This window comes from Melospiza georgiana, chromosome 24 (assembly GCF_028018845.1).
Source record: "Melospiza georgiana isolate bMelGeo1 chromosome 24, bMelGeo1.pri, whole genome shotgun sequence".
In the NCBI taxonomy this organism is placed as follows: domain Eukaryota; kingdom Metazoa; phylum Chordata; class Aves; order Passeriformes; family Passerellidae; genus Melospiza; species Melospiza georgiana.
Genome location: NC_080453.1, coordinates 8,936,433 through 9,056,950, shown reverse-complemented (window position 1 = coordinate 9,056,950; position 120,518 = coordinate 8,936,433). Strand labels below are relative to the sequence as shown.

General features: G+C 62.0%; 14 protein-coding genes across 19 annotated transcripts; 7 read left to right on the top strand and 7 right to left on the bottom strand.

The window, feature by feature from the left end:
- The first annotated feature begins 7,967 nt into the window (after nucleotides 1-7,967).
- On the top strand, nucleotides 7,968-17,025 carry CRYBG2 (crystallin beta-gamma domain containing 2). Its single transcript, XM_058040409.1, has 20 exons — nucleotides 7,968-8,768; nucleotides 8,805-9,854; nucleotides 10,534-10,575; nucleotides 10,654-10,772; nucleotides 10,977-11,196; nucleotides 11,277-11,416; nucleotides 11,922-12,048; nucleotides 12,316-12,351; nucleotides 12,447-12,574; nucleotides 12,739-12,865; nucleotides 13,116-13,258; nucleotides 13,327-13,453; nucleotides 13,544-13,576; nucleotides 13,665-13,777; nucleotides 13,856-13,985; nucleotides 14,253-14,392; nucleotides 14,883-15,006; nucleotides 15,826-15,984; nucleotides 16,671-16,830; nucleotides 16,937-17,025. The coding sequence occupies exons 1-20, from the start codon at nucleotides 7,968-7,970 to the stop codon at nucleotides 17,023-17,025; spliced, it is 4,008 nt and encodes a 1,335-aa protein (XP_057896392.1).
- A 5,361-nt stretch (nucleotides 17,026-22,386) lies between these two features.
- UBXN11 (UBX domain protein 11) lies at nucleotides 22,387-33,132 on the top strand. Its single transcript, XM_058040229.1, has 12 exons — nucleotides 22,387-22,408; nucleotides 22,691-22,791; nucleotides 23,516-23,576; nucleotides 25,010-25,086; nucleotides 25,662-25,758; nucleotides 26,828-27,051; nucleotides 27,680-27,757; nucleotides 28,763-28,883; nucleotides 29,924-30,018; nucleotides 30,163-30,236; nucleotides 30,903-31,043; nucleotides 31,634-33,132. The coding sequence occupies exons 1-12, from the start codon at nucleotides 22,396-22,398 to the stop codon at nucleotides 31,794-31,796; spliced, it is 1,245 nt and encodes a 414-aa protein (XP_057896212.1). The 5' UTR covers nucleotides 22,387-22,395; the 3' UTR covers nucleotides 31,797-33,132.
- A 42-nt stretch (nucleotides 33,133-33,174) lies between these two features.
- SH3BGRL3 (SH3 domain binding glutamate rich protein like 3) lies at nucleotides 33,175-34,911 on the bottom strand. The gene is made up of 3 exons (XM_058040228.1): nucleotides 34,783-34,911; nucleotides 34,392-34,559; nucleotides 33,175-34,100 (listed from the first exon to the last, which is right to left on the bottom strand). The coding sequence occupies exons 1-3, from the start codon at nucleotides 34,828-34,830 to the stop codon at nucleotides 34,035-34,037; spliced, it is 282 nt and encodes a 93-aa protein (XP_057896211.1). The 5' UTR covers nucleotides 34,831-34,911; the 3' UTR covers nucleotides 33,175-34,034.
- A 1,487-nt stretch (nucleotides 34,912-36,398) lies between these two features.
- Nucleotides 36,399-46,692, bottom strand: CEP85 (centrosomal protein 85). The gene is made up of 14 exons (XM_058040178.1): nucleotides 46,677-46,692; nucleotides 45,525-45,596; nucleotides 44,850-44,993; nucleotides 42,270-42,931; nucleotides 41,489-41,622; nucleotides 40,579-40,696; nucleotides 40,118-40,303; nucleotides 39,627-39,779; nucleotides 39,382-39,536; nucleotides 39,083-39,203; nucleotides 38,617-38,667; nucleotides 38,426-38,533; nucleotides 37,724-37,952; nucleotides 36,399-37,449 (listed from the first exon to the last, which is right to left on the bottom strand). The coding sequence occupies exons 2-14, from the start codon at nucleotides 45,577-45,579 to the stop codon at nucleotides 37,286-37,288; spliced, it is 2,280 nt and encodes a 759-aa protein (XP_057896161.1). The 5' UTR covers nucleotides 45,580-45,596; nucleotides 46,677-46,692; the 3' UTR covers nucleotides 36,399-37,285.
- A 1,146-nt stretch (nucleotides 46,693-47,838) lies between these two features.
- Nucleotides 47,839-56,125, bottom strand: CNKSR1 (connector enhancer of kinase suppressor of Ras 1). Its single transcript, XM_058040411.1, has 22 exons — nucleotides 56,074-56,125; nucleotides 55,705-55,862; nucleotides 55,304-55,494; nucleotides 55,147-55,231; nucleotides 54,986-55,027; nucleotides 54,806-54,903; nucleotides 54,154-54,373; nucleotides 54,020-54,079; nucleotides 53,286-53,354; nucleotides 52,952-53,071; nucleotides 52,714-52,799; nucleotides 51,807-51,931; nucleotides 51,582-51,722; nucleotides 51,422-51,466; nucleotides 50,462-50,634; nucleotides 50,237-50,310; nucleotides 49,878-49,949; nucleotides 49,723-49,796; nucleotides 49,504-49,568; nucleotides 49,337-49,427; nucleotides 48,106-48,287; nucleotides 47,839-48,021 (listed from the first exon to the last, which is right to left on the bottom strand). Exons 1-22 carry the CDS (start codon nucleotides 56,123-56,125, stop codon nucleotides 47,839-47,841), a joined length of 2,406 nt encoding a protein of 801 aa, XP_057896394.1.
- Nucleotides 56,126-58,934: 2,809 nt separating this feature from the next.
- On the bottom strand, nucleotides 58,935-60,595 carry ZNF593 (zinc finger protein 593). The gene is made up of 3 exons (XM_058040318.1): nucleotides 60,373-60,595; nucleotides 59,480-59,542; nucleotides 58,935-59,387 (listed from the first exon to the last, which is right to left on the bottom strand). Exons 1-3 carry the CDS (start codon nucleotides 60,567-60,569, stop codon nucleotides 59,246-59,248), a joined length of 402 nt encoding a protein of 133 aa, XP_057896301.1. The 5' UTR covers nucleotides 60,570-60,595; the 3' UTR covers nucleotides 58,935-59,245.
- A 630-nt stretch (nucleotides 60,596-61,225) lies between these two features.
- On the top strand, nucleotides 61,226-62,359 carry C24H1orf232 (chromosome 24 C1orf232 homolog). Its single transcript, XM_058040462.1, has 4 exons — nucleotides 61,226-61,312; nucleotides 61,391-61,477; nucleotides 61,558-61,655; nucleotides 62,104-62,359. The coding sequence occupies exons 1-4, from the start codon at nucleotides 61,226-61,228 to the stop codon at nucleotides 62,357-62,359; spliced, it is 528 nt and encodes a 175-aa protein (XP_057896445.1).
- A 595-nt stretch (nucleotides 62,360-62,954) lies between these two features.
- FAM110D (family with sequence similarity 110 member D) lies at nucleotides 62,955-64,102 on the bottom strand. Its single transcript, XM_058040404.1, has one exon. The coding sequence runs from the start codon at nucleotides 64,029-64,031 to the stop codon at nucleotides 63,063-63,065; it is 969 nt and encodes a 322-aa protein (XP_057896387.1). The 5' UTR covers nucleotides 64,032-64,102; the 3' UTR covers nucleotides 62,955-63,062.
- Nucleotides 64,103-68,086: 3,984 nt separating this feature from the next.
- Nucleotides 68,087-75,561, bottom strand: PDIK1L (PDLIM1 interacting kinase 1 like). Of its 5 annotated transcripts, none has more exons than XM_058040341.1 (3): nucleotides 75,478-75,561; nucleotides 73,230-74,597; nucleotides 68,087-70,402 (listed from the first exon to the last, which is right to left on the bottom strand). In XM_058040341.1, the coding sequence occupies exons 2-3, from the start codon at nucleotides 73,512-73,514 to the stop codon at nucleotides 69,671-69,673; spliced, it is 1,017 nt and encodes a 338-aa protein (XP_057896324.1). In that variant the 5' UTR covers nucleotides 73,515-74,597; nucleotides 75,478-75,561; the 3' UTR covers nucleotides 68,087-69,670. The 5 variants fall into 5 exon arrangements, with proteins under 5 accessions (XP_057896324.1, XP_057896325.1, XP_057896327.1 ...); XM_058040342.1 differs by having other exon boundaries at nucleotides 73,230-74,600; nucleotides 75,478-75,533; XM_058040344.1 differs by having other exon boundaries at nucleotides 73,230-73,531; nucleotides 75,478-75,498.
- Nucleotides 75,562-77,869: 2,308 nt separating this feature from the next.
- TRIM63 (tripartite motif containing 63) lies at nucleotides 77,870-81,854 on the top strand. Its single transcript, XM_058040256.1, has 9 exons — nucleotides 77,870-78,028; nucleotides 78,117-78,283; nucleotides 79,732-79,900; nucleotides 80,325-80,420; nucleotides 80,551-80,784; nucleotides 80,906-80,928; nucleotides 81,086-81,210; nucleotides 81,301-81,378; nucleotides 81,467-81,854. Exons 1-9 carry the CDS (start codon nucleotides 77,870-77,872, stop codon nucleotides 81,475-81,477), a joined length of 1,062 nt encoding a protein of 353 aa, XP_057896239.1. The 3' UTR covers nucleotides 81,478-81,854.
- Nucleotides 81,855-82,721: 867 nt separating this feature from the next.
- SLC30A2 (solute carrier family 30 member 2) lies at nucleotides 82,722-85,635 on the top strand. Its single transcript, XM_058040057.1, has 8 exons — nucleotides 82,722-82,774; nucleotides 82,909-83,108; nucleotides 83,509-83,655; nucleotides 83,924-84,077; nucleotides 84,156-84,312; nucleotides 84,676-84,781; nucleotides 84,863-84,997; nucleotides 85,490-85,635. Exons 1-8 carry the CDS (start codon nucleotides 82,722-82,724, stop codon nucleotides 85,633-85,635), a joined length of 1,098 nt encoding a protein of 365 aa, XP_057896040.1.
- Nucleotides 85,636-86,136: 501 nt separating this feature from the next.
- On the bottom strand, nucleotides 86,137-93,884 carry EXTL1 (exostosin like glycosyltransferase 1). Its single transcript, XM_058040317.1, has 10 exons — nucleotides 92,741-93,884; nucleotides 89,098-89,191; nucleotides 88,911-89,018; nucleotides 88,094-88,213; nucleotides 87,885-88,017; nucleotides 87,681-87,799; nucleotides 87,235-87,330; nucleotides 87,049-87,135; nucleotides 86,686-86,846; nucleotides 86,137-86,609 (listed from the first exon to the last, which is right to left on the bottom strand). Exons 1-10 carry the CDS (start codon nucleotides 93,667-93,669, stop codon nucleotides 86,210-86,212), a joined length of 2,247 nt encoding a protein of 748 aa, XP_057896300.1. The 5' UTR covers nucleotides 93,670-93,884; the 3' UTR covers nucleotides 86,137-86,209.
- A 2,535-nt stretch (nucleotides 93,885-96,419) lies between these two features.
- PAFAH2 (platelet activating factor acetylhydrolase 2) lies at nucleotides 96,420-103,547 on the top strand. The gene is given in 12 exon segments (XM_058040323.1): nucleotides 96,420-96,488; nucleotides 97,427-97,515; nucleotides 97,823-97,970; nucleotides 98,251-98,347; nucleotides 98,433-98,501; nucleotides 98,584-98,678; nucleotides 98,681-98,697; nucleotides 100,415-100,528; nucleotides 101,493-101,584; nucleotides 102,104-102,274; nucleotides 102,391-102,539; nucleotides 103,134-103,547. Coding segments are annotated over 11 exon segments (1,131 nt in total). The 5' UTR covers nucleotides 96,420-96,488; nucleotides 97,427-97,431; the 3' UTR covers nucleotides 103,229-103,547.
- A 10,313-nt stretch (nucleotides 103,548-113,860) lies between these two features.
- STMN1 (stathmin 1) lies at nucleotides 113,861-119,148 on the top strand. 2 transcript variants are annotated; one of them, XM_058040450.1, is made up of 5 exons: nucleotides 113,861-113,947; nucleotides 116,605-116,675; nucleotides 117,338-117,510; nucleotides 118,149-118,340; nucleotides 118,635-119,148. In XM_058040450.1, exons 2-5 carry the CDS (start codon nucleotides 116,663-116,665, stop codon nucleotides 118,701-118,703), a joined length of 447 nt encoding a protein of 148 aa, XP_057896433.1. In that variant the 5' UTR covers nucleotides 113,861-113,947; nucleotides 116,605-116,662; the 3' UTR covers nucleotides 118,704-119,148. The 2 variants fall into 2 exon arrangements, with proteins under 2 accessions (XP_057896433.1, XP_057896432.1); XM_058040449.1 differs by lacking the exon at nucleotides 113,861-113,947 and adding an exon at nucleotides 115,067-115,151.
- Nucleotides 119,149-120,518: the final 1,370 nt, after the last annotated feature.

The window sequence follows — 120,518 nt, the reverse complement described above, 5'->3', positions numbered from 1 at the left end:
CGGCGGGACGGGGAACCGGCGGGACGGGGAACCGGCGGGACGGGGGAACCGGCACGGGCCGGGCTGTGCGAGGGGGCGGCTTTCTCCCTGCGCCCCCAGCCCCGTCCGTGTCCCGCCCCGCGCGCGCCCCGGGATGCGCGGCCCCGCGGCCCCGTTTTCCCCCCGGTGGCGGCGGCAGCGGGGCCGGGGCGCTGTCGGGGCCCGGCGCCCCCCGGGCCGGGCGGGGACAAAGGGCGGGCGAGTGACCAGCGGCTCCATTTCCGGCGGCGGACAATGGCCCGGCCGGCCGCGGGGGCACAGCGCCGCCCGCCGCCGCACCGGCACCGCCACCGGGGCTGCCCCGCGCCGCCCCCGCACCGAACCGAACCGAGCCGAGCCGGCGGCGCCCCCCGAGGGCACCCCGGGGCTGGGGGCGGCGTCTGAGCCCCCCGCGGCCGCCCCACGCGGGGCCGGTCCCGCGTGGTGTCACCGAGCCGGGCACCGGGGGCACCGGGCGGGCACCGGGAGCGGCGGGGCCGCGGTGACACCAACGGGGGGACCCCGGGCCGGGCCGGGGCTGGCGGGGAAATCCCGCGTGGGGAATCCCCCCGTGAGGGCTCCGCCGCCCGCGGGGCCGCCGCCGCTGGCCGTGGTGCTGAACCGGGCCCTGTCCATGGTCCTGGCCGCGCCTTCCTCCTCCTCCTGCTGCTGCTCTTCCTCTCCTCCTCCGGCTCTTCCTCCTCCGGCTCCTCCCGCTCCTGCCCCGCGCACCGGGGACTCCTCGTTGCCCCTTCCCCACAGAGCCGAACAGCCCCACTGGACCCCACGGGCGGACGGCAGAGGAGGAGGAGGAGGAAGATGAGGAAGAGGATGGTTTTTCTCTATGAAAACACCGACGTGAGCTGCTGGGAGGGCCGCAGCCCGCCAGGACTCGGCGCAGGTGGATCCGTGTCCCACACAGACAGACTGGAAGGTGCCACGAGTGACCCCACCCGGGGCTGGGCAGGGCACGGGGCTGGGGCAGCCCTGGCACGGAGGAACCCGCGGTCCTGTCCCTGTTCTCTGCTGGCACTCACAGCTCGGGTGGCCGCCCGGGTCCATCCCGGGTCCATCCCGGGACAGGAGCGCGTCTGGGCCCCTCTCCTGGCTGCAGGGGTTCCACGCTCATCTCGGCTTCCTCTGGGCTGTGGGACAGCTGGGGCAGAGGGGGAGAAAACAGCCCACACGGCTCATCCCCCTCTGCTCATCCCTGCTTCCATCCCGGTTCCTGCCCCGTTGTCCCGGTTTCTCTCGGGATTCGGGGAGGATTCTGCACGGTGTGAGGGCACGGGGGGAGGCTCTGCTGAGGAATGAGCTCGTTCCTGCCTTCTCCACAACGAATCCCCCAGGAAATAACCCCCACCCGCCCCAGCCTCCCCCCGCAGCCCCTTCCTGACGGACAGAGTGACAGCAGCAGCACCTTCCCCAGCACCCCCCGATTTCTGCCCGCTCTCAGTGAGTTTCCAGCCAGGGGATGCAGCCACAGCCCCGATCTGGGCGCCTCCATCCCCTCCCCGGGCCGTGTCCCAGCAGTGTCACATTTCCGTGCGCGCCGTGTTTGTTTTCGGCGCTGCTGAATGGGAACGCGGCCGGGAAGGGCCGGGGACTCCTTCCTGTTCTTTCAGAGCCCGCGGCTGTGCCCCGCTCGCCTTCAAGGCGAGGGCCGGCAGAGCGGCCGCTTTCACAAATAATGGCTTCATTAGATTGAAAGAAGTGGACAGTGACCTCGGCGAAATGGACTTTGTGACCCCTGCTGACCTCTGGCCCCGGCTCTGACAGCCTGTAAATCTTCCCTCGGCACGGCCGGGGCCAGGCCGGCGGCCCTGCGCGCCCAGGAGCAGCTCGGGGAGCCCGGCGGCGGCTCGGGGAGCCCGGCGGCTTTGGGAGCCCAGCGCCGGCGCTGCTGCCCCCGGGCCGGAGCCACGGAGCTGCCCCGGGGCTGCCCCGGGCCCTGACCCGGCAGGATGGGCCCTGGGACGGGCAGCACCCGGGCGCGGGGGGCACAGCGCTGGCAGAGATGGCACCGGCGTCCCCAGGGCGCTGCCAGCCCCCCCGGGCTCCTGAGGGGCCGTGGAAAATGATCTTGTCTGGGCTGAGGCTCCAGCGCCACCTCCCAGCGCTGAGCAGCCGAGCCAAGCGTCCTCCGAGCTCCTGCCGAGGAAAACCGATCCCTGTCCCTGCCCAGCCCGCCTGGCTGCACACGAACCTCCTCCGAGCCCCACTCCCATCCCCTCCTGTGGGCACAGACCCTGCCCCCGGCCCCCACCCACCCATCCAGGACTGCCCAGCCCTGCCGGCCCACTGCTGCTGGGGAAACTGAGGCACGAGGGGAGCGCTGTGCCACGCTGGGCACCCCACCCGAGGCTGGCACAGCCCCAGGGCTGGCAGCGAGCCCCTCGCAGCCCACCTCCCTCCTCCCCACCCTGCCACGCTCACTGCTGACCTTTGCCTACGCAGCAATCGATAAATGAGGCACGGGGCTGCTCCTCCCCTTCCCTCCCCGGCCCCGGGGAGGATGAGGAGGGTCCTGAGGTGCTAACGCTATCCCTAACCCTAAACCCTAACTCTAACCCTGCTGGGACCCTGCCCGGGCCGGGGGAGGATGAGGAGGCTCCTGAGGTGGTACCCAGGGCCAGGGGAGGATGAGGAGGCTCCTGAGGTGGTACCCAGGGCCAGGGGAGGATGAGGAGGCTCCTGAGGTGGTACCCAGGGCCAGAGGAGGATGAGGAGGCTCCTGAGGGCCCTGCCCGGGCCAGGGGAGGATGAGGAGGCTCCTGAGGGCCCTGCCCGGGCCAGGCTCTCCGCGCAGGGCAGGGGCAGAGGGGGACAGAGCCAGCCCTGCCCCCGGGCCTGCGGGGATGGGCTGGGCCCAAATTCGGCAGCTCCCTTCGATAGCAGCCCCGGGGCAGCAGCTGATGGATCGATCGGCGGCAGAGCGGGATTGATCAGCGCCTCAGCCCATACATATTCCTGCTCCCTGATAAAGGGGATCGATAGCTGAAGGATGTTCCTCGGAGGCCGCAGACCCCCCCAGAACAGAGCTCACACGTCTGCCCTCGCCCCTTAAATCCCCCAGCCCTGCTCAAACCTCACTCTCCAGCAGCAAACCCAGGCACGGGGGGAGAAAATCGCTAAAATTGCTTTGGGGGAGCCAGGAGGGCTCAGCAGGGCATTGAGGAAAGGCAGAGCCTCTCCTCAGCAGCTGAATCTCACCTCCCAAAGCATCGGCCTCTCCTGCATCTTCCTCCTCTCACCGGTGGCCTGGCAAACGGGGCTCTCGTCCTTCTTGGGGGGCTGGAGAGCCCCCTCAAAGTCCTGCTCAAGGTGCTTCCAAGGCGGCTGAGCCGGCTGATACCTCCTGATCCCATGGCCCTCAGTGCCTCCAAACGCAGCAGCGGCTGCCCCGCCCCGGTGCTGAGCGCTGGGAACGCTTTGCAGCTGTGGCCGGACCCGAGCCGAGCCGAGCCGAGCCCTCCGGATCCCTCTGGGGACGGGGACCGGCACCCCGAGTCCACCCGGGGAGGGGACACGGCTCATGGGGGAGTCCTTTTCCTTTTCTTTCCTCCTTTTCCTTTTCCTTTTCCTTTTCCTTTTCCTTTTCCTTTTTCTTTTCCTTTTCCTTTTCCTTTCCTACCGTCCCATTTCCCCCATTTGGAGGGACGGTGACCGCGGGGCGCCCCTGCAGGACTCGGGGCCGGGCTCACTCGGGGCACTTTCGGGGCGCTCCGGGGCTCCCCCGTTCCCGTTTCCCCGCCGGGAGCCGCGGCCCGGCCCGGCCCCGCCCGTCCCCGGCGTGCCCCGCTCCGTGTCCCTCCCTTCGCACACAGTGACTCAAGGCCCAGGCTCGCCCCGGTGCCCCTCCAGTTTCCCCAGTGCCCTGCGGTTCCTCCAGAACTGGTTTGCTGCGGGGGACCCTCCCCAGCGCTGACTCAGCGCTGCGGGGCTGTGCAGGGAGCTCCGCTGGAGCCGCGGCTGGCTGGGCACGGACACCCACCCTGGCACACCCTGGCACACACCAAACACACCAAACACACGCGTGCGCCCGCACTGACCCAGCCCCAGCACCGGGACCCCACGGCTGCCCCTCCTGCGAGCCCCGGGGGGATGCAGGGGGCACATCCCGCTCCCGAGCCACCAGGACCCGCTCAGCCACCCTTGGGAGCCCGGCCAAGGGCACGGGAGGGCACCGGGCAGCGGCCGGAGCCCGGCAGAGGGAGCTCGCCCGTGCCTCAGTTTCCCCGGCACGTGAGCGCTGTCGCCCGGACCGGGTGGCCCCGGGGCCGAGCTGAGGCCGCCCGCGCCGGGCTGGCGGTGCCCGGGGAGGCTCCGGGGCCGGGCCGAGCCGGGAGTGGTGGCCCCGGGCAGGGGCCGGCACCCAGCGGGCACCGGGAGGGCAGGGCCGGCCCTGCTGCGCTCCCAGCCCTGCCGGGACGGGCCCCGCTGTGACCGAGGGCTATTGGGGTGTGCGCCCCCTCCCCGAGCCCGCGTGGAGCCCCTCGAGAGCCGCTCAGGCCTGGGGATGTCCCCGCGTTTGGAGCCCCTCGGGAACGCGCTGGGAGCTCCGTGGGACCCCCGAGGATTGAGCAGGGGCGGCCCCAGCCCTGCGGACCCCCAGCCCTGACCCGGCCCTGCTGGGACCCTGCCAGCACCCCGGCCCTGCTGGGACCCTGCCAGCCCCCCATTGCCCTGCTGGGACCCTGCCAGCCCCCCCGGCCCTGCTGGGACCCTGCCAGCCCCCCCATTGCCCTGCTGAGACCCTGCCAGCCCCCCCATTGCCCTGCTGGGACCCTGCCAGTCCCCCCATTGCCCTGCTGGGACCCTGCCAGCCCCGCATTGCCCTGCTGGGACCCTGCCAGCCCCCCGGCCCTGCTGGGACCCTGCCAGCCCCCCCATTGCCCTGCTGGGACCCTGCCAGCCCCCCGGCCCTGCTGGGACCCTGCCAGCCCCCCGGCCCTGCTGCAGCCCCGCGCTGGCCGGAGGCGCGGGGACAGAGCGGTGCCCGGGGTCCCCTCCGAGGCTCCATCGCTCGGTGGGCGGTGGGACAGAGCGGGGGGCCCCAGAGCCACCCGGGCCGGCTGCGCTGCCTGCGGCGCTGCTGAGTCGGAACGAACGGGGGAGCCGGGTCTGGAACCAGCCTGACCGGCTCCCCGGCTGTCAGCACCTGCGGAATGCCAGGGCTGGGTGCTCAGGGCTGGGTGCTCGGGGTGACTCTGCCGGTCCGCCCAGCTGTGCGGTGCGCATAGAGCAGCCCCGCGAGCCCGCTCGGCGCGGCACGGAACGGCACGGCGCGGCTCAGAGCCCGGCACGGCACGGCGGGACCCTCGGCCGGCAGGTACCGGGGGTGCAGGGCACCGGGCCGGCCCGGCTGGTTGGGGCTGGCACGGAAGGGGTTCGGGGTTCGGGGTTCGGGGTTCGGGCTCCGGGGCTCCCCTCCCGCTGCCCCCCACGGGAATGGGGCCGGCAGGTGGGGGCTGAGCCCAGCTCCGACCCTCTCACCCTCGGTGCCTGAATTTGGGGCGCTGCGGGGATGTAATCCGCTCCTGCCGCCGCAGCGCATCCCGAGAGGCGCCGGAGCGAGCGGGGGCTGCTGCACACCCGCAGGGTCAGGGCTGAGGGGACAGCGGGGCTCTCCTGTCACCGCTGTCCCGGCCATGGCACAGGGGCAGCGAGGGGGACCAGAGGCTCCCCTGCCCTCGCCGTGACCCCGAGCCGCCCAGCCCAGGTCCCCGACTCTCCTGAAGGTGGCGGGTCCGCTCAGCCCGCGGGGACAGAGCTCGGCCCAGCCCGCGCTCACCGGCCCCTCCGGCCCTGCCGAGCACTGAACGGCCCCTCGTGCCTTCGGCTCGGGCGCTGGGGGACCCTTGGGGTGACGGGAGGCAGCGAACGAGGTCAGCGGCGCGGCTTGGCCGGAGGGGATCGATGAGAGCCGCGCTGCCTGCCCCGGTGTGGCAACAGCGCTGGATGCAGCCTGGCACGCCCGGGCAGGCGGGGATGGCCGGCAGCGGCAGCCGGGGAGCTGCAGGCTCTTGTCCTCCTGTCCTCGCGTCCTCGTGTCCTTCACCCATCGCTGCAGTGGGAATGGCCTGAGCAGAAACAGAAAGTGCTGGGGCAGAGCCGGGCTCTGCGTGGGCTCCTTTCCCAGGACCTGGGGGGCTCGGGGGGCCGCCGGCAGCAGGGATGGGGTGGGATGGGAAAGACAGACCTGGAGATGTTCGGAAATGCAGCTCCAGGTGAGAGGCGGGATGCTGAGTCAGCAGGTGCTCCCTCCCCCCAAGCACGGAGTCAGCATCCCTGTGTCTGTGTCTGTCCCTGTGTCTGTCCCTGTGTCCCTGTGTCTGTCCCCGTGTCCCTGTGTCCCTGTGCTGTCCTGCAGCCACGGGCACAGCTGGTGCATCCATCCCCCTTCCACTGGCGAATGCCATGGCCCTGGGGATCCAGCTGTGGCCCCGGGGATCCAGCTGTGGCCCCGAGGATCCAGCTGTGGCCCTGGGGACCCAGCTGTGCCCATGTGGTGGCCGTGCAGCCCCACCCAGGCTGGTCCCAGCCTCCAGCGGCGCTGGCTGCCCCAGACAAGGTCTCATCGCCCTCCGGAGAAATGACACAAACCCTTCCTATCTGTTCTGGAAAGACCTGCTGGGCCGGGGAGGGCAGGCTCGGGAGGGCTGGCAGCAGGGGCAGGCAGCCGCCTGTACCCAGCGCTTCCCCGCCTGCCGATCCCCCGGCCCCTGGTCCCCCCGGGGCTGGGGAAACCCAACCTGGCAGGGCCGGGTTGGTCCCACCCGGCTGCTGCAGCGTGAGCTCCTCTCCCGAGGTGTCCCCCTGGACCTGTGCAGGGAGGTGTCCCCATTCTGGATGGGGACATTAATCCCAGCCTGTCCTGGGGCTGACCCCAAATCCCCGCCGCTGCCCCCAGCTGGGCGGTGACAGCCCCGAACTGGGAGACGCTGGGACGGGGGTGCCCTGCCAGCTCCTGCTGTGTCAGCTGCATCCCAGCCCAAACCAGCAGCAAAACCTTTCTGGGCAGGCGTGTGCCCACAGCACGGCGCATCCCCCAGGCTGAGGTGGCACGGTGTCCCTGTCCCCTGCCCGGAGCCCCGGGAGCGGAGCGGTGCCCGCCCTGCAGCAGCCGGGCCAGGAGGGGGAGCTGCGAGCTGGGGACAATCTCGGGCCGGGGGTGAGCTCTGGGGGATTATTGCAGCTCGACTCCTCGCGGAGCTGCAGAGGAGGACGCAGCAATCCCAGGCAGCCACAGGGAAGGGTCAGGGGATGGAGCTGCTCAGGCCTCCTCCTCCTCCCAGCCCTGCTCCCGATCCCAGCCAGGCCTTTCCCCCACGGAGCCGCTTCCCTGTTGTTTTCTGGGCTTGTTTGTTTGCTGCTTTTGCTGACTCGGCGCAGCCCTGCTGCCCGCCTGACTCATCCCGCAGCTCGGGGCACGGCATGGCCCGGCTGCGTTCTGCACGCTCACCTGAGCCGCGCCAGGCTCCCCTGAGTCCTGCCAGGCTCACCTGGGCCCTGCCAGGCTCCCCTGAGTCCCGCCAGGCTCCCCTGAGACCCCCAGGCTCACCTGGGCCCCTCCAGGCTCACCTGAGACCCCCAGGCTCCCCTGTGCCCCTCCAGGCTCACCTGGGCCCCAGCACGCTCACCTGTGCCCCGCCAGGCTCACCTGTGCCCCGCCAGGCTCAGGAGCCACAGTGCCCCCACACCCCAAATGAGCACCACGAGGAGCCCCAAAGCCGCCTCCTGTGCCCCCAAAACGTCCCTCGGGACCACAGGGATGTCTGGGGGTTTCAAGCCAGCTTTGGCACCCGCGGTTTGGTGTCGTTCCCAGCTCTCCCAGACCCCTTCTGTCCCCGCAGCTCTGCCGGCCCAGCGCGGCGCCCGCGGGGGCTGAGCCCGGCGGCGCGGGGGGCACCGCGGGACCGGAGCCGCGCCCTGCCCGGTTCCCCGGCATGGATCCGCCGCTCCGGCACAGCAAGAGCCGAGCCTTCATCTCCAGCGCGGAGCTCAGCATGAAGCCGGGGGCCGCGGCCGCCCCCGAGGGCCGCTCCCGCTTCCAGAAGGTCTCGCTGGTGTCGCGGCGCCTGGAGAGCCCGCGGGGCCGCGACGGGAGCCCGTCCCGCGTGTCCCTGCTGCTGCAGGCCTGGGAGAGGGAGATCGTGGAGAAGAAGACCGGCTCCGGCCCCGCCGCCCCGGCCCGCCGGGAGCACTCCTCCTCCGCCGCTCTCCGCAAGGACTTGGCGGCTCACGGCCCCATCTTCTCGCAGGTCTACGCCCCCGCGCAGCGGCCCCGGCGCCAGGACAAGGAGCGGGGCAAGGCGGGGCCCGGCGGGGACGGCTCGCCCGGCCCGGAGGTGCCGGTGCACCGGGAGAGCTACGTGCACGGCACGCTGCTGCCCACGGGCCCCGCCGAGCGCCCCGCGGCGGCTCCCGGGAACGGGCCCGGTGCCCCCGGTGCCGCCAAGGCCGGCGGCGCCCCCGCCCCGCCCAGGGCCCGGCAGGTCACCGTGCTGCGGACGGGCAGGGACGCGGAGGGACGGGGGGCTCCCAACGGGACGCTCGGCGCTGCCGGGGCCGCCGCGGCCGCCGCACGGCGGGACAGCCCCGGGCAGGAGGGCGGCGGCTCCGCGGGGGCTGCGGCGGGCACGGAGAGCTCACCGGGCAGCGCAGAGGCCGCTGGGCCCCCGGAGGAGGCATCCCCCGAGGAGCAGGACTCAGCACAAGCCGAGCCCGCGCCGGTGGAGGCGGCTCCGGTGGAGGCGGCTCCGGTGGAAGCGGCTCCGGTGGAGGCGGCTCCGGGGGCCCGGGGCCCGCAAAGCAGCGTGAGCAGCTCCCCGCAGGGTCCCTCGGCTGGCCAGGCTGCTCCGGCTGGCACGGGTGAGGGCAGCGTGGCAGACGTGGATGGCACCATGCCAGCCACGCCACCGAGGACAGAGAGCCCCCCAGGGGCTGGCAGCCCCGAGACCCCCCCCTCAGAGGAGAGCGATGGTCCAGAGCCTTCATCCGAAACAGCGGCATCGGCCAAGGCTGAGATTGAGCTGGAGGGGGATGAGACGATGGGAGACCCCCAGGGCACAGCTCAAGAGCCTGGGAGCACCCCAGAGCCTCCCAGCGAGCCCCCAGCCCCCGAACCCCCGGCCGAGAGCCCCCCGGACGCGAGCGAGGAGGACCCCGAGCTGCTGGTGGACATGGAGATCTTGGTGGACACGCTGCGGAACATGGAGCCCTCGGAGATGCGCAAGGCGCCCAAAGCCCCGCGGCAGCCGCGGCCGTCGGCGCTGGGGCGCTGCGCCGCCCTGCCGCCCATCCACGAGCACCGCGTGGCCCCCCGCGCCCCCCTGGCCCTGCCCCTGCCCCAGGCCCTGCGGGAGCTGCTGGAGCGGGGCCCGGCCCCGGCGCGGCCACAGGAGCCCCCCGAGGAGGAGGAGGAGGAGGAGGAGGAGGAGATCGAGAACCCCTACCTGAGCCCCGAGGAGCGGGCGGCCGCGGGGAGCCGCCGGGGGCTGCCCGGGAACGGCCTGGGGGGCGAGGGGCGGGTGGAGGGGGGCTCGCCGGCAGAGGATGGGAACGCCAAAGCGGCGGCCGAGAGCAGCGCGCCCTTCCGAGGGAACGTCCTCAAGGGCATGGCGCTGCTGTCGCACTTCTTGGAGCAGCGGGCAGCCGGGGCCGAGGAGGGCAAGCCCTACTCCCGCCTGGACAAGAGCGTGCTCTACGGCCGCTTCGTGTGCCCCGGCGCCGGGGGCTCGGAGCCAGCCTGCCCCGGGCACCACAACGGGCTGGGCCCTGCTGGCCCCGAGGAGCCGGAGGGCAGCGTGACCCTGAGCCTCGAGCCCGTCCTGGTGAGTGAATCCAGCGCTGGGGAACGCTCTCCTTCCCCGGCGGCGGGGGTGAACCCTGCAGCGTCCTGCCCTGACCCCAAAATGGGGCTGGTGCTTCCTCTCCGCTCAGAGAGGCCGTGGGGGGAGAGTGCAGGCACTGGGATGGTGATGGGAGATACTGGGATGGGTGATGGGAGATACTGGGATGGGTGATGGGAGATACTGGGACGGTGATGGGAGATACTGGGAGGGTGATGGGAGATACTGGGATGGTGATGGGAGATACTGGGATGGGTGATGGGAGGGCACTGGGATGGTGGATACGAGGTCAAGGGATGGAAGATGGCTGATGGGAGATACTGGGATGGGTGATGGGAGGATACTGGGATGGTGGATACGAGGTCAAGGGATGGAAGGGTGTCACCTCGGCTGCTGGGAGGGTCCCGGGCAGGTCACAGGAGGGTCCTGGGCAGGTCACAGGAGGGTCCCGGGCGGGTGCCAGGAGGGTCGGGTGCCAGGAGGGTCCCGGGCAGACGGGAGGCCGATCCCCGGCAGCGCAGGAATGCTCGCTCAGGTGTGGCTGCCCGGGGCCGTGGGAGGGCCGGGCAGACGCCAGACGCGAGGCTGCGGGGAGATGGCTGCCTCAGCCGAGCTCCCCCCGCGCTCCTCACCCGCCCGACCCCCGGGCTCTCCACTGCAGGACGACAAGGAGGGCTTGAAGATCAACACGAGGCCTGGCAAGGTACGGAGAGGGCGGTGGGGCCGGGCAGGGCTGGCCGGGCAGGGCAGGGCGCAGTGGCAGCCGTGTCACCCTTCCCAGATCATCCTGTACTCGGACGCCGGCTTCGCGGGGCACAAACGGGAGATCTGGGACGACATCCCCGACGCCACGTCCTGGGAGCTGTCCCACACCATCTCCATCCGAGTCATCCGCGGCGGGTACGGACGGCAGGGACGGCAGCGGGGCCGGGACACGCGGAGGGGACCCCGGGGAGGGCAGCCCGGGCTTCGGGAGCGCCCGTGCTGCCGCTGCTAATTACCGGCGCGGTGTTAATTACCGGCAGCCCGTCCCCACCCACGCTCTGCCCCGGGGGGCTCCGCTAACGCCGGGTCTCCCCCGTGCCGCCCCCACGGCGCTCGCAGGTGGGTGATGTACGAGAAGCCGCGGTTCCGAGGGCGCAAATGCGTCCTGGCCGAGGGCGACGTGGAGATCGACAGCCCCTGGACGGCGTACGGGGACAGCGGGGACAGCGGGCACACCGGGCACAGCGGGCACAGCGGGCACAGCGGGCACAGCGGGCACAGCGGGCAGCCCCGCGGCAGCCGCCCGTTCCGCATCGGCTCCTTCAAGCGGGTGGTGCGGGTGAGTGCCGGCACCCCCGGAGCCCCCAGCGCCGCTCCCGGGCGGAGCAGCGGGGCCCGAACGCTGTCCCGTCCCCGCAGGATTACCGCACGCCCCACATCAGCCTGTTCGCCCAGGAGAACGGAGAGGGCGCCCGGCTCCGCTTCAGCGGCTCGGCCGAGGACACCCGAGAGCGGGGCCAGGCGCTGGCGGCCGCCTCCATCATCGTGCACTCGGGCCTGTGAGGGGACCCGGGGCTGGGGGCTGCGGGTGGGCTCGGGCACTGACGGGGGCGGGGGTGACGCCTTTCCCATCCCCAGGTGGGCTCAGGCACAAACAGGGGGTGACGCCTTTCCCCATCCCCAGGTGGGCACAGATAGAAACAGGGGGTGACACCTTTCCCCATCCCCAGGTGGGCACAGATAGAAACAGGGGGTGACACCTTTCCCCATCCCCAGGTGGGCTCAGGCACAAACAGGAGCAGGGGGTGACACCTTTCCCCATCCCCGGGTGGGCACAGATAGAAACAGGGGGTGACGCCTTTCCCCATCCCCAGGTGGGCTCTGGCACAGAGAGAAACAGGGGGTGGCACCTTTCCCCATCCCCATGTGGGCTCGGGCACAAACAGGGGGTGACGCCTTTCCCCATCCCCAGGTGGGCACAGATAGAAACAGGGGCTGACGCCTTTCCCCATCCCCAGGTGGGCTCTGGCACAGACAGGGGCTGACGCCTTTCCCCATCCCCAGGTGGCTGCTTTACTCCAAGCCTTTCTTCGATGACGATCCCTACGTTCTGGAGCCGGGCGGGTACCCCAATTTGAAGGCGTGGGGAGCGAAGGAGCCGTCCATCTGCTCCATGCACCCCATCAGGCTGGTGAGTGCTGGCTCCTGGGGCTGCTGTGTCCCGGTGTCAGTGAGTTCAGGCGGCTCCTGGCTCCATCAGTGAGATCACGGTGTGGGAACAGGCCAAGCGTGGCTTTGGGAAGTGCTCCTGTGGGTCAGGGCTGAGGGAAAGCTTCCAAAGAGCTTCTTGAGTGAAAATGAGCCAAAACCCAGCTCAGGCTCTGTCGGGTGGCAGCAGATGTCCCTGCAATGTCTCCTCCTGCCACCACGGCCTCACTGGGGCTCCTTCTCCTTCCAGGGCTGCCCCGTCGTGGAGAGACCTGGTGAGCCTCAGGTGAGCTCTGGGGCAGCTCCCAGGAGCCCTGGGCTGGCCCTGGGACCATCCTCACCCCACCTTGTCCCCTCCTCACCTTCCTCACCTGTCCCCAGGCGCTGATCTATGAGGCTGCAGCTTTCCAGGGCCGCAGCTTCACCATCAGCAGAGACATGTACGACCTGAGGCGCCTGCCCGAGGCAGCCCTGCCCACCGTGGGCTCCCTGCGTGTCCTGGGGGGCTGGTGAGTGCCACGGGGAGGGCAGGGCTGGGAAGGTGACGGCCACCCCTGGGAACGGCTGTGCAGTGGTTCTGGGGCACCTGGGGCAGAGGCTGTGCATGGTGCCCCCGTGCCCCAGCACGTGGAAACGCTCTGGAGCGCTCAGTGCCCATCTGCCTGTGCCACAGCTGGGTTGGCTACGAGAAGGAGGGATTCCGCGGCCACCAGTACCTGCTGGAGGAAGGGGAGTACCGGGACTGGAGGCACTGGGGCGGCTACAGCCCGGAGCTGCTGTCCCTGCGGCTGATCCGGACGGTGAGGAAAGGCTGGGAACGGCTGGGGAAGGGATCTGAGAGAGCCAGGCACCCCCATCCCACCCTCCCCCCCAAAGGGAGCCGTGCCTGCCTGCATCAGGCAAGGCCTGAGATCCCCCAGAATCATCCTGGCCGAGGTTTGGCAGCTTTGGGTGCCCAAAGCCAGGCAGGAGCCCGCCGTGCGTGTGCCCAGCCCACAGCCCCGTCCCCTGACAGACCCTGGGGCCTGGGGGGGCCCCTTGTCCCCGCAGGATTTCTCGGAGCCGGCCCTGGTGCTGTTTGAGGCCATGGACTTCGAGGCGGGCGCGAGCGTGGAGCTGAGCGAGGCGCTGCCCGACACGGGGCTGGCCGGCTACGGCAGCGTCACCCAGTCCATCCACGTGCTGAGCGGGGTGTGAGTGTGCCGGGGGGCAGTGAGGGGCACCCGGGGGGCGACGGGCCGGCACTGACCTCCCCCCACAGCTGGGTGGCCTACGAGGGCCCCAACTACTCGGGAGAGCAGTACGTGCTGGAGAAGGGCGTGTACCGCAGCTGCGAGGACTGGGGCGCCAGCGACTGCCGCATCGCCTCTGCACAGCCCATCCTGCAGGTCAGGGACGGCCCCCCGCCCCGTGGGACCCCCCCCGGGCCGGTGGGGTCACAGCCAGACTCACAGCAGCCCTGCTCTGCTTGATTCCAGGTCAGGGAACGCAACCTGCACTTCGTCTCCAAGGTGGGGCTGCTGATGGGGAGGGGGCTGCAGCCCCTTGGGGGTGGTGGGGACGCTTTGTCCCTCACTGAGCCCTCTGCTCCCTCCCCAGATCCTGCTTTTCTCAGAACCCGATTTCCTGGGGGATCACATTGCCTTTGAGGAGGACCAGGGTGCCCTGCCCGAAGCCTTCACCCCGCGCTCCTGCCGAGTCCGCGGGGGCAGGTGGGGTGTCGGGGTGCTGGGGAGGGATGGGTGCCCTCCATGACAGCTCTGTCAGCCCGGGAATGTCCTCCCCACCAGCTGGATCCTGTTCGACGGGCAGGACTTCACTGGGGAGCAGCACGTGCTGTCCGAGGGCGAGTACCCCACGCTCAGTGCCATGGGCTGCCTGTGCTCCACCGCCATCGGCTCCCTGAGGAAAGTTCCACTGGTGAGCCTTTCCTTTCCTTTCCTTTCCTTTCCTTTCCTTTCCTTTCCTTTCCTTTCCTTTCCTTTCCTTTCCTTTCCTTTCCTTTCCTTTCCTTTCCTTTCCTTTCCTTTCCTTTCCTTTCCTTTCCTTTCCTTCCCCTTCCCCTTCCCCTTCCCCTTCCCCTTCCCCTTCCCCTTCCCTGATGTTTTCCCCTCTCAGGGGCACCCCCAGTTCTGCCTCTGCCCCCCAGGAACCCTCATTTCCCCCTTTGTCCCCCCCATCCCACAGTTTTTCTCAGAGCCCTCCATCTTCCTGCACGGGCTGGAGTGTTTCGAGGGCAAGGAGATCGAGCTCAACGCCGAGGTGCGGAGCCTGCAGGCCGAGGGTTTCAACAACCACGTGCTGTCCGTGCGGGTCAAAGGAGGGATGTGAGTGACCCCTGGGTGTCCCCTGTCCCCCTGGGTGACCCGCCCTGTGCCGCCCTGTCCCCCTGGGTGTCCCCTGTCCCCATGCTGTGCCCCCTGTTCTGTGCCACCCTGTCCCCCTGGGTGACCCACCCTGCGCCCCCCTGTCCCCCTGGGTGCCCTCTGTCCCCATCCTGTGCCCCCCTGTCCCCCTTGGTGTCCCCTGTCCCCATCCTGTGTCCCCCTGTCCCCCTGGGTGTCCCCTGTCCCCATCCTGTGCCCCCTGTTCTGTGCCCCCTGTCCCCCTGGGTGACCCATCCTGTGTCCCCCTGTCCCCCTGGGTGTCCCCTGTCCCCCTGGGTGACCCACCCTGTGTCCCCCTGTCCCCCTGGGTGTCCCCTGTCCCCATGCTGTGCCCCCTGTTCTGTGCCACCCTGTCCCCCTGGGTGACCCACCCTGTGTCCCCCTGTCCCCCTGGGTGTCCCCCGTCCCCATGCTGTGCCCCTGTCCCCAGCTGGGTGCTGTGCGAGCACGGTGATTTCCGAGGGCGGCAGTGGCTGCTGGACTGCACTGAGATCACCAACTGGCTGACCTACAGCGGGCTGCAGCACGTGGGCTCCCTCTACCCCATCCGCCAGGTGAGGGGCACCTTTGGGAGGGGACAGGGCCGTGCCACCTGCTGGGGTGAGCCCAAAACCCCGGGCTCAGAGCTGCCAGCCCTGGGCGGGGGGAGCCGGGGAGCCTGGCAGCTCTGGCACGGGAAAGGTGCCACCAGCTCGGTGCTGTCACCCCACATTCCTGTCCCCCCACCCTGGGAGTGGCCGCCTTTGTGGTGAAATGCTCCCCGTGGGCGATGCCTTGTAAAACACACAGCATGGCAGCGTGGGGAGCCGTGCCAGCTGCCAGGGACAGGTCACGGGCACAGCCATCGCCCTGGGGACACCTGGGGACATCCTGGGGGGAGGACAACGGGGAGAACCCTCCTGAGTGCAGGATCCTCCTTCCCAGAGCCCAGGTGGGTGAGGAGCTGCAGGCAGGCGGGTCTGGGGTGCAAAGCCAGGTGGGTTTGGGGTGCCAAGCCCGGCTCCTCTCTTGCAGAGAAGGGTTTGGGGTGCCAAGCCCAGCTCCTTTCTTGCAGAGAAGGGTTTGGGGTGCAAACCCAAGCTCCTCTCTTGCAGAGAAGGGTTTGGGGTGCCAAGCCAGGCTCCTCTCTTGCAGAGAAGGGTTTGGGGTGCCAAGCCAGGCTCCTCTCTTGCAGAGAAGGGTTTGGGGTGCCAAGCCCGGCTCCTCTCTTGCAGAGAAGGGTTTGGGGTGCAAAGCCCAGCTCCTCTCTTGCAGAGAAGGGTTTGGGTGCCAAGCCAGGCTCCTCTCTTGCAGAGAAGGGTTTGGGGTGCAAACCCAAGCTCCTCTCTTGCAGAGAAGGGTTTGGGGTACAAACCCAAGCTCCTCTCTTGCAGAGAAGGGTCTATTTCCACATCAGGAGCAGGGAGCTGCAGCTGCTCCTCTCGGTGCCCGACGACGTGGAGGACATGAAGGCGGGCAGGGTGGTGGTGTCCAGCCTGAGCGAGCAGAGCAGCTCCGTGTGGTACTACGAGGACGGGCTGATCAAAAACCAGGTCAGGGCTGGGCAGTGGCAGCCAGCGCCACCCAGGGGACCCGGGCAGGCCCTGGCAGGGCTCCTGTGGGCACTCCCCACCCCTCAGCCTTCTTCCAGGGTTTATGGCTGTAGAGATCCAATTCATACAGCCACAGCAGCCCTGTTCTCCACAACAGCAGCAGTCTCACTCCTAACTCTACTACCTCTCTTCTTACTAACCATCCCAGAGGCAGCAGTAGCGATAATCCAAGCCTGTGTTTTCGTACTCCTACTGAGCCTCTTCCTGCAGGAAAATATCTAATTCTCAATGGCACATCCAGCACGTTCTTATCACACAGCTGACCCCAGCCCCTGACCCATCCTAGCAGCAGTCACTGCTCTCCTGACCACCTCAGGACTAACAACAGGATTCCACTACAACTCCCCTCGACCCCTTATCTAGGCCTGCTCTCCACTATTCCATCATGCTCCAGTGATGACATGACACTGTACAGGGGGGTTTGTAAGAGCTTCTCCCGGCCCCTGATCCCAGACATGTGCTGATTCCTCCCCCCGAGTCTCCCCTGGAGATGTGAGGCCATCTCTGCCTTCCCTGCTCTCACCCTCACCGCCCGCATCTCTCGCCGAGGGGCTCCCCCTGCTCACCCACAGCCCAGCCCAGATGCAGCTGCCCTAGAGGGCCCTCCCTGCCCGTGTGCCCTGCAGGTGGCCCCCAGCATGAGCCTGCAGGTGATCGGGCCGGCGGGGAAGGGAGCCAAGGCCGTGCTCTGGTCCGAGACGCGGCTGCCGCGGCAGACCTGGAGCGTGGACAGCCAGGGACGGATCCACAGCCAGATGTTCGAGGACATGGTGCTGGACATCAAGGGTGAGCCCTCGGCCCCGCACACCCTGCTTGCCCAGGGGTGCCCCAGGACGGGGTGTTTCCATCAGGAGCGGGGTTTGCCCTCCCCAAACCTCCCCTTGCTCTGCAGGCGGCCGCAGCTACGACCGGGACCACGCCGTGGTGTGGGACATGGCTGAGGAGCGACCCACGCAGCTCTGGGACATCCAGGTGCTCTGAGGGACAAGGGCAGCATGGGGACACCCTGCCAGCGTCCCCACACGGGGGCAGGAGGCCTCAGACCCATCCACGCTGCATCCCCAGCACCTCTGCCCCAGCTGTGCTGTGGGGGATGAGCACCGACCTCTCCATCACGGGGGGACCACCCCACATCCCTCCGTGGAGGCCTGAGCACGGCCCGTGCAGGATGCCATGGACACGGCCAGCGTGGCACCCTCTGGAGAGCAGCAGGGCCCCTCCCCGCAGGCCTTCCTCCCCTCTGAACTGTATTTATGTACGTGTGTAAGATACAGCCCTGCCTGGCCGGCTGGTGTCCTTGTCCTTGTCGTGCCCACGGCCTGGCAGCTCCCGCAGCCCGATGCTGGTGCCAGGACGGGATCCCAGTGCCCTCTAGTGCCCACGGGCACCGGCGGCTCCGTGGGCACGGGACTGTGAGGAGAGAGGCACCTGCCAAGCCGTGCCGGGGACCGCTCAGGGGATGCTCGGGGGACAGGAGGGGACCACTCAGGTGATGCTCGGGGGACAGGAGGGGACCGCTCGGGGGATGCCCGGGGACGGCCCTGGGACCGCTCGGGGGATGCTCGGGGGACAGGAGGGGACCGCTCGCTCGGGGGTCCCGGTCCTTCTCCCCTCTGACTCCCCCATCCCCGAGGGTTGAAGCCCCAGGACGGGGCCGGTTCTGCGCCCACACACCCGCGGCAGCCCCGGTACCGAACCGGGAGAAGGCGGAGGCGAGCCCTGCGCGGCGGCACCGGCGTTTATTGCTCGGCGGGGTCGGGGCAACGCTTCCAGCGGCAGGAGCGGGGGCGGTGCCGTCCTGGGGAGGGTCTCGGGGGGCTGCAGGACCCTCGGGCTCAGCGCAGGTGCAGCAGCAGCGCCGCCAGCCCGCCCAGAGCCGCGGACAGGAGCGGGGCGCTGGCGCCGGGCGCGCTCACGCTGCTGGTGGTCGTGGCGTTGCTCGGGGCAGGAATCTTCGGGGGCGACGCCGCCTCCTTCCCCTTGTCATCCTTGGCCGTGTCCTCCTCCTTGGCCTGGCAGAGGGACTGGCAGAGAAAACGGCTTCAGGCACCCCTCCAACAGAGCAGGGCGGTGAAAGCCCCCGGAGCCCTGCCAGGGTGGTCCTGGGGCAAAATCCCCTGCCCAGGATGGTCCTGGGGGCAAAAGGAGCAGGGGGTCCTGGGGCAAAATCCCCTGCCAGGATGGTCCTGGGGGCAAAATCCCCTGCCCAGGATGGTCCTGGGGCAAAAGGAGCAGGGGGTCCTGGGGAAAAAGGACCGGGGGGTCCTGGGGCAAAATCCCCTGCCCAGGATGGTCCTGGGGCAAAATCCCCTGCCCAGGATGGTCCTGGGGCAAAAGGAGCAGGGGGTTCTGGAGCAAAATCCCCTGCCCAGGATGGTCCTGGGGGCAGAAGGATGGGGGCACACCCGAGCCCACACACCGTGCCCAGCCCCGGCAGGACAAACAGACAAAGAGCCGCCCGTCCGTGCCCCCGCAGGTTCCCCTCACCCTGCAGCCCCCGGCCCTGGGCTCGGGCAGGGAAGTCGCTGTCCCTGCCGCCCACCGGGGGTTTCAGAAACCGGGGGAAGCGCAGGGCGGGAGCGGCCCCGCGCTCGGAGGAAGTGGTGAGGAGGTGTCGGGCACGGCCCTGCGCGGGGAGAAGGGCTCGGTGCGGGCAATTCCCGTGCTGGGGGCGAGGGGCAGCGGCAGGAGGGACCCCCGAGGCCGGGCTGGGCAATCAGGGGGTGCAGCCGGTGTGGGAATGCGGCACAGCCGGGGGGGGAGCTCAGGGCAGCCCCTTTCCCTCTCCAACACTGCTGGAAAAGCAATTCCATTTCCCAGTCTGCCCTACACCCCTCCTCAGGGCCCTCTGGGGATGGGGAAGGACCAGGAGCAGAGCCCAAACTCTGCTCTCTCTGCCACACTCCTGCTCCCTTTGCCTGCTTTACAGAGGGGAATCCAAAATGTAAATGCAGCCCGTGCAGGCAGCAGCAGGGCCCAGCTGTGGGGAGCTCCAGAGAGAAATAAGCACAGACAGATCTGTCACCAACACTTTGTAGGGGGAAAAAATCATCCCAAAAGCTGCCCCAAAGTGCTGGTGGGTTCATCCCTACATCCAGGAGAGCCTCATGTCCCTCAGCATGGCCCTAACCCCATGGAGCCCCAGCAGGAAGGGAAATAACCCAGCGAGGAGAGGTGAGAGGAAAGCACAGCCCTGAGTCCCCCTCCAGCTCAGCATCCCCGCTGCAGGAGGGGCTGGAAGGTGGGCTGGAGAGCTGAGCCGGGCTTAGGAAGGCTGGGAGATGGGCTGGAGAGCTGAGCCAGGCTTAGGAAGGCTGGGAGATGGGCTGGAGAGCTGAGCCAGGCTTAGGAAGGCTGGGAAATGGGCTGGAGAGCTGAGCCAGGCTTAGAAAGGCTGGGAGACGGGCTGGCGAGCTGAGCCAGGCTTAGGAAGGCTGGGAGATGGGCTGGAGAGCTGAGCCGGGCTTAGAAAGGCTGGGAGACGGGCTGGCGAGCTGAGCCAGGCTTAGGAAGGCTGGGAGATGGGCTGGAGAGCTCTGCTGGGGTTACAGAGGCTGGGAGATGGGATGGAGAGCTCTGTTGGGGTTACGGAGGCTAGGAAATGGGCTGGAGAGCTGAGCCAGGCTTAGAAAAGCTGGAAGATGGGCTGGAGAGCTGAGCCAGGCTTAGGAAGGCTGGGAGATGGGCCGGAGAGTTCTGCCAGGCTTACAGAGGTTGGAAGATGGGCTGGAGAGCTGAGCCAGGCTTAGAAAGGCTGGGAGATGGGCTGGAGAGCTCTTTTGGGGTTACAGAGGCTGGAGAGCTGAGCCAGGCTTAGAAAAGCTGGAAGATGGGCTGGAGAGCCCTTCCAGAGCCTCACAGAGCTGCGTGCCACCCTCAGGGTGCAGAAAAGCATCAAAACCCCCCGCGTGGAAGCATTTGGAGCCCAGCGCGAAGCTCCGGCGGAGCTCACGGCGCTCAGAGCCGAGGACAAAGCCCAGCCGCAGCGGGTCTGAGCAGCGATCGGAGGGAGATGCTGCTTACCAGGCCCAGGGCGAGCAGGGCGAGCAGGGCGAGCAGGCGGCAGCGCTGCATGGCCGGGGCTCCGCGGGCGCCTCCCGTGCCGCTCCCGCCCGCCCCAGCCTTTAAGGCGGCGGGGGCACCGCGCACCGACCGCGCCGCCCGGCCCCAAAGGGGGAAGGTCCCCGGCCGTGGCAGGAAAGGGCGCCAGACGCGAGAGGGACCCGCGGGGCTGCTCCTCTGCACGCCCTGCAGCAGCTCCTGGTGCGGCAGAATGCAGAATTTTTTCAGTCATAGATGGATATTAGATGTATGTTATAGATATATAGATATTTTCGGTTCTTCCGGAGTCGCTGCGTAGAGCTTAAAGACGGGGGAAAATAAGATAAAAGGATGTGAAGGGATGCAAAGTGGCAAAATAAAAGGATGTAAGTAAGATACGAGGATGTAAAGGGGCGTAAAGTGGCAAAATAAAAGGATGACAGACGTGGCTGGAAGCAGCTCCCCTGGCGCAGCAGCAGCTCCTTGGCGTGGCAGGGATAAGGGGCAGAATACAGAAATTTTCAGTTATATTAGATATATATTATAGATAGATATAGATATAGATTTATAATATATAGATATTTCCGGTTCTTCTGGAGTCACTGAATAGAGCTTAAAGACGGGGCAAAATAAGATAAAAGGATGTAAAGGGGTGTAAAGTGGCAAAACAAATGGATGTAAAGGGGTGAGCACAGGATGCCAAACGTGGCTGGAAGCCGCGGAGCTGCTCCTCCACATCCCCTGGCATGGCAGGAGTAGGTGACAGAATATAGAAATTTTAATATATATTAGATGTATGTTATAGATATTTGGATATCTAGTCAGTTCTCCCGGAGTCACTGCACAGAGCTTACAGACCAAGTGGCAAAATAAGATAAAAGGACGTAAAGGGGTGAGCACGTGGCTGGAAGCAGCAGCGAAACAGATCCTACAGTGGGGTTTTTGTATGTAAAAACGAGCTGCGGTGCGTGCCCAAAGGAAAAGCCCAAGGAAAGGCTGAACCCCCCAGCTCTGCCTCTCCCTGGGCCTCTCTGTGCTCACACCCCACGGAGCGAGTGAAACCCTCCCCGGATCACCGGAGGGCTGGCAGGAGCAAACCTCCTTCCCTGCAGGTGGAGCTGGAGCCAAGGCATCCCTGGGGATTTCAGTTAAATCCTAAATAAGGGAATTGTTTCCTTCAACGCCGGCTCCGTGCGCTCACTGCAGATCCCCGAGCTCCCTCACCCTGCAGGGAGCCCAGAAAAGGGGATGGGAGCACGGGAAACCAAAGGGATCTGTTATTTTAAGATGGTTTGAAGTGAATAAAGTGAATAAAGTCGCTGGGGCGTGCTGGGAGCACACGCCACACCACACCACACAGCTGCTGTCTGGGTTTGTGCTGCTGGAGCGCATCGTGGCCATGTGCTTCATCATGGTGAGGTGAGCTCCCGCCCGGAGCTGGGGTTATTCTGCAGAAAAACGTCACCAAACTTAGTTCTGCTTTTGGCCAAGTAGAAATCACAGCCGCATGAGCACAGCCAGCATCCCTGGAAGTGCCCAGGGCAGGGCTGGAGCAGCCTGCGACAGGGGAAGGTGTCCCTGCCCATGGAGGGGGCGCATGGGATGGGCTTTGGGGTCCAAACCCGGCTGTGGTTCTGCGCACGCCCCATCAAAGGGGGTGATACCGGGGGGATCATTGACCTGTCCCCATCAAAGGAGGTAAAACAGGGGGGAGAATTGGCCTGTTCCCATCAGAGGAGGTAAAACGGGGGGGAGAATTGGCCTGTTCCCATCAGAGGAGGTAAAACGGGGGGGATCATTGACCTGTCCCCATCAAAGGAGGTAAAACAGGGGGGAGAATTGGCCTGTTCCCATCAAAGGGGGTAAAACAGGGGGGATAGCTGGGCTGTCCCGCTCACCTCCAGCGGGTGAGACCGAGCTGCTGGAGAGCAGCAAAGGCAGCGCTGGGGTGGGGACAGCCAGGAAGGGCTCCTGGGAGGTGACAGCCAGGAAAGGCGCCGGGGTGGGACAGGCACTGGGGGAGCTCAGGGCATCAGTGGGGTCCAGGTGAGAAAACAGAGACCGAGGAAGCAGGTGAGGGCATCGGGAGGAGCTGCGCGGCGAGAGGAGCCTCAGGCCAGGCTGATGGGTGTGTGTGGAGCGCACAGGAGAAGAACGGGACCTGTCCCGGTCCGGTCCCGGTGTCCCGGGATAACGCGCGCGGTGCATGCTGGGAGTTGTAGTTCCCGGCTCTACCGCGCCCGCCACGTGACCAGCGCCGGGCCAATCGCAGCAGGCCTCTCGTCGCCGTGGCAACCGGCCGTAAACAAGATGGCGGCGGGGGGTGAGTGTCCAGGCCAGGCCGGGCTGTGTCCCCTGGCCAGGGAATCCTTTCAAGGCACCCTCTGCTCCCGTTCCGGGGGACAGCACTGCAAAAGAACGCGGAGGGTGAAGCCGTGAGGGCTCTGGGCGTTCTGGGCCGTCGGTTTTTGGCAGCACCCCAGGCCAGACCCGTTCCTGTGGCTCCCCTCTCGCACGCACAATGAGGAATCAAGGGATTTCTACCCAAAAAGTCTCCCTGCTGTGGCAGACCAGCAATCCTGCTCACAGGTGTTTGTGCTTTCAGGTGCAGCTCACGCTGACGTGGAGCTCGTGTCCTCTCTGGCAGAAAAAATCTCCCTGTTGGAACAAAAAGTAGAGAAACAGGCACAAGAAATCCAGCTGAAGGTAAAAGTCAGCCTCTTGCTGAGCCTGCCGTGTCCCCTGCCACAGGAGTTCCACCTCCCAGACCCTGTGTGGGCTCAGTTAATCTGTGTTAATTACCCAAAGGAGCCCTTTACAAAGCAGCAGAGCAGTGGGATCAGGGATTGGGGTGGCAGAGGGGACATTCCCTGCTGGGACTCCTTGCAGCAGTGGCTCTCAGCCCCCTGGCACTAACAGCAGCAGCTCTTTGGCTTCAGAATTTAATTTTTTTCCTCCTGTTGTGGTGATGCATCTCCCCTTCTGTTTTCTGAAGCAGCAGCTGCTCACACAGCAGAGCCATCCTGGAGCAGCCCTCTCTGACTGGAATAAATACCCTTTAAAATCTAAAATAAATATCCTTTAAAATCTAAAATAAATATCCTTTAAAATCTTAGAATAAATACCTTTTTTTTTGTTTGGGTTTTTTTTAAGAAGCGGCTGCAGTGGTTTGGTTTCTAGCTCAGCCCTTCCCTGCTGCTCTGAGCAGGAGCACCCAGCACACCCAGAGGGAGGGTGGGAGCTGGGTCACCACTCCTGGAGCTCTGTATTTATCCCAGCCCTCACCTGGGCCTCATTAAGGTGTTTGTGGGGTGATTCAGCCCTTTGGCCTGGCCTGGGTGGGGTGAGAGGAGCTGACTGTGCCAGCTGAGGGCAGAACTGACCCAGGACTGGCCCAGGACTGACCCAGGCCATTGCTCTGCCCCTCCAGGACAGGAGGATCGCTGAGCTCGAGGAGAAGATAAGGAATCTTCAGGAAGAGGAAGAGGAAGGTAAAAATTGTTCTACCTGTGGGAGAAGGTAGAAACTGTTCCAGCTGTGGAGAGCTGCGGGGCTCAGCTGGGCACAGCTGGATCCCGAATCCTGGATCCTGCCCTTGGCTCCAGCAGCCTCCCTGCTGAGGGCACACACAGAGGGGCAGAGCTGCTCTCTGTGGCTGCTGCTCTGGTGTCAAACATCATTTCCTGACCCGTTTCTGGCTTTCCATGGGTGTGAACCAACCGCAGGCAGCCCAGGGTTCAAACAGCTGGAGAGCAGCTCCTCACAGCTGGGAGACACCAAAACCCCACTGGGAGCCCCCAGAGCATCCCAGGCCAGCCTGGCTCTGAATCGAGGCCAGTTTCAGTGAGTTTCACTGGAGGGTTTTACCTGGGCCCAGCAGCTTTCCAGCCCCACACACGTTTCCTGCAGGGCCCCCGTGGGCCGGGCTGTGCTGTGCTCTCCATTTCCTGAGCTCTGAACCCAAACGGGGCTGTGAAACCACAGCCACGTGCTCTGCCAGGCAGCCAGGACCCGGCTGCAGGGACTCTGCTCCTCCTGGAATCCTTGATTCCCACCCAGTGCTGCCAACAGCACCTCTCACACCAGCTCCCACTGCTGGGAAGGGGGAAAGTTTGACCAGAAGGTCTCACAGATATCTGTGCTTGGCAGAAAGATTTTTACATGTGGAGTCTGGTGAAGGGATAGAGATGGAAGCAAGTTTTGATAGAGAAGAAAAGAATTGCTGAGCCAGTCTTACTGGATAACCAAGGAGGCAAAGGGTGTGTTAGTTAGAAGGGGTTTCATGGATAAACCCACCCCAAACAGGAAGATGTTTTTACCAAGCAAAAAGATTCCACAGACAAACAAGGCAGCAAATGTTGCAGGTAGAAAAAAGGTCTCAGAATTTTCCACTGCAAGAAAACTGAAAAACATCTAGCTTAAACTGCAATGTACTGACTTTTAGTGATTGGAGAACAGTAACATGAATATGGTAATTATAGGAGTTATGATAGGCTATAGATAACAGTTAAGGCATAGATTGGTTCTGATGTATTGAGATGCTCAGCAAAGAAAAGTACAGGATGCATTGTGACCAAAACCAAAGTAAATAATGCATTGTAACCAAAAAAAAAGTATAGAATGCATTGTAACAAAAAGAAAAGTATAGAATGCATTGTAACCAAAAGAAAAGTATAGAATGCACTGTAACCAAAACCAAAGGGTCTCCAGGCCTGCCTGCAGCTGGAGCTGACAGCTGCGGGCACAGCTCTGTTGCTCATGGACTGCTGTGACCTCTTGGATGGAATAAACTGCATTTTCAGTCTGTCAGCAGCACTGTCAGGCCCTGCAGGGCGGATTCTGTCCCCTCCAGCCCCTGTGTGCCAGGGTGGGAGCTCTCTGAGCACAGGGGACCCTCACAGGAACAGCAGCTTTTCTCCTGCAGGTGCTCCCGACCCGGCCAGCGCGGAGGAACTGGAGCTGAGGTGCCTTGAGCTGCAGAGCCAGGTCTGGGAGATGGAGGTGAGGCTGCTGTGCCTGCCCTGAGCCAGCCCTGCTCTGCTTTGGGGTCACTGCAGCCCCAGTGTGGCCTGTGCCAAGCTGCCCCCTGGTCCTCACAGCCCTTGGGGTCACTGCAGCCCCACTTTGGCCTGTGCCAAGCTGCCCCTTTGGTCCTCACAGCCCTTTGGTCACTGCAGCCCCACTTTGGCCTGTGCCAAGCTGCCCCTTGGGTCACTGCAGCCCCAGCGTGGCCTGTGCCAAGCTGCCCCTTTGGTCCTCACAGCCCTTCCCCTCTGAAAAGGAGGAGCAGGAGGAGGATTTAAACACACAAACACCTGTGCCTCCTTCACCTGTGAGCTCCATTCTGATTCCCAGGGCTGTGGGGATGCCCAGCTCCTGCAGCCTTGGGAGGTTCCTCTGGCACTGCAAATCCTCCCTGCTCCTTTTCCCTGTGTTGATAAAACCGCTCCGTCTGTCTGTCTGTCTGTCTGCCAGGGCCAGGAGCCCCAGGACAATGCTGTCCCACCTCTCCCAGCCACATCCGAGCCCTCCCGGGCTCCCTTTCCCGGTCCTGAGCCCCGGCTCTGCTCCCGCAGCGGTTCCTGAGCGATTACGGCCTGGTGTGGGTCGGAGAGGAGCCGGGAGCGGCCCGGGACGGAGCGGAGCTGCCCGCAGGGAGCCTCTGCAGGCCGGGTGAGGCGCAGCCCTGCCGGCCGGAGCTGCCAGCACAGATGGGGCACGAACACCAAACCCTCTGGGGGATCTGGGGGCCAGGATCTCCCCGTCACAGGGAGCACACACAGGGAGCTCAGCAGAAGGTTTAATTTCGTATTCCTGTGTTCTGTGCGCCCATTCTGGGGGAAGAGCAGAGAGCCTGATGGCTCAGGAGGCCTCAGAGCAGCTGCTTCCTGCAGAATTCACAGCCCCTGCACATTTGAGGCCCCGCTGCTCTGATGGCATTGGCACAGAGTGGGTGTGGAGCAGGATCAGGTGCTTTGTGTACACAGGAGAGCCTGCTCCATCAGGGAGTATTGTTTGCCTTTCCTCCCTGCCACATGTGAGGTTTGATTGGGGCCTGGCTCTGCTCTCTGGGGCCCAGCAGCTTTGGCACTGCCTCCTTAGGTAGAGAAAAAACAGAAAATTATTTGTACTGTAGAGCCAGTGCTGCTTCCTAACCACCATGGAAATATCAGACCAGAGCTTCCCTTAAATGCAGGAGGGGAGAGAAGAGGGAGAGCAGCAGGAACAGTTTTGGTTTCAGCTCACTGACCTGTTTCACATCATCCTTTCGCAACTCGTACAAAAAGCAGAACAAGCAAGGACTTCAACTCAGCCAAGCCCTTTCCTCTCATTTCCTCTTCTGACTTCTTTCCTGTGCCCCATGACAGCCCTCAAAGCCCCAGACAAACATCCTGGCAGAGCCCCTGCCCTGCTGCAGGCAGCTGCCCCTGGCACCTGCTCTGCACCTGATCCAATCTGCTGAATCCAGCTGGGGCAGCTCCTGATCCTGCACGGGGACAGCACAGCACAGCTGGGAGGGTCAGGGAGCCCAGGGTGGGCTGCAGGAGATGCTCAGGAGCTGCAGCTCCAGCTCTGCATCCCTGCCCCTGTGCTCCAGCACACACCCCGGGGCCCTGGCTGCAGCACATCCTGCAGGGGCGTGAAGGGCAGCCCAGCAGTGTCAGGGCTCAATCACAGCTCAGATTCTCACAGGTAAATAAATGTGCTGCCACCAGCCCTAACTCCGCTCCCCGTGCCGCAGGTGAGGCCACTCTTTGCCAGCAGCAGCAGGTTGATTTTGATTTGATCCTGGAGCACATCAGGGACCTGAACTCGCTGGTGGGCGAGGGCAGCGCGCAGGTGGAGCAGACGGCGCGGGGGGCTCGGCTGCGGCGGGCAGAGCCCCTGCCCCTGACCCTGTACCGGGATGGCATCACCGTGGGGCAGCACGGAGCCTTCCGGCCCTACCAGCACCCCAGCACGCAGGTATACAATATTTTATACATCATAAAATGATAAATCAAGCCTTCTGGAACACGGAGTCAGATCCTCGTCCCTTCCCTCATCCTCGGACCCCTGTGAACACCGTCACAGCTGGCAGGGGTCCGAGGATGAGGGAAGGGGTGAGGATCTGACTCCATGTTTCAGAAGGCTTGATTTATTATTTTATCATATATATTACATTAAAACTATACTAAAATAAAGGATTTCATCAGAAGGCTGGATAAGAATAGAAAAAGAAAGAATGATAACAAAAGCTTGTGGCTCGGACAGAGTCTAATCTAGCTGGGCTGTGATTGGCCATTAATTAGAAACAACCACATGAGACCAATCACAGATGCACCTGTTGCATTCCACAGCAGCAGATAACCATTGTTTACGTTTTGTTCCTGAGGCCTCCCAGCTTCTGAGGAGGGAAAATCCCAAGGAAAGGATTTTTCAGACAATCTCATGGCTCCACAGTGCCTGTAAAGCCTCTCGTGTCCTGTGCAGCAATTTCTGCAGATGGAAATGCCATGTCTGTGCTGCAGACCTTTCTGCACGGCCACAGCAGCACGGACAGGAGCTGCCCAGCAGGGCTGAGGTGTGAGCAGGAGCTCTCGTGTTGTTTCAGCAATGCCTGCAGGACATCCTGGACGGTTATTTCCCCTCGGAGCTGCAGCCACGCTACCCCGACGGGGTCCCCTTGCAGGCAAGTGCCATTGTAGAGGAGGGGCTGAGGTTTGTGGGGCCGTGCAGGTGTGTCTGGCACCCCGGGCACCTGCAGCAGCCGTTACAGGAAACGTTTCAGCATCAGGGTTCAAGGGTTCCTGTGCCCCGGTGAAGCTGCCCTGGAACGAGGCCTCTGAGAGCATGGCAGGCTCTGTGAGACAAGCAGCACATGCAGGAAATGAAGGGCTGTGTCACAAAAAGGAGGGGGGAAAAAAGTTCTCAGAAGTTGCCCTGGAAGAGCTCGTAACGTGAGATTGAACAAGAACCTTCTAAAGGGGATGTCGTGAGTTTGTTTTGCCACAGTTTAAATGGATTTGGCCACCTGAGGTTCTCTTGGGCCCCAGTTTTTGATGTCTCAGAAATGGCAAAGAGCCAAAGCCGCATTTGCAGGCAGGGAGCCTCGGAGGACTGCAATGTAGGTCTGGGAGTGCCCCTGCAATGTCAGCAGGCACAGCCAGAGGCTGGACTGTGCTGTGCCACGAGAAACCAGGGCACAGCTGCTGAGCAGGACAGGGTCGGGCCAGCTGGGAGCTCTGGGGGTGAGGAATCCCATGGAAATGGGACTGTGCAGAGCTCTGGGGGTGAGGAATGCCATGGAAATGGGACTGTGCAGAGCTCTGGGGGTGAGGAATGCCATGGAAATGGGACTGTGCAGAGCTCTGGGACTGAGGAATGCCATGGAAATGGGACTGTGCAGAGCTCTGGGGGTGAGGAATCCCATGGAAGGGATTGTGCAGAGCTCTGGGAGTGAGGAATGCCATGGAAGGGATTGTGCAGAGCTCTGGGGGTGAGGAATCGCATGGAAAGGGATTGTGCAGAGCTCTGGGGGTGAGGAATCCCATGGAAAGGGATTGTGCAGAGCTCTGGGGCTGGGTTCCCTATGCAGCCCTGGTTTGGGGTTCACAGCTGCTGCCTGGCATTGCTGTGCTTTGCTGGGCTCAGACGCAGCAAGAGGAGCTTGTACAACACCCAGATTTGCTTACAGGTCACTGACAGGAGGGATGTGGTGTTCCAGAAGCCAGACCTCGCAGGGAGCTTTCCTGGCCTTGGCCACGTGGTGGGGACTGCAGAATCCAACAGAACGCAGGAAACATCCAAGATCCCAGGTAAAACCTTAAACCTGCCTCAAAAATGCTGCTCAATCTTGAGGAGGAGCATTCTTAAACCTTACCAGGTGGTAGGAGGGGAATGTGAGGGTCTCAACCCTTCTGTGAGCCAGCAGCACACACAGGATCCTCTCAGCATTAATCCTGCTCAGGAATGAGACGTGACAAGTAATGAAATAATAGAAATTCAGCAGGTTTCCAAACCCAAATCTGCCCCGTGCCTTTCTGCAAGGCCAAGCTTCCTTCCAGCTTGACCACATGAAAGGGTGCTGAGGTAACCCTGCAGGCCCGGGGGGAGCTGCCTGCAAACACTGCCCCTTTCAACAAGTCATTCCAAAAATGAAGATATCGTCAAGGCGCATTTACCGTAACTGCACCCAGCACGGGACGGTTTCTCTTCAGACTTTCACAGCACAATATGGGACATCAAAGGCCACAGATTCCTCATTTGGCTTCTAGACACTTGCAGTCTGTGTAAGCAATCTCTGACAGGGCTGGCAGGTCAGAAATCAGTGGGGCTGTGGGTGCATCACTGAATGACCCAGCACAGGTATCCCTCATGAGAAACAGCTGCCTGCTTCCTACAGCTGTGCTTGAGGATAAAGCTAAATATCCCCTTTACCCAAGCAGCAAAATAAAGAATTGTCCCAGCAGAAAGGAATGGACACCTACAAATTCACCCTCATAAGGTAAAAATTCACTTTTACAGACTTTTTTTCACCTGTCTCTTTTCACAGACAAGGTGAATAAAGTCTGTAAAAACGGTGACAGCCCCAGTTTTTCCCAGCAGAGGTGCCTGCCTGCTGAGCACCCCAGCTGTGCACAGGTCTCACTGTTGATGCTCACAATCAGACATTCAGTGGGGCACAAAGTGGGGCAGCTTCAGGGAGGAGCCCAAGAGCTGCTCTGGGCCTGGCTGGGGTGCCAAGAGCTCTCCCTGTCGGCTGCTGCTCTCTCCTTTCACCAAATCTGCCTCTTCTGGAGGAAAAAACCTTTGTCACAAAGCTCACACATGGAAATATCTCCCCTTTGCTCCCTAGGTCCCAAATGCTCCCGGGAGCAGGATCCCAACGAGGTTTCCCAGCCCCTGAAGCACAGAGGGAGCGTGGGCAGCGCCCAAGGAGCAGCTCCACAGGTGCAGTGAGCTCCCCAGACACGCCAGGAGAGAGCAGGGTGATGCTCTGGGCTCAGCGCCCTGCACAGCACCCACAGCCCCTCCCCGGGCCTCTCCCAGCCCCCTGGAACCTGCAGGGCTCACGCTCACCTGCTCTGGCTGCAGGGCTCTGATGGGCGGCAGAGCAGCGAGGAAATCCTGCTGGAAACACCTGGGCTGGCTGCCCTGGACAGGGACAGGTACAGCCCCCCACCCTTCAGCATCTCCTCTTCCTCCTGTTTCAGCACTGCAGGTTTAGTTCAGTTGAGGAATGGACTTTCCCCTTTTAGACCTTAGAAATAGTGAGACAAAAGGCCGAGTTTGGTCCTTTGGGAAAACCGCTGAATTTTTAATGGCAAACATGCCACATTTTACATCTCTAACAAAAAGCTTCTGTTGTTCAAAATGTCACTTATTAATGTGAAAGTTTTCCCAACAGCAAGCCAAGGCCTAAGAGTTTGTAACCATTGAAGGAGCTCTTTGCAGTCCTAGTAAATGGAGAAACTGGTGATGAGAGGTCTCACTAACAGCACTTTTCCACTCAGTTTTCTGGCAAGCCAAGACCCAAATAACTAATGAAAATAAACCCCAAGCAGATTATTTTTAATCAAAGAAGTAGGGCAGAGTACTTACCAGACAGCCCTGGTTTAAAATGAAAAAAGCTAAAAAAGGCCCATAAATAACCCTCCCCAAGGCACCTCCAGCAGTTTGGGCACTGGGTTGGTGTGGGTGCCCCTGGTCGGACGGGGCCTCATTCACCTCAAGGACATTGCCAAGCACCAAACTGCCGTGCCCTGGTCGGGCCGTGGAGGCTGTTGCTGCTGAGAGGAGCTCTCCCCGGGGCTGACAGGGCTCTGTGACCGCAGGGTGAGGGCAGCAGAGCAGGCTGGAGCCCCCGAGCTCTGCAGGCTGCGCGTCAGGTCCGAGAGCGGGGAGCAGACGTACGAGCTGAGGATGCTGCTCACGGACACCATTGGGGACCTGCGCCAGCTGCTCGCCCACCTCAGGTAGCCCAGCCCTCCCTCCCACCCTGCCTGACCCTGCAGGGCCCCAGGAAGGGGTTCCTGAGGTCCTGGAGCCTCAAACATGAGCTGGGGCACGGCCCCGTGCCCACCCGGCACTCTCCAGCGCTCTGAGAAGCTCAGAGCATTTCATAGCCACCTTTGCCACACAGCAACAAACTTCTGTACTCCTCAAATTGCCATCAATCCAGGCCCAGTGCTGCCTTTGCCTCGTCCCAGCACTCACCAGGCTGGTGCCACCCTTCCCAGGGTGCTGGAGGCTGAGCTGCAGCCTGACCTGGCTCAGCCAGCTGTGTCCCAAACATGCAGCGCTGCACAGGGGCTCCCTGAGCCTGCTGGGGACAGCTCCAGGTGCCCGAGGGACCCCTCTGCTGTCCCCACTCCTGCTGCAGGCCTGGCCTGGTGTGAGCCCAGGCTGAGCTCAGTGCTGGTGGCATGCAGGAGCCTCCTTCCTCCCCACTGCAGCTGCACTTTGGGCTGCAAACCCCTTTTCTGCTCTTGCATAACCACAGCTGGATCGGTCAGAACCTTGGGGAATGCCGTGAGTAGGAGGAGATTGTGCTGTTCTTTCCTAGGGGTGGGAACTCGGACTATGAGATCCTGAGCACCTTTCCCCAGCGGGTGTACACGGACAGCTCCAGGAGCCTGCAGGAGTGCGGGCTGGTGCCCCGGGCCTCGCTGCTGCTCCGCAGGAGAGCCCCCTCCCCGGGGCAGGGCAGGGGGCTGCAGCCAGCCTAGGAGCTGCTCTGCGCCAGAGGCAGCTGCTCTCACCTTACCCGGCTGGCAAGAGGGAGAGGTTTCCTTTCCAGATTCAGTTTCACCGTGCTGGACAGGGAGCAGAGCTGGGTGGGAGCAGCCGTTTGGCCGCTCCCTGTGGCAGAGGGGCCAGGCCAGCCCTGCTGCCCCACGGTGGCTGCTGTTCCCCAGCGCAGGGACACCTCCAGCAGCTCACCTGCGCCTGGCTCCTCCTCTCTGTGCAGGTTACACGGGCTGAGCCCTGCCCTGGAGCCTGCCAGCCTCCCCCCAGCCCTGGGCAGCGCTCAGGGATGGGAACAGCAGCATGGCCACGCAGCCAGGGCAGTTTGCATTCTGCACTCGGCTCCCTGCAGATCTCACCTGCACGGACAGCAGGGGACACTCAGGCTCAGAGCCACGGCCTGTGCTGGAGCTAAACCTGAAGGCCTTGAGTTGCTGCCTGGCTGGGGCCGAGCCAGGCTCAGCTGGGAGATCCTGCTGCTGCTGCTGGGCTTCCTGTACGTGCACAGCTCCTTCCCTTGGACAGCCCCCAGCTGCAGGGCCCGGCTCCAGCCTGCCTGCAGGCACCCGCCCTCCTCCTCCTCCTCCTCCTGCAACAGGACACCGTGTCACCGGGAGCAGCAGAACCCCTCTCTGCCCAGCCCTGAACAAAGCATCTTCCTCCCTGGCCGTGGGCTGGGGCTGCGCTTTTCCCTTTCCCTTTCCCCAGCACATTCTTCCCATTCCAGCTGTGACAAGCTCTCACTTGACTCGCAGCTGACAGCACTCCCACTCATGTGGGGCAGGGCTGCTGGCAGGTTCCTCTTCACACAGACCCAGCCCTCAGCAAAGGCTCCCAATAAAACCCTTTATTCCAGCAATTTCCACTTCCTTCGGATTTCTGAGGCATGGTTGGAAGCCCAGAGCTCTTCCCAGAGCCCTCTGAGCAGAGCTACACAAGTCAAACACAGGAAGCAAACCAGCAGCTTCCCCAGCTCCCTGTGAGCACTGACTCAACGCACCGAGCTCTCCCTTCCCACCTGGAGCAGACTCAGGAGCAGCTGTTTCCCCTGCCCCTCTGTGTCCCAATCTTTGTGCCAATGTTTGTTTTTCCCTGCCACGTCTGGCTGAGGCTGTCCCTGCCCCGGGCAGAGGGGAGGAATGCTCTGGTACCTGTCCCTGCTGCGCCGTAGGACATTCCCACACGTCCTGGGAGCCTCTGATTAGCAGCAGCAAGCTAAGGTGTTAAGGTCTTTGTGTCAGGCTGCAGCAGCAGGCACAACCCACTCAGCTGGAAATGACTCACAATCCTTAGGTAGGGCGGTGTTTAACCTGTAGCCAAAACAAAACTGAATTTAAAAGAAAGGCAAGAGCGGCGCCGTGAAAGGTCCAGTAACATTTAATAGCATCTCGGAAGACAACACTGGTTATAAACTTGCTTTTTGGCAGGAAAACAAAATGCACTTGGTCCAGGATCGCAAACAAGCCAACACGAAGAGGAAAAGATGGGACAGCTGGAGCATCAGCTGTTGTGGGGCAGCCCTGAGCCATGAATGCTCACCAGGGAGCTGCTCGGGGTGGAGGGCGGCCAGAGCAGCACGGATCCCACTGCCAGCCCCACCCATTCCCCAGGCAGCCTGCAGCCCCAGCCCCACCGTGCTGGGCAATCACACCCAATTCTGTGCAGTACTTTTGCATTAAATTAAGACAAAAAAGAAAAAAAAAACCAAAAAAACCAACACCAAAAAAACCCACCCTTACTTAGTTGCCATAATCTCTGCAGTTGAGATGAAGAGGAGGGAAAAAGACAAAAAAAAAAAAAAAAAAAAGGAAGTGAGGCAGCAGAATTTACAATTTTAACAGCAACTGGGAGAAGTGGGAAGTCCCGTGCAGCCCTAAGCCCCTCCCTGGCGAGGCAGAGGAGGGGGCTGAAGGCCAGCATCACCTCACACAGCCCCAGAGGCTTTGCTGTTTACAGAGGCACTGGAAGCTGCCGTGAGCCAGGCCCAGCTCTGCTCACAGCCCGAGCGGCGAGCGGCGCTTTCTTTGGATCCCTCTGAGACGAGGCCGGGGTCAGCAGGAGGGACTCGAGGCAGCTGCAATGAGGAGTTTTGGTCGAGGGTGTTTCCCTGGGCTGGGATGCAGGTGGAGGTGCCAGGACAGCGCTGACAGGTGAGGGTGGTGGGAGATGAGGGCGCTCAGGAATGCAGGTAGAGTCCGGGCCGGGAGGGGAAGCGGGGCTCAGGCCAACTTGAGGAACTCCTGCAGAGTGTTTTGCTCCACAGCTTCCACGAAGAGCTCGTAATCCTGCGGGGAAACGCCACAGGGTCACTCCCGAGGCAGGAGGGGCCCTGAGCCCACGGCACAATCTGCTCCACAGCCCTGGCACAGCCGCTTGTGCCAAGGATGACGGGACAAAGCAGGCACAGCCCCACTGCCACCCAAACCCCCCGCCCGGGTCCCTTTTTTCCCGAGACAAACAGCCGTGCTGGTCCCTGCACCTCACAATAAATAATTTACAGGGCATCCTGAAGGTGTGCAGCACATCCAGGACAGGACAGCACCCACCCCCAGCCCCGGCGTGGAGCACAGCCTCACCCCGCAGTACTGGTCCCCGTTGACGATCTGGGGCGGGATGGCTTTGGGGTTGCCTGCCTTGGCCCTCATCTCCTCCCGGAGAGCGTTGTCCTGGGAGATGTCCACCAGCTCGTACTTGATGTTCTTGCCGTCCAGGATTCGGGTTACCTCGCTCTGTTGGGATTTGATCTGGAAGCCGGGTGGGAGAGGAGCGGGTTACGGGGGATGGAGCGGAGCCCCGAGGGCGGGTGGGCACACACCCAGCGGGGCCCGGGCTGTGTGGGGCAGCCAGCACGGAGCGCTGCCTCTGGGGACGGATGGGGCCGGTGCAGGGCAGAGGGGACAGCGAGGATGGGGCGGGGGGGCTCCGCTGCAGCCCTGCCCGGTGCCCGGTGCCCCGCCCGGTGCTCACCTCCCGGGAGCCGGTCACCGACGTGCTGTAGACCTTGAGGGTGCTCATGGTGCGATCGCGGCCGCTCCCAGCGCCAGCCCGGCCAGGGGAGCAGCGAGGGAGGGAGGGAGGGACGGAGGAGGATGGACGGAGGGAGGGATGGAGGGAGGGAGGAGCGGCAGCCCCGCCGCCGCCCGGCCGGCATGTGACTGCGGCGGCCAATGGGGCCGGCGGCACCGGGCATGCGAACTCGGCGGGGCCGGCCCCGGACACCGCCCCAGCGGCACCGGGAACGGCCGGCACCGGGAACGGCCGGCACCGGGAACCACCGACACCGCCCCAGCGGCACCGGGAACGGCCGGCACCGGGAACGGCCGGCACCGCCCCAGCGGCACCGGGAACGGCCGGCACCGCCCCAGCAGCACCGGCAACGGCCGGCACCGCTCCAGCAGCACCGGGGAGCCACCGGCACCAGCCCGACAGACACCGGGCGCCACCGGGCACCGCTCCCACCGGGCACCGCGGAGCCAGCGGCCCCGAGCCATCGCTCGCACCGGCAGCGGCCCCGGAGCTCCTCTGTCCCTCCCTCCCTCGCTCCCCAGGCAGGACGGCCTCGCACGATGGGGCAGAGCAGCTTTATTTGATACTCCAAATACCCGATACAAACAAGCGCCCAGACAGAGGATGGGACAAAGACACCGAGCCCAACGGGACCGGGCACGACACCGGGGGACACGCGTGGGATGAGGAAGGGGGGACAGGGAGGGAACACCGTCCTGGGGTGTTCTGCAGCCCAGGATTTCCCCTGCAGCAGCAGCAGACAGCACAGCATCACCCTCAGGGCCAGAGGGGCTCAGCTGAGCAGGAGGATGAGGAGAGGACATGTGCCCATGGAGGGGACACAGGACAGCCCAGCTGCTGGGACAGAGCCAGGCGGTTCCAGCCACAATAATCCCATCTCAGAATCACCTCGGCAGGGGCAGAGGGCACAGCTGTGCCCTCACAGCACACCCAAAGCCAAGGGGAGAAGGAGATGGAGCCCAAGCCCCCTGAGAAGCTGCAGGAGCCAGCAGAGCTCCCAGCAGTCAGGACAAACAGAACAGCTTCAAAAACAGCCCTGGAAATGTGTTTTGCTCAGTACACAGCACCAGCAGCCTGGGGACGGACACAGCCAGGAACACAACACCCAGGGACAGCAGGACAGACAGACAGACACGGCTGTGTGCTCCCTGTGTAGGACAAACCAACCAGTCCCCCATGGTGGCCAAACACCGAGAACAAAACAGATTTGGTCTTAAAATTGTAACACAAAAGAACAATACAAGCATTTCTGCCAAACCCAGGGCTCACAGCCCAAGAGCAGCCAAACACCACAAGTGCCAGCAGGACTTTCCCTGTCACAGCTTGGGCATCTTGCTCTTAAGATGAAAACCCAAGTTCCACCCTCAGACTCAGTAAAGCTGTCCCTGGGGGTAGGGAGGGTGGTGGGACAGTGAGACTGATCCCTCAGGGACTCATTCAGAAATGCCATCACTTGCAGAGGAGCAGGGAAGGAGGGACAGGGCTGGGACAAGGCTCAAGTGGCCACAGCTGGCAGAAGGGCTCCCTGTGCCACCCCTCCACATCAGGAGCAGTATGGCAGGGGTGTCCCCAGGGCACAGAGGCTCTGGCAGGGCCCACAGACACTTGGGGCTCCCCAGGATGGTTTGATGGCTCTAAAAGGCAGTGAGAGGGAAGAGCAGCCCCTCACCTGCCAGGGGATGCATTAGGCACGGAGCAGAGTGGGGGCAGAGGGTTCTTCCAGCCCATTAAGGCACTTCAGCACCGATCCACTGGCTCTGCAGTCTGGATCACAGCCCACTCCCAGTGCTGATGCAGGGGGACAACAGGCTTAAGGCTTCTGGGGTAACAGTGCCCAGGGGGAGCAGCTCCAGAGTCTTTTAGTGTTGCTTTAGTCCTCAGCTCGTGCTGGCTGCTGAATGGCTGCATTACCCGAGGAGAGCAGGTCCTGCTCCATCAGCCCAAGGCAGCAGCACCTCGATGTAAATGCCAGCAGTGGAACTGGCACAGCTGCCTGCCCGTGGAACCCAGATATCCCACAAACACCCTGACAAGCCTCTGGTCCCACAGGACCTGCACAGGGAGGTTATCAGCGAGACCAGGGCGTACATTTCCTTTCAGCCACCATTTTAACTGTCACACTTGCATGTTCAGCATTTGACATGCCTGCAAGGCAAGTCAGAATCCATCTCCCAGCATCAGAGGCCATGGCAGCTGCAGCAAACACAGCATAAAACACATCCCACAAGATCAAAGCTAGTGCAAAGCCTGACACTGGAGCCCTGAATTATCCCAGTCAGCAGCTGAACACTTCTGGCCACAAACCCCCCGATTCCCCACAGATCAGATAAGTCTTGTACCCAAGCAGAGGGATGGTAAAGTGCTGAATAGTTTAGGGTTGTAGGAGCACAAGACTCCTGAGAGGTTCAAGTCTTCATTCCCTGTCTTACTTTGGGAGTGCTCTTCACTGGGTGATGCAGTTGTCTCCCATGTCCTGAGCGTATCTGTCAGATATTGCAGTCCTCAAGTCCTCCACCTCTTTGTGAAGCTCTTTTACCTGCACCAGCTTCTTGGCCAGTCCGTCAGGGCTCAGCAGGTCATCCTTCTCCCTCACAGGGTACTGCACAGCTGTGGGGTCACAGAAGGGAGGAGTTTCCTCACACGCAGTTCTCAGCAAGGATCGCACACGTTTGCAAATCAGCCAGAAAAACCAACTCACATTTGCAAAAGAGGTTGTAATAACTGAATGCTAAGTAGAACATGCACCTTTGAAGCAAGCCGAGCACAGAAAGAGCATTCAGAAGCCCAGAAAGAGCACTTTCCATGCTCTGTGTGAGTTGTTTCATTCTGCCACAGCACGGACAGAAGGGTTTGCTCTGCCATCGAAAGGAAGGGTACTCACAGTGAATGCCCAGGAGCAGGGAGAGGTTGGGGTCCTTGCCCTGAGCCCTCTGGGTGACGATGCTGTAGACAGACTGTAAGTCCTGCAGGCAGCTGGCCAGCTCCCCGTGCAGCTCCTGGGCCAGGCGGGCAGCGTCAGCAGGCAGGGGCTGCGCCGCCAGCTGCGCCTGCCGCAGCTGCTCCTGCAGTGTCAGGTTCTTCTCTATCAGCTCCTGGTTCTGCACGGACAGCTGGACACACGGACAGGGCACGTCAGGGGGCGCCCGGGGCAGCACTGGATGCTGGAGGCAGCTGCTGTGTCAGGGGAGCATGGGGCAGGGGCTGCAGGGCATGCAGCCCTCCGGGCCATGGCCAGAGCAGCGAGCGTCACTGCCACAGGGGAAGCGAAGCTGCACTGTCCCTGCCAGCCAGAGCAGTAAAAGCTTCCAGGAGCTGGTGCACCTTGCCAAGAGGGCTGGGAGGGAGCTCTGACCCCGGGGCTGTGCTTGGGCTCCTGTTCTGCTGCCCCCAGCTGGCAAACTCGGCCTCCTCCATCCCATCCCCATCGATTCCCGAGGCACCACCTGCTGTTTCTGCTTCCCAGCAGGGCACAGCTCCCTTCTCAGCCCTGACAGGACAAGGACTAGCAGGAGAGACTGAGCTGCTGACTAAATTCAGGGCCTTGCTCAGAGACAATCCATTGTTCACTCAAACCCCCCCTGACCTCTTTCACGGCAGCCCGGAGCTGCTGCAGAGCATTTTCCCTCCTCACTGCCTCCTCTCTCAGAGCTTGGCTTGTCCCCTCCTCCTGGGCCACCTGTTCTTCCAGGTTCTGCAACAGACCATGCAAACACAGTAAGTAACTCATTTCACAGCATATTGTCAAGTTTAGGGTCCCTCCCCATCACCTCTCACCTTGACTTGCAAGGATAACTGCTCCATCTTCTTCTGCTTTTTGTCCACAATCTGGAATTAAAAGCAGAGGCATCAGAAGTGGCCACCCAGATCCAGAAATACCACCAGGAATTCTCCTTCAGTAGGACAGCATCTCCTCTCCTCTTTCCTGTCCATTTACTGCTCTAATCACAGATGCTCTTAGGAGTGCACTTGGATAAAAGGCACCATTAGATTTATGAGCTTAAACCAGACGTTGTATTCTTGTGGCTTTCCTCTCCCCTCTTCTGCATTCTGCAGCTTCTCCCCAGCATTTCTGAAGAAGTGTGTGGTTATCACATCAAGAACAGCTTTTGGCACCCTGCAGTCTGCAATTCCAGGAACTGCTGCTTTAGTCTGTCTTTAAAAGCCCCCAATTTCCTCTGAGTGCCTGGTGTGACTCAGCGGAAGGAAAAACGTGTGATTCCTGCCTGGGACAGCCCCTTACCTTCCTGAGGCAGTCACACTCCTTCTTCAGAGAGTCATGCTCCATTTTCTGCCTCTCCCCATCCTGGCCAGGGGCTCCTCTCTCTGCATTCTTTGCATACTGCTGCAGCTTGTCCTGCAAGCTGCAATGAGCAGAACCACGGGGGAAAAAACAGTTTTAGTTACGATCCCTCCCTTACTTAGAGAAGGGAAATTAATTTCATATCAAATATCAGCATTGCCCTGTTTGCATCCCAGTCCCCCACCTGCCAGGGCTCTCCTCATGCAGCAACTCCTGCAGTGCCAGGGTGAAGCTGATACCTGTGCACAGTGGACAGGAGCTCCCTCTCCTTGTGCTTTTGGGTTTCCAGCTGCAGCTCTTGCTCCCTGAAAGCAGCCTGGACGTCTCCAAGCTCTGTTTCCAGTGTCAGCACTGTTTCCTGCAGGGCAGTGGTCTTCAGTTCAGATTCCTTCAGCTGCAACAAAAGAGGAGTAGATGTAACTATGGAAAAGCCACCTGAGCAAGTAAGTGAAGAGCCAGCATTGCAGCTCAGAGGAAGTTTTACCTTCTGACTCTGTTTCTGGTGGTCCTCAAGGGTGGGGAGATCAGCCAGGTATCGTTCCAGGGTCTCAATTCTCTGCTGTCTCTCTCTGTTTTGTTCAGATTCCTTCTGGCACTTCTTTTTAAGGTTATTAATGTGTTTGTCTCTTCCCTTTACCTGCAGGGACAGTTACAGACAAGTTTATTTAATTTCTTATTTATTCTTCAGTCTTCTGTAAGCCCACTCATTTAGGTTTTTGCATGCCACATAATGCCAAAATACAAGATCCCCTTCACTCGTTTCTGCTCATTGAGAGAAAGACAGGATTTTTTTTTGGTTAAAAGAGGAGGCACTGAAATGCTTCTAACTGCAGGAGGAGAGGCTTTTGCTTGTAAACCATAGTCTACAACAAGATGAGAAAATACCTGTAATTACAGAATGCCACAGAAAAGGATCACCTCAGCACTACAGTGACAAGAAAACACACTCCCATCTCCAGAGCAACAAGATCATACCCTTTCTTCCTGTTTCTTTAGCTCCTCTGCATGTTTCTGCACCGTTTCCTTCAGGGACTCCCGGCCCCGCTTCACATCCAGCTCTGCAGCAGCCAGCTTCCTCTCCAGCTCAATGTTCTCCTTGCTGAGGCTCTCGGTCTTCTCTGTGAACTGTGCTCGCAGGAAGGTGTTCTCCCTCTGCAGCTCCTGCAGGCACAGACAGCCCCTGAATTTCGGGGTTACAAACTGCCCCAGGGCTGTGTGCTCGTCCTGCCCAGTCCCCAAACATCCCTCAGCCCATCTCAAACAGCTCCTGCATCACCAGCACAGCTTTAATCCAACCAAAGGGACACAGAGGTGATGGTGGCTCCACACAAGGGATAATTTATAATCTGACCGTGCACAGTCCTGCTCAGCCAACACCTCAGCAGCACTCTGGGCCGTGGCATTCAGCACCTGTTTGTCCCTGGCACCTGCTGTACCTGCATCCTCAGCATGTAGAGGTCTCCATAGGATGCTGGGCAGCCCAGCAGGGCGCTGTGCACCTGCAGCTCACTCTCACGGACCTTCTGCTCCAGCTGGGAAATGTGCTGCCTCTGTCTGCAACAAAACAGGCAATTCACTGCTCCCAAACATAGAGAGCAGCAGCACAGCACAAACAGAGCCAGCACAGCACTGTGCTCCACTCGGCGACAGGCAGAGCACAAACACAACGCTGCCACTCAGGGCTCACCTGCAGAGAAATAAACACTTTAACCGTTTTTACAATTATTATTAACTTTTCTTCCCTTCAAAAACCTTACCCCAGCCATGATTACTGGTAAAACACACAAGCCTTGCACATTTTGGAGGATCCAGCTAGACTCTGGAGCTTAGGAGGGGAATGAACAGACAACGGATGACTCGAAATAAGGAAGGAAAAGTATTTACAGTCCAGATGTTGAAGGTACTTTTCATTAGGACTTGTGCACCACTAGCCTTAGATAAGAGAAAGGTTGTTTGCCAGCCCAAAGTCACAAACCCCAAATTTAAAGTCTCAAAGTCCTTAAGCAAAAAAGTCTCAAATTTAAGGTCTCAAAGTCCTTAAGCAAAAGAGGCAGTTATTTTGACATTCCAGATAATCATGACGTGAACAGAAATCTTTATCCCTTATAAAACACAGAAAACCATAACTAAAATTAGTTTATTTGAGCCCTTCAGGATCATTGTCCTAATTTCAAGAAGGAGAGAAGAGCTCAGGTTGTTTTCTGAGATTCTTATATTGTTCTTTGCAACAAAACAAGATCAGTTGGGCAAAAGGGACTCTTTTGTCCAGAAATGAGCCTTCCTTGGTACTTTCCAAATGGAACTGGACTGGACTCTTTGAACCACATGTCAGCATGAAAGCCTCACCTGTCAATGAGGAGCTCCTTCTCCTTAAGCAGGTTTTCATTGGAGTTCAGGATATTGATCCACTGGGCTGGGTCAGGTGCAGGCAGGGATGGGGAACACAGAGAGGAATGGGGGCAGGTGCCTCCATTCTGTAACTGCAAGAGGAGACAAAACAAGGAGGGAGAGGTCTGTGCCCCACAGGGGTAATTGCAACACTGCTGCAGCTATTTTGCACACTGTGTGCTCATCTGCATGCCAGGGCAGGGCTATTTCAGTCTCTGTTGATGTCCAAGAACAAGAAAGTTTGCCCAAGCACAAGTGGAGATTAACAAATAATTTTAGATCACTGTCCTAGCTCGCTGGAAACAATTTGTCTCCGTTAGGGTACAGCTGGTGGGAGGTAGTAAACAAACTGTTTCCACCTAGTAAACTGCAGCGAGTTTCATGCATTTTTTTCAAAAAAAAGTCATTCTTAACCCTAGCTACAGAACAAAGCCATTCTAGACACTGCTTAAAACCTCTTGGCATGCTTTTTCTTCCCAGTTTCTATCAGACAGGGCATTTCAGTTCCTGATCTGGCAGGTGGAGCAGGCTGTAACACAATCCAGGGCTGCTCTGCACCCGCAGCGTGTCAAACGATACCTGTGACACCACAAGCTGTAAAAACAGACCCTCGGGAGACTCCTGCTGTCACTCAGGGAGCAGCAGCAGACATTTTCCCCCCGCCTCCTTAGTCTGGGACAACAGCTCCTCACTACAGAGACAGGAAAGGTTTCAAACTCACACAGCCACAGCCGCCTACCTGCATCTGCTCCACCTGCAGCCGCACCTTGTCCAGCTGCTGTTTCCAGGCACTGAGCTCGCAGATTCCCTGGTGGGAGTGCAGGGTGCAGCCTTCCTGCAGCCAGGCTCGGCCTGGGGGAGCTGCCACGGGTTTGGAATAGAAGCTGTTGGCCTGGAGTCCCGCTGGCATCGCCCTGCTCCCGCTGGGCCACGGCTCGCAGGTTCCATTGGCCCCCGGCGCCCGTTTGCTCTCCGGCAGCACCTTGTAATGGTCCTTCCCTGCCTCGGAGCTGGGGCTGAGCTGCTGGCACCTGTGCAGGGGCTCGGTGCACAGGCTGTCCGTGAGCAGGGACTGGTTCAGGGTCTGCTCCACGGCAGGGGTGTCGAACTTCCAGGCTCCCTCGGTGGCGGCGGGAGGCCAGGCGTGCTCGCAGCCCCCGTCCCCCGAGGCCCTGCACAGGCGCAGCAGCTCCCTGGGGGGCACCTGCGAGGCCTTCCCGGCGCTCAGCTCCCCGTTCCTGGCCAGCCCCGGCCCGGCAGGCTGCGCAGAGCCCTGGTCCCCTGCAGGGCACAGCTTGGAGGGCGAGGCACCCAGCGTGGAAGGCATAACGTGGGCTGTTGGAATGGTCACCTGGGTTTTGATGGGGTGGAATGAGGAGCCGCTACTGGAGTTGCAGAAGTCTGGGGGCAGAAGAAGAGTGATACTCTAATTACAGTCCTGAAAATACAATCCTCCAGTCAGCTTTCCAAAATGATGGTAAAACCAGCTCCTTTCCCACTGAAAGCAGCGGCAGCATGACTCAGGCACACCTGAGCTCCCCCTCACTACAAGTTTCAGGAGCCTGCTCACCTGTTCCTACCACCACGGGAAGAATCCGAGTTTAATCCATATTTTTAACACTGATTCAGGATTATACTAGAGTAGATTATCTTCCTCTAGGTTTAGAAATCAAGTCCTTGGTACTGAATAAAAAGGCTGAAACTTACATGTCTGAACACTGAGCCCGCGATCCCGCTCTGCCCGTCCCACAGCTCAGCGACTCCAAAGGGTGAGCAGAGCTAACAGGAGCCTTCCCCGAGCCCATGATGAGCCTGCAGCATTGCTGACCCGAGGATCTGACCTTCCAGCTCCTGCAGGACACCTCGGCAGAGCCCGTCCCAGAGCAGGGCAATGGCTCTCACCTACGGCCACAGGAAGTGAGGCAGAGCCCCTGTCCTGCCAGCGGGGCACCAAACCTGGCTGCGGGCAACTCAGGGTTATTCTTAGCAGCTCTCAGATTTCAATACAGCAACAGCGAGGGCTGAGAAAGGCAAACAGCAAAGTGTCTGTTCCCACTCCTGTCCCGAGACATTCTGTGTCAGAGGAACTCCAGGTCTGTCCCAGGAACACACTCCTGATTTCCTCATGGCTTTGGCCCAAGGCCCATCCCCATGTGATGCTCCAGACAGTCACCCTCACACCTGTTTGTGCCCTCCAAGCACTGCTACAACAATGAACAAACACTACAATTTGAATACAGCCCAAATCAGGCTGTGCAAAGACCAAAACCCTGCTAAAGGAAATGGCAGGAAGCACAGGGAAGTGAAATATTGACAACTGTCACAATAAAGGCACTCAATCCTTTCATCACAAATGAGAAAATGTCTCAGCACAGCCTGGACTCCAGAGATCACCATGCTGCTGGGCAGCTGCAAGCACATTCACCTTGGCACAGGGAAGGGACAGCACCATTTCCTTTTGCAGCCCCTAAATTTATCCCCTGGTGTCACTGTCAGGCACCCGAGGTCCCTGAGCAGCACATCACGTGGGGGTGCTGCAACCAGCTCCCAGAGTGTGCTCGGGGTCCTCACAACAACATTTCTGACTAATGTCCTGAGCTCAGCGTGCCCCAGCAGCGGCCAGGCCTGCGGGTCACCCTCGGCTGTGACAGAGCCCAGCAGGGTCATTCCCCAAAGGAAATCATCTCCCCTGCCCGCAGCTGCCAAACGGTGTTTGATCATCCTCAGAGAGGCCTGATGGAGCACTTCAATGTGTGCTCGTGTAGTATTTCCAGCAATAATTCCAACAGCCAGACCTAAAGCCCCCGTTTCACTAGCACGTTACTGACATCTACAATCTCCATAATCATTCCAAATCTCATTCCAAAGGCTCCCTGAAACACAGGGATGTGTGAAGTGTTTGAAGGAACACCACAAAGTCCCTCATTACTGAAAAGACAATCAATGAAGGTTAAAGTAACAGGTGGAAAGGATTGCTGGGACCAGAAATTTCACAGAGCGCGCCTCAGCTGGAGGCCAGGCTGCAGAGCTCTCAGCTCTAACACTGCAGAGCCAAACACAAAGGCACAAGTTATTTCCTTAAAACACAAATTATTCCCTTAAAAAAAAAAATTAAATCACTCAACAGACTTGCTGATAAATCTGTCACTGGACAAAAAGAACCAGCAAGCCACCAAGGTGGCTTTTGGTCCGTTAAAGCCCTGCAGTGAGACAATAACCAAGCTCAGGGACACAGTGAGTGCAACACAGCCCTCGCCTGGGTTGGGAACAGCTGCAGCACTGTGCCAGGCTGTGCCCCAGGTGCCCCTGTGCCCCTCACCCTCGGTGCTGTCCGAGCAGGAGGTGCCAATGCCCCCGTCCCTGCTCTCGGCCACGCTGGGACAGCGGCTCAGGGACCTCAGGGACACCATGGCTGCCTTCCACTCACTCTCCAGGGACTGGCTCTTCTGGCAGCTGCTGGGGTCTGCAGAGACAAAAACACAGATATTCACCCTTTAATTAAGCCATATATAGTTACTAGTGCCTCCAAACCCCAAGCACTCCTTGCTTTGCTCCCTGAGTTCCTGTTAAAAAAATATCATTTGCTAAAGGAAACATCAGGAAGCACAGGGAAGTGAAATAATATCAACGGGAGACTGAAAAACAACCTTGGTAAGGAAGTCAGAGTGCAGAAGCTGTAAATTATATTCCCATTGATTAGTTTGGTCATGTTACAGCCAGCTGGTGCTCTGACCAAAAGGAGCAGCACAGCAGAAACGGGCAAGTTAAAGAGATATTTTTGCATTAACTCTAAAAAACTCTCCCCTATCAGCTTAAGGGAGAAATTCCTTACCAAATGACTGCTGAAAAAGAAGGCAAGGGCAGAAAATGAGATTTTTTTTTTTTTTGAACAAAAAGCTTCTGGTAGAGAATCTTCTGAGGGCCATGTGTTTCCTCAGAGAAAGTGAAACGGGATCTGACAGCAGCAGGGCTTTGCAGAAAGGACTGTCCTTACCCAGTGGGTTCCTCTGCAGCAGCCTCAGGTCTGGATCTTTCTCAGGAGCAGCCATCTTATCTACCTAGAGAGCTGGATAAACGAAGAAAAACCTTATTTTGAGTGAGTATAAACCACACCCCGTTCCCACTAACCAACACAGCAGCTACTCATCAGAATAGCACAGCATTTGGTATTTAACATCTAGTTTTCCCCTGCAGCAACACTTAAAAAAAAAAGCAAAATAAACCCTTGTAGGTTTTCTTTATGCCTGTTTGCACCATTCTCCAGGTACTCAGCAGCACCTTCCAGCTGTTATCTGCGTCTACAGAGATTAAAAATTTCTCTTTAAAAGTCTCAACTCTCAACCAGATCATTTCTGCCCTCTGTAGAGGTCACTGAGCAACTACATGAGGAAAGAAGTCCTTCAAAATTCAGCCTTTCTGCGGCATGAATGGCAATCCTTATCTGCCCAGAGTTTTGGGTTAATTTATCCATTTCCCTGAGTGCTTCAGTCAGTCAATTTCCTGTCTCTGGTAATGCAAGTGCAATTTACAAATTACACACTGGAAATTCAAGGCCTCTACAAACCCATACTCAATCCTCACTCAGCAGCTGTTACAGATCTTTGTTAAACTCATTCAAAGAGCTCAGATAAGAAATTAATTCCTAGAAAATATTAATGTACACAGATGTTACAAGCTAACAGAAACATTAGGAATACAACAGGATAACGAACCAGAAACAGCATTTTACTCAGCAAAGAAACGAAACGCTTCTGCATCAATGCAGCGCTCATTATGGTTAATTTAGGTGTGGTTAATTTAGGCAGAAATAATTTCAGGTCAATTCTGACGGGCTGGAGGTCCCGGTCCGTGAGGGTCGGGTGGGGAGGGGCAGACCCTGAGGAGCCCTGGGGGATCTGGGGGCTCAGCACCCGATCGGGAGGCGGCGGGGAGGGGGGGCGGTGTCGGTACCCCGGTCCCTGAGGGGGAGAGCGGGGCCCGGTAGCTGAGGGGCGGCCACGAGGAGCGGACACACTGGTCCCGGACGGGCGGGAGGGTGCGGGGCGCGGTGCCGGTGTGGCAGCGGCGCTGCCGGTGCCCGGTGGCGGCGCCGGTACCGTGTGGGCGCGGCTCAGGGCCGGTACCGATACCGGGCTCTGTCCCTCACCTGCCGCCGCCGCCGCCGCTCCCGCCACCCCCGCGCGCCGCGACCGTTACCTCCGCCGGGAGGGGCGTGGCACAGCGCGGGGGCGTGGCTTCCTGGTGTATCAGCCAATTGAATATTCTGACCACGCCCCCAGTGGTGCCTCATTGGCTCGTCTGAACGCTGGCCCCGCCCCCGACGCGAAGGGCTGTGGCTGGGGAAGAGTGGCCGCGGGCGGCACCCGTAGGGCGGGCGCTCAGTCCAGGGAAATGGAAATGGAAATAAATGGGAATGGGGGGTCGGGGGCGCCTCTGGATCTCCTGCCAGGGGAGCGACAGGACAGGAGCAAACCGCCTCAGGCTGCAGCAGGGGAGGGTGCGGTTGGATGTCAGGAGGCATTTCTCCATGGAAAAGGTGGTCAGGCACTGGCACAGCCTGCCCGGGGCAGTGGTTGAGTCACCGTCCCCGGGAGTGTTCAGAAACACGCGGATGTGGCGCTTGGTTTAGCGGTGAACGCGGCAATGCCAGGTTTACAGCTGGACGCGATGGTCCCGGAGGTCTCTTCCAGCCAAAACAATTCCGTGATTTGATGGTTTCAGCGCCAAAAAAACCAATTCCATGATTTGATGGTTTCAGCGCCAAGAAAAACCACGGCAGGACCATGCCCTGTCCACACGTTTATTTACAGCAGCAGAGCCCATGGCCGGGCCGGCTGGCAGCGCCACAGCGGGCGCTCAAAATCCCCTCCTTGCCGACTGCAGGCAAGGAAAAATTAAGACTGTCACTTAAAATAAAGGAATTAGATGGACCCGGTGGGGGCTGAGCCTTCCAGGACGCGTTCAGGCCCCCCAGCACGGAGCACCCACCGCGCTGGGCAGCGAGCCAGGGCAGGGCCGGTGGGTGCCAGGGCCGGTGGGTGCCAGGGCCGTGGGTGCCAGGGCCGGTGCGTGTCAGGGCCGGTGCGTGTCAGGGCTCGGCCGCCTCTCCGTGCTGCTGCCCCGCACCGCCCTGGCCCCGCTGCCCTGCCCAGCCCAGGGCCGTGGGTGCCAGGGCCGGTGGGTGCCAGGGCCGTGGGTGCCAGGGCCGTGGGTGCCAGGGCCGGTGGGTGCCAGGGCCGTGGGTGCCAGGGCCGGTGGGTGCCAGGGCCGGTGGGTGCCAGGGCCGTGGGTGCCAGGGCCGGTGGGTGTCAGGGCTCGGCCGCCTCTCCGTGCTGCTGCCCCGCACCGCCCTGGCCCCGCTGCCCTGCCCAGCCCTCCCGCAGCTCCTGGTACAGCTCCTGGTGCTCCTCCTTCCAGCGGCGGAACGTGTCCGAGGTGAGCGCGGCCTCTCCCAGCAGCTGCTCCAGCGCCTGCAGCTCCGCCAGCTTGGCCTGCCCGTACAAACCGCAGGCGTTTTACGGGGCCCCGCCGCGGGCAGGGGGCTCGGGGGGCTCTGAGGGGCTGCAGGCTCCCACCTTGAGCGTGCTCTGCAGGGCCCGCACGGCGTGCACCCGCTCGTTGATGTGCGGGTTCCTGTTGCGCCGCAGGAAGGACGTGCGGCACTGCTCCTGGGTCAGGGCCCGCCGCTGCCCCGTGAGGGACAGCCCGCCCTGCCGCAGGCACCGCGCCAGGCTCGCCAGCTCCTCCGCGCCGGGATCTGAGCGGGGACACGGGAAACGCGGCGGGAGCGCACGGCCCGCACCCCGCGGGGCCCGAGGGTGTGGGATCGGGAGTGGGTTGGGCTGGAAGGCGCCTTAGAGAGCGTCCTGTTCCACCCCTGCCACGGCAGGCACACCTCGGACTGGCCCAGGTGCTCCCAGCTCCATCCAGCCCGGCCTTGGGCACTGCCAGGGATGCAGGGGCAGCCACGGCTGCTCTGGGCACCCTGTGACAGAGCCTGACCACTCACACAGGGAGGACTGTCCTTCTAAACTAACCTAAACCAGCTCCTGAACCAATCCAAACCAACTCCTCCTAAACCAATCCAAACCAACTCCTGAACCAATCCAAACCAACTCCTGAACCAATCTAAGCCAGCTCCTCCTAAACCAATCCAAACCAGCTCCTAAACCAATCCAAACCAACTCCTGAACCAATCCAAACCAACTCCCGAACCAATCCAAACCAACTCCTCCTAAACCAATCCAAACCAACTCCCAAACCAATCCAAACCAACTCCTGAACCAATCCAAACCAACTCCCAAACCAATCCAAACCAGCTCCTGAACCAATCCAAACCAACTCCTCCTAAACCAATCCAAACCAACTCCTGAACCAATCCAAACCAACTCCTGAACCAATCCAAACCAACTCCTGAACCAATCCAAACCAACTCCTCCTGAACCAATCCAAACCAACTCCTGAACCAATCCAAACCAACTCCTCCTAAACCAATCCAAACCAGCTCCTTCTAAACCAATCCAAACTAACTCCTAAACCAATCCAAACCAACTCCTCCTAAACCAGCTCCTAAACCAATCTAAACCAACTCCTTCTAAACCAATCTAAACCTTCTCTTTTTAGTTCAAATCCATCCCCCTTGCCCTGTCACTCTGTGCACTCATACAAAATCCCTCTCCACCTTCCCTGCAGGCTCCCCCATCCCGAGATGGTTCACAGCCAAGCACACCCCACTGGAGTCCCCCCAGCCCACCCAAAAGGGGGGACACAAGGTGCCAGGGGCCAGGTGTGCCCCCCTGCACGTACCCAAGGGGGAGCAGGGCCGGGGGCTGCCCTGGGGGCTGCTGCCTGGGGACAGCTGTGCCTTCTCCTGGCTGTTCTGCAGCCTCTTCCTTGCCTGGGGGAGAGATGGGCCGCAGGTGACACGGGGAACTCTGTCCCTGTGTGCCCAGGGTGTCCCCAGGGCCACTCACCGGGTCAGATCCGTGCCTGGGGGCCTCATCGTCGGGGTCCTCAGCTTCTGTCTCACTGTAGCAGTCTGGAGACCATGGGAGAAGACAGAAATTCCCTCCCAGGGCTGAGAGTCATCCCAGCCGCCCCTCAGGGAGCGTTTGTCACCTCCCCAAATCCTGGGCCAAGCTCCCAGTGGTGCCCCTGCCCCATGGGCACCCCTGCCACCGACCCCTCCTCACCTTCCTCCTTGTCTGGCACTGCCTGCTGGGCCAGCGTGTGCTTTGTCTTGGCTGTCACCAGGTGACTGACCCACCTGGGGAGGGACAGGGGGACAGGAGGCTCCTGGCCAGCCCAGGCTGCTGGGGCCAGCGCCGGCCACGGGTCAGTTACTCACATGCTCAGGTCAGCCAGGGTTTCAGCAGCGAACACAAAGGGTTTGTACGTCTGGTGGCACAGCTGGAACACGCTGGGGACAGGGGGGTGGCTGCTGGGCTGCTGTGGGGACACAGGGGAGCCCCCAGACCCCTGCAGCCCCCCAGCCCAGCCCAGCCCAGCCCTCAGCCTCATCCCAGATAACCCCAGGAACACAGGGCAGGCCTTGCTCAGGTGCCAGCCCCGTGGGGACCTCACCAGCCCCACGGGGACACACAAGTGGGTCCCAGCAGGACACATCAGCACGTGGCCTTGGCACAGCATCCCCCCCCCCCTTTTCCGCCACCATCTGGGGGTGACAGTGACACAGACCCCACTCACTATTTCTTCTTCTGCTCCCTGGTGCTCTCCAGGTTGTAGGTGGCCAGGTTGATGAGTCCTGCAGCCCTCTCATCCTGCGGGGGACAGGGATGAGAGCCGTGTGGGCACCACACCAGGAGGTGCCAGCTGCCCAGGCGGGCACAAGCACCCCAGGGACAAGGACAGCTGTGTGGCAGATGCCAGCTGCCCAGGCTGGCACAGAGCCACCCCAGGCCCCCCACTCACGTTGGGGTGGTTGTACCAGTAGAGCGTGTGGCCCTTGAGCACCACCCAGCAGCGCTTCCACTTCTGGGCCATGAATCCCACGTGCTCCTTCTTCTTGAGGAGCCACCCGTCGCAGTCAGCCCGGCCCAGGTCCCGGCACGACACCCGCCGGCGGCTCAGCCGCGTGGCCACGCCTGCACCACGGCCTGGGCTCAGCGCAGTGGGGGAGAGACCCCCGGACAGGGCAGGGGGAACAGAGACCCCCGGACAGGGGGAGCAGAGACCCCCGGGCAGGGCAGGGGGAGCAGAGACCCCCGGACAGGGGGAACAGAGCCCCCCCGGGCAGGGCAGGGGGAGCAGAGACCCCCGGGACAGTGCAGGGGGAGCAGAGACCCCCGGACAGGGGGAGCAGAGACCCCCGGGACAGGGCAGGGGGGGAGAGACCCCTGGGACAGGGCAGGGGGAACAGAGACCCCCGGACAGGGGGAACAGAGCCCCCCCGGACAGGGGGAACAGAGCCCCCCCGGACAGGGGGAACAGAGACCCCCGGACAGGGCAGGGGGAACAGAGACCCCCAGGGCAGGGGGAGCAGAGACCCCCGGACAGGGCAGGGGGGGAGAGACCCCCGGGACAGGGCAGGGGGGGAGAGACCCCTGGGACAGGGCAGGGGGGGAGAGACCCCTGGGACAGGGGGAGAGAGACCCCTGGACAGGGCAGGGGGGGAGAGACCCCCGGGCAGGGCAGGGGGAGCACAGACCCCTGGGACAGGGGGAGAGAGACCCCTGGACAGGGCAGGGGGAACAGAGACCCCCGGACAGGGCAGGGGGAGCAGAGACCCCTGGGACAGGACAGGGGGAGCAGAGACCCCCGGACAGGGCAGGGGGAGCAGAGACCCCCGGGACAGGGCAGGGGGAGCAGAGCCCCCCAGCACAGCCCCCAGCCCAGCCTGGCAGGGCTCTGCTCACCTCGAGCTCTGCTCACCTTTAGGTCTCCGTGCCGTGCTGGGGCTGCCCTGCATGGGCACACAGGTGACATTTCAGTGACAGTGCAGGGCAGTGCTTGCTGAGCACCCCCAGCAGCAGCACAGCCACGGGGACCCCCTTGGGGACCCCCAATTCCCGCACCCACAGCAGGGGCTCAAGGGGAGGCTCTGACCCCCCAGCTCTCACCTGTGCAGGGCCGGGCTCTGCCGCCCCGGGGCTCAGCTCTGTGCCAGGGGGCTCAGGGGCAGGGGGGGTGTCCAGGGGGGTGTCCAGGGGGGCGCCGCTGTCCCACAGCTCCTCTGCAGCGCCTGCGAACAGCGAGCAGGGCTGTCCCTCCTGTGCTGGGGGAGCTGCTCCATCCCCGCCAGCCCCATCCATCCTACCCTGCCCAGCCGGGCCCGGCCGCTCCTCCGCAGCCGCCCTCGGCTCCCGCTCGGCCTCTTCCTGCTCCTCGTCACTGCCGGGGTCCGGGGCAGACTCTGCTCCCGAGTCCAGGTCGGCCGCCACGCTGGGGGGGAAACGGGAGCCCTGAGCCCCGAGCTCCGGGAGCGCCGCCGGGATCCCCGCTCTGCCTCGGGATGGGGCATCCACGGCGCTCCCTGCCCGGGAACGGGCTGCAGGGGCGCGGTGCGGAGCTCCGGTTTAGCTCCACATCGGTTCCAGCCCGGTTCCAGCCCCGTTCCTGCCCTGTTCTAGCCCGGTTCCATCCCAGCTCCAGCCCGGTTCCAACCCGGTTCTAGCCCGGTTCCCACCCGATTCCAGCCCAGCTCCAGTCCAGTTCCAGCCCAGCTCCAGCCCGGTTCCAACCCAGCTCCAACCCGGTTCCCACCCAGTTCCAGCCCGGCTCCAGCCCCGTTCCAGCCCGGATCCAGCCCAGCTCCAGCCCGGTTCTAGCCTGGCTCCCACCCAGTTCCAGCCCGGTTCCCACCCGGTTCCAGCCCGGTTCCCACGCGGTTCCAGCCCGGTTCTAGCCTGGCTCCCACCCGGTTCCAGCCCGGCTCCAGCCCCGTTCCAGCGGGCTGCCCTGCCCCGCGCTGCCGCTGGCTCTCCGCACGCCTTTCCATTCCGGGAGGGGAGAAGGGTCATGGCTAAATATAGCTCCAGCCCCACTCCAACGTTACCGAGTGAATGAATTACAAACTCCCCTTTCTGTCATTCCTTGAGACTCCTGTCAGCGGCCCGGGCTGCTCACAGGCAGCTGCTGCACTGCTGCCACCCCTGCCCCTAAAAAGGGCCCTGGGTGCACCCAAACATCTCCTTGGGGCGTTGGGGTGTCGGGGTGGGGCTCACCTGGAGCTCAGGGACACGGGGCTGCCCGGGCTCTCACCACTTCTGGTGCCAGGGGAATCTGCAGCGTCCAAAAACGCTCCTGGGGACTGTGGGCGGAGGGTCAGTGCCAGCCCCATCCCACCGTGGAGCCCCGAGCTTTAGGAGTCCCCAGGGTGACGGGAGATGCCCAGCTCTGAGCATCCCTGCCTGACCCCCAGTGCGGCGCTGGGGCTGGACTGGGAGCACTGGGATCGCTCACCTGCTGCCTGGGAGAGGGGGGCGAGCCGGGCACGCCCAGGGGGATCTTCTTCAGCACCAAAGTCACCCTGTCCCCCTCCTCCAGCAGCTTCCTGGCCAGGCTGACAGGCGTCCAACCCACCTGCAAATGCTGGGTGAGCTGTGCGGGTGCTTCAGCCCCGAACCCACCCAGCCACAGATGCCACATCCCCCAGATCCTCCTGGCACCGGCTCCTGCGTCCCTTTCCCAGCCACGGCTGCTGCTTTTTGCCTCTCACATCTCCCGCATCCCCACCTGTGCCCCCGAGCCCTCCCTGCCCACGTCCTCCCACCCTGAGCCCCTGTGCCCCACTCACCACCACCTGCTCGTTGACCTGCACGATCTCATCACCGGGCAGGACGAGGCCCCCGCGGGCAGCCGGGGCCTGGGCAGACAGGGGGACAGTGGGGTGCCCGCTGCTGCCTTCATCCCCTCCTTCCCTCCCAGGCCAACCCCACTCGGGGTGCCCGCTGCTGCCTTCATTCCCTCCTTCCCTCCCAGGCCAACCCCACTCGGGGTGCCCGCTGCTGCCTTCATTCCCTCCTTCCCTCCCAGGCTAACCCCACTCGGGGTGCCCGCTGCTGCCTTCATCCCCTCCTTCCCTCCCAGGCTAACCCCACTCGGGGTGCCCGCTGCTGCCTTCATTCCCTCCTTCCCTCCCAGGCCAACCCCACTCGGGGTGCCCGCTGCTGCCTTCATTCCCTCCTTCCCTCCCAGGCCGACCCCACTCAGGGTCTCTCCTGGCCAGGGGGAACCAGGGGGGTTCAGCCTGGCAGCACCCCCGGAGCTGGGCTTGGGGTGCAGAGGGGGCTCCCCCGTGCCCAGGCTGTGCTCACCCGTGGCATGAGTTACACGGGCTCAGCACAGGCATCCCCCCTGCTCTTTTTTGGACCTTTTAACCCCAATTTTTTTTTTCTCAAATTTTTCCTGAATATTTTTGTCAATTTTTTTGGGTCTGGGTCGGGCAGATCAGGGCCCTAAGAGATTGGCAGGATCCCATGGATGGGGGTGTTCCCCCCATAAAAGGGGGTGACAGGGCCCCTCACTCACCCCCGGGCTGGTGGCAGACACGAAGTGCAGGCAGGAGCTGGTGGAGGTGACCTCAAAGCCCTGGGGGCAACCAGGTGGGGGTGTGAGTGGGGGGTCCCGGGGCAGAGGGGGGCCCTGGGGTGGGGGGCACTCACCAGCCGGGCAGTGAGCAGTGCCTGGGGGCTCCCCAGAACATCACAGGGCGGTGTTGGGGTCTCAGGGGATCCTGGGGGGCTGCTCCATTGGCTGGGGGGCGGCGTTGGCGTGTCAGAGGATGCTGGGGGGCTGTGCCACAGGCCGAGGGGCAGTGTTGGGGTGCTGGGGGACGCTGGGGGGCTGCCCTGTGGGCCGGGCAGCAGTGTTGGGGTCTCAGGGCTGCCCTGTGGGCCGGGCAGCAGTGCTGGGGTGTCAGGGGATGCTGGGGGGCTGCCCTGTGGGCCGGGCAGCAGTGTTGGGGTGTCAGGGGATGCTGGGGGGCTGCCCTGTGGGCCGGGCAGCAGTGTTGGGGTCTCAGGGCTGCCCTGTGGGCCGGGCAGCAGTGTTGGGGTGCTGGGGGACGCTGGGGGGCTGCCCTGTGGGCCGGGCAGCAGTGTTGGGGTCTCAGGGCTGCCCTGTGGGCCGGGCAGCAGTGTTGGGGTCTCAGGGCTGCCCTGTGGGCCGGGCAGCAGTGCTGGGGTCTCAGGGGATGCTGGGGGGCTGCCCTGTGGGCCGGGCAGCAGTGCTGGGGTCTCAGGGGACGCTGGGGGGCTGCCCTGTGGGCCGGGCAGCAGTGCTGGGGTCTCAGGGCTGCCCTGTGACCTGGGCAGCAGTGCCAGCCCCACGCTCTGCAGCACAGCCCTGCGGTCCAGCAGCGCCGGGGGGCTGCAGCCCACGATGCTCTCGCAGATGCCCTCGATGTGCTGGCACTGGGGGTGACAGTGAGGGGGTCAGGGGGGTCCTGGCAGCCCCCCAAGCCCGCCCCCCCGTCCCTCCTCAGCCCGCACTCACAATCTGCAGGATCCCGCTGCTCCTCTGGGCCGCAGGAATGTCCTGGGGGACAGGATGGGGGATGAGCACCATGGGGTGGCTCCGTCCCAGCTGGGGGGTCCCTGTGGGGCACCCCCTGCACCCCATGTCCCCTCAGCAGAGCAGCCAGCCTGGGCACTCACCGCCTGCAGCGTGTCTGCCAGCTGGGCACACAGCACGATGATGTCCTGGCTGGCTGAGAAGTCATTGAGGGTGGAGAACAGGTACCTGGGGGCACACAGAGCTCAGCCCCCAGAGTGGGGGCACCCAGCCCCCAGGGGTGCCCGCACCTGCCCACACCTGTTGAGCCAGGAGAAGAGTTCCTTGGCAGCCCCGAGCAGCTCGATGGCTCGGGCCAGGAGGGTGAGGGAGGGCTGCCGGGGGGCATCCTCTGCCCACAGCTTCCCCTGCACCAGGCCCTGGATGCCGCGGGCCAGCTCCCGCAGCCTCTCCGTCAGCGTCCGCAGGCTGGTGCTCGCCAGCCCTGAGTCCTGGGGGCACAGGGGGGACAGGGGATGGGCGGGCAGGGTGGCATTCGGGGTGCCACCATGTCCCTCCCTCTGCCCGGTTCAGAGCCCTCCTCCACTGAGTCAGGGTGCCCCCGTGTCCCCACCTTCCACCCAGCCCAGGGTGACCCCACATCCTGGGGGTCCTTCAGCCCAGGGAACCCCCGTGTTCCTGGCCAGGATCCCGGCACTCACCAGGCTCCGGAGCTGCTCCACGGCCTCCAGCAGCAGCTCCTGGTGCCCCACGGGCCGCACGCCCAGAGCCTCCAGCAGCCCCGGCTCCAGCCCCAGCAGCTCGGGCCCCGAGAGCCCCCAGGCCTCGAAAGGGTATCCCTGCACGGCGGCGTCCAGCCCTGCACACACCAGCCCGCTGGCAGTGCCCCCTGGCAGTGCCACCCCAGCGGTGACCCCCGGCTGGTGGCAGGCTCCTCCGGCCTCAGCCTAAAGGGTGGGCACGGCCGGACCCCACCCCGGGGAGAGAGCAGGACGGGAAGCGCCGCCAGCCCCTGCCCCGTGTGCCCACCCGGGGACACCCCAGAGCCCCCGGGGACAGCCGGGACTCACCTCGGAGCCAGGCGGCCGCTTGTGCGGGGCCCCAGGAGCGCGGGGGCTCCATCGGGGCGGCGGGGCCGGAACGGCGGCGGGGCAGGAACGGCAGGACCGGACCGGAACGGCGGCGGGGCGGGCGCGGCCTCACCTGCGCCGGGCGCGGCCTCACCTGCGCCCGCAGCCGCGGCCCCATTGGCGCTCCCCGGTGCCGCTCAGCGCCGGGCCCGCCTGCCCCGGATGGCCCCGCACGGTGCCGTGGGGCGAGGCCGGTGAGTCACAGCCCGGGCGGTGACACACGGCCGCTGGAACCCGGGAAACGGCACCGGTGTCACCCCCAGCGAGGGCTGAGCCCCACGGCGCTTGGGACACCGGTGGGACAGCCCAGGAGCTGTGTGACACCAGTGGGACACCCCAGGAGGAGCGCTGCGGGTGCAAAGCTGCGCCACAGAGACCCCCAGAATAACCTGAGGGAAGCCCCCGCTCGGCCCTGGAGTTTTTGGGGTGTCACCCCCCCTCACCCAAATCACAGCTCACACCCCTGTACGGGTGGGGAAACCGAGGCAGCCCCATGCAGGCCTGCAGAGGGGTTCTCTGGTTAAGCCCGGCCCTGCGGCCCCCCCAGATCCACCCTGGGCTGGGCCGGGCCGGCCCCCCCGCCCGCCGTGTCCGCTCCGGGGAGCAGCGGGCGCTGATCGCGGCTGACAGCGGCTCCTGCTCCCTGCCCGGGGCCGCGGCACGCACGGAGCGGCCCTCGCCGGGGCCGGGGAGCTGGGGGGCTCCATCCCCGCACGGAGCGGCCCTCGCCGGGGCCGGGGATCTGGGGGGCTCCATCCCCGCACGGAGCGGCCCTCGCCGGGGCCGGGGATCTGGGGGGCTCCATCCCCGCACGGAGCGCCCCTCGCCGGGGCCGGGGATCTGGGGGGCTCCATCCCCGCACGGAGCGGCCCTCGCCGGCGCCGGGGATCTGGGGGGCTCCATCCCGGCCCCGCTGCTCCCGCTCGCCATGATCATCCGCCCCCGCCGCCTGACCCCGGGGTACTTCAGACTGCTGCAGGTAAGGGGCGAGCAGGGCCGGGGGAGCCCCGGGTGCTGCTGCCCTTGCTGCCCTTGCTGCCCACCGGGCCTGCCGTGCCCGGCTCCAGCCCAGCTCCACACTGGCAGTGACGCTGCTGCCGACGGGGGCCCACAAGTGCTGCAGGGGCACCCTAAAACCCTCCCCGAGACACGCAGAGGGGCTCAAAGCCGCCCCCATCGCCTTTACAGCCCCCGTGTGATGGGGCCATTCAGGCCCCAGGCCCCTGTCCCCATGGGGTTCGGGGCATTCCCGTGCTCCCCACGGCTCTCTGTGTCCCCACAGATGCAGCTGGCCGCGGGACGCGAGGCTGAGCCGGGGGGGCGGCTGCTGACCCCCCTGGCCCTGCTGCTGGCGGCCGCCGGGCTCTGCCTGTCCCTCTACAGCGCCCGGAGAATGGCTGACCCTGCCAAGGTGCCCCCGGAGCCGTGAGCAGGGGCTGGGGGCCCTGGGGACAGTGCCCGAGGGATGTTCTGGCCCTGGGGACAGTCCCTATGGGGTGTTGGGGCCCTGGGGACAGTGCCCGAGGGATGTTCTGGCCCTGGGGACTGTCCCTATGGGGTGTTCTGGCCCTGGGGACAGTCCCTATGGGGTGTTCTGGCCCTGGGGACTGTCCCTATGGGGTGTTGGGGCCCTGGGGACTGTCCCTATGGGGTGTTCTGGCCCTGGGGACTGTCCCTATGGGGTGTTCTGGCCCTGGGGACTGTCCCTATGGGGTGTTCAGGCCCTGGGGACAGTCCCGGGGATGTCGGGGTCCCCTCCATCCACCCGAGCTCTGCAGCTGACCTGCACCACATCCAGCCCTTCCCACCGCCATGGGTGCCCTGGGCACGGGGGACGCGGCTGTCCCCGGCTGTCCCCGGCTGTCCCCGGCTGTCCCCGCCTGTCCCCGCCTCGGGCAGCCGGGATGCAGAACGCAGAAGCCGCTTCCAGCTCCGGAGCTGCCGGCTGAGCCCGAGCCACGGGGGACAGCGGGATCAGAACGCCAGAGCAGAGGCTGGACGGACGGACGGACAGACGGAGGGACGGCAGAGCCGGCAGCTGCATCCATCCCCATCCCCCGCGGGAGCAGAGGGGGCTGGGGACACCGGCGGGGCCACAGAGCCCCTGTGTCCCCATGGGAACGAGCAGGAATGAGGGCAGCGCTGTGTTAGATAACGGGCAGGGGGGACACGGGCGGTGACGTGACCCTGGGCAGGGACATCGCATCCGTGTCCCTGGGCTGGCACATCCCACAGCCTCCCCAGCGCCCACAGAGCTGCAGCTCTCCCTCCCCCAGAGCCTCGGGGACAAATCCAGGCAGGCTGCGTGGAAATAAACCCTTCCTTAGCCAGCACAGCTGTGTCACTGCTCTGTCACTGCTCTGTCTGCGTTCCCAGGCCCCAGCTGGGCAGGAGGGATGAATGGGGACACCAACTCTGCAGGAATTCGGTGCCATTGTCGCTCAGTGTCCCTTCAGGGACAGGCTGATCGCCATGCAGCTCTCCAGGAGCACGGAATCACTTGCAGGAGTTGAGTTTTTGGGGACAGGAGCCTCCCAGTGCCCTCACCAAGGGGACACCAGCACTGCCCTCTCGAGGGCCAAAGCAGCTGCAAACCCAAGCGCTCCATGAAGAGGTGACCAGAGCTCACATTCCCCACAAAAAGCTGCCAGGGCAGAGGGACTTTTACCAGGCAAGAGCTCCAGGACGAGGCTCCTGGCACGGACACCTCTGGATAACAGGGAAGAGAACAACACTGAGGGGGGACTGTCCCCTCACCCCTTGGGGGGACTGTCACCCTCACATTCAACGCTGCCACACCATCAGCTGACGTATTTTAATGGGTGCATCACTGGAACAAGCTCTGAGCCAAGGACAGAGCAGAAGTGCTCCAAAGGCAGGCAGACGAGCGTGCAGTCCCAGCACACTCGGAGAACAATGATTGTGTCCCTTTGAGGAGGAGGACACTCAGGGAGGGCACCCAGGGTCCTGCTGGCTCCTGCTCCTGTCAGTGCCCGGGCCAGGGGGCTGTGGGAGGAGCAGGGTGGGTTTGGCTGGCAGAGCTGGGACACGTTTTGTCACAAAGCTGAGACAAAGGCGTCCTTACAGAGCCTCTCAGCCCCTGTCCCTGCGCTCAGCCCGACGTCTCCATCTCGGTGGCCTCCTCCAGGGGCTGGGTCTGCACCTCCACCTTCTTTGGGGGCACGTAGGAGCCCATGCCGGCAGCTCGCTCAGCCTCCTCCTGCGTGTACGGAGCCTCTCGCAGCTGCTTCAGCCTGGGGGCACGCGGGGGGTGAGACTGCACTGCCCACAGCCACCCCTGGCACCCCCGCACCCCGGGAATCTGGGGTCTGCCCCCAGCCCTCACCTCTTCTTGTGCACCTTGGATCTGAAATGTTCCTTCATGCTGTTCAGGTCCACGAAGTAACGCCTGGGGAAGGAAAGGATGGGGGTCAGGGGCACCCCGAGACTCAAGGGGGGCTGGGGGGGTCCTGCCGAGGGGGCAGGGTCCCACTACAACCCTGCACAGGCCTGGGGGCATCCTCTGACCAGGACAAGATGCTCCCCCAGGGGTTAGAGGGGGACAGGGATAGGGGATAGGGACCCCCGGAATCAACCTCCGAGGGGACAGGGACCCCCAAGGCTGAGCACCCCAACCAGGGACAGGGACCCCCAGGGCTGAGCATCCCCTCCCAGGCACAGAGACCCCCAGGGCTGAGCACCCAACCAGGGACAGAGACCCCCAGGGCTGAGCACCCAACCAGGGACAGAGACCCCCAGGGCTGAGCACCCCAACCAGGGACAGGGACCCCCAAGGCTGAGCACCCCAACCAGGCACAGGGACCCCCAAGGCTGAGCATCCCCTCCCAGGGACAGGGACCCCCAGGGCTGAGCACCCCAACCAGGGACAGGGACCCCCAAGGCTGAGCACCCAACCAGGGACAGGGACCCCTAGGGCTGAGCATCCCCTCCCAGGCACAGAGACCCCCAGGGCTGAGCACCCAACCAGGGACAGAGACCCCCAGGGCTGAGCATCCCCTCCCAGGGACAGGGACCCCCAGGGCTGAGCATCCCCTCCCAGGGACAGAGACCCCCGGCACCAGGCCGACCCCATCTCACGAACCTCAGGGAGCAGGCGAACTCCCCCACCTGCCCCGGGAACCCGGGACCCCCCGGAACAGGACAAGCCCATGCCAAGGCTGGAGCCGCCCCCCGAGCCCAGGGACCCCCGGATGCCCCCGGTATCCCCGCCGCACGCACGCGCAGTGCAGGCAGTAGAACTGCGCGCAGCCCGGCAGGTCGGGGTCGATCTCCTGCCGCAGCAGCCGCGCGGCGTTCTCGGGCTTCAGGTCCGCGTGGATCTCGTCCAGGTCGCGCCGGCGCCGCTTGGTTTTGAGCTGGCGGGCGAGCGAGTGCGCCCGGTGCGCTCCGGTGCGCCGCCCGTTCCGCGGCGACATGGCGGCCGCACGCTCCGCTGCGCCGCACTGCGCAGGCGCGGGGCTGCGGGACACGCCCACACCGCAGCACGCCCCGCCCATATGCAACGAGCGCCGTTTATGGCCACGCCCATCTGTGTAAGCCACGCCCAGCCCGGTCAGACCCCACCCCCAGCCCGTGCCCCCGGTACCGGGACGGTCCCGGGACGCTCCCCGCGCCCCCCCAGCCCCGCTGCCACCGTGCCCGCCTTGCCGCCGTGTCCCCCCGTGTCCTCCACGCTGCCCCGGTCACCGCTGCCAGGAGCGGGGCAGGGCTCAGCGTGTCCCGCCGTGTCCCGGCACCGATCGTGTTTCCCCCGTGATCAATTATAGATGGGGACCCGCGGCGGGGGGAGCGCGGAGCTCCAGCGCCCCCTCTGCACCATGGTCACGGTGTCCCAGCCCCGGGGGTCTCGGGTGGGCGAGAGGCACCGGGGGGCTGGGGCGGGGGGCTGGGGATGGGGTTTGGGGGTGACCGGAGGAGCCGCCCCCGCGCTGCCCCCGGCTCGGCCCGGGCTCAGATTCCTTTTGTGCGGAGCAAGCGGCCGCTGAAACTTTAATGAAGCCACCGGATCGCCCGTCCGGCCCGCCCCGCTGCCCGCGGCTCCGCCGGCTGCGGCCCCGCCGAGCCCCTCGCCATGGCCCAGGGCTTCTGGCGGCTCTACAAGGCCAAGGTGCTGCAGACCCTGGGGGCGCCGCGCCCCGACGGGGCCCTGCAGGACGAGGTACGGCGGGGGGTCCCCAAAAGGGGCTGCCCGACCTTCCTGTACCCCCTCCCTGCCCTCACCGGGCCTTCATTGCAGGCAGAGCCCCCCGAGCTGATGGAGACGGCCGAGCCCCCCGCGCTGCTGGAGGAGGGGGCCAGCCCCGTGTCCCAGCTGGCCCGGAAGGTGAGGAGGGGGCTGGGGGCGGCGGGACGGGGGCGCAGCGGCGGCCGCAGCTCCCGGTGACCCCGGCGCTGCCCCCGCAGGTGCAGGGCGTCGGGGCCCGCGGCTGGCGGACGCTTTCGTCCCTCTTCACCCGCGAGGACGAGCACCAGCTGCTGAGCCCGGAGCCCTGCCCGGACCAGTGAGTTACAGAGCGCTGGGGGGACCCCAGACCCCCGATCCGACCCCAGAACCCGGATCCGACCCCAGAACCCGATCCCAGCCCAGAACCCGATCCGACCCCAGAACCCGGATCCGACCCCAGAACCCGGATCCCACCCCAGAACCCCGATCCGACCCCAGAACCCGGATCCGACCCCAGAGCCCCGATCCGACCCCAGAACCCGGATCCGACCCCAGAACCCCGATCCGACCCCAGAGCCCCGATCCGACCCCAGAACCCGATCCCAGCCCAGAACCCGATCCAACCCCAGAGCCCCGATCCCACCCCCGGGACCTGCCCAGCCCACCCATATCGCCCCCACCCCATGGCCTCATCCCCCTCCCCGGTGGGCACGGACGGGCTCGGGGGGCCGGGGGAAGGTGCCGGTCCCTGCCCCGACATTCCCGTCCCCGTTCTCTCCCCGCAGCCCTCTGGCCGAGCCGCCCGAGCCGCCCCACGCCGAGAAGGCCCCCGGGTTCTGGGATCTCTTCGCTACCAAGTGGCAGCAGGCGGCGGGGCCCGACAAGGCGGGGCCGCCCCCGGAGCCCGACGAGAGCCCGGGGGAGCCGCCGGGTGACGACGGCAGCGACCTGCGGGAGCCGGAGGAAGGCGCCTTCCACTGGGGCTTCCTGGCCGGCAAGCTGGCCGAGATCCGCAATAAAGGCGCCCCCAAGGGCAACTAGAGGAGGGGGCAGCGGTAGGACTCACCACAAGTCATTTGCGGTCCCCATTGCTGGTGGGCAGCGCCCGCCCGTGCCCGAGGGCTCTGCCCTGGGTTTGGGTGTCACAGCTGCGCAAAGACCCCAAAATTCCCTTTTTCCCTGAGCTCTGCCTGCTGCTTTCCTTCCCTTCACCCCCCAACAGCCCCACGGCCCCCCAGCCCTGGGGCGTCCCCCCACAGCCACGCACACAAGCCAGGCTAGAAAAAACCCCAAACAGATTTATTGAGGGCAGCTCTGGCCCCAGCAGCTCCTGTTCTGGGGAGGAGGAGGGGGCTGAGGGGTGGGCGCTGCCCACGGGAGGGGGCTCGGGCTCTGCCCACCCCCAGCCAGAGCAGGATTTGGGCGGTCAGTGGGGGCTGCGGGCCTGTGCCACCCTCTGGGCTGGGGACAGGGAGGAGGTGGGGGACAGCAGGGGGACAGCAGCGGGGGTGGCCCTTCCTCACCTGCCCTCAGGTGTCCCCACCACACTCAGCCTGAGGACCTGGCGGCTCTCCCAGCCCCCAGCATCCCCACGGCACCGGGGCCGGGAGTGCCACCGGGGCCAGGAGTGCCACCGGGGCCATGGGCGCCCCCAGCCCCTCGGCCACATCCCGCCGGCTCTCGGGGCCCGGTGCAGGCAGCAGGAGCCCCGCGGGTGTCCCGGTCCCGGCCGGGCCGTCCCCGCTCACACCGTGGATTCCCTGGCGGCCGCCCAGGCTCTCTGGCAGCCGTAGAGCCACTTGATGACCCGGGCGTTGCGCTCCACCACCGACACGGCCGAGCCCGCCCGGGTGTCCGGCTCCTCCTCGCCCGGCCCCGCGTCCCCCTCGCTGCCCCCCGAGGCCCGGCCGGGCTCGGACTCGCCGGAGCCGGCCCGGGCCGAGCCGCTGTCCCAGCCCGCGGGCCCGAAGCGCTCCCGGCCCAGCAGCTCCACCTGCGCCCGGTCCAGCCCGCAGTAGTTGAAGAAGCGCTCCTGCTCCGACAGCGGCAGCGACACGCGCAGAGCCAGCGGCTCCTTCCTGGGGGCACCGGGCGGCTGCTGCTGCACGGGCACGGGGGCGATCCCGCCGCTGTCCCCGCCGCTCTCCCCGCTGCCGTCCCCTCCCGGTGTCCGCTCCTCCCTCTCGGCCGGCGCCCACAGCATGGGGGTCCGGGGGCTCCGGGCGGGGGGCGAGCTGGGCGGGGTGGCTCTCAGGGGTCCCTGGAAGAGGCGCCGCACCAGCCCCGAGCCCTTGGCGCTGTTCTCCTTGTCGCCGCCCAGGCAGTCCCGTTTCTGGCGGTAGATGATGAGCGAGTCGGGCCTGAGCAGGCGGCGGCCGCCGCTGCGGCGGGACACGGGGGACGGGGGGCACGGCAGCTCCGGGCCCAGCTCCCCGCACTGCTGCCGGGCCAGGCGGCGCCGCCCGTGCGGGGACAGGCGCGGGGAGCCGCGCAGCGCCGGCTCCTGCCGCCGGCTGATCACCTGCTGCGACTTCACGTACTTGGCCTTGTCGGCCTCCAGGCGCTCCACGGCGCTGGCCCTGCGGCCCCCGCTGCCCCCCGGGCACTCGGGGCCCCGGTTCAGCCAGGCCAGCGGCGAGCCGCGCCCCGGGGCCATGAGCCGCAGGTTGCTGGAGGCGCACACGGCGAGAGTGGGGCTGCCCAAGGGCACCATGGCCCCGGAACGGCGCTGCTGATCGCTGCTGATCACTGCTGATCACTGATGGTCTCTGCCGATCGCTGCTGATCACTTGTGGTCTCTGCCGATCGCTCCTGATCTCTGCCGATCACTGCCGATCACTGCTGATCTCTGCTGATCACTGATGGTCTCTGCTGATCGCTCCTGATCGCTGCTGATCACTGCTGATCACTGATGGTCTCTGCTGATCGCTGCTGATCTCTGCTGATCGCTCCTGATCGCTGCTGATCACTGCTGATCACTGATGGTCTCTGCTGATCGCTGCTGATCTCTGCTGATCACTGCTGATCTCTGCCGATCGCTCCTGATCGCTGCCGATACCTGCTGATCGCTCCTGATCGCTGCCGATCGCTCTTGTGTCAGGAGGCTCCCGAAGCTTCCTTCGGCTCCTGGATTCAGCCCCGGAGGAGAGAGGAGAGTCAGGGTCAGCCCCGAGGGCCCAGCGGTGAGGAGGACGGGGCTGAGGGTCCCCTCAATGCCACCCGGACGCTGAGTCCTGGCACTGCAGGCAGGAACAGCCCCGGGCAGGAAGGGAGAAGCGCCGAGCATCCGCCGGCTCCGGCCGCATCCCAGGAGCGGCTTCCAACAGGAAAAAATACCGGGGCCGGCCCCCGCCCTGTCCTCCCGGGCGGCGGAACAAAGCCGGGCTCAGGAGAGCTGCCCGGGGCTGGGGGGTCCCCGAGCCGTGCCCCCCAACAGCCAGGCTGGGCTGGGAGGGAGGATTGCCCCTTTTTCCGTGCGCGGAGGGCACGGGACCGGCCTGGGGGGCAGCAGGGACACGGGACCGGCCCCGGTGACAGCAGGGACACAGAAACAGCCCCGGGGACAGCAGGGACATGGAGCCAGCCCTGGGAGACAGCAGGGACACGGAACCGGCCCCGGTGACAGCAGGGACACGGAACCGGCCCCGGGGGACAGCAGGGACACAGAAACAGCCCCGGGGACAGCAGGGACACGGAACCGGCCCCGGTGACAGCAGGGACACGGGGCCGGCAGGGCAGAGCTCACGGGAGCAAACAGCCCAGCGAGCCTCGGCCACGCAGCTCCACACGCAGCCCACGGGCTCCACACCGCACCCAGTCGGGGTACACACGGGGAAACTGAGGCACGCGGGGTGTCTGGCCCTGCGCTCCCGGGTTGGGACCCTCACCCTCCCCAGCCCAGCCCCGCGGCCAGGACTCGTGCCAGGATCCGTGCCAGGCAGGTGTCTCGCTCACCTGAGCCCTCGCAGGGATGCAGGGATGGGATGCAGGGATGGGATGCTCCAGCCTCACGCAGCTCCTTCCCCTCCTGCACAAAACAGAGCCGGGAGCAGCCTCATATAGAGGATGAGGAAGAGGAAGAGCCACCCATTAACCCGTGCCAGCCCAGCGCCGCGGCAGGAGCCCACCCGTGCTGACCCTGGCCAGCATTAACCCCTCTCCTCCCGCAGCTCACGCTCACCTCTGCTCCTCTCCTCCCTCTCCCTCCAAAATCCCCTCCCCAGGAAAGGATTCTGGCACCTTCCCCGGTGGCGGTGAAAGGGTCACAGCCGGCCCCGAGCCGCCCGTTCCGGCGTCTTCCCCCCGGGAAGGGCTGTAAATCGCAGGAAGCCACAATGGGCTGGAGCTGGCCCAGGGGTTATTTTTACCGCTGCCCTCTTCCCTTCCCGAGCGCTCCCACAGGGACAATCCCGGCCCCCTCCATGCCCAGTCCAGCCCGGGGGGCTGCGAACGTGGCACTGGAGCAGGGGGGGACAGGAAGGAAAGACCCGGTGCCCCCCGAGCTGGGCTCCAGGACCCTCGGAGAGGAACCAGAGAAAGCCCCGGAGCTCCCCGGGAGCCGCAGCCCCTTTGGGGAGAGTTTGGGGAGAGCTGGGGCACAGCCGGGCTGCTCGCAGGGAATGGGGGGCTCAGGGGGACAAACCCCGGCATGAGGGGGGCTCTGTCCCCCAGCCCTCCATCCCCAGCCCTGTTCCTTCCTGAGGAGCTGCCGGGAACGGGGCCTGGGGCTGTGCCCGGCACCTTCCCGGCCGACGGCAGCGGGGCAGGAAGGGGCTGGGGCCTGGAGTCCTGTGCGGGAAAACGGGGCCTGAGATGGGGCCTGGGCAGGGGGAGAGGGGCCAGGCCTGGTCTGAGCTCTGCAGGCTGGAAAAAACCCCAGTGACGTCCAGATCACCCCTGTAATAAACCCGGAGAGCAGCACAGCCGGCAGCACTCGGTGAGGCCGCACCGGAGCGAATCTGGGGGAGGACAGGGAACAGGACCAGGCCGGCGATGGAGAAACCCTCGGCAGCTCTGGGATCTGCCCCCGGATTCCCCCACGGGAAAGGCCAACGCCAGAGAGGCTCGGGCTTCCCTCGGGACAGGGTGGTGATGGGAGCTTGTCCGACGAGTTTCAAACCTCAGGGTTCAAAGGGGCACGAATGAACCCGAGAGCAGCGCAGTGCCCGGCCGAGCAGGCACCGCGTGTCGGGGCAGGTTGGGGCGGGAGCGGCCCTGGGGCTGCTCCAACCCCAAAGGGCTCCAAAGCCGCGGCAGAGCAGGGCTGGGGACACAGGGACAGCCAGGACAGGGACAGGACGAGTTCCTGGGGCTGCTTCAACCCCAAAAGGCGCCAAAGCCATGGCACAGGGACACAGGGACAGCCAGGACGAGTTCCTGGGGCTGCTCCAACCCCAAAAGGCTCCAAAGCCACGGCACAGGGACACAGGGACAGCCAGGACAGGGACAGGAGGAGCTGCCGGGGCTGAGGGAACCAGCCCAGGGTCAGCATGGAGCCTGAACCCAGCACTGCTGCAAGGGTTTTCAGGTTGCATCTGGTTCCATCCCAAACCTGAGGGCGAAGGAGTCTCTGGAACGAACAGGAACAGCCCGGGCTGGGCTCCTCTTCCAGCAGCGGTCACTTGACACCTCCCTGCTCCTAGAAATGGGGTTTCAGATTTCCCCAAGCCCTTCCAGAGCTCCCGAGCAGCACCTGCAGCAGCTCGGGCTGGTGTTCCCACCTCACCCGCGTCCCTCAGACACTCTGGGGGGTTTGTGGCATTCTGGGCACATCCCTGTGCCTTTCCTGGGCTGCAGCACAGCAATTTCCTTGGCAGGAAAGGGGAACCCTGGCAGCACCACCCACACCACCGAGGCTGGTGTTTAAATTCCTCACTGGCTCTCCCTGGGCCCTTCTGTGCCCAAAGCACCAGGAGGGACCCAAAGCACGGAGCCAGGGGCTGTGAGAAAGGGAAAAGCCCCCAAACCCCGGGCTGGCTGTGCCCCAAGGAGGGGAGCAGCTGAGCAACCTCCCAAGGGCTCTTCCTCCCCCACAGAGCCCCAGGGAAACTCGGGTTGGACCAAAACCAACCAAAACCCAGCTCTGGTTGGACCAAAACAAACCAAAAACACCAACAGGGTGAGCTCCCAGCCCTGGGAATGGGGAAGGGCAGGCTGGAGCCTGAACCTCTGGGGCTGGGCTCTCCCAGCCCAATGAGCTTTAATTATATCTCATTTCTGCACCAGGGCATCTCCCTGCACATTTCCACACCCTCCCTACAGGCTAAATATATTTGAAGTACAGCATATATATAATATATATTATATATACACATATATGTGTGGGTCTATATAATCTCAGGTTTACTATTCTTCATTTTGTGGGGAAGGAATTCAGCTTGCGCCTCTATTTAAAATCACCACTCTTAGAACCAACCCAAAAGCGGGACTTTCCTCTTTACTACTCCTAAAATAATGAACCCAAACCCAAACTGCACTGACCCAAGTACCAGGCTCCTGCCAGGTTGGAATTCCTGGCACAGGAACCCACAGGGCACAGGGCTGGGCTCGGGTTTGCTGTGGGTGTAAGAAATTCCAACAGAAACTTACTCACAGCATTTCCAGCCTGCAGATCCCTCCATCCAGAGCGCTGCTAATTAAAAACATGCAAATGAGGGCCACACTTTCCTGTCATGGATAAGTAATGTTTCCTCAGCTCCACTCCCAAGGTTTCTCAGGGCTGTCCCTGGAGGGCAGCACTGACACTGCACTGAAAGCACTTCCTAAAACTTCATCGAAATTCAAGGTTTTATTTCAAAAACAGTCATGAACTTAATAAATTACACAATAATTTTCCTCATTATAAATTCTCCATAAAATATATTTTACAGTTTTTAAAGGAAAAACATGGAAAAAACAACAAAAAAATCTTTCCCAAGTGCTGAAAAGTGTCTTGACTTCGTGTCACGCTGGTGGAACGACCCCGCAGCTGCTACAACAACTTGATTGATTTTCTCAAAACAAAAGACCTCAGACAACAAAAAAACCAAAGAGAACACAGAGCTCGAGGACTACCAGTGTCACCCAACAGCGAGGAGAAGCACCATGAGAGGGATTTCAGGCACCCCCAACCTATAAAGTGGCAATCAGTGCAAAGAAACACTTTGGGAGTCAAAAGCCCCAAACTCCCCTGTGCCAGCCCCTGCTTTGTGCCCCGCAGGCAGAGGGGAGCCGGGTGGTTCACAGAGCACCTCAGAGGGGAGCAGGGCTAATTCTGGCTCTGTAATTGTGTTATTCTGGCCGGGTAAGGGAGGGGATGCTCACCCCTTTGTTGTTAAACAGCTCCCAAGTTTAACATGAATGACAAACCCCCTCTTCTCACCCTGCTGAGGTGTGAGAGCTGGGAGGCAGAGTTGGCACAAGCAAAGTGTGTTTGTCTGAGGATCACTCCCAAGACGATGAAGTGAAAGGAAACAACAAGAATTATGAACTAAGGCCAGCTGGGGACAGGCACCAGCTCACACAGCACCAGGTAAGAGCCACCTGCGGCCTGTAAAGCCTCACAAGTTGGGTGGAATCAGAATCCTTTGCTTTTGGAAAACCAAAAAAATAACATTCTGTTTATCTGCACTCGAAAAATGAACACTGAGTGCTCAGAACTGCTGTCCCAACACTAAGAGGGAACAGACTTCAAAAAGCAAATTGTACAAGGAAATACTTATAGCCATTTCCAGATGAGAAAAGGCAAATCAACTGATTAATAAAAGCAAAATCAACTGATCAGTGAGCCAGCCCCCCTGCCAGCACCTGACTGTACATTTCTAATTTGACTCCCTCAGTGATGAGCTCAATAAGCTCTAAGTGCCAAGACCAGCCATGTTAGCACTTTGAAAGCAGCTGATCCCCTTGCATTGCTTTTTTTGTTTACAAAGTCAAGTCTTTGAAATTAGGTAACAAAAATAAATAATAAAGTCATTCAGGCCTGGGGAGGAAGGAGTTTTTCTCACTCACTTTCTTCACCCAGATTTCTAGCAGACCCCAATCATCCAGACCCACAGCAAATAATTTAAGTGCCACACACTCCCAGTCACTCAGATACATAAATATATACACAGACTACATTACAAAGCCTCAAGATTTGCACTGCCAGCATGCAAATCTATTTTTCCTCCTTTTTTTTCTTTTTCCACGAGAGTTCCTAATACTGACATAGGAAACTGGAATGTGTGGGACACTCTGTGACAGAGTGCTGGAAATCAAGTAGTGTTGGCTCTTGCGACGTGCCCAGCCCCAGGAACACCCTCAGGGCTTTCACACCGGCCAGCTCCACATTCCCGTCGGCAGCGAGGTGCTAAGCGCCCCCGCAGGACGCCCTCACGTGTCCCAGCTGCTGTCCCTGAAGGCGATGTTGACCAGCCGCAGCTCCAGCTCGAAGGCGTCGGGCCGGTCCTGCGGGTTGGCCGCCAGCATCTCCTTGATCAGCTGCTTCATCCTGGCGTTCATGGACTTCTTCTTGACGGGGATGAGCAGCTCCATCTTGGGGTTCTCCAGCAGCGCCTCGCCCACGGGCACGATGGCCGCGCCCTGCCGCACGTAGCTGCCCAGCAGCTCCTTCTTGGTCTCCGTGTCCACGAAGGTGATCCTCTCCAGCATGGCCCAGATGATGATGCCCAGGGCGAAGATGTCGGCCTTGGCCGTGTAGTGGCCCTCCCACACCTCGGGGGCCATGTAGAAGTCGGTGCCGCAGGCGGTGGACAGGAAGCACTTGTTGACGCTGACGGGCTCCTCGGCGCTGTGGCCCGAGGCCGAGCACACCTTGCTGAGGCCGAAATCCGCCACCTTCAGCGTGGGCTCGGCGGGCGCGCGGCCCTGCGAGATGAGGATGTTGTCGGGCTTGAGGTCGCGGTGGATGATCTGGTTCTTGTGCAGGAAGGCCAGGGCGCTGCTGAGCTGCAGCATGAAGCTGGTGTTGGTCTTGCGGCTGGGCTTGCGCGACAGCAGGTACTCGTTCATGTCGCCGCCGTCGCAGAAATCCATCACGAACCACAGGTAGTAGGCGCTGCGGGGGTCAAAGGCTATTTCTCCTTTCAGCGAGGTCTCCACGAGCTGCAGCGAGGAGAGGAGGGGATGTGAGCACCCGGGGATGGTGTGAAGGGAAGGGTTTGATGGGAAAGTGCATGGAGTCGGGATCTTCACAGAGAGGGGAAATTTGGGTTAGTCACACAGCAGGAATTGTTCCCTGCGGGGCTGCAGAGGGCACGGGTGCCCAGAGAAGCTGTGGCTGCCCCTGGAGCCCTGCAAGTGCCCAAGGCCAGGCTGGTGCCACCTGGCAGAGTGCAAGGTGTCCCTGCCCATGGGAATGAGATGGGGTTTAGGATCCCTTCCAACCCAGACCACTCTGTCTGACCCTCCCCTCGACAATCCACAGAGCAAGGTATTGCAACGGGGCAAAGAAAACACGATGCAAATGTTGTTATGTAAAAGAGAGAAAAAAACAAAATCACAATATATTTGCCAGCCTCCTTATCTTCCCTGGTGTGGAGCGTATCAAGCTCAGGCTGCTGCCCAGCAGCAGAGCTCGACCCTGATAACAGAGGTTTTAGAGATAGCAGTGGCCATTGCCCTCCCATCTGTCCCAGCTGGACAGCGTCCCACCCTGACAAAGCCCGTCCCACCCACTTTGCCAACAGCTCTTCGGGACAAACAAAGTCTCACAAGCAACTCCACACAGCTGCATTTATCCAGGAGAGATTTTTAAAGCCTGTCTCCATTCCTGACACATCCATGACTTCCAGCAAGTTAACACAGGATCCTGAACTCAGGAGAACACTGATCTGCAGGCACGGCTGAGCACAGAACACCCTTCCCACCATCATTACCCACAGGGTATCTTCAGGAACAGCCAGTTCTTACAGCTGCTCCACACAGAAAGCAAAGTAAAACCTGCAATCATTTTGCTAATCCTGTTTACACCACTGCATTTGCCTCTTCAGCTCCTCTGAGGTGGCTCTGGAAGGAAAGTCCTGCAATTATTTCTGTTAGTAGTAAACCAATGGATGCTAAATCAAACTGGCTTTCAAAAATGAAGGGGTGTGTTAATATCTAGACAGGCATTTTGAAATGCTTTTAAAAAGTGACCTCTTCTAGAGAAAAATGGTAGTAATTTACAGATACCTTCTTTAAATCTATTTTAGAGCTAAGAAATGCCTTATTTAGGGTTTGTAGTCAGGAACTGTGAGATTAAGGTATCTCAGGAGAGCAGGGAGCCTCCCCTGCCAAGAAGGCACCAACACAGTCACAGGAGCTGCACGTGCAGACACTGTGAGAGTTCAGACAACAAAATCCACCCGCACATCTGCGCCAGCGGCAAAGCACAGCACACGAGGCTGACTGAGGACTCCAGCTCTGCAGATTTGGGTCACTGAGGATGGGCCCAGGCTCCTCACCCACAGCAGCAGCTCAGCTCTGTGCCATCCCCGGGACAGCAGAGGGGCTCTGCCTGCCCTTGGCACAGCCCTGGCACTCAGCTCAGCTCCGTGCCATCCCCAGGACAGCAGAGGGGCTCTGCCTGCTCCAGAGTGACCCTGGCACTCAGCTCAGCTCTGTGCCATCCCCGGGACAGCAGAGGGGCTCTGCCTGCTCCAGAGTGACCCTGGCACTCAGCTCAGCTCTGTGCCATCCCCTGGGACAGCAGAGGGGCTCTGCCTGCTCCACAGTGACCCTGGCACTCAGCTCAGCTCTGCCCTTTGCCCTCCTCCCTGCAGCAGCAAAACAATCCGTGCTGTTGGCACCTGTGCCAGCTGCTCCCAGCACTGCCATCCCAGCCAGAGCTGCGGGCTCTTCCCCACCTTCAGCTCCGCCCGGGGCCTTCAAAGCTCCTCCTGCACACCTGCCCTCCCTGCAGCTCCAGCGAAGCAGGAAGGTGAGGCTCTGACTCCTGCCCCTGGTATTTCAGCCTAATCCTTCCCTGAGAACAAGTCAGGAGCAGCTCCCGGGCCACGGGGAGCTGGCACAGGCAGGGATCCTGTTCTGAGACAGCAGGGTGGCAATGAACACTGAAATAAGAGCAGCTGGCTGGGGAGAACACAGCAAACACTGAGCAGGCTGTGGCTGTTTGAACCAGGAACGCTGATTTATACTCGGGGCTGCTTCTTGACAAGGGAATTAATTAGATTGTCTTTCAATGTCTTTCCAGAGCTACTTATTCTTCAAACATACACAGCTTCAAACTTAAAAAGGACACTTCCACAGTGATATGTACTCCCTAATTTATACTCTTTGAAGAGATTAACTTAAACAGATATTTATTAAAAAATAAAACCAGCTCATGATGTGCTACCAATTGATGCTTGTTTCTGAAAGAACTTTAAGCGCTGGCTTCCTATAAATCAAGACACTGATTTCCTCTTCCAAGGCACCCAGGATGGAATTCCTCCAAGCTCTCCCAGGAAGGAGTGCTCTTTAACCTGCAGCTGCCAAGAACTGCACAGCCTGCACCTGCCCTGGGCTTCCCCAAGTTATCACAGCAGATTTGCATTAAACACAAACTCTGGAGTCTTTCAGAGCAGCACAGCTTCAAACCCAGGATCCAGGTGTTTGCTGAGTTTTTTCTAGAGATCTCCATTACATTCTGGGTGTCTGCAATGCACACAACCCCCTGGCCTAGCTGAGCACGGCTCAAACCCCTGGGCTGTCCCACCTCACCCCGTCCCCTCGGCCTCGTGCACCTGCAGACACAGGGAGGAGCTGGAGCCACGAGACCCCAGCCTCAAACCCAAGATCCAGGTGATTGTTCAGGTTCTTTTACAAATCTCCATGACATTCTGGGCGTCGGCAATGCAGCCAACCCCCTGGCCTAGCAGAGCACAGCTCAAACCCTCGGCTGCCCCACCTCCTTCCCCCCAGCTCAGCCCGTCCCCTCGGCCTCGTGTACCTGCAGATACAGGGAGGAGCTGGAGCCATGGGCCATCTTCTGCACCATGCCATCTTTCTGCAAGATGCACTCCTCCAGGTGGATGACGTTGGGGTGCTGGCTCTTGATACTGCTAAGGGCCCAGAACTCGCGCAGAGCCAGTTCCACGTTCTCGGGAGCGTGGCACCGGATCTTTTTGACGGCCACGCGGGCACAGGTCCTCCTGACGAGCGCTTCGTACACCACACCATAACTGCCACGACCAACCTCCCGAATTAGATCGTACTTAGGCTGGCTACTCACCATCTTCAGGAGCAAAGGTTCTGGGGAAGGGGGAGAAACCCACACAGCTAAAGCTTAGGCACAGGAGCCGGGCTGTATTTCCCCCCCCTAGGGGCTGGCCTGCCCGGGCCCCGCCGTTAACGGGGGCTCAGAACGTTCCAGAAGCTCCTCCATAAACCTGCACCTGCCTGCCCCGGACCAGGTGGGAGCGAAAATCACATCCTTTCGTTGGTTACGATTTCAAATACAGCCCGGCGTGTTCAAGGCGGCAGCAATTCAAACCTAGGCTGGGACGGTGCCGAGCCAGGGCTCTGGAGAGCGCTCCTGCTCCTCTGCCTCAGCGTCCTCCGCGAGCATCTGCAGGAACAGCAGCAGGCTGGCATGCTCCCCATCCAGCCCGGAGAGCACGGCAGGTCCCAGCTGAACCCCTGGTCGGGCTGCAATCTTAATTAAACTGCCTTGTTGGGCACGTGGCTGCAGGAGCAAACGTTTCTGTTACAATTGTTTTACTCAGGGAAGAGAAAGCTTCAGTCGCTCCCCGTTTATCTTTTCTGAGGTGACTGGTTTCTCACCAAGCCTCCTCTGCATGAGGAATCTACAGCTATGAAAGGTTAATTAGGATAACTGATGGCAGAAGTTTGCACCCAGCATCTAACTTTCACTTTTGCTCAACAGAGCAAGGACAAAAGTTAAGTTATTGCTCTGAAAGTAAAACAAGAGACACACGCAAAAAAAAAAGGAGGAAAAAAAAAAAAAAGCCACCAAACCCTGCTGCAGATTTATGACCCTCCCTGCACGCTGCCCTACAAGATTACAAACCAAACACCAGCACCAGCTTCACACAGCCAAACCAAAACGGGACACTGACTAGAGACAGCAATAAATTAAAATAAATTAAAAAAAAAAAGAGCTTGACTAGCCAAGGATCACTGGTCAAACAGAATGAAACGCAAAACCAAAAGTAAATAAATAAATAAAATCACACTGATAGATCAGAGCTACAACAGCTTTAAGACAGCCAGTGATAAAGGTAATTCTCTTTATGTCAGGCAATAAGGACCACATTGAAACGGCCTGTTATTAGTAGGGAGATTTCAAGTATTTCCACTGCTTTAGGCAATTTATTTTTTTTTTGAGAAAAAATAAAAAAAAGAAAAAGAGAGAGAAAAAAGGTATCATCAGTCTCAGGCAACGCTAGAGCGATATTTTAACCTTTCAGCAAAGCTGTGCGAGGGGCATTTGCAGTAAGGATTTGAACCGAGATGTGCCGTGGGTGAGGAAGGCGGGAAGGGCCGGGGCTGCACCTGCAGCAGGGCTGGGGCTCCGGGTCAGAGCCTGAACACGGAGATCCGAGGGGCCGAAAAGGGCAGGAGCTGTGAATTCCCATCGGCACCGAGACCGAGGGACAACAAGGGCCGGAGCTGCAATTTCCCATCGGCACCGAGATCCATGGGCCAGCAAGGGCGGGAGCTGTAATTTGTAATTTCCCAGCGGCAAACACCGCGTTCCTCAAGCACAGCACAGCGGGTTCCGAGCGGGCACACACCGTCCCCCGTACCGGGAGCTGTCCCCGAGCCCCGGGGCCGCCCTCGGCCCCGCTCCGGCCCGCGGTGCTGCGGGCCCCGGGGCCGGCCCGGCCGAGCGGACACCGGGCCGGGCAGCGCCGCCCGCCGCGCTAATTTATATTATTAGAATAATATAAATATATAGAGAACGTAGGTAATTAATATAGGTAATATAAATGCACCCCTCCCGCTCGGCGCGGCCGCACCGGGCCCCCACCTGGGAAGGGAAGCACCGGTGCACCGCTCGCCCCACAGCGGGGGATGATGCCGGCCCGCTGGGCCCTGCCCGCCGCAGTGGATACCGGCCGCCCCTGCCCAACCTGCAGCGCGGATCCCGCCCGCTCCAAGCCCCGGGGCCCGGGAGGACAAGGACAAGGACCGGCCCCGGGCCGAGCCGGACCGGGCCGGAGCAGCCGCGTTACCTCAGCGCCGCCGCCGCCGCCGCCCGGCCGCCATCTTAGGGCTGCGCTGCGCCCGCCCGCCTTCCTCAGCGCGGCCACGCCCACATGAATGGCCACGCCCATTCCGTGCACGCCGCTCTGTGATTGGTCAGATCGGGGGGCGGGGCGAGCGCGTGGGTAATGTTTAATGACATTATTAATTTATTAATTACTGACATTTCTGTTTATTAATTTGGAAGGGATTGGTGCCTGTCAGGGTGCTGAGGCCCTGGCACAGGGTGGCCAGAGCAGCCGTGGCTGCCCCTGGATCCCTGGCAGTGCCCAGGCCAGGCTGGACAGTGGGGCTGGGAGTGCCTGGGACAGTGGGAGGTGTCCCTGCCATGGCAGGGGTGGCACTGGATGGGCTCTGAGGTCCTTCCAAAACAAACAGTTCTGGGACTCTATGATTTACTGCTTGGCGTCCAGAAAAAATCAGTATGGCCCCTGTCACCCTTGGTTATGCTCTGGCCTGGTGTGACAGTGACACAAGAGCTGGTCTGTTCTGTTCCCTGTCCTGTGCCATGGCTCCCTTTCCTCTTCAGGCTGCAGGGCTGGAAGTGCCCCCCATGCCCAGGAGCCCTGGCACAGGCCCTGCTGTCTCCCCAGCCATTGCAAAGCCACCCCAGGGACATTTTGGGAGAGGCCACCCACTGCTCAGAGCCCTGCGAAGCCAAGCAGAGGGAGATCCATCCCTGCAGCGGGCTCTGCGGGGTTAATTGGGAAGGATCCCGGGGTGATTAATGCCCTGGGCGCTGCCTAAGCTGTCCCAAGCCAATTAGGGGCCAACGAGCCCCTTGTGGGTTGGGAAAGCTGCTTAGGGCATTACACCCCCTCCGCTGCTGTGAATCCCCTTAACCGAGTCCAGAAGCAATTAATTAATCAATGTCACCCGGGTCGTGTCTGGGTCCGGGCAGGGTCTGAGCCCAGCCGGCCCCGTTTGCTGCCAGGGCCTCGCTGGCAGAGCCCCAAGTGCCCGGACAGGAACAATTTTGCAAGATGTGCCCGCAGGTCTGGGCACAGTCACTCGCTGCACACGTGAGCCAGCCAGGAAGGAGCCCAAAACAGCTGAGGAACTGTCCTGGAGGGAACAGAGGGGTCAGTGCACCCCGAAACAGCTGAGAGGCTGCTCACCCTGCCCCACGCTGTCCCCCCTGGTGCCCCCTGTGCCAGGGGTAGGGTTACCAGGGCAGTGCAGCTGCCAGCTCTCCCCGGGGCCAGCCCCGGCCCTGCCCAGCCAGCTGGCACCGTGTCAGGGCTGCTGGCAGCCAGGGCTCTGCTCACCCTTTGCCCCCACGGCCGTTTCTGGGTCAGCTCTTGAGCCTCAGCAGCGAGGCCAGCCGTGCCAGGGCTGTGCCATGGCTGTGCCAGGGCTGTGGCCTGGCTGTGCCAGGGCTGTGCCATGGCTGTGCCAGGGCTGTGGCCTGGCTGTGCCAGGGCTGTGCCATCCCTGTGCCAGGGCTCTGGGGCACAGCCTGAGCGGCCCCCACTGGGCCTGGGCTCATCGAGGAGCCCCCCCAGCCCTGTGCCAGTGCCAGGCGTGGGTCTGGGTGCCCCCAGAGCTGCCTCTCCCCTCCTGGCGCTCAGGGAACCACGGTGAGATGCTGGCACATCACATCGTTCATGTTTTGGGTGGGCAAAGGGACAAACTGTACAAACCCCCCCCCTGCTGCAGCTGGGCCAGCTCTGACAGATTTCTGGAACCACCACCACCACCATGTCCCAGTGCCCCCGGGGCTGTGTGTGCCCCCCTTGTGCCCAGGGTGATGTTTGGGGTCCCTTTGGGACAATGCCTGCCCCTGTTTACCCCAATGCCAGTGGGTGTCCCCAGGGCGATGTTTTGGGGTTCCTTTGGACAATGCCTGCCCCTGTCTATCCTGATGTCCCCCGTGTCCCCAGGGTGATGTTTGGGGTCCCTTTGGGGCCGTGCCTGCCCCCGTTTACCCCAATGCCAGTGTGTGTCCCCAGGGCGATGTTTTGGGGTCCCTTTGGCTCCATGCCTGCCCCTGTTTACCCCGATGTCCCCCGTGTCCCCAGGGCGATGTTTTGGGGTCCCTTTGGGACAATGCCTGCCCCTGTTTACCCCGATGTGCCCCGTGTCCCCAGGGTGATGTTTTGGGGTCCCTTTGGCTCCATGCCTGCCCCTGTTTACCCCGCAGCAGCTCCGGCCCGGGCACGTCCGCGGCACGGGCGGGCAGCGCCGCCTGGACAGGCTGTGCCCGTCTTGTTTACCGGCCCTTCCCGGCCCGGCCCGGGTGTCAGGTGCTGTCCCGGGACACCCGACACCGCGGGCGCCGCGTGACACCGGGGCACCGATAAATAGCGGGGCGGGGGGCGCCGGCAGCGAGAGCGCAGCCAGCGGAGCACGGCCGAGCCCATGGAGTTCCAAGCGGGGATCCTGCACGATGGCAGCGCCATGGAGAGCCTGGAGAAGCAGCTCATCTGCCCCATCTGCCTGGAGATGTTCAGCAAGCCCGTGGTGATCCTGCCCTGCCAGCACAACCTGTGCCGCAAGTGCGCCAACGACGTGTTCCAGGTGAGCGGGGTCCCCGTGCCGGGCTGGGGACGCTGGGGACGCTGGGGGAACCCGAGGGACCCTCCCCGCCTTCGTGTCGCCCTGGCAGGCCGCCAACCCGTACTGGCAGAGCCGGGGCACTCTGATCTCGGGGGGCCGGTTCCGGTGCCCCTCGTGCCGCCACGAGGTGCTGCTGGACCGCCACGGCGTCTACGGGCTGCAGAGGAACCTGCTGGTGGAGAACATCATCGACATCTACAAGCAGGAGTGCTCCAGGTGGGCGCCGGGGACGTGGGGACACGGGGGTGGCCCTGCCGTGTGCCAGCAGCAGCACTGAGACCCCGAGAGATCACACTGGGGGCCCTTCTGCCCGGTGATCCCTGATTCGGATCATTTCCCGACTCAAATCTCCCTCCCTCGACCAAAATCCCCTTCCCTGGACCCAAAACTTCCTTCCCCAACCCAAAACTTCCTCCCAGGACCCAAAACTTCCTCCCTAGACCCAAAATTTCCTCCCTGGATCCAAAACTTCATCCCCCAATCCAAAACTTCACCCCTGGACCTAAAACTTCCTCCCCCGATCCAAAATTTCTTCCCTGGACCCAAAACTTCACCCCTGGACCCAAAACTTCCTCCCCCAGCCCATTTTTCCCCAGCAGTCAGTGTCTCTGGCTGTCCCAGGGGGATGGCAGGTCCCTGGGGGTGGTGGCACGTCCTGCTGTCCCCGTGCTCCTGCTGGAACGTTCGGGGGCAGATAAGAGGTGTGGGGAAGGAAGGCAGGCCCTGCCGTGACAGCAGGCACCGGGGCTGATAAGGGGCACAGGGATGGCTTGGGGGGACCAGGATGGAGCTGGGGGGGACAGGGGGGTCACAGGCTCTCGGGGCAGAGCGTGGCCCCAGCCAAATCCCCTGGGCTGCTGTAAATATTGTGTGAGAGCCATGGGGACGGGGACGATGGCGCGTGGCAGGTGGCCGGGGGGGCCGGGGGAGCCGGGGCTGTCCGTGTGTCACAGCTCTGCCTTGTCCCCCTGTCCCTCCTCGCTGCGGATGGCACCATTGAGCTGCAGCCCCCGTCCGGGAGCCCCCGGGGCTGTCTGGGTGTCCCCACCCCGGTCACACGATGGTGACAATAAATCCGGGCAGCACAGGGCTAAAATTAGGCACTGGTGCAGCGCCTCTGGATCGCAGCCCCCCCGGCCCCAGCGCCACCCCTGCCACGGCGCCCTAAACTGGGACACACAGGGGCTGGCAGCTCCCAGAGAGGACCTGTGGCATTGTGCCACGTCCCCTCTTTCCTGGGGACCTGATTTTGGGGTGACAGAAGGGGTGTCACCGTGGTGGGGGCGAGGCTGAAGTGGGGACACCGTGGTGGCAGGGGTGTCCCTGTAGGGGAGACAGGGATCGTCACAGGTGACATCAACATCACCCTGGCGTGGATGTCACCGTGATGGGGACGTCACCCTGGTGGGGACATCACCCTGGTGTGGATGTCACCGTGATGACAGGGGTGTCCCTGTAGGGGGGACATCACCCTGGCGTGGATGTCACCATGATGGGGACATCACCCTGGTGGAGACATCACCCTGGTGTGGATGTCACCGTGATAGGGACATCACCCTGGCGTGGATGTCACCGTGATAGGGACATCACCCTGGTGTGGCTGTCACCCTGCTGTGGCTGTCGCCATGCCGGGGACGTCACCGAGGCCGTGCCACCCTCTCCAGCAGGCCCCTGAAGAAGGGGGAGCACCCCATGTGCAAGGAGCACGAGGACGAGCGCATCAACATCTACTGCGTCACCTGCGAGGTGCCCACCTGCTCCATGTGCAAGGTCTTCGGTGCCCACAAGGACTGCGAGGTGGCCCCTCTGGAAAGCGTCTTCCAGGGACAGAAGGTACCGTGGGGGGGACCCGGGGGGGGGCTCAGGGCCATGTGCTGAGCTGGGACAGTGACAAATAACTCTGGGGATGGCTCACGGGGTATTTATAGCCCCCGGGTGACTTCGCCCAGGAGACAGGCTATATTTAGAATATTCAGAGCAGCTGTGGTTGGTGGGGATGTGGGGGAGCAGAGCTGGGATGGGCAATGCCCAGCTGGGCACTGGGAGAGGTCCCTGTCACCACACGAGTTAAAATGTGGAGCAGAGCTGGGATGGGCAATGCCCAGCTGGGCACTGGGCATTGGGAGAGGTCCCTGTCCCCGCAGGAGTTAAAATGGGGAGCAGAGCTGGCATGGGCAATGCCCAGCTGGGCACTGGGCACTGGGAGAGGTCCCTGTCCCCGCAGGAGTTAAAACTTCTCCTCTCTGTCCCTCACCAGACTGAGCTGAACAACTGCATCTCCATGCTGGTGGCGGGGAACGACCGGATCCAGACCATCATCTCGCAGCTGGAGGATTCCTGTCAGAGCACCGAGGTGAGGAGAGGGGGAAAGGAACCCCCAAAAGCGCGGGGGTGAAACCTCAGCGGGGCACGGTGCGGAGCAGGGATGCTGCCATCCTGCTGGGGATGCTGCGGGTGCCATCGCTTGTCCCTCGTCCCCGCAGGAGAACAGCGAGGCGGCCAAGAGGGAGCTGTGCGCTCGCTTTGACGCGCTGGCGGCGCTGCTGGAGGAGAAGAAGGCGGAGCTGCTGCAGCGCATCGGCCGCGAGCAGGCGGACAAGACCGCCTTCATCCAGAGCCTCATCTGCCAGTACAAGGAGCAGCTGGAGAAGTCCAGCCGCCTGGTGGAGACGGCCATCCAGGCAGCCGAGGAGACCGGCGGGGCCGCCTTCCTCATGGTGAGACCCCCAGACCCGCCCCGATGTGGGGTCCCACTCCTGGGGACAGCCTGGCGGCTGCCGTGGCCTCACTCACCTCCTTCCTCTTCTCTTCCTCCTCCTCCTTCTTCTCTCTCCACAGAATGCCAAGCAGCTCATAAAAACGTAAGTGCTCAAACCGGGGCAATCTCCTCGATCCGAGCCCCACGGGCAGGATTTGGGGATTTGGGGAGTGGGGGCTGCCCTGAGCCCCTGCCCTGCCGCCCCCCAGCCCGGGGAGGGGACAGGGACACCCGCACCCACCCGTGCTCTCCCTGCCCAGGATCGTGGAGGCCTCCAAGGGCGCCCGCCTGGACAAGATCGAGCAGGGCTACGAGAGCATGGACGCCTTCTCGGTGAGCCTGGAGCACCTCAGCGAGGCCGTGCACGCCCTGGACTTCGACCCTGGTAATTGAGCCCCCAGACCCCCCTCACCCGGTGGCACCTTTTGCTCCTCCCGGCGCCTCCCGCTGACCTCTGTGCCCTCGTTTGCAGCAGAGGAAGATGAGGAGTACTTTGATGGGGAGGAGGAAGAGGAGGTGGAAGAGAACGCGGCGCCCGAGAGGACAGTGATGGGTAAGGGCTGAGCCCACCTCCCCAGCACCCACGGGGCAGCTCTGGGGGCCCGGGCTCTTCTTCCTCACGCCATCCTCTCCCTCGGCAGCTCCCCTGTAGCCGCAGCAGCGCTGGCACGGGCACGGGATGCCCGGCGACGCCTTCGGGACGGGGGCACACGGGGCAGGGCCCGGCAGCCTGGCGAGCCGGCCCCGCTCCAGCACAGGACACTTTTCTATACGGGTGCAAACGGGACAATTCCGCACGTTTTGTAATTCCCTTGTTTTGTATATAATTGTCACGCATTTGGAATTTGTGTATTTTGTAAAGAAAACCGGTGGTGCTTCGGGGTGGTCCTTTCCTCGCTCGCCTCTCGCTCTCGGCTCGCTGTGGGCACCGGGGCTGGCTTTGCCAGGCTGGTGCCATCAGAGTGTCGCTGCCAGTGTCCGGTGTGGCACAGGGACACCTCGGGTCCAGCTCTTAATTTCCAGCCTCGTTAGCACCTCTGGCAGCGCTGGCAGCCGCTCCTGGCCGTCCGCCCGGGGTGTGACAGTCAGCACCCGGCAGGATTTATCTCCTGGGGATGGAGTGTCCTGTCCAGGCCTTGTCCTGGGCCTGGAGAGGTGGCACAGGGGGACTGAGGGTGCTCCAGGCTGGGCCAGGCCCCAAAATGGGGATGGTGTGGGCACCGAGCTGCTGGTTTGCTGCTGAGAGATGCACCTGGGGTGAAATGCATTGACTAACCTCAGAAATGCACCTGGGGTGAAAAAATACACCATAAATCTAATACACATCCTAAATGCAAAAGTACCCCGTAAATACATTTCTCCTGCAAAAACATGAGTCCTGCTCGGAGAGGAAACCAAGGCAGGACTCAGAGCTGAGCCACGAGGGCAATTAGCCCAGGGTAATTAACGCTGCCCAGCCAGGGTGGGGAAAGGAGCCTCTGCTTTGGAGGGGTCCAGGCTTATCCATCACACGCCTGGATCCAAACTGGGGGGTTCCGAAGCAGAGATGGGGGTCACCGTGTGCCTCGGAGGGGACACGGGGCCGTTCCACGCCCCTTGCCCCCAGCCCGGCTCTGTGCAGCCCCTGGGGACACTCAGAGGGGGGGTCCCACCTCAACCCCCCCCCAGCAGCAGCGCAGCCCCCGGCTGGCCGGAGAGGGGCCCAGCCCGGGGCAGGCCCCGCGGGCGCTTTGCAGCCGGCCTGGCCGTCCCTCCTCCAGCCGGGATTTGCACACGAATCCCGGCTCTTCACACGAGCCAAGGCCACCGGCTGCCACCAGCGCCGGGGTCAGCGCGCCGAGCCCCGGCCGCAGCGGGAGCAGCAGCAGGAGGAGGAGGAGGAGGAGGAGGAGGAGGATGGCGGGCGGCGATGAGAAGCGGCGCCTGCTGAGCGAGGGCAGCAGCGGCGGGTACGGGGGTGCCCAGGGCGCCGGGGGGGCTGTGCCCACTCTGCTCTGCGGTCCCGAGGGGGTCTGGGGGGGGCCGGGCTGGGGCCAGCGCTCGGGGTGCGCCCGAAGCCCCCCAGCCCCAGGCTTGGCCGCAGGCGCTGCGTGGGGAAGGACGGACGGGACGGACGGAGCGCGGAGCACGGACGGGAGCCCGCGCTGGAGCTGGGCACGCGGCGTGGGCAGCACTGCCACTCGCGGGGGCGCGGCGCCCACCCCGGGCAGCAGCAGCGGGCACGGAGGAAGCTCTACCTGGCGGCTGCCATCTGCCTCTTCTTCATGCTGGGGGAGGCCGTGGGTGAGTCCGTGGGGTACCCGGGGGTCACCCCAGAGCCCCTCTTGTCCCGGTTCCCGCCTGAGGGAGCAGCCACAGCGCCCTGCTGGCTTTGTGTGGGTCAGGACACCCAGTGGGACCCGCCTGTGGCTCGGGGCGAGCTGAGCTGTGCCAGCTTGGGGCAGGACCCTGCCGTGTCCCCCAGTGTCCCCCCATGTCCCTGCAGGCGGGTACCTGGCACACAGCCTGGCCATGTCCCCCCAGTGTCCCCCCAATGTCCCCCAATGTCCCCCCATGTCCCTGCAGGCGGGTACCTGGCACACAGCCTGGCCATGACCCCCAATGTCCCTGCAGGCGGGTACCTGGCACACAGCCTGGCCATGTCCCCCCAGTGTCCCCCCAATGTCCCCCAATGTCCCTGCAGGCGGGTACCTGGCACACAGCCTGGCCATCCTGACGGACGCTGCCCACCTGCTGACGGACTTTGCCAGCATCATGATCAGCCTCTTTGCCCTCTGGGTGTCCTCACGGCCCCCCACCAAAACCATGAACTTCGGCTGGCACCGGGCAGGTAACGCGGTGGCACCGCCCCAGGGTGACACTGGAGCACCCCAAGGTGCCCTCCCCGTGTGGAGCAGGGGCGCTGGGGTGCTCTGAGGGGCCGGGGGAGCCCCTGGTAAAGTCCTGGCACTGTGAACAAGGCAGGGCAGATGCGCTGCCAGCCCTGTGCAAGGAGCACCCCAGGGATTGTGCTGGGTGCCCACACCGTGCCCAGCATGGCCAGGGATGGCGCTGGGGGTGGCACGGCAGTGTGGCAGCCTTTGGGGGTCTCTCCGCAGAGATCCTGGGGGCTCTGCTCTCCGTGCTCTCCATCTGGGTGGTGACGGGGGTCCTGGTGTACCTGGGGGCGCAGCGCCTGCTCTCGGGGGACTACGACATCGAGGGTGGGGTCATGCTCATCACCTCCGCCTGCGCCGTGGCCGTCAACATCGTGTAGGTGCCACCACAGTCCCCACTGTCCCCTACCCGAGCCTGAGGGTCCCTGGGGTGTCACCGGTGCCCTGCCCGCAGGATGGGGCTGGCCCTGCACCAGACGGGCCACGGGCACAGCCACGGGGCGGGCGGCGAGCAGCCCAACGCCAGCGTCCGAGCCGCCTTCGTGCACGTCCTGGGGGACCTGCTGCAGAGCCTCGGCGTGCTCATCGCCTCCTACATCATCTTCTTCAAGGTCTGGGGGGCTGGGGGCTAATGGGGTGCTGGGGGCAAAGAGGTTGGTGGGGGCAAACAGGGTGCTGGGGACAAACGAGGTTCTGGGGGCAAACAGGGTGCTGGGGGAAAACAGGGTCTGGGGGCAAAGGGGATGACTGGGGCAAAGGGGGTGCTGGGGGAAAAGGGGGTCTGGGGGCAAAAGGGGTGCTGGAGGCACAGAGGATGATGGGGGCAAACGGGGTCTGGGGACACGGGGACAGCAGCTCCAGGCCAGGCACAGGGTGGTACAACCAGGACCCTGTGCCTGCCCCACCGGTCCCAATGGGGGTTTGGGGTGCAGTGATGGTGCCCCGGGGGTCTCACCCCTGTCCCCCCTCCCCAGCCCGAGTACAAGTACGTGGATCCCATCTGCACCTTCCTGTTCTCGGCGCTGGTGCTGGGCACGACGCTGACCATCCTGCGGGACGTGCTGCTGGTCCTCATGGAGGGTAGGGACCCCCGGGCTGGGGACGTGGGCACCCAGGGGTGCCCCGGGCCCCGTCCCTGCAGCCCCCCGGCTCTGCCCGCAGGGACCCCCAAGGGGATGGATTTCAACGCCGTGCGGGACACGCTGCTGGCCGTGCGGGGCGTGGAGGCCGTGCACAGCCTGCACATCTGGGCGCTGACCGCGGCACAGCCACTGCTGTCCGTGCACATCGCCATCAGTGAGTGCCACCACCACACGGGGACAGGGCCACCAGGGACAGGGGACAGGGGACAGAGCCATCAGGGAGTGCCATGGCACAGGGGACAGGGGACAGGGCCACCAGGGAGTGCCACCACAACACGGGGACAGGGCCACCAGGGAGTGCCATGGCACAGGGGGACAGAGCCATCAGGGAGTGCCATGGCACAGGGGACAGGGGACAGAGCCATCAGGGAGTGCCACAACACGGGGACACAGCCATCAGGGAGTGCCACAGGGTGGGGACAGGGCTGCCACAGCTGCTGCTGTGCACATCGCCATCAGTGAGTGCCATGGCGGGGGGGAGGACGGGGCATCAGGGAGGGTCACAACACGGGGACAGGGGTGCCAGAGCCACCAGGGAGTGTCACACTGGGGGCAGGGGTGCACATCGCCCTCAGTGAGGGTGACAACGGGCAGGGGGGGCCGGGGCTCCCCGCACCCGCACATCCCCACCTCTCCCCCCGCTCAGACGCGGCCGCCAGCGCGCAGGAGGTGCTGGAGGAGGCGAGCTCGCGGCTGCAGGGCGCCTTCCGCTTCCACAGCACCACCATCCAGGTGGAGAGCTACTCCGAGGAGATGCGGGACTGCCGGGAGTGCCAGCCCCCCCGCGACTGACCCGCGGCACCTTCCATGCGCGGCAAATAAAGCGGAGCGCACGGGGCTGTGTGTGCGGGGGGTGCTGCCTCCGGCTTTATCTCCGCTATCTGCAGCGGTCAAGGACACACCCAGAGCGGCTGCTGGAGGCGCCCAGCATTCCGTGTTTCTGCGCAGCTGGGAGGAAAGCCAGCTGGAACACCCTTTTCCCCTCTGTGGGGAGTGCTGCTGGGCAATGGGGGGTGCTGCGCTGCCCAGGGCCTGCGGGGGACGCAGCTGGGGCCAGGCAGGGAGGTCCCACACGGCTCTTATCGCTCCTCTGTTTGCTCTCGGGCAGGTGAAGGACTCTCCCTCCCCGCAGGGCTGCCCGGGTTGTTCCCAGGGTGCGATGGCAGAAGGGTTGGAGCGCCCAAAACCTGGTGCCCCCCAAACCCCACAGCCTTTCCTGCATTCCACCATCTGACCCTACCTCTCGCCCTCCTTTATTGCACTGGTGAAAGCCAATAACGAGTAAAACCCCGTCAGCATCGGCGGCGATCCGGCCCCCGCAGGGCCCCGCGCCCCGGGAACGGCGCCCCCCGGCCCGGCCCGACCCTCACGGCCTCTCCAGGCTCGGGTATTTCTTGCGCAGCACCGACACCTGGTCCTTGAAGAGCACGGGGTCCAGGCGCAGCCGGGAGGACACCAGGGGCATGTAGCCGAACCAGTTCTCCAGCTGGTTCAGGCAGTCCCGGCGCTGCCAGAGCCGCCGGCCGCCCTCCGTGCCCCGTGCCCCGGCCGGAGCGGGGGGCGGGCCCGGGGGGGTCCCCGCAGCCCCATCATCGCCGCACCCCGCCTGCCGGGCCGCGCCCTCCTTGTGCTGCTTGCTCTGTGTCACCTTGATGGGCGGCAGCTTGGTGACAGCGGCCACCAGCGCGTTCAGCAGCACGTCCTGGCAGGCCGGCAGCTCCCGCAGCCCCGCGGGCAGGTGCTCGGTGAAGAGGCTGTGGTAGTACCTGTGGGGAGAGCGGGGTGAGGGCCAGGGGTGGGGGAGGCCCTCCCGAGCCCCCCAGCCCCGTCCCGGGCCCGTACCGGTGGTAGAAGGCGGCGGCGCCGAGCACCATGGACACCTCGTTGGTCCAGCGGGACGTGCAGCCCCAGCGGCCCCGCTCGGCGTCCCAGAAGTGGCTCCGCGTGGGGAAGCCCACGATGCGCTCGGGGAAGCTGAGCCACACCGAGAAGGCAAAATCCACCTGGCACGGCAGCGGCGCGGGATCGGTGTCACCCCGGGCAGTGCCACCACCGCAGGGCACCACGCCGCCCCTGCAGGACCCGGGGACACGGGGACAGCCACAGGGAGCTGCGGACTGTGGCAGGGCACCACGCTGCCCCTGCAGGACCCGGCAGGACGCGGGGACACGGGGACAGCCACAGGGAGCCGGGCCGCGGCCTCACCTCGCTGGTGGACAGGCTGGTGTCCTCGTCCAGGCTCAGCACCGCGTCCGTCTGGATGGCCCCGAACGGGAAGAAGCGGTCGCTGAGCTGCGGGGAGAGGAAGGAAGGGCGGGTCGATGCCCTGGGGTGGCTGCTCTGGCCCTCTGCCCGTGTCCCAGATCCCTGCCCGTGTCCCTGTGCCCTCACCTTCCTCCTGCCCTGGATGATGGTCATGGGCACGCTGCTCTGGGGCCATTGCCCTCTCGGGGGCGGCGGCTTCTCGCAGCTCCACAGGACCACGATCTGCAAAGGGCAGGCCAGGCGCGGCCGGAGGGGTTGGGTGGGGTTCTCTGCTCCAGCCCAGACCACCCCAGAACGGTCTCGTGGCAGCTTGGACCAGGATAAACCCCCGGGTGGTGCAAAGGGCTTGGGAGACAGCTCTGCCCACCCAAAGGTGACACCGCCAGGCACCCCCTCCACCCCTAAAGCCATCCAAAGGTGACACCACCAGGCACCCCCTCCACCCCTAAAGCCACCCAAAGGTGACACCACCAGGCACCCCCTCCACCCCTAAAGCCACCCATCGCCTCTCCTGGTCCCCGCAGGACCCAGCCCCACCATCCCCTGCATCCCTGGGACTCTGCTCCTCCCACCTGGGCGCAGTACTGGGATCCAGACACGGCTCGGATGAGCCTGAGGAGGGGCTGGGACAGCGAGCCCGCCTGCGAGACCGCCCGGATGAAAGCCGTGAACTTCTTGGAGGGGCTGTAGCCTGAAAAAGGGGTGGGAAGGGGACAGGAGAGGTGCTGGGCACGGCCCGAGTCCGCGGCGCTCAGACGGGGCGGGCAGGGCCCTACCGTGCTGCAGGTAGTAGAAGGGAAAATCCCCGAGGTGCGTGGAGAACTCGGGCAGCACCAGGAGCCCCCCGGGCAGCGCGTTCCAGAGGCGGCGGGAGCGGGAGCGGGCCGGCTCCAGCCGGTCCCGGATGATCTGCCGGAGGCGCCAGTGATGCCCCAGAGCCGCGGCCGTGAGCGGGGAGGGGGCTCGGGGGGCGGGGGGCGCTCACCTCCAGCGTGGTGTGCACGATCTTGTCCACCGAGGAGAAGTAGGCGTCCCACAGGAACTGCGTCTGCTGCTGGAAGGCCAGCACACGCTCGGGGCGGATGCAGCGCACGGCAGAGGGGATCTGTGCCGGGGGACAGAGGGGTCCGCACCTCAGCGTGCCCCCTGAGGCTGGGCCGCTCACCTCTGTGCCCCCAGCCATGCCAACCATGCCAGGGACAGCCCCTGCCCGTGGATGTGGTGTCAGCACAGAGAGAGGGCCGCATCTCCTCTCCCTGGAGCAGGATCAGGCCCAGCATTCCCAAAGGTTTGTGCCCTGGAGGATCCTTCCCACCTTCCCCCCAGATGAACGGAGCCCTGGGACTGCACCGGGCTGGGACCCCCATTCCAGGCTGAGCAGACCCTCCTGCACTGCCCACAGGGGCTGCACCGGGCTGGGACCCCCATCCCAGGCTGGGCCAGACCCTCCTGCACTGCCCACAGTGCAGCTGATGTGGGACCCCCATCCCAGGCTGGGCCAGACCCTCCTGCACTGCCCACAGTGCAGCTGATGTGGGACCCCCATTCCAGGCTGGCTCAGACCCTCCTGCACTGCCCACAGGGGCTGCACTGGGCTGGGACCCCCATTCCAGGCTGGCTCAGACCCCCCTGCACTGCCCACAGTGCAGCTGATGTGGGACCCCCATTCCAGGCTGGGCAGACCCTCCTGCACTGCCCACAGGAGGTTGGGGTTTCATCCCCAGCCTTGTCCGGGGGCTCCACCCACGCTGGCACTGGCATTGGGCTCCGGGCCGGGGTGGGGCGGGATCTGGGCCCCGTACCTGCAGCAGGAGCCTCTCGCTGCCCACCACAGCAGCCTTGCCCCAGTCGATGGCCTCGGCGAAGGGCAGCTCCCAGCCATCGCTCAGCAGCACCGGGATGCAGGCGGCCTGTGGAGGGACCCCGCAGGCTGGGACAGAGCCCCCGGAGCCCGGCGAGGGGCCCCCTGCCCCCCTGCCCTGCCTGTACCTGCAGAGCCTCCAGGAAGCGGAAGGAGCCCAGGCGCCTGCCCCGGGGCACGATGCAGAAGGTGGAGTTGTGCAGCAGCTCCTGGTAATCAAACCTGGAGTGGGAGATGGGCAGGGGTCAGGCGCGGCCCCCTCCCCTCCTGGGGGCACCCCGGAGGTGCTGCTGGCACCCGCCAGGTGCGGAGCCGAGCCAGGGCAGGGTTAGGAGCGGTTTGGGCCGATTTTGGCTCTGAACATGCCTGGGTTTGTGGGAGCAGAGATCCCCTGGGTTCTGAAGGGATGGACCTGAGGGGTCAGGAAGGGACCCCGGTGCCCTTTGAAGGCACGAACCGGCCCTTCCCATCCTCCAGCAATGACACCCCGCACAAAGCCACCACCCGAGCCCCCGAGCCCGAAACTGCAGCGGCTCCTGAGCCGTGCCCAGACTCGCTGGGCAGGACCGGCCCTGCCTGCCCTGGCAGCGTTCAGGGAGGGGCAGGGGGTGCCGGGCTCGCCCCTGGGGCTCTCAAAGCCCCTTCTGTGCCGTGCTGGGAGCGGCTCGGCCCCGCCGGGTCCCTGCGGCCGCGCCGGAAAATCCAATATTGACTTTAGGTCGGGACAGACCCCGTCTGTTCCTGCCCGCGGGGAGGGGCAGCGCTGCCGCCGGGCTGGGGGGGACCCGCATGGCCCAGACCGGGGGGCGGGAGGCAAAAAGAGCCTTGCAATGTGCCGGTCCCGGCAGGAAGGGTGTTCGGGTGTCCCTGGTGCTGGTGCCAGGCTGGGAGCCGAGGCTGTGTCACCCACGCGGGTGCTGGAGCACCCTGGCACGTCCCAGCGCTCCGGGGTGTGGGAAACCGGCCCCGATGCCAAGGCACGGAGTTTCACAATAAATCCCGCCTCTGGATGAACCTCCCGGTGTCTCCAAAGATGCCAAAATCCCTGACCCGATAACACCCAAACCCCGGGCCGGGCAGCCGGAGGGGTGACGGCGGCTCCAACCCCCACGGAGCCACAGCAGCGACAGGGGCCAGAGCCGGCTGTCACCTCTCCCGGGTGCCCCAGAGCCTGCCGTGACCCCCGGTGGGCAGCGGGGCCCGGCCCGGGGGTGTCCCGGTGCGGTGGGGCCCTGGCGCCGGCCGGGCTGCGGGGCCGAGCGCTCCCGATGGAAACGCGGGCTCCTGACGCGCTGCGCTTTCCGGGCAAGGCCGGCAGGGCTTCCTTGTTTTGTCAGCAGCCGGGACGGGCCCCGCCGGGTCCCTCCGCCCGGCCCCGGGAGCCGCTCCGGCCGGGCACGGTGCCTCCGGTACCGGGGGTTCCGAGAGCCGCTCCGGCCGGGCACGGTGCCTCCGGTACCGAGAGCCGCTCTGGCCGGGCACGGTGCCTCCGGTACCGAGAGCCGCTCCGGCCGGGCACGGTGCCACCGGTACCGGGGGTTCCGAGAGCCGCTCCGGCCGGGCACGGTGCCAGCGGTACCGGGGGTTCCGAGAGCCGCTCCGGCCGGGCACGGTGCCACCACCGGTACCAGGAACTCCGAGAGCCGCTCCGGCCGGGCACGGTGCCACCGGTACCGAGAGCCGCTCCGGCCGGGCACGGTGCCTCCGGTACCGAGAGCCGCTCCGGCCGGGCACGGTGCCACCGGTACCGAGAGCCGCTCCGGCCGGGCGCGGTGCCTCCGGTACCGAGAGCCGCTCCGGCCGGGCGCGGTGCCACCGGTACCGAGAGCCGCTCCGGCCGAGCACGGTGCCACCGGTACCGGGAGCTCCGAGAGCCGCTCCGGCCGGGCACGGTGCCTCCGGTACCGAGAGCCGCTCCGGCCGAGCACGGTGCCACCGGTACCGGGAGCTCCGAGAGCCGCTCCGGCCGGGCACGGTGCCTCCGGTACCGAGAGCCGCTCCGGCCGGGCGCGGAGCCTCCGGTACTGCAGAGCCGCTCCGGCCGGGCACGGTGCCACCGGTACCGGGGGTTCCGAGAGCCGCTCCGGCCGGGCACGGTGCCAGCGGTACCGGGGGTTCCGAGAGCCGCTCCGGCCGGGCACGGTGCCACCACCGGTACCAGGAACTCCGAGAGCCGCTCCGGCCGGGCACGGTGCCTCCGGTACCGGCGGCTCCCAGCCCCGCTGTGTGCTCCGAGCACGGTGCCACCGGTACCGCACAGCCGCTCCTGGCTCCGCCGAGCGCTCCGGGCACGGGGCAGCGAGGCCACAATCGCCCTTAATGCCAGAACAGAACCGGATTGTTCGGAGCGGCCCCTCGGATGTGAGGAGGATGATGGAGCCGCCAGCAGAGCCTTCCTCCGCTCCCCGAGCGCCTCCAGCACCGGACACCGCGGGTGAACGGGGCCGCCGGGTCTCGCCGTGTCCCCTCCCGGCTACGGGAGCCCCTCCCGGGGCAGCAGGGCCGCGGTCCCCCCGCAGAGCCGGCCCCGGTGGCCGTGCCCGCGGTTTTGTGCCCGCAGGGAGGAGCAGGGCAGGCCAGGCCCGGGGTCACACACAGCACGCTGCCCGCTCCACGTGCTCCCCACGGATCCCCGGCCAAAGCCGCGCCGGGAGAGGTGTAAATCCCCCTGTGTTTGCAAACAGCATCAGGGGATTACCTGCGTGGGCGGGTGGACGTGGGGAATCCTCACCCCGCTGCCCCTCGGCACAGCGTGGGGCTGGCCCTGAGCCCCCTGCCCTGCCAGCCCCACTGCCCCGAGGTGCCCCATCCCAAGGGGACTTTGCTGCGGGGGCTGACCCTGCTGGGCTGGGGGCACCTCCAGACAGGGCCGTGCGGTGCCTGGCCCGTCCCAAAGCCCCGGTAATCCCAGCGCCAGCACCCCAGCTCCACTTTTACCTCCCAGCACCTCCTAAGACGCTTTGAGGATGATGCCCAACGTGGCCTCTCCCCATCTGCTCTCCAGCCCGGGGCCTGGGGGATGTCCCCAGGCAGTGGGACGGGCACCTGCCCATTGTCTGTGGGGTGGGCTCTGTGTTTACCAGCCCTGGATTCATCAGCTGCTGATGGGTCCCAAGGAGTTGGACGGGGAGGTGAGGAGCTGCATGTGTCCCTGCAGAATGGAACCCCCCAAACTCACAGAACTTTGTACCCCCGATTTTTCCACCACCGCGTCCATCCCACACTGCTGCCACCGTGTCCATTTGGGATGGGGGACGCAGCGAGACCCCCAGGCACCACCAGCACCAATTAAACTCGGGGCTGCCCACACTGGGACGCCCACAGCCCCGCCAGTTTTGCGGGATTTCCAGTGGAGCCAGTGAGGGGGGGATGTTTCGGGCTCATCTCCAAGAGAAACGTTTGTGTTGGGGGAGAGCGGGAGGGGGGAGAAGAAAAGCGTCATTCATCAGCATTGGGAGAAAGGGAAATCGTATTAGAGGCGGTGGCACGACGGCAGATAAGAGCTGCTCTGGCCAGATTACTCCAACTTTAACAGAGAGCAGGAAAGCCCTGAGCAGTCAGCGCCTCGCTCCCCACCCTGCAGTGAAATCCTCAGTGAATTTCTCTCAGGAGAACCCAAAACTTCCCTCTCAACACAGCTGCACCCCACAGAGAGGCATTTGGGGGGGACATTTGTGGGGTGTCCCATGGCCCTCCTGCACAGCTGCACCGCACAGAGAGGCATTTGGGGGGACACTTGTGGGGTGTCCCATCACCCCATCTCTGCCTCACCTCTCGTAGTCCGCGTTGTCCTTGTCACAGCGCGTGTCCTTGTGCCTGTGCCAGTCCTTGCCGTGCTTGCAGGTGGTCAGGGAGATGATGTCCTTCCCGTTGTGGATGTGGTGCAGCGCGTTGCGCGTGCCGGAGCCGATGCCCGTCAGGTACCGCTTGCCCTTGAAGGCCAGCAGGAATCTCCTCTTGGGGGGCACCCCTGCCAGCCGGCCGCGGTGCCCGCCGCGCTGCGGGTGCTCCCGGGGGATCAGCGGGATGGAGACGTCGAAGCCGGGCCGGAAGGTGCGGCTGTCGGAGCTGGCCCTGGCCAGGATGGCGTGCCCGGGGTCGAAGCCCAGCTCGCCGCCGTAGCCGGGCCAGGTGCCCGCGTAGAGGTTGAAGATGAGGTGGTTGCGGCCGCCGTTCCAGAGCGGGGAGCCGTGGATTTTGCCCTCCAGGTCGCGCACGTAGTGCTCCGAGAGGCGGTCGCGGTCCAGCGTGTCGGCGCTGAGGATGAAGAGGCACGCTTCCTCGGGCCGGGCCGTGTGGTACCGCGAGCGCTCGATGGAGCTGAGGATCTTGCTGTAGGTCTCCGAGACGGGCTGGCCCCGCTCCTGGGGGTAGGTGAACACCTTGAAGCCGTTCCTCTCGCACCTGGAGAGGTCGAAGCAGCTTTCCATGCGGCACCTGCTGCTCCTGTGGGCGCTCAGCCAGGCCGCCCGCCTCGCCCGGGGGGACGGCAGGGCAGGGTCCCCATCCCTCTGCAGCTCCTCGGGCTCTGCAAAGCTCCTGAGGAGGGACCGATCCGTCCAGCGGGGCCAGCTCCTCGGGGACTCCGCTTTCCTCGCAGAAAACAAAGCGAAACGACGCAGCTGATCCCCTCCGAAGAGGAAAAGCAGGAGCCAAGAGGCCAGGAAAGCCAGGAAAATGTATTTCTTCCTGGTCTGCATAGGTTCACACGCAGCCCCAGCTCCTCATCGGGCTCTCGTGGGTGCCAGAGTCCGCTCGGGACGGCGTTGCCAGCCCCGGGTGGGCAGTGGGACGGCTCCTGGCCCTGGGCACTGTCCTGTGTCCTTCGGGCCGTGACAGTCCCCGCTTTGTGCCCAGGGCTGTGCTGGTTTCTCGGGGTGTGCAGAGCCCAGCCCGGTGTCCCGGTGTCCCGGCCGCTCACTGCTCCGGGCCCCCGAGCCGCCACAGTGACACTTCCATGGCTTGACCCAGCTTCAAATCCCTGCAGAAAGGGAGAGGCGGCGTCGTCACCGTCCTGCCGCCGCCAGCCGCGCCGCCACAAGTGGCTCCACACGTCCCTGCGGCGGGACTGGCGTCCGCAGCTCCCTGGGGAACAAACCCGGGACAAACCCTCCCGCAGCCGCCGCAGCCCCGCTCCCTCCCGGCTCCGTTACCTTCGGGGGGTCGCGGCCCCCGGTGGGTGCCGGGCCGTGTCCCGGAGCCCCGATCGCCGCCCGCCCGCGGCTCCGGGCTGCATCCCCGGCCGGGGAGGGCGGCGGAGCGGCCGCCGGGGCTCCCGGTGCGCGGCCGGGCGGAGGAGCCGCTCCCGGGGCGCTGGGTGTGCGTCCCCCTGGTCACCTTGTCCGTCTGTCCCTGCGTGGGCTCTCTGTTCCCGTGTCCCCCCGGTGCCTGTCCGAGACCCCGGCTGCTCTCCGCTGTCCTCCTGTCCCTTCCCGGGACTGCCTGTCCCCTGTCCGTCCGTCTGTCTGTCTGTCCCCTCCGGGGCTAATTATCCCGCTGTCCCCTGCACCCCTCGGAGCTTGCTGTCCCCTGTCCGTCGGTCGCTCCGGGATTGTCTGTCCCCTGTCCCCTCCCAGATCTGGCTGTCCCTCGCCCGTCCGTGTGTCTGTCCCGCCCAGGGCTGGCTGTCCGCCGTTCCCGCCGGGAGCTGGCAGTGCTGTCTGTCGGTCAGTCCCCGCGGGGCTGGCTGTCCCCGCGGGGCTGGCTGTCCCCGTGTCCGCGTGGCTGTCCCCGTGTCCGCGTGGCTGTCCCCGTGTCCGTGTTTCTGTCCCCCCCGTCCGCTCGGTCCCGGTGGTCCCGCGTCCCCCCCGCGCTCCACGTGCCCCCCCCCGCCCGCATCTGTTACTGAGCTCTGGCCCCGCCCCCTCCCCGGCTTGTCCCGCCCCCTGTCCCTCATTGGCTGACCGCTCACAGGAGTGGGCGTGCCCGGCAGAGCCCCGCCCCCGGCGCGCCCATTGGCCGCGCCCACGTGGCACGGGGGGGTCCAAGGGGGCCGGGGCTGAGGGGCGCCGACCCCTGTCCCTCTGTCCCTCTGTCCCCGTGTCCCCAGGGACCCCTGTCCTCGTGTCCCCCTATCCCTGTGTGTCCCCATGTCCCCTGTGTCCCCAGGGACCCCGTCCCCATGGACCCCGTGACCCCTGTCCCCCTGTCCCGTGTCCCTGTGTCCCCCTGTGTCCCCGTGTCCCCGGGCGGCTTTGCCGGGCTAATCTGGGGGTGCTGTCCCCATTCCCCGAGCCGGGCGTGGGCCGGACAGGTCGGGGCTCGTCTGTCCCAGCCCGTCCCGGCCCCCGCCCTGCCCCGCCGGCCGGGCAAGCCGGGACCGGAGCGCTGGATGGCGGCCACGGGCGGGACAGCCCGGCCGGCCCCGCCCGGAGGGCACGGGCAGCGCTCCGGTCCTGTCCCGGCCCCGGGGACACCGGCGGCGGCGAGCCCAGGGCTCTGTGCAGCGCTCTGAGCGTGCCTCAGTTTCCCCAGGGCTCTATCCGGTGCCCAGCCGTGCCTCAGTTTCCCCAGTGAGCCCGGAGCGGGGCTGTCACCAAACCTTTGGGTGTTTCTGTGCCAGCCTGGCCTGGGGACAGTTGTCACCAAACCTTTGGGTGTTTCTGTGCCAGCCTGGCCTGGGGACAGTTGTCACCAAACCTTTGGGTGTTTCTGTGCCAGCCTGGCCTGGGGACAGTTGTCACCAAACCTTTGGGTGTTTCTGTGCCAGCCCAGCCCCGCAGGGATTTAATCCCCGGCCGCAGAGGGGATTACCGGGACCCGGGGCCGCTTTAGCTGCAGAAAGAGGATTAAACAAAGGGAACGTGGGGGTGGGCAGAGAGAGCCCCGGAGCACCGCTGGCCTCTGGGGGGGACAGGGGGACACGGCTGGGGACAGACAGGGACAGCGCAGCCCTGGGCTGGGGGTGCTGGGCACGGGCATTGCCCCCCACAACTGGGAGCTGTGGTTTCGTGCTGGTGGAACTGGAGTTGCGCTGGTGACACTGGGAGCTGCGATTTCCTGCTGGTGACACTGGGAGCAGTGTCCTGTGCTGGTGGCACTGGGAGCAGTGTCCTGTGCTGGTGACACTGGGAGCAGTGTCCTGTGCTGGTGACACTGGGAGCTGCGATTTCCTGCTGGTGACACTGGGAGCAGTGTCCTGTGCTGGTGACACTGGGAGCTGCGATTTCCTGCTGGTGACACTGGGAGCAGTGTCCTGTGCTGGTGACACTGGGAGCTGCGATTTCCTGCTGGTGACACTGGGAGCAGTGTCCTGTGCTGGTGACACTGGGAGCTGTGGTTTTGTGCTGGTGACACTGAGATCGGAGTGCTGTACTGGTGGCACTGGGAGCTGTGTCCTGTCCTGGCGTCACTGGAAGCTGTACGGGTGTCATTGGGGATTTTGTCCCGGTGTCACCGGGAGCCGCGCTTTCCTGTACTGGTGCTTACTGGGAGCTGCAGTCCGTGAGCACTGGAGTCACCGGGAGCTGCCGGGCAGAGTTCACTGGGGCGTACTGGGAGCTGTGAGCGCCGCGCTGGTGTGAGCGGGGAGGGCATACTGGGGGGCACTGGGGGGCACTGCGCTGGTTTTACTGGGAGCCGGGAAGGCACAGAGGGAAACTTGGAACTGGGAGAGCCCTGGGGGCTTGCGAGGGGCACTGGGAGCGCTGGGAGCTGCGTGGGTGAGGGCACTGGGAGGCACTGGGAGGCACTGGGAGGCACTGGGAGGCACTGGGAGGCACTGGGAGCTGTCAGGAGCACTCGGAGCTGCGGTCACCGCGAACTGGGGAGCACTGGGAGCTGCGATGGTGACCGGGAGCGCTGGGGAGCGCCGGGAGCCGCAGGCACGGCTCGGGCACGGGGATGCCATGCCGGGAGCTGTAGTCCAGCACCGCCAACTGGGAGCTGTAGTCCGGGCTCCCAGCGCATACTGGGAGCTGTAGTCCAGCACCGCCAACTGGGAGCTGTGGTCCGGGCTCCCAGCGCATACTGGGAGCTGTGGTCCGGGGCCGGGCCATACTGGGAGCGGTGGTCCCGCAGCCCCGGGGCCATACTGGGAGCTGTGGTCCGGGGCCGGGCCATACTGGGAGCGGTGGTGCGGGCTCCCAGCGCATACTGGGAGCTGTGGTCCGGGGCCGGGCCATACTGGGAGCGGTGGTCCCGCAGCCCCGGGGCCATACTGGGAGCGGTGGTCCCGCAGCCCCGGGCGCTGCTGGAAGCTGTAGTTGGGCACTGCGGGGTCCCGGGGGTGCCAGCCCCGCTCTGTGTCCGTGTCCCTGCCCCTGTCCCCGCGGGGGGACAGCATCCTCAACGATCCCGGGACAGGAACCGGGGGGTCTCTCTCGCTCTGCCCTGGGACGGGGTGCCGTGGGGGTCACTGGGGGGCTCTGGGCAATGGGAGAGCGGTGGGGAAGGGAGGAGGGAGCGGGTTGGGGTCCCTGGGGTGGGGACAGACGCTGACCCCGTGTCTCTGCCCAGGCAGCATGGGGGGGATGCTGGCACTGCCCCCGGGACAGGGACCCCACCAGGTGGGATGCACGGATGTGATGGTGGGGCACATGCGGCAGGTACGGGGTGGGGACTGCGATGGGGATGGCACAGGGGTGGGGATGGGCACAGGGATAGGGATGGCACAGGGATGGGCACAGGGATGGGGACAGGGATGGGGACAGGGTTGGGGACGGGCACAGGGATGGGGACGGGGATGGGCACAAGGAAGGGGATGGGCACAGGAACAAGCATGGGCACAGGGATGAGAATGGGCACAGGGACAGGCTTCCCTGCAGATCAAGGTGGCTGCAGCCCGCTGGTTTTGGACACTGCCACCCCGCTCTGTGCCGTCCCCACGGTGTCCCCCTTCCCTGTCCCCCTCAGGGGCTCTTCCTGCGCCTGTTCTACCCGTGCCTGGCCCGGGCCGGGGCCGCGGAGCCGCTCTGGGTGCCCCGGCCCGAGTACTGCGGGGGCCTGGCCGATGTCACCCTGGGTCGGCGCTGGTGCTCCGCCCTGCTCGGCATGGCCATCGGTGAGGGGACACCCCATCGGGGAGGGGGACACCCCGTGCCCACCCTTAGGGACCCCCGGTGGGGTTCAGTCCCACCCCCCTGCCCTGTCCCCCTCCCCATTCAGACCCCTGGCACCCCCTGCCCGTGTCCCCCTCCCCATTCAGGCCTCCCACACCCCCTGCCCGTGTCCCCCTCCCCATTCAGACCCGTGGCACCCCCTGCCCTGTCCCCCTCCCCATTCACGCCTCCCACACCCCCTGCCCTGTCCCCACCCCGTTCCTGGCCCTTCTCCCCCTGCAGGCTCCTGCAGAGTCCCGGTGAGCTGGAACGGGCCCCTCAAGCCCTGCAGCCGTGGGTACCCCCTGATCATCTTCTCCCACGGCCTGGGAACCTTTCGGTAACGTGAGCCCTGAGCGGGGCTGGGACGGGGCTGCGGGGACCCTCCCTGGCCCCACCCTGAGCCCCCTCTGCTCCCATCCCAGCACCTCGTACTCCTCCATCTGCACGGAGCTGGCCTCCTGGGGCTTCGTGGTGGCAGCTCTGGAGCACAGGTGGGTGCCCGGGTGCCCACCGGGCTCATCCTGGGGCTGGCGGGACATTGTGGCCAGTGTCCCCTTCCCTCCTGCCCCACAGGGACCACTCTGCTGCCACCACCTATTTCTGCCCGGCAGAGGCTGGCACGGAGGAGTGGATCCCCTTCCAGAGGGTGCCCCAGGGGCAGAAGGAGTTTATTTCAGAAACAAGCAGGTACCAGGGCTGGGATCCAGGGTGGGCACAGGGGAGGGCTGGGAATTCCTCCTTGAGCCAGGCTGGTCCCTCATCCCTGGGGATGCTCTGGGAATTCCTCCTTGAGCCAGGCTGGCCCTGCATCCCTGGGGATGCTCTGGGAATTCCTCCTTGGGCCAGGCTGGTCCCTCATCCCTGGGGATGCTCTGGGAATTCCTCCTTGGGCCAGGCTGGTCCTGCATCCCTGGGGATGCTCTGGGAATTCCTCCTTGAGCCAGGCTGGCCCTGCATCCCTGGGGATGCTCTGGGAATTCCTCCTTGAGCCAGGCTGGCCCTGCATCCCTGGGGATGCTCTGGGAATTCCTCCTGTGATCCAGGCTGGTCCCTCATCCCTGGGGATGCTCTGGGAATTCCTCCTTGAGCCAGGCTGGTCCCTCATCCCTGGGGATGCTCTGGGAATTCCTCCTGTGATCCAGGCTGGTCCCTCATCCCTGGGGATGCTCTGGGAATTCCTCCTTGAGCCAGGCTGGTCCCTCATCCCTGGGGATGCTCTGGGAATTCCTCCTTGAGCCAGGCTGGTCCTGCATCCCTGGGGATGCTCTGGGAATTCCTCCTTGAGCCAGGCTGGTCCCTCATCCCTGGGGATGCTCTGGGAATTCCTCCTGTGATCCAGGCTGGTCCCTCATCCCTGGGGATGCTCTGGGAATTCCTCCTTGAGCCAGGCTGGTCCCTCATCCCTGGGGATGCTCTTCCCATGCTGCTGGGGCTGAGCTTTCTCCTGAGAGATGAGCAAAACCTGTTCAGCCCGTTTCTGTCTGTCTCCCGGGGTCTGTCTGTCTGTCCAGCTCCAGCTGGCCCTGGTCGATGTCCCCACGCCCTGGGGACAGCAGGGCTCCGTGCCCAGCCCCGCAGCAGCTGCTGGGTTTGTTCCCAGTGGGATTTTCTGTCCCTCTGGGATTATCCTGGACAGCTGCTGGCTGGGGAGCAGGGAGGGTTCCTGCTGAGCCGCGTTCCCCTCACCCCCTGCCTGTTCCTGCCTCGTTTAAAAGGGCAGCAGCGAGTGCAGATTAGCGGTGGGAAAGCTCTCTAGGAACGGAGGTGCTTTTGGCAGCCTCGAATCGCCTCCCAAACTGCTATTTGTGCACAGAAATAAATGATAATAGCTGCCAGGTCAGCCTCCATTCTGTGCTGCAGGGAGCAGGAGGGAGATTTTCATTGGAGATTTTTGTCACCTGTCACCCTCAATGTGCACAGACAGCAGCGCTGGTGTCCTTAGGGCAGCTGAGGACGTGGCCTCAAAGTGGCTCCGAGTTGGGGCAGCGTTTGGGGTTTCGGGGTGCTCCTGGGTGGGTTCTAGGGGACACCCAGGTGTGACCAGGACACTCTCCCTGAAGCGTTTGGGGTTTCGGGGTGCTCCTGCGTGGGTTTTAGGGGGACACCCGGGTTTGCTCCTGGGTTGGGGGTTCTGAGGGGGTTTGAGCAGGGGATGGCTCAGCTTGGGGGCAGCAGGTGAGGATCCCGGGCTCTCCCTGCTCTCCCTGCTGCCAGATTGGCTGAGTTAAAGCAAACCCCAAAGAGAAACCACCCCAGTACCCGCGCCGTGTCCCACGCTGAGGTTTGCTGTTTGCTCAGTTCAGGGAGAGAAGCACTGCAGGAACTGGCTTGGGGGGGGCCCTGGGGGGAAGCTGTGACCCCGATTTGGGGCTGGCAGGAGCTGGGCTCACCCTGCTGGCTCCAGGTTCACCAGAGGGCCCGGGAGTGCGTGCGGGCGCTGCGGCTGTTCCAGGGCATCGCTGGTGGCAGAGCTGCCCCTGCCATCCTCCCCCAGGACTGGGATCTCTCTGTGCTGAAGGTACTGGGGGGCTCTGGGGGGCTCTGGGGGGCTCTGGGGGGGCTCTGGGTGCCCCTGGGTCGCTCCTGGCTGCCTCAGGCTTGTCCTGCCTGCGCAAGAGGGGTCTGTGCAGAGCCACAGTGGGACAGTGCTCGCAGGGGCCGAGGATGAGGGAGGGGATGAGAATGTTGATTCCGTGTTCCAGAAGGCTGATTTATTATTTTGTGATATATATTATATTATATTATATTATATTATATTATATTATATTATATTATATTATATTATATTATATTATATTATATTATATTATATTATATTATATTATATTATATTGTATTGTATTATGTTATGTTATGTTATATTATATTATATTATATTATATTATATTATATTATATTATATTATATTATATTATATTATATTATATTATATTATATTATATTATACTATATTATATTATATTATATTATATTATATTATATTATATTATATTATATTATATTATATTATATTATATTATATTATATTATATTATATTATATTATATTATATTATATTATACTATACTATACTATATTATATTATATCTATACTAAAAGAACAGAAGAAAAAAATTTCATCAGAAGACTGGCTAAGAATAGAAAAGGAAAGAATGAATGACAAGGCTTGTGTCTTGGACAGAGAGTCCGACTGTGATTGGCCATTAATTAGAAACAACCCCATGAGACCAATCACAGATGCACCTGTTGCATTCCACAGCAGCAGATAATAAATGTCTGCATTTTGTTCCTGAGGCCCCTCAGCTTCTCGGGAGGGAAAATCCTGAGGAAAGGATTTTCCATAAAAGATGTCTGTGACACCCCAGCCCCTCACACCAGCAGTGGGACGCGGCATTGCCCCTTCCAGGGGCACTCTGCTCACCTTCCCTTGGCTTTTTCTCCCCTAATCCCTGATCCAGCCCTCAGCCCTCTCCCTTTTGCAGGACAACCTTGATCTGAGCAAGGTGGCCGTCATGGGCCATTCCTTCGGGGGCGTGACGGCGGTGCTGGCCTTGGTGAAGGAGCCCCACTTCAGGTGAGGGTGCCCAGCCTCAGGTGTGCCCAGCCTCAGGTGTGCCCAGCCTCAGGTGTGCCCAGCTCCAGGTGAGGGCTGCCAGGGCCTGCAGGGGCTCTGGGGACTCTGGGCTCATCCTGGAGGGAAGGGGAGCCCTGGTGGGCTGTGACAGGGGTCTGAGGGTGAGGGAAGAGATGGGGATCTGACTCCATGTTTCAGAAGGCTTGATTTATTGTTTTATGATATATATTACATTAAAACTATACTAAAAGAATGGAAGAAATGATTTCATCAGAAGGCTGGCTAAGAATAGAAAAGGAAAGAATGAATAGCAAAGGCTTGTGTCTTGGCCAGAGAGTCTGACTGTGATTGGCCATTAATTAGAAACAACCCCATGAGCCCAATCCCAGATTTACCTGTTGCATTCCACAGCAGCAGATAATCATTGTTTGCACTTCGTTCTGAGGCCTCTCAGCTCCTCAGGAGGAGAAACCCTGAAGAGAAGCTTTTCCATAGCAGATGGTGCCTGTGCTGCTGCAGGTGTGCCGTGGCTCTGGATGCCTGGATGTTCCCTCTGGAGAACCTGCTGTACCCAGAGGTGCCCAGCCCCGTGCTCTTCATCAACACCGAGCACTTCCAGAGCCCCGAGAGCGCTGCCAAGATGAGGAGTCTGAGCTCCAGGAACAGCCAGACGAGGATTGTGACCGTGCTGTGAGCCCGGGCATCGCCCACCCCTCCTGCTGCAGGCAGCACCCATGGGTGCCCAGCAGGGACCTCTGGGTGCTGCTGCACCTGCCCTGATGCCCGTCCTGCCCTGCCCTGCCCAGGGGGACCGTGCACGAGGGCCAGAGCGACCTTGCCTTCCTCCCTGGGAGGCTCTTCAGCCTCATCTTCGGCAGGAGGGGCAGCCTGGACCCTCGCAGGGCTCTGACCGTCACCAGCCGGGCTGCTCTGGCCTTCCTGCAGAGACACCTGGGTATGGGTATGGGTATGGGCAGGGTGGGCAGCAGGGCAAACGGGGGGCTCTGGGGCTGGGGATGGGGATGGGGGGCTCTGGGGATGGGGATGGGGATGGGGGGCTCTGGGGATGGGGGCTCTGGGGATGGGGGCTCCTGGGCTAGGGGGCTCTGGGGATGGGGAGCAGGGGGAAATGGGGTCTCTGGGGATGGGGGGCTCTGGGGATGGGGAGCAGGGGGAACTGGGGGGCTCCTGGGATGAGGCTGCCCAAAGCACAGGGGGGCAGTGGGTGCCCCCTGGGGGCTCCTGGAGGGGCTGTGGTGGCCCTGTCACCTGCAGGGGACCCTGTGGTGGCCCTGTGAGCTGGAGAGAAGGTTCTGGTGGCCCTGTCAGTGGAGGGGACGCTGTGGTGGCCCTGTGAGCTGGAGAGAAGGTTCTGGTGGCCCTGTCAGTGGAGGGGACGCTGCGGTGGCTCTGTCACCTCCAGGGCACTGCTGCGGTGGCCCTGTCACCTGGATGGGGACACTATGGTGGCCCTGTCGGTGGACGGGAGGCCGTGGTGGCCCTGTCACCCAGAGTGGACACTGTGGTGACCCTGCCGTGCCCCGTGCAGAGCTGCAGGAGCAGTTTGGACAGTGGGACGAGCTCCTGGAAGGCGTTGGGGACTCGCTGGTGCCAGGTGTGCCCTTTGGCCGCTCTCACCTGTAGCTGCCCCCGGGCGCTGCAAAGTGGCTCCTGTGACCCGGAATGGAGAGCCAGGAGGGGCAGAGGAGCCCTGAGGGCAGCGGGAGCTGGGGCAGTGCCAGGGAAGGTGCCAGCAGAGCCCTCCCTGCCCCTGCCCCTGTGCTGAGGGAATAAAACCCCCAGGGATAAAAACGGAGCTGGGTGTGCAGAGTGTAAACCACGGGGGTGGGTTGGGAAGGGCTTTAAAACCATCCCCAGGTAAGGAAAATCCTATAATTGTCCCACAAAGCCGTGCAGATGGAAGGAAAAAAACCCTGCAGGAGGAAGGAAAGGGAAGGGGAAAGGGAAGGGGAAAGGGAAGGGAAAGGAAAAGGAAAAGGAAAAGGAAGAGGAAAAGGAAAAGGAAGAGGAAAAGGAAAAGGAAGAGGAAAAGGAAGAGGAAGAGGACAAGGAAAAGGAAAAAAAGGAAAAGGAAAAGGAAGAGGAAAAAAGGAAAAGGAAAAGGAAAAAGAAAAAGAAAAGGAAGAGGAAAAGGAAAAAGAAAAAGAAAAGGAAGAGGAAAAGGAAAAGGAAAAAAGGAAAAGGAAAAGGGAAAGGGAAAGGAAAATGAAAAGGAAAAGGAAAAGGAAAATTAAAAGGAAAAGGAAGAGGAAAAGGAAAAGGAAGAGGAAAAGGAAAATGAAAAGGAAAAGGGGAAAAAAAGGAAAAGGAAAAGGAAAAGGAAGAGGAAAAGGGAAAGGGAAAGGAAAAGGAAAATTAAAAGGAAAAGGAAAAGGAAGAGGAAAGAGCCTCTGAGCACCCCTCAGAGCTGCGGGATGGGGATGGATCCCCCAGCACCGGTGACATCCTCACACGACATCGATTCGATGTCCCCTCCGCCCCCCAGTGACACACAAAGGACTGATGCGAACAAACCCACAGGATTTTGCCGTTTTTAAGCCTTCCAAATGTGAATTTTTCAGTTTTTACACCCAAAGCCTTGTTCCTAGCCCTGTTCCCAGGGACCGGGCCGTGCTGGGGGGACATCCCGCGTCGCTGGATGTGACAAATGGAGCCGGGGGTGGCACTCAGCAGGTCCCGCTGGGCGGGCAGAGGCAGCGCTGGTGCACGATCCGATCCGATCCGGTCCGATCCGATCCGATCCGGTCCGATCCGATCTGATCCAGTCCAGTCCGATCCGATCCGATCCGATCCGATCCGATCCGATCCGATCCGATCCCATTTTGTGCCGGCACAGGCTGGGAGTTCTGCAGGGCTCTTATGTAAAGGGTTCGGGAGGGGCGGTGGTCACCGGCTCTGCTCGGGGGGGCTCCGGCATTAACCCTTCCCCTCCCGGGGGCTCCGGCATTAACCCTTCCCCTCCCGGGGCTGTGGCATTAACCCTTCCCCTCCCGGGGCTGTGGCATTAACCCTTCCCCTCCCGGGGGCTCTGGCATTAACCCTTCCCCTCCCGGGGGATCTCTGGCATTAACCCTTCGGCTCCCGGGGGGCTCATTCCCCTGTCCGGCGCCCGTGGGGGAGCAGGCAGGACCCTCCTCTCCATCCCCGCATCCCTCTGCTCCCCCTGCAGCGCTGCCACCACCCCAAAACAGGCGGGTTTGTGCCTCTGGATAAAATCCTGACAGAAAAGAGATGATGAAAAAAGCCCCCGGGGGCGCTGGGGCAGGGCAGGAACGCTGCAGTTTGTGTTCTGTGGGGTGTGCGGTGCTGAGCATCCTCCTCACTCAGCGGCTCGGAAACCCAACCCGAGCTCCGTTGTAGCCGGGATGGGAGGATGCTGAACCAACCCTGAATCCCGAATCCCGAATCCCGAATCCCAGCCCGGAGCGGCTCCTCCCGAGCTCCCCGCGCTCCGTTCCAGCCGGGAGGATGCTGAACCAACCCTGAATCCCCAACCCCGAATCCCGAATCCCGAATCCCAGCCCGGAGCGGCTCCTCCCGAGCTCCCCGCACTCCGTTCCAGCCGGGAGGATGCTGAACCAACCCTGAATCCCGAATCCCCAATCCCCAATCCCCAATCCCCAATCCCGAATCCCAGCCCGGAGCGGCCCCTCCCGAGCTCCCCGCGCTCCCTTCCAGCCGGGATGGGAGGACGGGAGCCGACCCCGGGAAGGATTCCCCGGAATGCTCCAAGCCCGGCCCCACGCAGCCGCTGGGATGGGGAAAGAACCGCGCGGCTGAGGGAAACCTGTGGGCTGAGATAAGGGAGGTTTGATAGGGAGGGGAAAGGAAAAGCTGTGTGTGCGAGCAGGGGGAAGCCAGGAATTCATCCCCTCCCTTCTTACGGGCAGAGATTCACCACCAGGAATTCATTCCCCCTTCCCATGGGCAGGAATTCATTCCCAGGAATTCATTCTCATGGACAGGGATTCATTCCCAGGGATTCATTCCCAGGGATTCATTCCCAAGAATTCATTCCCCCCTTCCCATGGGCAGGAATTCATTCCCAAAAATTCATTCCCAGGAATTCATTCCGTCCTTTCTATGGACGGAATTCTATGAATTCCCAGGAATTCATTCCCCCCCCTTCCCATGGGCAGGAATTAATTCCCAAAAATTCATTCCCAGGAATTCATTCCCCCCCTTTCTATGGGCAGGAATTCATTCCCAAAATTCATTCCCCTCTTCTCATGGGCAGGGATTCATTCCCAGGGATCCACCCCCAAGGAATTCATCCCCTCTTTCCCGTGGACAGGGATTTATTCCCAGGATTTCATTCCCAGGGATTTATTCCCAGGGTTTCATTCCCAGAAATCCGTTCCAAGGGGCTCAGCCACTCCCAAAGGTGATCTGGGAAGACAAACCCATCACTCCCAGTGTCCCCCTTATCCTGGTTTCCATCCTGAGCATGGTCTGGGACACCCCTGTGCTCACCTGTCCCAGCTGTGTCCCCTCCCTGCTCCCCGGGGGTGACACAGGAGCAGGAAAGGCCTTGGCACTGCTCAAAGGCCGCTCAGAGACACAACAAAACATCTTTGTGTTACCAACCCTGCCTTCAGCACAAACCCAAACACTGCCCCAGCCTGCCTTTGCCCTGGGGTTAACCCTGCCCAGCCCAGAGCCAGCTCAAACTGCTCTGCTGGGCCTGAGGTGGTTCGGAGATGGGTGAGGAAGGGGCTGGGATGGGTGAGGAAGGGGCTGGGGTTGTTCTCTGGGTCTGGGATGGATGAGGGAGAGGCTACTCAAACCCATGGCTTTAAAAACTTAAAAATAGAAAACCCATATTCAAACCCATGGCTTTAAAAATTAAAAACAAAACAAAACAAAACCAAAACCCCATACTTAAACCCACGACTTCAAAAAATAAAAACAAAAACTGTACTCAAACCTACGACTTTAAAAATGGAAAAAAAACCCAGCCCCAAACACAACAAGCGCTGCTGCCCATTGGTATTCCCCTCACAGCTGTGCCTGCAGCCGGGCTGGGCTGTGAATGGGCACATTCCTGTTCCCCACGGCCTCTCTGAGCTCTCCCACCACAGCTTCCCCCTGGAATGTGCAATCCCACGGTGTCAGCACAGCCCGGAGCCTCCTCCTTCTCCTCCTTCTCCTTCTCCTTCTCCTTCTCCTTCTCCTTCTCCTTCTCCTTCTCCTTCTCCTTCTCCTTCTCCTTCTCCTTCTCCTTCTCCTTCTCCTCCTGCTCCCCTTCCAGGGCTCATCCCTGCAGCAAACCCCAAATTCCAGCCCTCGCTGCCATCCACAGAAAAGCTCGTTTCCTCAATTTGTGCTTCCCCGTTGATTTAATTAATGCAAATCCAGGCTGGTGTTAAAGCTCCCTGTAATTACAACACGGCTCTCGTGGTTTTTGTTGGGTATTTTATTATTTATTATTTTCACTTTTTCTTGTGTTTTTTAAGGAAAACACGTGGAGGTTCAGGGCCCTGCCAGCTGAGCCCAGTGGGAGCCCTGGGGTTGTGTCCAGCCCCAATTCCCCTCCTCGAGCAGAATCCCCCAAATCCCTTTGGCTGCTGGGGATCCACTCCCTCTCACGCTGGGTTTTTTTCCACTGGAAAACAAAACCCCAGCATTGCCCTGGGTGAGGAAAACCAAGTTTTCTCGCTCTCTGAAGTGAATTTTTTATCCTCCCATCCCTGAGCTGAGGAGCCTGCCTGCTGCCAGTCACGAGGGACGCAGCTCCACATTTAAACCACACTTAAATCACATTTAGAGCTTCCCAAGTTCCTCCCACGCTGGAGCCGGGGCAGGACGGACCCTCGGGGGCTGCAGCAGCTCAGAGCTGCGGGCTCAGGGCTCTCCCCCTTCCCCTGGCCCCCAAAATTCACCCCACAGCAGCGCCCAAAGGGGGTTTTGGGGCACAGTTGGTTTTTTTTCCAGCAGTTTCCCCACTTTGGGCTGGAGGCACCTGGTGCAAACCCAGGGATGGTTCCTGAATGAACAGGGAGGCAGAAGGGCTGAGGAGGGAAACTGAGGCAGGGAAGGGGCTGTGTGAGGTGTGTGTGCTCTGGAAAGCCCCTGGGACAGATGGAAATGGAGCATTTTGGGCGGAATCCGGCTTTTCCCCGTGTTGAGAAGTGAGGCTCAGCCTCCTGCAGCATGATGGGGAGCTGGGGGACCCCAAATCCTCCTTTTTAACCCTTTAGCTCATGTTTTCACCCCAAAATTGGTGCTGAGACCGCCACCAGCCCTCCCTTGGGGGGGCACCAGAGCCCCCAGACCCATTCAGGCTGTCCCACCCCTCCTGTCACCATTCACCACACAAACCCTTGGCTGGGCGCTGTTTTTTAAAAACTTATTTATTTTTAATTTCATTAAAACAAAGCCCTTGTGTTGCCCATCACACGAGGGTGCCTCTGAGGGTGTTGGTTTTGGCGTGGAGCAGCAGATTGCTGGTTTGTTGTACAAAAGATGGATGTTTCTCCAGCAGAAAGCCTGGCTTGGCCTGCTCTCCCAGCCACAGTGGATGTGTCGGGTTCTTTTGTCTTTTAATTTATGTATTGATCCATCAGGGGCTCAGATTGGCGGGGGGGAAAAGAGGGATGAGAAGGCAGGGGGCAAATGTGGAGTGCAGGAATTGTTTCTGTGCTGGTATGGCTGAGATTCCAGGGGCAGGGAGCAGCACTGAACCCCTCTGGGTGTGGAATTATTGTCAGTGCAGACAGGAGGGCAGCTGCTCCTCGTCCTGACGGGATCTGAAATAATCCTGTGGGAAGAGCCCCGGGTGTCTGACGGATCCCACCCAAAAATACCTATATTTTATATATATATATATATATATATATATATATATATATATGTGTGTGTGTGTGTGTGTGTGTGTGTGTGTGTATATATATATATATATATATATATGGAATATTTATATAATATATAGGTGTGTATATATATGTGGAATATTTATAATATATAGGTGTGTGTATATATATATGGAATATCTATATTATATATAGGTGTATATATATATGTGGAATACCTGTATTATATATAGGCGTATATATATGGAATATCTATATTATATATAGGTATAAATATATATGGAATATATTATATATGGGTGTGTATATATATATGGAATATCTATATTTTATACAGGTGTGTGCATATATATATGGAATATATATATTTTATATATATATGGAATATGAATATATATATGGAATATGAATATATATATATGGAATATGAATATATGTATATATATTTTTTTTAACCTATATATAATATAGATATTCCATGGAAAAATCATCTCTGGCAGCTGCCCTGCATCCCCTGGCTGTGAGGAGGGGTGGCCACTATAAAATTCCCCCTTTTGCCCGCAATTTCAGCACCCAGGCCCCCGAGAGCTGCAAATCCACCTGTTCCCCAGACAGGAGAGCCCCTGGAAAATAAAACACTCCTCCCTTTCGGCCGTGCCAGGGAAACTGCTCTGATGTCGGGTGTCCAAAGAGCTCTGCGCCGAGAATTATTTGGGGTGTGGGGGCTGAAACGAACCCGTTCATTCTGTTTATTTGGTGCTGGGCAAGTCGTGCTCCTTTAAGAGGATTTCCATCCCTCAACTCCTCCCCTCGTGACACTTCCAAGGCTCATTTTGCCTTGACAGGGTGGGAGTATTTTTAACCGTGTCACGCCAGGGATGTATTAATAGCACAATGGGCTCGCCGAGCTGCTGCCGCAGCCCGGCCCGTGCTTTAAATTCAGGCAACTAATTAGGAGCTGGGGGATAATTAGTGCCATACCCAGCTTTTCTTCAGCTCCCCCCCCTCCCCTCCTCTTTATTTTCAAAGCCCCACTGTGCTGGAATGTTCTGTGGCTGTTGAATATTTCATAGCTCCTGTGTGCGCGGCTATTCCGTGGGTTTGTCAGGGTCTCCCCTGTGGGCTCTGCAGCATCCCAGGGGCAGGGGATGGGGCTGGGATGGGATCAGGGCATGGATAAACCCTCAAACCCTCTGCAGCATCCCATGGGATGGCCCTGGGATGGGATCAGGACATGGATAAACCCCAAAAGCTCTGCAGCATCCCATGGGATGGGATGGGATGGGATGGGATGGGATGGGATGGGATGGGATGGGATGGGATGGGAACAGGACATGGATAAACCCCAAACCCTCTGCAGCATCTCAGGGGATGGGGCTGGGATTGGATCAGGACATGGATAAACCCCCAAACCCTCTGCAGGATCCCATGGGATGGCCCTGGGATGGGATCAGGGCATGGGATGGGATCAGGGCATGGATAAACCCTCAAACCCTCTGCAGGATCCCATGGGATGGCCCTGGGATGGGATCAGGGCATGGATAAACCCCAAACCCTCTGCAGCATCCCATGGGATGGCCCTGGCACTCTCAGGATGGGATCAGGGCATGGAAAAAGCCCCGATCCCAATCCCTGCCCCTGTCCTGCTCTCCCACCCAGCCCCTGGCGCTTGCTGGGCTCCCAGCTCGGGTATTTTTGTGCTGAGATGCTGCCTGGAATAGCAGGAGAGCTCCATGCTCCATATGGAAACGGGAATTTACGGGCTCGGCTTGGGAGGGGAGTGGGGAGAGCGCAGAAACGGCTCAGGGCGTGGTTGGGAGTGAGGAGATGGCCGGGAGGGCTCCCAAAATGGGTCTGGGGGCGCGGGGAGGGTCGGGGCAGCACCCACGGGGAGCTGTGTGGTGGTTTCAGCAGGACAACACACCTGCAGGGAATGGTGGGGATGTCCAAAATACACCTGCAGGGAATGGTGGGGATGTCCAAAATACACCTGCAGGGAATGGTGGGGATGTCAGGAACACACCTGCAGGGAATGGTGGGGATGCCAAGAACACACCTGCAGGGATGGGGACGTTCACCTCTGCTGGCTTGAGGTGCTCACGGTGACAATCCCTTATTTCAGGGTCACTGAAATAAGGGATTTCACTCTTCCTGAGTGTTTCGGTATTTTTTAGGAGGGAAGCAGTGTCCCTGCAGCCTTTGTCTTTATTTTACTAATATCTGATGCTCTCCTCGTGCCCCACAGCCCTGGCACACCCACACCCTCAAGACTTGGGTACCAGTCACTCTTTTTGACTATTTGGGTATTTTTTAGGAGGGAAGCAGCATTCCTGCACTCTTTCTCTTTATTCCATCAATATCTGACGTTCTCCTTGTGCCCCACAGCCCTGGCACACCCACACGCTCAAGATTTGGGTACCAGTCACTCTTTTTGACTATTTGGGTATTTTTTTAGGAGGGAAGCAGCATTCCTGTACTCTTTGCCTTTATTTCACAATATCTGACATTCTCCTTGTGCCCCACAGCCCTGGCACCCCCACACCCCCGGGATTTGGGTACTGCAGCCCCATTGCTGAACGTGCCATTTCGGGGCACTGTTGCCCCAATATCAAAGCAATTAATTGATATTTCCGTCCCTGTCGCTGCAGGCGTGGTCGCCATCTGTGCTCAGCGCTTCTCCTCCTCTCGTTTAAGGGAGGAATTAACAGATTTCGAGCGAATTTCTCAAAAAAACACAACCTGTCTGAGCCGCAGAAATTCAATTATTTCCAACAGCGCGTTGGGAAGTGCAAATTTATTCCGAGGGGAGCGTTTTCTTAATGGTGTTTTTCGGCATAAATATAGTAGCAGCCTAAACACCTCCAGTAAACAAATATCAATTACCTTAAACGTTTCCTGCCTGTGGAAAAGCTTTCATTGTGAGGGAGGCACTCCCTAAAAATCCTGGTTTGCTCTTCAGTTCCGTGGGCTCCTGGGCCGTGTTTGCATTAAAATGAATTTTTATCTGAAAATCAAGGATTTTTGAGGTTTGAAAAAAAACCTGTGAGATCACTGAGCGGATTGGAAGAGATCTCATAGCCCTTCCCCACCTCTGAGTTCCTTTAAAAATTATTAAAATTCAATAACTCCTGGTTATTAAATCTCTCCAGCTGACCCACTCAGGTCGGATAATACATTGGATTTCTAGTTTTAAAATAAACTTTGCTAATTCAGGGCTGCTGCCAGCGTCACCAACCCAGGTGCTCTCAAACATCCTCTGATGAACAAATAAGCCGCCACTGCCTCCACCAGCCCCAGCACTTTGGGCTGGCAATTTAACACCCAGAAACCACATTTTCCTTCTGGAGATTAAATATTTTTGCAAGTTAAAAGAGCTGCCGTGGGCTGAGTCGTCACCTAATTGTGTCAGTCTCTTTGTGGGGTGTTTTGATAAGCGCATCAGAGCTCAGGCTTTCATCTTTGGGCTCCATCTGCTCACGTCACGTCCCAAATTCACACCCAGCAGGATCCCTCTGCATTTTGGGGTCTCGTTCTGAGCAGAAGGGGCTGGGATGGAGATGAGGGGCTCAGGTTGGGATTTTGGTGGGGCTGAGCCCCCAGGAACACGTTTGGGGTGGGTGTTGTTATCACCAGCTCAGATTCTGCAGGGCCACTGCTCATATTCCTGATTTCCAGAGCCTTTATCCTTTTTTCTCTGGGAATTTCTCCTGCTGGGATCATTTTATTTTCCTCAAAAGACAGAAATTCATCCATCAGAAATTCATCCTGATGTTAAATTTGGTTTTGAAATGGTATTTTTCTGCTCCAACCCGTTTTGGGGCTAAACGTGACGTGTTGGGGGAATGCTCCTGCCACTGCCGCCTGCTCTCTCAGCGGTAAAACTGGAATTAAAGCAGAAATTAAAAAGCTTTTTTTGTTGGTGATAAGGAATCCAGCAGATAAAAACCGCCCCAGCCGCGCGCTGGGGAGGGAAGAGCCTGTTTGGAACCGCAGCAAAATGTGTCAATAAACACAAATCAAAAGCAAATTAAATAAAAGCTTTTCATGCACTCCATTCTCCTCGAGATCAGACAGAAATAAATGCCACACAAACAAACGGGGTTTATGAAACGCTCCAAAAATAAAACCACTCTTGCAACAGGGCCAAAAAAAAAAAAAAAAGAGATTTCCTCCACGTCTTTGCACCTGCTGGGGCCTCTTGTTCCTCTCTGGGTGTCAGAGCAGAGCTCAGGGGTTTCTGTGGTTCGGATCAGAAGCAGCAGTGGCAGGGGCTGGGCAAGAGCCTCATCCCAAAAGATAGGGCATGGAAAAATCCCAGAGCCGAGAGCAGCTCCCAAATCCTCTCTGCCAATGAGTTTCCTCTTACATAAGAGAGTTCTCACCCCAAGGAAATATTTTTGGCTTTTAAGCCAGTCTGCAAAGGAAGGTAAGCTGCAGACAGGTGGTTTTTTTTGTAATTTTTTTTTCCTTTTGTGATTCCCCCCCCCTTTTTTTTTTCTTATTTTTCCCTTTTTTTCCTTTTTTTTTTCCTTTTTTCCCTTATTTTCCCCTTTTTCTTTTTTCCTTATTTTTCTTATTTTTCCCTTTTTTTTTTTTCCTTATTTCTTTTTCTTTTTTCTTTTATTTTTTTTTTCTTTCCTTTTTTTTTTTTTTTTTTTCCTTTTTTTTCCTCCTTTTTTCCCCAGAAAATCACCCAGGAAGTGCTGGCATGACTCCTACCTTTCTCTCATCCTGCATCCCTCCTTTTCAAAGGCTCAAAAGGAAATTTCCTCCTCCCCTCCACTGATCAAGGCCCTCACACAGGCACATCCCAAAAGCCCCAAGCCCAGGAATCCTCAGTTCCTCTGGGAAATCCGGGGATCATCCCAGGATAAGCTCATTGATTGCCTCAAAAGCATTAATATTCAAGCCTCCACCCCACTGTTGGGCTGCACGGGCGATAATTAATAAATTAAAATAAAGTCCAGCAGAGCCTGGTGGCAGGGGCTGCTGCCTGCTTTGTACCCCACAGTGTTTAATAAAATAATAAGTGGTTAATAAATTATAATAAAGTCAAACATAGTCTGGTGGCAGGGGCTGCTTTGTCCACCACAGTGTTTAATAAATTAATAAATGGCTAATAAATTAAAATAAAGTCCAACACAGCCTGGTGGCAGGGGCTGCTTTGTCCCCCCAGTGTTCCATTCCATCACTTAACGTTTTCCACGTGTTCTGGGGGTGTCAGGGATGGGATTTCCCTGGGCTGGATCCGCCAGCAGTGATCCCCAAAAAGGCATCAGTGGCCCCAAAAGGCCCAGCAGGTTTCAGGTTTGGGGTCTGGGGTCCCGGCAGTGCCATGAAAATCTTCCATCCCCCTGCTGGAAAATGGCTCTTGCTTGGCCACCGTGCCTCTCCCAGTTCCAGCAGCTCGGCGGCTGGATGTGGTTTCCATGGAAATAGACGTCAGATCAGCAAAAACCAGGGCCAGCCTTTAAAATAATCTCTGTTTTGAAAGCTCCCTGCCTTTCTGTCACAATATTAACCTTCAAAGGTAGGAGCCCTCTCTTTTTGGTGCGAAATCGTTGGGTTTGGGAGGGCGCTCGGTGAGGGGGGGGTCCCAGAAAATTGGGGTTTTTTGGGATTGCGGGTGTGGAGGCTGCAGTGGAGGATTGTGCTGTGTGTCCATCTGCCTTTTGTGTGATGGACTCTTGGTGTGGAAACCACCACGGGATTGATTGGTGAGGGATGGAGACAGCTTGTTGGGAGCAGTTTTGGGAGTGAGGAGCTTCCAGAGAGGTGCCCTGGGGAGGGGAAGGTCCCTCTGGAGCCACCATGCCTGTTCCATGGGATCTGCACAATTGCGGTCTGCTCTGGGTGGCCCCAAACGCTGCGAGTGTGGTGGCTCTGTGGTGGCTGTGACCCCGAGATGACCAAAGGGACTCAGTGGTCGTCTTGGTGATGACCAAGAGCCCTGAGGTTATGGTGGCCCTGAGGTGGCCGTGCCCTTACCTAGGTGACCATGGCTCTGAGGTGACTGAGGGCTCAAGGCCATGGCTCTGAGGTGACCATGGCCGTAGACCATGGCCATGACGTGACCATGGCTTTGAGGTGACCAGGATCTTGTGGTGACCATGGCTCTGGGTGACCATGGATCATGACCATGGCCATGAGGTGACCATGGATCTGACATGACCATGGCTGTGGGGTGACCATGGATCTAACATGACTGGATCTGAGGGAACCACGGATCTAACATGACCGTGGCCATGGGTTGGCCGCAGCTCTGCTCACCCCAGCCACAGCCCCACTCTGACCATTCCCCCCATCGGGCCAGACACCCCTGACCGCAGCACAGGCCCTGACGCCCCTGTCCGCCCCCCCAGACACAAAGGGAATCCCAGCCGCTCGGGGGGCAGGGGTAGGGCCCCAGCGCGGGGCTCTGGGGGTCCCTGCGGCCCGGGGGCCGTCGCGGTGCGGCCCCGCAGCCCTGGTGCGGCCCGGGCCGAGCTCGGGGGCCGCCGCCCCCCACGGGGGACGAACTACAGCTCCCGGCGTGCCCCGCGCGGCCGGGGGAGCGTTCGAGAGGGGGTGGGCGCGAGCCCCCCACAGCCCCCCCCGCCCCGCGGCGGGCGGCACGTGCCGGCGGGCTCGGCCAATCGGGGCGGGGCGGGGCGGGTCACGTGCCTTTGTTTGGCGCTTTTGTGCGCGGCGGGGCGGGCGCGAGCGGAGTGTGGCTGGAGCGGCGGCGCGGGCAGGTGGGTGCGCGGCGGGGCCGCCGCGGGGGAGCGGGCACGGGCGGGCCGCGGCCGCGGGGCCCCCCTGCCGTACCTTCCGCGTCTCGAGAGGGCTGGAGGAAGGACAGGGGGGAAGTGTCGGCGCTTCTCGGGGGTCCGGCGCCCCGTTGATACGGGCGGCGGAGGGGTCCCCAGGGTGGGTGTCAAGGTGAGGGGGGGCTGCGGGGCGCTTCTCGGGCGCTCGGGGCGGGGGTCGCTTTTGTCCCCGCTCGCGGGCATCGCGTCGCCGCCCGGTTTTGGAGCGTTGCGGTGACAAAGGGAGGGGAGACAGTGGGGGGGATTCCTCGTATGCGTTCGTGTTTCCCCCGCGCCCCGATCGCGGAGGGGGACGGGGTGGCTATTGTCCCTCAGCGAGGGGCGACGCCCTACCCGCGGCAGCGGCGCCCCCTCCCCTCCCCGCCATTGTTAGTGGGGAAGGGGCGGTATCCGGGCGGCCGCGCCCCGACGCCATCGAGCCGTGGGGGACCCTGCCGGGGCGCCCTGTCCCGGTGTCGCTGCCCAGCGCTCCCCATCCCCTTCGCCCCTGAGGGGCTGAGGCGGAGGGGGGGGGGTGCGGCCCCGCACCTGAGGCGGGGGGCGGCAGGTGCCCGGATGTTGGCGCTGGCCCCGCCCCCTCCCTCGAGCCCCCTCGCGCGGGCGCGCGCGCGCTCTCCCCGGCCGTTTGAATTCGGTGCGGTTGGAGGGGCGGGGGCGGGCCGGGGGCGGGGCCTCCGCTGGCGCCTCGGCGGTGATTGGCTGCGGCCGCGGGGGGCGGGGCCGGAGCCGCGCGGTCCCCGCTCCGCGCCCCGGCCCCGCCCGGACCCCGATCCGAGCCCCTCAACACCCCCCCCTCCCCCCCCAAAAAACCCTTTTTTGTCGATTTTCTTCTGAACGGCTTCTAGACCTTTTTCTGGCGTTTTTTACGGCGCTCCGTTTTCACGAGGTGTGCTGGGCGGTGTACGCCCTCGCTGTCTGCCGCGGTGTGAAGCATCTGACTTGAGCTGCGCAATTAAAACCGAATTTTAAATGAGCTCGATTGCGCACATTTCAGATCCTTCGGGAGTGGCAGGAATCCTAGCCGTGCTGTCCTGTGGTGCGTCATTTTTGTATTCTGCGAGCTCTTTTATGTGTGTGAGAGCAGTGAAATCCCCACAGCCCCGTGCTAAAACGGGGGTCTTTGTTCGAGTCCCTTAAGGTGGAATAAAACAGACTGAAGATGCTCGAATATCACACAGATCCTGCATCGCCAGTAATTCCATAACCTCTCCAGTATTCCCAGCACTGCCCATCAGCTGCACAAAATGCCTGGAATCACTGACTGCAGTGACCTACCTTGTCTGCCTTTTGTTCCGCAGCTCTAATTCTGTTCAGTTTTTATTAGAAGGAGCAGGATCCCCGTGCTGGCTATTGAAAGGCACATCTCTTTGTTACCTAGGAACCCACCTGACTGACCTTCTCCCAGGCTTGGCTTCTGGACTCTGATTTTCTTGGCCATGGCTACTTCTGGTAGGTAGAATCCTGTGCTAAATCCTCTTGTCTTTTTTTTTTTTTCTTTTTTTTGTTGCCTCCCGATTTCCTCAGGAATAACTTAAAACCCCAGATCTAGTGAAATGAGCCGCTGTCAGCAGGCTTTTCTCCCGTCTTGGGCGAGGCTGCTGGAGCTTGTGAAAACACCCCAAAAGAGGAGTCTGGCAGCAGATGGGCTGCAGCTCCCTGCTGCCATCTGCTCCTCGGCAGAGCTGGCTGTCACCGAGCCATCTCGGGGAGCACGCGGGTGCAGCTGACACCCTGCAGGGCCGGAGGAGACAGCCCTGCCTGCACATTCCTCCAAAATCCCCTTTTTGTCCTTCTCGGCTCTCTCAGGGTGCAGCCCGCAAATTCACCCTCAGGTTTGTCCCTGGTTCAGTGATTTTTGATTGAACTAAAGGATTTGTTTGCACCATTGGGGTGTTGAGGGCTGAATTAACCAGCAGGTGCTTGGGTGATGCAGGGTCGAGGAAGGGTTACAAAGGAAATCTCCACATTTTTAACAGTATTGCTGTGCTGCAAACAGAACTCCTGTCCTGGCTGCCCCTCCTCGGGTGCTGAATTTTGGAAGGTGTTTTTACAGCCTCCTGAGCCAGCTCCTGCACTGAACACTGGTTTTTCTGGCTTTGCCTTGTTCCCAGACATCCAGGTGAAGGAGCTGGAGAAGCGAGCCTCCGGGCAGGCCTTTGAGCTGATCCTCAGCCCCCGCTCCAAAGAGGCCGTGGCAGAGTTCCCTCTGTCCCCCCCCAAGAAGAAGGATGTGTCCCTGGAGGAGATCCAGAAGAAGTTGGAAGCGGCTGAGGAGAGACGCAAGGTAAGGCTGGAGCAGCTGGAGTGAGCTCTGCTCCACCACTTTTGGGGCTCTTTTTATTTGTTTCTTGGGATAAGTGGGGTTTTTTATGGCAAACTGAATATTAATGGAATTTATTGATGAAATCCCTGGGGCTCTTGTGAAGCTTTATGCTTATGGTTTTGATCCCAAAGAGATTCTGAAGAAAAATGGGAGTGAGCGTGGCTGAGAGGGGCAGCTCCTTCAGGAAGAAGCTGTTTTTCTTGTCTTTTAACACCAGAACAGATGAATTTTCTCCCAGAAAACGCAGCAGTGAATCTGTAATGAGCAGTTGGGGAATAAATTGTCTGAGTGATGAAAGATGTGGCTGGGGGTGCAGCCTGGAGCCCTCGAGGGTGGCGAGGCTTTGATTGAAGTGAGCCTGACCTGAATCTCAGTGAGAGGGGAGGATCTTCAAGGAAAATTCCTCCAATATTAACATCAAAAAAAAAAAAAAAATCCACGTTCCCTCTCCAGAACAATCCCATTTAGCAGGATGTGCAGTGGCAGACAGTGAGTTTGCAGGTGGATGTGGTGAGGTGCAGGTTCTGGGGGAGCCCCAGGAGCTGAGTGTGCCCCCCAAGGAGCCCCAGGGCTCCCTCAGCCTGGCCCTGTCTCCCCAGTCCCACGAGGCAGAAGTGCTGAAGCAGCTGGCCGAGAAGAGGGAGCACGAGAAGGAGGTGCTGCAGAAAGCCATCGAGGAGAACAACAACTTCAGCAAAATGGCAGAGGAGAAGCTGACCCACAAAATGGAAGCCAACAAAGAGAACCGTGAGGCACAAATGGCTGCCAAGCTGGAGCGCTTGCGGGAGAAGGTGGGTGTGGAGCCCTGCCAGGGGAGCTGCCCCTGCTGGGAACAGTAGGTAAAAAACCCAAAAAAAAAAGGGTGGGGAGGGCACGGTGTGGCTGTGGAATCTGCAGAATTGCAGCTGTGTGGGGCTGGATGGAGCTGGGGCAGCCTCTGTGCCCCTCAGTGGTGTGGGGAGTGTCCTGGCCCTGGAGCCCCCGGTCCCCGGTGCTGTTTTCCAGCCCCTGTGCTGCTGTTTTTCTCTCCTGTGGTGTTTTTCTCTCCTGTGCTGTTTTCCAGCCCCTGTGCTGCTGTTTTCCAGGACAAGCACGTGGAAGAGGTCCGAAAGAACAAAGAAGGCAAAGACCCCGGCGAGGCCGAGACCGACTGACTGCGCTCTGGCAACTGACTCTCCCCCTCCTCCAAATATCCAAAGACTGTACTGGCCAGTGGTTTTATCTTTGGTTTTGGTTCGGTTATATATATATATTTCTTTTTTTTACGTTTCTTAGAAACTGATGTAGAACTGTAAAATTAGATCCAAACTGTACACTTGCTTTGGGGGCTAGAGGGGAGACCTTCCATGTGTCACTTTTCTAAAGTGTTGTCTTTCCAGTGTAGCTTTTTCTTCTTGTTGCATCCTTTTCTACGCCAGTGCACTCGCTCCTGGGTTGATGGCGAGTACTGTATCAGCTCTGTAAGACCTTTGTGCAAGGAATCTCTGGTAACCGTTCCATGCTCAATATCTGTTACACTTCAAACAAAATTCTCTGACTGTCCAGTCTGCTAAAATCCTGCTGTAACAAGTGACTCAATAAAGCTGCACAGTGCTGTTATCTGCTGCCTCCTCAGGAGCCAGGGCTGGGTGCAGGGCCAGGGCCAGGCCATTGTCCTGGGCTGTGACAATCGGGGCTTTGTGTCACACCTCAGCTGGGGCTGTTTGTGTCCCGGCCTTGGGGACACAACAAACGGCCCTTGTGGCTCTTGGGGGGACACGTGTGACACAGGGGACAGCAGGACCTGCAAGGTCTCGGGGCAGAAGAATCATTTCTGTGCTGGCATGGAACAGCCCTTGCCCACAGCCTGCTCTGTTTGTTCCTTGGGGCTGGGAGAAAGGGGAGGGCTCTGGGGAATGGTAATTTTTAGGTGGATTTGGAAGAAAATCACTGTTGTACCCCAAACCCTTCCCCTGAGGGTACCCACAGGTCCCTGGGCTGCCACAGCCCATGGAGGTGGCACTGCTGGCACTGCTCTCAGTCCTCTGTCCTTGGCTCCCAGGTTTGTTCTCAGTTGAACTCCACACCCAGAGCACCTGAAGGTGGGAAATCCGTAGGGAATTGATTTTTCTTAAGGGACTCGGGGAGTCCTGGGCAACTGGACTCTGGTCTCTGGGGTGTGGTGGGGAAGGAGCCTCAGCTCCGTGTCCCCCTGGGCTCTGCTGAGCTCAGCTGTTCTTGGCCCGAGAGGAGCAGCAGGACACAGCCCCGGAGTGCTCCCTGCTCTGAGGCATTGCCAGCAGGTTTGGAGGTACGGGAGAGGCTGTGCTGCTCCCTGCTGGGCTCGGGGCTCCTCGGCACGGCCCGGCAGCGAGGGAGGAACCTGAGGACACCGGTGTGGGGCCAGGGTTTGCCTGGGAACGGGGCCAGGGTCAGGGTTAGGGTGAGGGCAGGCAAACAGGGCTGAACTTTGTCTCCAAGCCTGTGAGTGCGGCCAGGAGCGAGGCTGAGGGAGCCCTGGAGCGGCTCCCGAGTACAAAACGAGGCACAATCAGCAATCAAACCCCCAGATCTTCATTTGAATGCAGTTACCTGCTGAGGAAAGAGTGTCCCCAGTGCCATGTGGGGCTTTTTCTCCTCTCTCCAAACGTGGGGGAGGAGAGTGGCAGCTCTGCCAAACCCCAAATGCTGCTGGAGCCCAAATGGATGCTGAATGTGAGGTTTAGGCTTGCCAGAGCTGTCAGAGCTCGCTCGGGGCCTTCTGTTCCCTCCTCCTCCTCCTCCTGCTGCACGTGTGTGTGTGCCGAGGGGGGCTCAGCGGGGCTGCAGGGCCCCCTCGGGGGTCTCTGGGTGCCCCGGGGGGGATTTGGGGGGTGGCAGGAGGGAGAGGACAGCAGTGACCTGGGAGGGGAATGATCAGGGCAGGAAAACAGAGCTCGGGGTCCCTCTGGGGAGAGCTGGGCTGGAAACAGGTTCCATAATAATAATAC

What these genes read in the sequence shown, in the direction of transcription:
- CRYBG2 (XM_058040409.1), top strand. Translation starts at nt 7,968, where the DNA reads ATGGATCCGCCGCTCCGGCACAGCAAGAGCCGAGCCTTCATCTCCAGC. An exon ending in TGAGCCTCGAGCCCGTCCTG is followed by an intron (nt 9,855 to 10,533) that starts GTGAGTGAATCC and finishes TCTCCACTGCAG; the next exon opens with GACGACAAGGAGGGCTTGAA. An exon ending in CTGCGTGTCCTGGGGGGCTG is followed by an intron (nt 12,575 to 12,738) that starts GTGAGTGCCACG and finishes CCTGTGCCACAG; the next exon opens with CTGGGTTGGCTACGAGAAGG.
- UBXN11 (XM_058040229.1), top strand. An exon ending in CACAAGAAATCCAGCTGAAG is followed by an intron (nt 22,792 to 23,515) that starts GTAAAAGTCAGC and finishes CTGCCCCTCCAG; the next exon opens with GACAGGAGGATCGCTGAGCT. An exon ending in CAGCTGCTCGCCCACCTCAG is followed by an intron (nt 31,044 to 31,633) that starts GTAGCCCAGCCC and finishes GTTCTTTCCTAG; the next exon opens with GGGTGGGAACTCGGACTATG.
- SH3BGRL3 (XM_058040228.1), bottom strand. Translation starts at nt 34,830, where the DNA reads ATGAGCACCCTCAAGGTCTACAGCACGTCGGTGACCGGCTCCCGGGAG. An exon ending in CGGTGACCGGCTCCCGGGAG is followed by an intron (nt 34,560 to 34,782) that starts GTGAGCACCGGG and finishes CCCGGCTTCCAG; the next exon opens with ATCAAATCCCAACAGAGCGA. An exon ending in ACGGGGACCAGTACTGCGGG is followed by an intron (nt 34,101 to 34,391) that starts GTGAGGCTGTGC and finishes GTTTCCCCGCAG; the next exon opens with GATTACGAGCTCTTCGTGGA.
- CEP85 (XM_058040178.1), bottom strand. Translation starts at nt 45,579, where the DNA reads ATGGCTGCTCCTGAGAAAGATCCAGACCTGAGGCTGCTGCAGAGGAAC. An exon ending in CTGCTCGGACAGCACCGAGG is followed by an intron (nt 42,932 to 44,849) that starts GTGAGGGGCACA and finishes TTCTGCCCCCAG; the next exon opens with ACTTCTGCAACTCCAGTAGC. An exon ending in TCTACATGCTGAGGATGCAG is followed by an intron (nt 40,304 to 40,578) that starts GTACAGCAGGTG and finishes CTGTGCCTGCAG; the next exon opens with GAGCTGCAGAGGGAGAACAC.
- CNKSR1 (XM_058040411.1), bottom strand. Translation starts at nt 56,125, where the DNA reads ATGGAGCCCCCGCGCTCCTGGGGCCCCGCACAAGCGGCCGCCTGGCTC. An exon ending in AGCGGCCGCCTGGCTCCGAG is followed by an intron (nt 55,863 to 56,073) that starts GTGAGTCCCGGC and finishes TGGTGTGTGCAG; the next exon opens with GGCTGGACGCCGCCGTGCAG. An exon ending in CCCCCTCTCCCAGGCAGCAG is followed by an intron (nt 52,800 to 52,951) that starts GTGAGCGATCCC and finishes CTCCGCCCACAG; the next exon opens with TCCCCAGGAGCGTTTTTGGA.
- ZNF593 (XM_058040318.1), bottom strand. Translation starts at nt 60,569, where the DNA reads ATGTCGCCGCGGAACGGGCGGCGCACCGGAGCGCACCGGGCGCACTCG. An exon ending in TTCTACTGCCTGCACTGCGC is followed by an intron (nt 59,543 to 60,372) that starts GTGCGTGCGGCG and finishes TTCCTTCCCCAG; the next exon opens with GCGTTACTTCGTGGACCTGA. An exon ending in TCCAAGGTGCACAAGAAGAG is followed by an intron (nt 59,388 to 59,479) that starts GTGAGGGCTGGG and finishes GCGTGCCCCCAG; the next exon opens with GCTGAAGCAGCTGCGAGAGG.
- C24H1orf232 (XM_058040462.1), top strand. Translation starts at nt 61,226, where the DNA reads ATGGCCCAGGGCTTCTGGCGGCTCTACAAGGCCAAGGTGCTGCAGACC. An exon ending in ACGGGGCCCTGCAGGACGAG is followed by an intron (nt 61,313 to 61,390) that starts GTACGGCGGGGG and finishes CCTTCATTGCAG; the next exon opens with GCAGAGCCCCCCGAGCTGAT. An exon ending in CCGGAGCCCTGCCCGGACCA is followed by an intron (nt 61,656 to 62,103) that starts GTGAGTTACAGA and finishes CTCTCCCCGCAG; the next exon opens with CCCTCTGGCCGAGCCGCCCG.
- FAM110D (XM_058040404.1), bottom strand. Translation starts at nt 64,031, where the DNA reads ATGGTGCCCTTGGGCAGCCCCACTCTCGCCGTGTGCGCCTCCAGCAAC.
- PDIK1L (XM_058040341.1), bottom strand. Translation starts at nt 73,514, where the DNA reads ATGGTGAGTAGCCAGCCTAAGTACGATCTAATTCGGGAGGTTGGTCGT. An exon ending in GCTCCTCCCTGTATCTGCAG is followed by an intron (nt 70,403 to 73,229) that starts GTACACGAGGCC and finishes TCCTCGCTGCAG; the next exon opens with CTCGTGGAGACCTCGCTGAA.
- TRIM63 (XM_058040256.1), top strand. Translation starts at nt 77,870, where the DNA reads ATGGAGTTCCAAGCGGGGATCCTGCACGATGGCAGCGCCATGGAGAGC. An exon ending in GCGTCTTCCAGGGACAGAAG is followed by an intron (nt 79,901 to 80,324) that starts GTACCGTGGGGG and finishes GTCCCTCACCAG; the next exon opens with ACTGAGCTGAACAACTGCAT. An exon ending in ATTCCTGTCAGAGCACCGAG is followed by an intron (nt 80,421 to 80,550) that starts GTGAGGAGAGGG and finishes TCGTCCCCGCAG; the next exon opens with GAGAACAGCGAGGCGGCCAA.
- SLC30A2 (XM_058040057.1), top strand. Translation starts at nt 82,722, where the DNA reads ATGGCGGGCGGCGATGAGAAGCGGCGCCTGCTGAGCGAGGGCAGCAGC. An exon ending in AGCGAGGGCAGCAGCGGCGG is followed by an intron (nt 82,775 to 82,908) that starts GTACGGGGGTGC and finishes GCTTGGCCGCAG; the next exon opens with GCGCTGCGTGGGGAAGGACG. An exon ending in CTTCGGCTGGCACCGGGCAG is followed by an intron (nt 83,656 to 83,923) that starts GTAACGCGGTGG and finishes GTCTCTCCGCAG; the next exon opens with AGATCCTGGGGGCTCTGCTC.
- EXTL1 (XM_058040317.1), bottom strand. Translation starts at nt 93,669, where the DNA reads ATGCAGACCAGGAAGAAATACATTTTCCTGGCTTTCCTGGCCTCTTGG. An exon ending in TCGTGCACACCACGCTGGAG is followed by an intron (nt 88,018 to 88,093) that starts GTGAGCGCCCCC and finishes CGCCTCCGGCAG; the next exon opens with ATCATCCGGGACCGGCTGGA. An exon ending in GCCGCCGCCTTCTACCACCG is followed by an intron (nt 86,610 to 86,685) that starts GTACGGGCCCGG and finishes CTCTCCCCACAG; the next exon opens with GTACTACCACAGCCTCTTCA.
- STMN1 (XM_058040450.1), top strand. An exon ending in CGGCTGAGGAGAGACGCAAG is followed by an intron (nt 117,511 to 118,148) that starts GTAAGGCTGGAG and finishes CTGTCTCCCCAG; the next exon opens with TCCCACGAGGCAGAAGTGCT. An exon ending in TGGAGCGCTTGCGGGAGAAG is followed by an intron (nt 118,341 to 118,634) that starts GTGGGTGTGGAG and finishes GCTGTTTTCCAG; the next exon opens with GACAAGCACGTGGAAGAGGT.